The sequence below is a fragment of the Pleurodeles waltl genome, chromosome 5 (assembly GCF_031143425.1).
Source record: "Pleurodeles waltl isolate 20211129_DDA chromosome 5, aPleWal1.hap1.20221129, whole genome shotgun sequence".
NCBI lineage: Eukaryota > Metazoa > Chordata > Amphibia > Caudata > Salamandridae > Pleurodeles > Pleurodeles waltl.
Genome location: NC_090444.1, coordinates 1,156,541,796 through 1,156,685,974, shown reverse-complemented (window position 1 = coordinate 1,156,685,974; position 144,179 = coordinate 1,156,541,796).

The following is a 144,179-nucleotide window of genomic DNA, read 5'->3' as shown; positions in this document are numbered from 1 at the left end:
GGTCTCCAGGGAGGAACGTGGGAGCAGCACTCTCTCATCAACAGCACCAACCCAACTGAAGCCAAAGACCATATCTGTCAGTGAGACAGCCACTGCAATCATGGCGATGGCGACAAGCAGTGATGTTGAACTGAATTTATCCCTTTCACAAAGTAGTACCCAGTCATTTCAGGAAACAGAGCAAAGTGGACAGCAGCCACAGCTAGAAATAGCAGATGTTCTTGAAGTTGGAGCAGAACATGAGTGTGAGCGTTCTGTTGAGCAAGAACCTCCTCTTTTAGAAATAATGGTGGTCATTCCAACCCTGGCGGTCCATGACCGCCGGGTTGGAGGACCGCGGGAGCACCGCCGACAGGCCGGCGGTGCTCCAATGGGCATTCCGACCGCGGCGGTAAAGCCGCGGTCGGACCGGCAACACTGGCGGTCACCCGCCAGTGTACTGCCGCCCATTGGAATCCTCCAAGGCGGCGCAGCTAGCTGCGCCGCCGAGGGGATTCCGACCCCCCCTACCGCCATCCAGTTCCCGGCGGTCCGCCCGCCGGGAACCGGATGGCGGTAGGGGGGGTCGCGGGGCCCCTGGGGGCCCCTGCAGTGCCCATGCCACTGGCATGGGCACTGCAGGGGCCCCCGTAAGAGGGCCCCTAAATGTATTTCACTGTCTGCTGCGCAGACAGTGAAATACGCGACGGGTGCAACTGCACCCGTCGCACAGCTTTCACTCCGCCGGCTCGATTCCGAGCCGGCTTCATCGTGGAAGCCTCTTTCCCGCTGGGCTGGCGGGCGGCCTGAAGGCGGCCGCCCGCCAGCCCAGCGGGAATGTCAGAATTACCGCCGCGGTCTTTCGACCGCGGAACGGTAACCTGACGGCGGGACTTTGGCGGGCGGCCTCCGCCGCCCGCCAAGGTCAGAATGAGGGCCAATGTCTCCAAGATCTCCAGCAAGAAAAAGAAAGGGTACTATTCCACCACATTCTCCAAGCACCACTTTTGATGACAATGATAGGGACATGGAGTGGACCCCGGCAGAGTCTGAGAGATGCCCGGAGAGACAAGGAATAAGAAAAGTTCCAGAAAGTCTTAGAATCATGGAAGGGGATGATGATGAGGATGATGATGATGAAGAGCCAATCATTGTGGAAGCTGGCACAGTCACAGAGGAGTCTGACATTATCCATCCCGCATTGAGGGATGTAGCACAGGCAGCACTGCCAGCTCCCATATTTGTAAGGCCCCAGCAAAGACCTGCACCAACCTGTACCTCAGTAGAAGTGTGCACTGAAGAGAGGCAATCGACACACCCACCTACCTCCAGTTCTTCTTCAGGTATTGGTCCAAAACGAAAGTACTCCTCCCCAGTTTGGGACTTTTTTATGATTAACCAAAAGTAGAAGAACATTGCGGTATGTGCCATTTGCCACACTATTGTTCGTCGAGGTAAGCCTGGTCCACATTACAGTACTGGACACCAGATGAGCCATATGAAAAAACATCACACTCCAGTGGGAGGAGCACCTTAAAAAATGGCTGAATGTGGTTGCAGTGGTGAAGGCGAGGAGATCTGGGAAACATCAGCTACAACTGCTTAAATGACGGTGGAAGGTGATGAAGAAGAATCCTCACGCAAAGCAGCCCAGTCCCTAGCTGTACACCAGGATCACTTGCCTCAGTGACCTCACAATGGCACAGGAAGACTCAGAGTCAGATGGAGAGTGAAACACCATGGCATATAAATGCCCCACAATGCACTTTGTGGTATATTTGCAAGTCCTCGCGGCTCGTTGCGTCACATTAGCATCATTTGTTTTACGGTAATATGACATTAAGGAGGCATTTTCATCGTGCCATATTTACAATTTACATATCACAATGCAAGCATTGGGCCACTTTGTAACCCCTTGCGCCACATTATGCCTGCACCAGCCATAATGTATGCAAGGAGGGCGTTCATCCGTTAGGAGTCAGAAAAGTGGCGGATTGAAATTTACCAGATTTCTCTCCACAATATTTAGCATCATTTTGAATGCCTGCCTTCGGCAGGCATTAAAGTGACTCTCTCATTGTATTCAATGGGCCTCACTTGACCTTGATGGTTTAGTGCCATAATTTTTGGTGCTAATCCACCAAAGCACCACAATAGCATCAACATTTTTGATGCCATTCGCCTAACATGCGTCATGGTGCACTGTATTGTAAATACAGTGCACAAATGGTATTGTTACAGGATGTAATGGGGCACAAGAAAAGTGGCGCATCATCTATAATGTGCCACTTTTTTTGTAAAAATGCTCCATGGAGTCTACCATCACCTACTACTACTTTTTTAAAGTTGTCTGCATCAGTGGCCCCAGAAAAAAAAGAAAATCCAGGGTACTATTATGGGCATATTTAGGCAGGAGGGGCCCTACGACTGCAAACACCTAATGGCACATTCGTACAATGGGAAGCTGGCAAAAAATGTTACAGATGGACCTCCTCCCTTTTTCTTTTGTGGATAGAGTGGGACTATTGGAGTTTGTGGCAGCCATCTTCCTGAACTGGAAGGTTTCAAGTCAAATCTATGTTGCCAGAGTTGCTCTTCTAGCGCTGCATTACGATGTGCTTCAGTTGGTTGGACAAATTTTGCAGCAAAGTGTTGTCCACACTATCCACCTGACGACAGACATGTGGACCAGTTGTCAAGTGACTGATTTACATGCCCATCACTGTACATTCAATCTCTTTTATGGGGGTAAAACAAAAGCTATCTATAGGCCTTTGCCCTGAAGAAAGTTTGAAGAGCGTTCGGTGGCATGCAACAGTAGCCATGTTTGTTATGGAGAAATCACACACAGCTGCAAACATCTTGGATGAATTTAATAGCAAACTGTCTGAATAACTGTGATCTAGAGGTCTTTAAATAGGATTTGTTGCCATTGACAAAGGCAGTGACATAGTCAAGGCCATGGCAGACAGTGGTTATTTCAGGGTCCTGTGTTTGGCACACTGCATCAACCTGGTTGTGCAATACTTTCTTAAAAAAGAAGACATAGTCAGAAACATACTGACCACCTGCAGATGCATCCACACTCATTTCAGCCATTCTTTTAAAGCCCTTAACCCCTTCGCTGCCAGGCCTTTTCCCCTCCTATGCCGAGCCTTTTTTTGGCTATTTGGGGCAGTTAGTGCTTAGGCCCTCATAACTTTTTGTTCACATAAGCTACCCATGCCAAATGTGCGTCCTTTTTTTCCAACATCGTAGGGATTCTAGAGGTACCCAGACTTTGTGGGTTCTCCAGAAGGAGACCAAGAAATTAGCCAAAATACAGTGCAAATTATTTTTTTATTTTTTTAAATTGAAAAAAGGACTGCAGATGGCGGCTCGTGGTTTTTTCACTGAAAATGTCATCAACAAAGGGTTTGCGGTGACAAGATCACCATCTTCTCAGCTTTCAGGAACAGGCAGACTTGAATCAGAAAACTCAATTTTTTAATACAATTTTGACATTTTACTGGGACATACCCCATTTTTACTATTTTTTGTGCTTTCAGCCTCCTTCCAGTTAGTGACCAAAATGGATGAGAAACCTATGCTATATCCCAGAAAGATAAAAAATTCTAAAAAGTAGACAAAATTCTGAATACAGCAAGGGGTCATCTGTGTAGATCCTACAAGTGTTTCCTACAAAAAAATAACAGCTGAAATAAAAGAAATATGGAAATTGAGGTAAAAAAATAGCAATTTTTCTCCACGTTTTACTCTGCAACTTTTTCCTGCGATGTCAGAATTTTTAAAGCAATATACCGTTATGTCAGCTGGTTGTGGGGATATATAGGCCTTCTAGGTTCATCAAGAACCCTAGCTACCCAGAGACAAATGAGCTGCACCTTGCAATGGGTTTTTATTCTATACCCGGTATACAGCAATTCATTTGCTGAAATATGAAAAGTGAAAAATAGGTATCAAGAAAACCTTTGTATTTCCAAAATGGCCACAAGATAAGGTGTTGAGAAGCAGTGGTTATTTGCAGATCTCTGAATTCCGGGGTGCCCATACTAGCATGTGAATTACAGGGCATTTCTCAAATAGACGTCTTTTTTACACACTGTCTTACATTTGGAAGGAAAAAATTTAGAGAAAGACAAGGGGCAATAACACTTGTTTTGCTATTCTGTGTTCCCCCACGTCTCCCAATACAAATGGTACCTCACTTGCGTGGATAGGCCTAGCACCCCCAGCAGGAAATGCCCCAAAACACAAAGTGGACATATCACATTTTCACAGAGAAAAAAGAGCTGTTTTTTGTGCCTAGCTGTGGATTTTGGCCTCTAGCTCAGCCGGCACCTAGGAAAACCTAGCAACCCTGCACAGTTTTGAAAACTAGATACCTAGGGAATCCAAGATGGGGTGACTTGTGGGGCTCTGACCAGGTTCTGTTCCCCAGAATCCTTTGCAGACCTCAAAATTTGGCTAAAAAAATACTTTTTCCTCTCATTCCGGTGACAGAAAGTTCTGGAATCTGAGAGGAGCCACAAATTTCCTTCCACCCAGCGTGCCCAGAAAATCTCCCGATAAAAATGGTACCTCACTTGTAGGGGTAGGCCTAGCGCCCGCGGCAGGAAATGCCCCAAAACATAACATGGACACATCACATTTTCACAAACAAAACAGAGCTTTTTTTTGCAAAGTGCCTATCTGTGGATTTTGGCCTCCAGCTCAGCCGGGACCTAGGGAAACCTAGCAAACCTGTGCAGTTTTGAAAACTAGACACCTAGGGGAATCCACGATGGGGAGACTTGTGGGGCACTGATCAGTTTCTGTTACCCAGAATCCTTCGCAAACCTCAAAATTTGGCCAAAAAAACACTTTTTCCTCTCATTCCGGTGACAGAAAGTTCTGGAATCTGATAGGAGCCACAAATTTCCTTCCACCCAGCGTTTCCCCAAGTCTCCCGATAAAAACGGTACCACACTTGAAGGGGTAGGCCTAGGGCCCGCGAAAGGGAATGCCCCCAAACACAAAGTGGACACATCACATTTTTTCACAGAAAACAGAGGTGTTTTTTACAAAGTGCCTACCTGTGGATTTTGGCCTATCGCTCAGCCGGCACCTGGGAAAACCTAGCAAACCAGTGCATGTTTTAAAACTAGACACCTAGGGGAATCCATGATGAGGTGACTTGTGTGGCTCTGACCAGGTTCTGTTACCCAGAATCCTTTGCAAACCTCAAAATGTGGCCAAGAAAACACTTTTTCCTTTCATTTCGGTGACAGAAAGTTCTGGAATCAGAGAAGAGCCACCCAGCGTTCCCCGAAGTCTCCCGATAAAATTGGTACCTCACTTTTGTGGGTAGGCCTACTGCCGGCAAAAGAAAATGCCCCAAAACACTATCTGCAACACAAAAGGATGATGGACGGAGTGCTGACAATGCAAACACTCACCACCAGTCACAGATCTGGGTTTAATCCATTGTTCTGTTGCTTACCATGCCACCCCAGTTTGGACCCAGCCATGTGCAAATCAGTCTTGACCCTGTTCCTCATGGGAACAGTCCAGCCCGAACTGCCAGGCCAGGTCCTCCCTGGACCGGAAACAAGCATCCTAGGACCGGTTTCAGGCTATCACCCTTCTTCAGCCAGGCTAGCTTGATTCCAGTGGCACAGTGAGCAAGGGACCCACGTTTGGGCATACCCTCCCACTTAGGGCAACTTTAGCAACACAAAAGGATGATGGACTGAGTGCTGACAATTCAAACACTCACCCCCAGTCACAGATCTGGGTTTAATCCATCGTTCTTTTGCTCACCATGCCACCCCAGTTTGGACCCAGCCATATGCGAATCAGTCTTGACCCTGTTCCTCATGGGAACAGTCCAGCCCGAACTGCCAGGCCAGGTCCTCCCTGGACCGTAAACTAGCATCCTAGGACCGGATTTCAGGGTATCACCCTTCTTCAGCCAGGCTAGCTGGATTCCAGTGGCACAGTGAGCAAGGGACCCACGTCTGGGCATACCCTCCCACTTAGGGCAACTTTAGCAACACAAAAGGATGATGGACGAAGTGCTGACAATGCAAACACTCACCCCCAGTCACAGATCTGGGTTTAATCCATCGTTCTTTTGCTCACCATGCCACCCCAGTTTGGACCCAGCCATATGCAAATCAGTCTTGACCGTGTTCCTCATGGGAACAGTCCAGCCAGAACTGCCAGGCCAGGTCCTCCCTGGACCGGAAACAGGCATCCTAGGACTGGTTTCAGGGTATCACCCTTCTTCAGCCAGGCTAGCTTGATTCCAGTGGCACAGTGAGCAAGGGACCCACGTTTGTGCATACCTTCCCACTTAGGGCAACTTTAGCAACACGAAAGGATGATGGACGGAGTGCTAACAATGCAAACACTCACCCCCAGTCACAGATCTGGGTTTAATCTGAGCTGAGCTTCCAGCGTGATGGGGAAGAGGCCTCTGATGAGGTCAGCGCGCAAATGTGCGCTGACGTCATCAGACGTCACTGGGGGGATAATGGGAGGTCGGGGTTGGAAGGGGAAGGGCTTCCACTTCCATCCCTGCCTTTGGGGGGTGGGAGGGAAGACCACAGAGGGAGCGCTAGTGCTCCCTCTGAGCTCTGTGCCCAGGACGTAATGGTTACGTCCTGGGCACATGAGCACTGTGCCGCATGACGTAACCATTACGTCCGCGGAACAGAAACGGTTTAACAGTTGTGGATTATTCAGCGTGATAACAGAGTACCAGTTAAAACATCCAGGAGCTGCCAACATCTTGGAACTCAAACTAGTACATCATGCAACGTCTGTTTGAGAAGTACAAACAGATCAATGACTATGGTATTCAAACAGGAGGGGATGTAATTGGGAAGGCTATGACTATGGATGTAGACAAACGGGGCCTACTGAAATGACTCACACAAATGCTGCTCCCTTTTGAGGTTTTTCACGTAGGAAGTTAGCAAAGAGGACAGTACAATGGGTCAAGCTAACCCTTTATTGCATCTACTACAGGAGCAGTTAAAGAAGGTATCTGAAAGGTTCACATTTGTGGGTGCGAACGAAAACGCAGAAGCGCATGCCTTGATTGAGAGTCTAAGCTATTGCTTGACTTCTGATTCAAGTATGCAAAAAAAGATTATCTTCTCCAAAGATTACATCTGTGCCACCCTACTTGATCCACGCTACAAAAAAATTATTTCCACCTTAATTTTTTTTCTGAAGGGGATGTTTCACGTTGCAAGAAGTGGATTGTTGAGCAAGCAGGAGAACTGGAAGAAGAACCGCTGGAACTTAGAGTCCATTCTGTAGTTCCGGGGTACCGCCTTCAACTTCCAGAGAGGGAAGTCTTGTCTCACATCTGCCAACCCCACCAACAAGTCAATTGGTGACAACAGCAAAAGAAGAATAGGAACTAACTTCTGTATTGGTTTGGTATCAACTGTCAGGTATTAAGTCCAGTACAGAGGTGAAGGCAAATGTTGTTGAGCAAGTGGCAGCACCAATAGCCGTTTGGAGGATGTTCCAGGGGTATCTGGATGACCAGAAAGAGGTGTATCTGAATCAAAACCTGTTGGTGTATTAGTATGGAAAGATGTGCCAATGGCTCGCAATAAACTTTCTGGTTTGTCCAGTAGCCAGCATGTCTGCTGAACATGTGTTCAGTGAAGCTGGTGCATTTGTTATAGTAAGAAGGACTAGTCTCTTGCTTCAAAATGAGGGGAGATTAGCAATGAACAAATTGAACCAGCATTTTATACCACCTGATTATACTGTTCCTGAAACACCACAGGAGCAGGAAGAGGATGATTGGTCAGAATCACATGTGTTAGCTGACCAACATCTGGGTGAACCAGCAGAGTTGGACTGAGTTTGCCAGTGCCACCATAGAACCTATGAATCATTTCTCATTGAACTTATTTTTTTCATTCTTTCTTTGCTAAAAAGAAATGCTAGTGCAACATTATGTTTTTGTCATTTATGCTGCCCCACTATTTAATAGTCACATATAAGCCTGGAATGAAGTTGGACCCATGTTCAGTGAAGAAGCCCCCAAAATACCCTTCAGGACATTGGAGACAATGTCTACCTGCCCCACATGCTATTGCCTATCCTATTTGTTTTTAACATCACCTAGCAGGGCTACCCTAGAAGATCTGTGATTAAAAGACTGCCAGTGCTAATGCCAAATTCCAATGGGGAGATATTTTATTCAACCACTCTGCTTGGATTGGAAGAGGTAACTATTACTAATTAACTATTGCACCAATGGGTGGTAATATATTGAATGACTGTGAATTTGTGAGTGATGACTGATGTGGTGGCTGCCACCAGAGAGGGAGGGAATTCCATAAATTTGTAAATTTGTTTTGGATGATTTGCAATGTTTTGGGGCAGATAGGTAATCTTTTTTTCCTGAATGTGATTGGCCTTTCAAACTTCCACTGACAGGGTCCACTCCTTTTCACTGGTTCATCAGAACAGACCAGCCACTTTAGTTACCAAGCACAAATCTACACTACTGCAGTTCTGTTTCTCTATTTGTCCTTCAACCGCAGTGCATGCACTTCACAGGGCTACCTTGCCCAGTTTGGCACAGGGATGGTGTTACTCAGAAGCTCGAGGAGTAGGATGGAAGGACTCAGGGTGGGATTCCCTCAACAGCTAGAATGAGAAAGTTGTCGACTTCAAAGAGAAACCATGATGATGGTGAAGGCTCTAAGGCCTAGTACTCACTCACTCAGCTCTCTGAACTGGAGAGAGGTGTGTTGAATTGAAAATGCAGTTGAGTATTTGTTTGCTGCATTGCTGGCTCAAATGTGAAACCCATCTTATGTTCTTGCTCTGCCTCAGAGTCTTCTTGGTACATTCCTAACTCCTCATGATGCTTACCTTGCTTCCCTTTGTCATTCACATTTATCCTGTAATACAGCAACTGTTTTTTTTTTTTCAATACAGAGGCCTTCTTGTAGTCCCTCCTGCATGAACAAAACTTGGGAAAGGTCTAGACTCCAGCTTACCTACCGGAGAGGTTCAGAGTCAGACTGGCTCCCAAGAGTGAGACATTTCAAGAAGAATGGAGATGCATGGCCCAATTTGGCAATACATTACAATTTTCTTTTTAACAGTCATAATTTTTAGATGTATGTAAAAAGTGGTTTCCGATTCCCTAACAGCGAATCTTTGTGATTCACTGTTAGGAAATCACAAACTAGGATGCAGTACAGTGTGTTTGATACTGTTTGCAATTCCCAAATGGGTTGCAAGAGACCTACCTCATTAATAATCATGAGGCAGGTTGCAATTTATAACCTGTCTGGGAATGGCCACAATCACAGCGACAGCAGACCACCATGTCTGTGATTGCTTTTAAATAAAGCAGTCTTTGTTTTTGTAATGAAGCTCGTTTTCCTTAAAAGAAAACATGATACATCATAAAATAGAAACTGAAAATTTTATTTTTTATTTTTGAAAAGCACTCCTCAAAAATGTTTGCATCCCCATTTGAAAAGGGGAATGGGTCCCTTGGGGAGCCCTTCCCCTTTGCAAATGGTTTACCACCAACTTAAGGTTGGTGATAACTGAAAATGTTTTGCGACTGGTCGCAAACATTTTTACGTGGCCCTACGACTCACAAAATAGGGATGGTACAAGGCCAGAAGCCTTTTACCGGTTGCAAACGGCCCGCTGGACATTTGAGACTTGCTAAACTGCTTCATGCATCTGGCCCTAGGTGGCTTAACTTCAATCTTCCATAATTTTTGTTTTTCAAAACTAGACATAACATTTAGGGTATACTATCTGTGGTCTCTCTGGGGCAGGAAGACTGTTTGACTAAACTGTGACATACTTATCCCATTGTTTTCTTCCACAACAGATTGATGATGGTGTGCTGCTCAGTGGGCGCCTTAATGAATATTGTTGCAGTTGCTCTTCTGCAGTGTTTGTCTTTGTCACTCTTTTTCCCCAAATACCCTTTCCCTTCCATTCATTGAGCCCCTAGTCCTCTTCCCCCAGGCTGTGTGATTTATTGAGGTGTGACTTAATTTTACACCATAAATGTATCACACACTTGCTGGGATGGATGTGGTGGAAGCGACACCAACTCACTGCATGACCTTCTAACCTTCTATTACCTGAGCAATATTCCACACCAGCCCCATCAACATCATCATTCTTCAATAAATGCTTAACTTGGTCCAACCACTCAAGTCTGAGCCTACTTCTCCTGTCTACATGATTTCATTTCTTAAGTTTAGTTTCATAGCTCCCCACCATTGGGCATAAGAAATTGATATTGCTAGATATTGTTATCATATCAGGTCTTCTTTACTGTGTGTCACATACTGTCATTGTGGTAGTCTGGTCTAAGTCTTCCTAAAGTTATGACAATATGATGACCGACTAACTCTCTGTTTTCTTTCAATTGAGTTGACAGTGATGGATAACCCTTTGATCAATCCTGTAGTTGGTGTTCACATAGATGGGAGTGGCACCTTCTGTCTTCCCTGTTTGCACACTAGCCTGCTACTACTACTATCTAGCACCCCCTTAAGATGCTATCTTGAAAAAACCCTGCAGTAAAATGACTGAGACTCCCTAGCTTCATCTATTCAGGTAAGAGAAGAACTATGGATTGAAATTAACTTGTTTAGTTAGTAATTAACTCCAACGAAAGAAGATGTTGTTTTACTTTTCTATATGTATCTTGGTTATTTTAGGCAAAATAGGCAATGGCAATCATCCCCTAATGTGCAATATGTAACTGCAGAGGACAAATACATGATATATACTTCTTTTAGCAGATAAAAAAAGGCTATACTAAAAGACGGTAGTGCAAACTAAAACACCCAAATATAGATTTGAGGTACAAATAAAATTAAAATAAATTATCCCCTTTAATTATTTACAAACAGAAAACCTTCTCTCTCCACCCACAACAGTCCCACTATCCTCAAAAGAAAAATAATCCCCTCCCCAAAAAGTCCAACGAAAAGTCCAAAGTCCATCCCATATCCCTCCTGACCCTCTCCACCCACAACAAGTCCCTCCTACCAAAACAAAAAAAACTCAAAAAGGGCTTAAAAGAGGGCAGTGTCAATATGGGTCCAGAGCAGGTCCAGGCTCTGCTCAATGCTGGTGAGCCGGCTTTCCATGTGGTCTAGCTGCTGCGGGATACGGTTGAGTAATGCTCTCTTGCAACAGGAGGGTGCAGAAGTAGGTGCACTCAGGGACACTGACTGCTGGTGGTGGCACCAACAATGTACTGGCCAGGAGGCTCAGTTCTGTAATGCTGCTATGCTGGGTCCTGGGTCTGAGGCAGCTGTTTCAGCCTTTTCTTCCTCCATGATCACCAGCTGCCGATATTCAGCCTGTATGTTCCCCAGCCTCTGCTGCCACAGATGGGCCACTATCTCTTGCCCGGTTGGTGGTGGGCATCGAGCAGAGGTGGCTCCTCTGCTTTGGTGGAGGAGCATCGCCCCCCTGCCAGCAGGAGCAGCTGCAGAACTTTAAAAATAAATTGATAAGAAACAATGTTTATTATCATTTTATTTTTAAAGGGGCGGGGTCATTGGGAGGTGAGAGCCATATAGGGGAGTGGTGTGCAGTCCCCTCAGGTTGCATGTATGCTTGGCTGTCCATCTGAGGACAGCCAAACACACATGTTCACTGAGCTCTCATCAACCCAACACTGTGTTGCTGGGTTAGAGAGAGCAGGCACAGGCTCTCAGTCTGCCTGGAAGTGTAAAGCTAGGGTGCTTAGGCCACTCCTAATGCTGCTTTAACACTACCTGCAGCATGATAGCAGCATCAGGATTGGCTGCAGAGCAGGCAGGGAGCTTGAGCAGAAGAACAGTGGTGTGGCGGGGTCAAGGTCCATTTTTCTTTCTATTGTTATTTTGTATTTATTTTTCTTTCCCCCTGCCCCCTCCCCACCACTTTGTGAGGTGTAGATATATCGAGAAAACAAAAAAAGACAAATTGTAAACAATCCTCTAAACAAACACTTCTTCAAAAGATCGGTAGTGTGTGGCACAGTAACACTACATTGCTGCTCCCCTAGGGATGTTGGAATTTGATGTAATTATGATTACGAAAGTCACAGTCACATTTCATTTGTTTACCTACAAATGCCTCACATAAAAAGCACTGGCTTTCTGGTAGAAAAGAGTTAAGGCAGAATAAGGCCAAATTAAAAAAAACTGTGATTTCATTTGTTTTCTTTTAAAGGCTTTTCTTGTAACTAAACAGACACATTTAGTGGAAAAATAAAAACGTATTACCTCTCATTTCTGAAGAGTAAGGCATTATGCTCTATGGAGTACAAGTCAGTGTGCCAAATAATTGGAGGCATGATAGCCAGTGCTTCAAGTACTTTGCTACTGTCTGCAGCTGGGGCATCTGTAGCAGACAATTATCTATCTTTAATTCCAATGGCCCTGCTCTTCCCTAAATGCCTTTCACTTGGTTTCTACCCTGACTCCAAAGAGGCAGAAAAAATAAATAAGATACATTACACATGTCATGTATAAACTGTGTATATATTTATCCTTTCTACCATAAGTAGATGGTGGGGAAGATGATGCACTGCACCACAGGGAAAGTGCTGGACTATTTGGATTTTATTTGGCATATTCATCACTGAGTATCCCCTACAACAAACTTGAAATCAAATCAGGCACTTACTAGTCCCACTTTTCTCACTGGTCTCGCCAACCATCACAAATTCTTTCCAACAAATAAATTTGCTGGGCATCGCCTATCCCTCTGCTGTGTCTCCCCCTGCTCCATCTGGTCCTGTAGCGGTAGAACATGAGCCAGCTCCACTGGTTGCACTGGTCGGTGTCGCTAGAAAAAAACAGTATAAAGTTTTAGATGCCAGGTAGACCCCCCCCTTCTTAATTTTTTAATCAAAAAAATGCAACTGCATTACATTGTTACAGTTCGGTTAGCACTGCATTATAACATATCAAAAATATCACTCTGGGAATATTGTTGGAATGTTAGAAAAGCCAGGTAGTCAAGCCAATCAAAAGCCTTGCATAATGGAGGGGAAGAGCTAAAAGCCTGTGAGTGAAGATGACTCGGAATCATAGAAGTGCAATGAAGGGGTGGAATACAAAATGGTCAAGGAAAGACAGAAAATAAAGTTGCAGGGACAACAGGAATTAAACAAAACAAAAAGACAGTATAAAAAAAAAACAATGCCAAATTAAAAGTAGTATAAAAATAGTGAGAGGTCAAACTTAGGGAAATAATAATAATAATAATGAATAATAGGACTTACTGGGAGGAGCAGAGCCAGCAGCATCAGTGCTGGTGGTCGGCGCCTCCCTCGCTCCAGCCAGACACGCTGATATAGTGCCACTCTTTTTGCCCTTGGATGCTGATGTAAGAAATACAGAAGATAAAAAAAATACATTAGTGGTACCTTTAAACTCCACTAAATAATTATATAACAGGCAAATGCAATAACAGTGTACTTATATCAGATCGCCTATGGTACTAGTATGATCGACGATCGTTGAGTTGGCTATACTCCTAAAATACCTATTTCAAATTTCCTTTACAAAAACTACATTTGGAACTAATGTATCGCAATGAATGATCTTTCATTCTACTCTAATTTCTCAACCCCCTTGATGGACCAACTCAATCTCCCTTTTTTGTAATGAATAGAAGCAATTTGCATCACTTTGCAATTGCTTGAGACTTTACGAGCTACGTAAATTCAGAGAGAATGCTAACTCACTGATATTACTAATTCACAATGGAGACCAGGAAAACAGAGGAGTCTGCTTTGCAATGGGTTTTTAAATAATCAGCCAAAGCGAGTTCCTACGAGTGCGATATTGTAGCGCAGAGCACCTGTCTAGCTCTAACTGGTTCACATAAAAAATATTAATCTTAACATAAACTAACCGTAATTTACCTCTGAGTGCAAGCTGCATGCTATTTGGAAAAAGAAGGTAGCATTGTAGAATACAAACACAATAAAAATATAATACTCACCAAAGCCTGGAATCTTGACACCTAGAAGGTAGAGCAGGTCCTGCTAGAGGTCAATCACATCCGCCCAGTGGTGCGTCAGCTGCTGGGTGATGTGCTGGACTTGGGTGGTGGCCCTGAGACACCGGCACACCCTAGTCCAATGCACCTGATGTGCCTACTCCCAGACCTGTCCCAGGCTCCCAGCATGGAGGGGAGGTGGCAGTGCACATAAAAACACAATGCTGTCACTTCCTTTTCACTAAAGATTGGCCAAGGCTGCACCCCTTGAAGGTGCCGCCACCCACAAGGTAGGCAGCTGCTGTTCCCTTGCTCTCACATGGTGTTGGATGGGTATGGTGAAGAAGAGAAGAAAAGAAACAAAGGAAAAGAAAGGAAGGAAGGAAGAAATAAGGGAAACATAATCAAAAGTACAAAAAGTCTCAAAAAAATCTTTAAAATAATTGGAAACAGAAAGACACACTAATACAATGTATAAAAATAGGGGTAGATTAAGTATAAGTGGAGGATTGAAAAGATTGATGTGGGATAAAAAAAGAGGCCCAGCACCTCAGACAGATCGAAAAACAAGATGGTCGCGCCCTTGCTAACCACGTGGTGCCGTTCATGTGATTTTAAACATATATAAGTATGTACTTCTTGTTGCGTTTAACATCAAATGCAATTTAACATGAACAACAGAGAACTGCACCCACTCATGGTACTCCACATAGCGTGACAGAGTTTTTTTACTACTTTGCAGAGTTATGGGTAGAGTGACTCCACGCACTCCTTCAAAACCTAATGTTTACTGGGAATGATGCTTTAATCACAAAGTCAAAGTAGTTAAAATGACCTTGGCCTTGATGGAGTACAGTATGTTTAATGACTATGAAGGCAATTCAGGTTAGTTATAAGAGCATGCACAATGAGAACCAATTAATACTGAGTTGATTATATGTAAGGAAGCAAATCTAGTTAGCTTGGTGTGTATGTTATATCATATCACGTAATATTTATTTGTATAGTGCACAACCCACCAGACACCAACATTGATACAGGAGCTGTATGGACCACACCAGGTCTGGTGCTAGGTGAAAAGCCAGGTCTTCAGTTTATTGCTGAATTCAAGAACTGAGAATGAGGGCTTGATGTTCAAGGGGAGGTTGTTCCAGGCCTATGGAGCAAGGTGGGAGAATGCACAACTGCCAGATCTGGTTTTTCATCTGCAGTGGGTGTCAGTGAGTAGGAGTCCGGCTGGGCAAAGGTGTATGCTAGGTTTCTGGACATTTTTGTGGTTGTTGAGGCACATGAGGGTAATGTTAGGTAAGTCTTTGTGTGTGTGCATGAGGAGTTTAAAGAGTGCTTCTTTGTGGATTTGGAGCCAGTGGAGCTCCTTGAAGTGTTGGCTGATGTGAACGTGGGGTGAGAGGTTAAGGGTGAGCCTTGCCACTGAGCTTAGCAATGTCTGAAGTCTTCTGGTCAGTTAAGCATTGATTGCAAGATAACATGTGTTGCTGTAGTACAATTTGCTGGTGATGAGGGCTGGGTGATGTTTCTGTGAATGTCGGTGGGGAGCCATAATAAGATCTTCTTGAGCATCTTGAGTGTGTGGAAGCAGGAGATAGAGGCTTCATTCACTTGGCTGGTCATAGTGAGCTGTTTGTCAATTGCTGCAGATAGGACGTCATGGAAGATGAGAACAAAATTATGAAGGGGAAGAGGTCTCAGTATCTCATTCAGTTATAGGATCACTGCCAGCAAGGAGTGAGTATTTAAAATCTATTGAGAACCAGGACAATACTTCAAAAATAAGTGTCAGTGGCAGAAGGATTTGAAAGATAAAGGGGCCTGATGGAATACATGTGTGAGAGAAACAGAATGCTTGAATATGGATGAAGAGGTTGATTGAGCTAGTGTTGAGGAAAGAAGTGATATGGGTGCAAAGGAAAGGAAGGCAAGAACAAGAAAATAGAGTGTAGGCGTGGCCATCAAAGTGGCATTGGTTTCAGTGTAGAAGCAATCATTACTTCATAGTAAAGGTAATAGAGAAGATTTAAAGGAGAAATATGGTCATCAAGGGGATATGAGCATTTGGGTACCTCTATCCACAACAAATAGAGGTAAGACCTGAGCACTCATTATTCACATTTTTGAAGACTATGAGAATGCCTTGTAGATTCAGAACTCTTTTTCTTGCTGCTCCCTAACAGATGAAGATGTCAACATATTTCAACACAAACCAAAAAACTGCACTTTCTTTACATATCAGATTTGAACTGTTCCCACCCCCAAATAAAGCTGCTGTCCGTTCATTGTTAAACCCAGGTTTCCAAATATCTGCTATGAAATATATGATGGATAATTTGAGTGATTGATACACAACTCCCCATTTGTCAGACATTCTTGGGCACATAAAATATGCTGGACCCGCCAGTCTGCCCCTTTGGACCATTTTCCATAATTTCAGGGATATAGGTTTTTTCCTGCAGTGCCTCCTGTGCCAAGCCTCACTACGTCTCAAAATGAATGTTCAATATTGTACTAAAGACTCATGTCCACATTTGTCAAGTTTCTGTGTCACCCTTGCACCATGCAAGAGGGCACAAGGGTGAGCCAAAACCTAAGTGAGATTTATCAACCCACTCAAGGCCACCTTGCATGGCCCTGCATTGTTTAGCTAATCTAGAGTAATGCAAGGAAGAACAAATTACTGTGTTGCATTACTCTGCCCCATTCCATTGGTGGAGCCTGGGTGTTCACAGATTTACCATTGGTAGTAGACCTATAAATTAATCAAAATGTCATGCCTCCCCAGGTGAGGAATAATGAGGAGAAATAGCTGTATTTCTCCTTGTTTTTCTCTCCTAAGTGTGCTGCATTCATCAACACCCATAGAAAGAGGAAAATGCCTCTGAAGATTGTTTTTGTGCAGGAGGGGTGTCACTTCCTGCACAAAAACAATCCTGCTTACAACATAGGCACCCTTGCAATATGACTCAAGGGTGCCTGCATTGGTGCTAGGGAGTCATAAGTGTACCAATGCTAAGAAAGGACAAGAATGTGCTGTATAACATTAAATAGAGTTTATTCCTGTCCTTTCCCTTTCACAGGTGGCTTGCTGCATTGCGCTGTATGAAAGAGTGGTGAATCTGCCCGCCAGTGCATTTCTCCCTTAGTGGCATAGATGGCTTGGTGACAATTTTCTACATGTGAAGCACAGTTGGAGCATCTTTAAAGAAGCGGAAAAACAGATGAAATCATGGAAACCTCTGGCTTCTATCCCTTATCCCCTTCACGCGCTCACTGTTTTGAAAAGATTTCCATGGCCCCTTAACTCACACCCTCTTCTTTTCACCTGGATGATTAGGCCTTAGAATAGAAGCATGATTTGAATTTACAACCACAACAAACATCAGGCCCATCTCCTGTATTCTCTGCTGCTCCCCACCCCTGCCCACCTATATGAAAATACTCAACTCTTTCTCTTTTTTCTTAGACAGAGATCAGGAACTGGCTGGCCTCATGATCTGAGGAACACCAGGCCCACATGTGGTAGTGTTCCCTCACTGCACTAAAAGCTGAATGTTGGCATTGACACTATGGATCTAAACGAGCATTGAGCCTGAAGCAGCAATGTGATTTGTTTCCTGTTTTTTGTCAAAACCCTGTTTATTAAGGTTTTTACTAATACAACATAGTATAAAGCCTATGGAGCACCATCATTCAAAGTAACGTGTCAGCGACCCTCCAAAACCAAGTACAGTGTCAACGTGAAGCCCAATCAGGTACAAGACATCTTGTTATTACAAAAATGCAAGTGTTGCATCAGCATCATTGTGCATAGTGGCATTGACCTCCATAAATCAAACTACAGCCATTCCTGTACCCTACTGGCTTTGGCCCTCATTAAATCTTGTGAGTCCAGGGTTAATACTTCAGAGGGAATAGTATGTCATGGGCATTGTAATGAGGGAAAGAAGAGGCCAAGAGAAAACTAAAAAGAACTGTAGAATGGTGAATGGAGTAAGAATCGTATGGTATGAGTGTCACCACATGGAAGGGGGCTTCGGAAGCAGAGGGATGCCATGCTATCTAACTTCAGAGCATTACATGTGCATAAGTGCCTCAAAACTGAAATAAATGGAGAGCTTGTGCTCTAGTATGGCAAGCCGTCAAGGGCAGGCCTGTATATAGGTATGTGACTAAGGGCCCCTAAATGAATTCAAATAATGTTGCTGTATCTCCGCTAGTCTGATGAGTCAATATTTCATCCCTCAGATCCAATAATGCAAAATCTGTGGTATAGGGAATTGAATACCCTACAATATCCTTAATCTGGGTGAACTATCAGGCAAACCCACCAAATGTGGCGGACGTTGCCCAGTAGGCCACACCCTCTCCAGCAGAGACTGGATGTCTCTGGGAATATCACCTTCAATTTTGTAGGGTATAAATACCTATCATACATAAATTTATAGTGTGCCTCTCCCATGTTTGTGGAGTGATTGTATTTCCGTATATCCTTCCATAATGTTGTCCAATCTATTTCTGCTGTAGTTTGCTCCAGCGTTCGTTATCAAAAAAGAACATCAGGTGGCTGTGGCATATGAAGAGTATGCAATAGCAAAGAATAGAGAAAGAGTATTGTTCCCCTAGAACATCCGGCCTTCTTGACAAAGTGTTCAATGGGTGTAAGGTCCTTAGTGGCCATCTCTCTCGTCCCTGGGCGTGTTGCACAATGTTTTAGTTGGGTATAATGATAGTGTTCTGCATAACTTAAATGAACGTTGCCTTTACAGTTTTCAAATGTCAAAATATCCCATTTGTGAAATAGGCCCAAAAGTGTCAGACAATCTCCCTTCTTCCAAGCGTCTAAGGACCCTGCTTCGCTGCTGTTGGAAAGGCAGGATTAAAGGTTATGGGCGTATGGTGGAAGGGGAAAGTAATCCATCCCACTGTTCTATTAACTTCATCCCAAGTTCTCAAAGTAGTTTTTGTAGGTGTACTCAGGTAGGCATTCGGAGGCCTCCCAGCTTTGGGCTTCCAAAGAATGCCTCATATGACACGATCAACAATGTCCATGTCCATATGCAACCAGTGTTTGTCTGATACTCTAAGGGACCACTCAGATGTAACCCTTAATTGGGTGGCCTTGTAATATAAATGAAAGTTGGGAAGTTCCATTCTTCCCGCTGCAGTAGAAATTCATTGAATATTAAATGGCAGGCGTGCTCTACTTTTTTGCCAAATGAAAATCTTAATGAGTGAGCATAGTGTCAAGAAAAAGTCTTCTTCCAGTGTAATGGGGAGAGCCTGAAAAAAATAGAGGAACTTAGTTAAGACCATCATCTTGATACCGTTGATGTGGTCTAACCAAGAAGGTACATGGGGGCCCAGCGTCTGAGATCTGATTTCAGCTGATGCAAAAGTGAGAGATAGATGTCCCGGTAGAGGTTAGACAAAGTGGGTGTGTGTTTGATGCCCAGATAGGTGATCTCCCTTTTTGCCCATTGGAAAGTAGTAGAAGCTACTAGAGTTTCCATGTTTGCGTTAGTTAGTGTCAAATTAAGATGGAAAGATTTGGTAAGATTGACTCGGAAGCCTGCAACATTCTCAAATTTCCTTACTTCATTCTGGAGGGATCCCAGTGAGGAATAGGGTGAGGTGAGGGTTAAGAGGCTATGATTGGCAAATAGAGATGAATAGTATTTGGTGGTCCCAAACTGTATGCCCTAAATCTCTGGATTAGCTCAGATTTGGTCTGCCAACGTTTCGACTTTGAGGGCAAATAATAGTGGACAGCGGGGGCAGTCTTGTCTCATCCCTCTTTCGAGATGGAAAGGCTCTCAGCTGACTCCATTGACCATGACTCTAGACCACAGGGCTGCATAATTCGCTCAGACCATGGCAATAAAGGACTCGAAGAAGCCAAAGCGTTTCATTGTCAGGAACATGAAGGGCCAATTTACCCTGTCCAAGGCCTTTTCTGCTGCAAGACCTAGCAGATTCGCTGAAATCTCTATTTCTGTAACTTTCTAATTAAGATGGATGACTCGTTTTCCAGTTATGATGGGTCTGTCTCTCCTTAATGAAGCCCAATTGATCTGGATGGATCAAATCAGGCATCATATTGTCCAGCAATGTGGCAAGAATTTTAGCACAGAGTTTGGCATCCAAGTTTAACAGGGCAATTGGCATACAAGAGCCACATATCCACGGGTCTTTCCCGGGCTTTGGCAGAACTGTTATAATAGCTTTGCTGATGCTGTGTGTGACTGCCCCAGAGTCGGCAATTTAATTAAACAGTGTTGTCAAATGTGGAACCAGTTCAGTGCTGAAGCTTTTATAAAACTGGGCAGTGAAGCCACCAGGGTCCGGTGCTTTATGAAGATTTAAGAATTGAATAGCCTAACTTCTTCCATGTCAATTGGTTTGCTTAGCATTTAAGTTTGTGCCTTTGTCACCAGAGGGAGATCCACCCCGCCAGATATTTGATTAAGAATGCAAGGTAGCCTGTTCCGCTGTGTAGAGACTGCTATAGAAGGTTTTAAAAGTGCAAGCCTTCTCTGGGTCAGAAGTTGCAACGGTCCCCGTGTCCCTGAGAATGTCCCCTATGTGGTCCTGTTCTCTTTTCTCTCTAAGCTGGTGCACCAAGTGAGTTCCCACTTAGGTTTCATGTGTGCATGAGGTACCTTTGAGACTCAGGCGGTCATTCTGACCGCGGCGGTCGGCGGACGCCGCCCGCCAAGCAGTTCCTGCCGAAAGACCGCGGCGGCCATTCCGGCTTTCCCGCTGGGCCGACGGGCGACCGCCAGAAGAGCGCCGGCCGGCCCAGCGGGACAGCCCCTTCAACAATGAAGCCGGCTCGGAATGGAGCCGGCGGAGTTGAAGGGGTGCGACGGGTGCAGTGGCACCCGTCGCGATTTTCACTGTCTGCACAGCAGACAGTGAAAATCTTTGTGGGGCCCTGTTAGGGGGCCCCTGCACTGCCCATGCCAGTGCGTGGGCAGTGCAGAGGCCCCCAGGGGCCCACGGCACCCGTTCCCACCATCCTGGTTCTGGCGGTGGACACCGCCAGAAACAGGCTGGCGGGAAGGGGGTCGGAATCCCCATGGCGGTGCGGCAAGCAGCGCCGCCATGGCGGGTTCCCTGGGCCAGCGGGAAACCGGCGGGAAACCGCCGGCTCCCCTTTTCCGACCGCGGCTTTACCGCCGCGGTCAGAATCGCCCAGGAAGCACCGCCAGCCTGTTGGCGGTGCTTCCGCCGCACTCCGCCATGGCGGTCATGGACCGCCAAGGTCAGAATGACCCCCTCAGTGTCATAAAGTCAGCTCTGTTATTGTATATTGCATTAAGGCGGTCATTCTGACCACGGCGGTCGCCGCCCGCCAAGCGGTTCCCGCCGAAAGACCGCTCAGCGGTCAAAAGACCGCAGCGGCCATTCCGGCTTTCCCGCTGGGCCGGCGGGCGACCGCCAGAAGACCGCCGGCCGGCCCAGCGGGACAGCCCCTTCAACAATGAAGCCGGCTCGGAATGGAGCCGGCGGAGTTGAAGGGGTGCGACGGGTGCAGTGGCACCCGTCGCGATTTTCACTGTCTGCACAGCAGACAGTGAAAATCTTTGTAGGGCCCTGTTAGGGGGCCCCTGCACTGCCCATGCCAGTGGCGTGGGCAGTGCAGGGGCCCCCAAGGGCCCCACGGCACCCGTTCCCGCCATCCTGGTTCTGGCGGTGGACACCGCCAGAAACAGGCTGGCGGGAAGGGGGTCGGAATCCCCATGGCGGTGCTGCAAGCAGAGCCGCCATGGCGGGTTCCCTGGGCCAGCGGGAAACCGGCGGGAAACCGCCAGCTCCCCTTTTCCGACCGCGGCTTTACCGCCGCGGTCAGAATCGCCCAGGAAGCACCGCCAGCCTGTTGGCGGTGCTTCCGCCGCACTCCGCCATGGCGGTCATGGACCGCCAAGGTCAGAATGACCACCTAAGTCTCCCTCTCAAGGCAGTGACCTTCCATTGGATCACTAGGGTTGGAGTCATTTTATGAGTCTGTTCTAAGCAATATAGTTCTTGTTCGAAGTTTCCCTTTGCCCTTTGATTATTAAATGCTGCGTTTAATGCTAGGCAAATACCCCTAATATTCGCTTTGAGGACATTCTAGGTATTGTAAGGGGTGTATGGTGGGGATGGTTAATTTGGAAAAACTCCCTGATTGCTTTCCGGAGGTTGTCCCAAGAAAGTTAGTCTTGTATCAGAGAACTTGGAAAATACCAATGGTAGGGAGCCCCACTCCACCATCATAGAGACCGGTGTATGATCTGAAAAGGTAATAGGAAGGATCAAAGCCCTCTTTAGATCCCGCTACAGAGCTTGTTTGATAAAGACATAGGCCCTCATTACAACCCTGGCGGTAAATGCCGCCTACCGCCGTGCTGATGGCTGCCAACATACTGTGACCGCGGTGGTATACCATTACGGGTAGTATGACCCACACAGAGAAATCTGCCACTATAAAGACACACACACAATTCCGTCACACCAAAGGACAGTGATAAACTGGCAGTACCAAAACCCACATCATTACGCCAACAGGAAGACACCCACAGTATCATGTCCCACGAATTACCGCAGCGGTCTTTCAATCGCGGTAAACCATTGGCGGTACACACCACCGAGCTCAAAATACACAAACACAAGACACCACCACATTGGACAATTCAAACTACACACACCTGACAAACATACACACTCCACACCCACACCACTATAAAACACACACCCACATTACCCACAACCCCTTCCACGAAAAAAAAGATCGCGAACAGAGAGAGACACAAGGCAGGAGCACCCACTCAATCTGAGGCACAAAACACCATCACCCATACACCATCTAAACACATCACAGCATACACCCCAACACATCACCACAACACATCACCCCACACACCCTCACACATACCACTCAAATCACATCCATGGCATCCTAAAGACAACCCAGGTTTTCAGAGGAGGAGCTAAGGGTCACGGTGGAGGAAATCATCTGGGTAGAACCACAGCTATTCGGATCACAGGTGCAGCAGACGTCCATTGCAAGGAAGATGGAGCTATGGCGGAGAGTCGTGGACAGGCTCAACACCGTGGGACAGCAGCCAAGAACAAGGGATGACATCAGGAAGAGGTGGAACGACCTACGGGGGAAGGTGCGTTCCGTAGTTGCTAGGCACCAGGTAGCTGTACAGAGGACTGGCGGTGGACCCCCACCTCCTCCCCCTCAACTAACAACATGGGAGGAGCAAGTCTTGGCAATCATGCATCCTGAGGGCCTCGCAGGTGTAGCAGGAGGACTGGACTCTGGTAAGTCAAATCTTTACTACTATATCCCCCACCCTACCTGCATGCCATCACAAACTCCTACCCCTACCCTCACCCCCATCACTTCAGCACCTCACATATACCCCACTATCACAACCCACCCATCCCAGTACCAAGCCCTGCATGTGACACCAATGCATGGACCCCATCACAGACCTGCATGGACACCCATCACACAGCATGCCCAGTGTAGAGACTCACCCAGCCCACAAAATCACCACGCACACAAGGCAAAGCTGACAGGGAAATCACAACCAGACAGGGAAACACACCCATGCATAAGATGGCACACACAGATACACTAACAGTGCATTTGCATCCCCACAGGACCCCTACTCAACATCACCAGAGAGGAGGTGCCAGCTACATCCAGTCCCCCTCCTAGAAGAGGCCCACAGTGACGACAGCAGCTCTGCACGCCTGGATCAGGATGACCAACCTGGCCCTTCTGGGACCTCTGGACAGTCGGTTACCCTGCCACAGTCCCAAACCACCACAGAGCCTCCACCCTCAGGAAACACCAGCACAGCACCCACCCAGTGGGCCCATGCCACTGTCCCCAGGACACGTCAATCAGCAGTGTGTCCACCACTACAGGGACCCCAGGCAACCCCACAAATACAGGATGATCAGGGACCTGGGGTCAGTGGCAGTGGGCACACGGTTCAGGGGACAGAGGCACAGGACAACAGGGAAACTGGGAGGACTGCAGAGCGACAGGGGGAGGACAGGCCCAGGGAACCCACTCTCCACGAGGCACTCTCCAACATCCTGGGAGCATACCACCATTCCCAGAAGACCATGGACCAGATACTGGCCAAGCTGCAGGGGACCCAGCAGCTGCAGGAGGGACAGTACCTAGGGATCAGGGATGACCTAACAAACATCTACACCATCCTGGTCAACATTGCAGGTGTGCTGGCTGACATGGCCAAGACCACGAGGGATTTAGTGGCACAACAACGGGCACCTGACACAAGCCACACACATGAACAGCCTTCCACCTCTGCCAGCCCTAGTGGACAGGAGGCGCCACCACAGGACCAACAGGCCACCAGCACCCCACCCCCTTGCAGAAGGAGAACCACCTCACAAACAGTCCCTGCGATCCAGGCAAAAGACAGAGAACATTGCCAAGACCCCCGCCAGAAATAAGACTCTCCTGATTGTCACCCTTCTGTCCCACTATGTCACCCTGTCCACTTTGAAATGCCATTACTCCCCTTCCTATGCCCCCTTGGAAAATGCACCTGTGATACCAAGAGACTGGACTCAAACTAGATGTTCCTCCACCATCACCACTGCCCATTGCACATCCTCCTCTACTTATGAGCACTCAAATAAACACCCTTGGATCAAATACAAGTACTGAGTCTGTCAATTGATTGCAATATTTATTAGGTTAACAAGCTGTAAACATTTCAATCCATATGTCAAGTTATATATACATTGGTATGAACTGTAGTGGGCAGCAGTACACATAGCAAGAGCCAGAGTGGGCACAGGGATCTGAAAACAGAGATGGCAAAGGGTAAAGTCAGTGGCCAGAGACATAGGGTAAGAGGCTGTCATGTACAATGTCCAACAGTTAACTGAAATGTAAATTGAATGTACGATGTCTTACCTGTGTGTCACTGGAAGTATTGCTGAATAATGTTGCTGCGGTTGTCAACATCTTCTTCCTCTGCCTCCTCTCCCACACTGTCCACAGGCTCCACCGCTGCCACACGACCATCTCCAGGCACATCCTCTTGCAGCAAAGGCACCTTGCATCTCAAGGCCAGGTTGTGCAACATGCAACGATGATCTGGCAGACCTTCTTGGGTGAGTAATACAGGGATCCACCTGTCAGATGGAGGCACTGGAATCTGGCCTTCAGGAGGCCTAAGGTCTGTTCTATAATCCTCCTTGTACACCCATGTGCCTCATTGTAACGTTCCTCTGCCCTTGTCCTGGTATTCCTCACTGGGGTCAATAGCCATGATTGGTTGGGGTAACCAGAGTCACCTGCAAATATCGAGGGATACCTGTTAGACACACACTCACCCTTAGGGACAACCCCATACCCAGACACCAATATATACTGGGTGGGGACCTTGGGCACACCTATTAGCCACACCCGGTGCCTCTGGAGTTGGGCCATCACTTATGGGATGCTGCTATTCCTCAAGATAAAGGCATCATGCACAGAGCCAGGGTATTTGGCATTCATATGGGAGATGTACTGGTCCGCCAAACACACAATCTGCACATTCATAGAGTGATAGCTTTTTCTATTTCTGAACACTTGCCCATATCTCTGGGGGGATGGGGACAAATGCCACCATGTTTACCATCAATGGCACCTATGATGTTGGGGATATGTCCCAGGGCATAAAAGTCAGCTTTCACTGTGGCCAAATCCTCCACCTGGGGGGACATGATGTGGCTGCACATGTGTTTCAGCACGGCTGACAACACTCTGGTCAACATGTTAGAGAACCTTGGCTAAGACATCCCTGATGTCATGGCCACTGTTGTTTGGAAGGAACCATTTGCCAGGAAATGGAGCCCTGACAGGACTTGCACTAGAGGGGGATACCAGTCGGCTGCCCTATAGCTGAGATCAGGTCTGGCTCCAATTGGGCACTCAGCTCCTGGATTGTGGCACGATCAAGTCTGTAGGTAATGATAATGTTTATGTCCTCCATTGTTGCAAGGTTCACCAGGGGTCTGTACACCGGAGGATGCCATCTCATATTCATCCTCAGCAGTTGAAGCCTATGGAAGAGAACAGTGAGCAGAGGGTCACATTTCCACATCTATTACACTAATGCTGTTGTTTTTACTTTACAGAAACAAAATGTGAATCCGAAAATCAGTTGCCGTGCCAATGTCTGCTGTGACGCACTTTGGTGCCATGCCCTATGGCCCCCTGAAATGGCGGATGCCTGACCTGTGAGGAGGGACAAGTGGAAATTAGGTAATTGCGCTGGCGTTGTGCGCCTTTACGGTACGCGGCTTTGCTTTGGATACCATTGAGCCCTATGGGTTCCAGGAGTCAATGGTGAAGTACGCCGGCGGTGACGGTACCGCCATTTTCTATCTATCCACTTTCTTGCTACCTGGCCATCAACAGGAGAGGACCTACACTGCAAGTGCTTCTGTGACCTGTGTCTGGAAGCGACAATGGCTCGAGTGTCTGGGTAAAGGTCTCCTGCATTCACTGCCGAGGAGTTGGAGAAACTGGTGGATGCGCCCCCCCCCCGGTACACGTTACTCTACGGTCCTCCAGACAAACAGGTGAGTACACTGTGAGCATGATGCGTGGGCCATGAATGTCTGGAGTGCTCTGTGTGTAAGCCACATGTAGGGGGGTCTGAGGAGTCCTGGGCAGAGTGCAGCATGTAAGGTGGTCAATGTATGTGCGTCAGGGGATGGGTGGGATCTGGTGGGCAATGAGTGTGACGGTCCAGACGGGTGACAATTCCCTTTTCTGCTGTATTTTCCCTGCAGGTCAGCGCCCACCAGAAAAAGGGTATTTGGCGTGCCATCGTCAAGGAGGTGCAGACCCTGGGGGTCTTTGACAGGCAGAGAACCCACTGACGCAAGAGGTGGGAGGACCTGTGCCGCTGGGCAAAGAAGACGGCGGAGGCCCAGCTGGGGCTGACCTCCCAACGAGGAAGGGGTGCCCGTCGCACCATGACCCCCCTGATGTTCCTCATCCTGGCGGTGGCCTATCCGGAGTTGGATGGGTGCTTGAGGGCATCACAGCAGCCACAAGGGGGTGAGTACTGAACCTGACTCCTGCTGTGTGCGTGTTAAGAGTTACCTGGGTGGAGGGTGGGGGGGCTATGGGTTCCCCTAGGCCAGGGCAAAGATGGCAGTGTAGGTCCATTGTTGGGCAGGCTCTGAGGCACACCTACACCAATAGTGTCAGTGGGCATCTACTACTGTGAAGGGTCCTTTGGGTTTCTGGGGTGCAGCTGATGGCGTTAGGCATAGTACCCCATGGGCTGGTGATTGTCTTAGTAACTGGTTGGGCATGGCCTAGTGCATAGGGCTGCTCCCTGTGTGTTGTGTACGCCAACGGTAGTGGTGTTTCTGGCATTGACCAAGTGTATCCTCTGTATCTTCCCCACCCTTTTTGTTTTGTCACTCTGTCCTTATGTGCATTAGCATCTTCTGGCGGAGGAGCAGAGGCACCGGCGACGGAGGGAGCTGCATCCCACATGGGCCTAGAGGCCGAATCCACCGAGGATGAGGGCCCCAGTGGGATGGAGGGGGAGGGTAGCACCACGACGGGGACAGGAGGAGAGACCACAAACAGCGACTCTTCCTCCAATGGAAGCTCCCTGGTGGTGGCGGGCACCTCTGTGCTCACCCCAACAACAGGTACAGCCGCCACCCCCCCTACAAGCACCACCCTCCTAGCAGCCCCTCACTGTGTTTCCTATGCCCGCTCACCCAGGAGGGTGGACATCTCCTTCACCCCAGGCACCTCAGACCCTGCCCCAGTCAGCCCTGCTGCCTTCAGTGAGGAGGCTATTGACCTCCTGAGATCCCTCACTGTTGGGCAGTCAACCATTCTGAATGCCATCAAGGGTGTTGAGAGGCATTTGCAACAAACAAATGCATACCTGGCATTCACTCTGGCACGGCAGTCCAACAGAGAGCACTTCAGGCTCTGGCCTCAGCATTGATGGCAGCCATTGTCCCTGTGTCAAGGCTCCCCCTCTAACTTCCTCTACCCAGTCCCAATCCCATCAACCCCAGCTGATCCCAAGCACATCTTCAGACCAGCATGCACACAACACAACACACAGGAGTGATTGAGGCAAACACAAGCACCACATATCATCCCACAGGCACTCACACAAGCACCATCCTCATGCAGACACACCAACATCCACTGCCTGGACTTTGTCCCCCTCCTCCTCCTCATCCACCTCCCTCCCAGTATCGTCTCCACCCACACCTGCATGCACTACATCCTCAGCCACTACCTCCATCACCAGCACGCCCATCACAACACCCCTCACGAGCAGTCACCAACCCCACAACCATACACACGTCCGCTGTGTCCTCACCCAGTGTGTCTGTGACCCCTCCTCTCAAAGTACACAAACACAAGCACCCACCCAACAGCCATCCACCTCACAACAGCATCCAGCACATGCACCTTCACCCAAACGCAGCAGACAGACACCTCCTACAACCACTTCCTCTTCCTCCACTCCCAAACCCTCTCCCTCTTCCCGCCCCAGTGTGTCTAAAAAACTTTTCCTAGCTAACATTGACCTCTTCCTTGCCTCTCGCCCCGTCATTCCCCTCGGGCCAGGGTGTCCAGAACCCAGCCCAGCACCTCAGCCACCAAGTCACAGTCCAATGTGGAACCTGCAGCTCCCAGAGGCTCAAAGGGGGCACCCGTCAGGAAAGCCAGTGTACCACCAACCCCTGCAAAGGACCAAACCATACCACCACCTGCCAAGGTGAAGAAGGGGACAGCATGCAGCAGAGACAAGGATCACGACCCACCTCCAAACCTCCAGCTGACAGAGCCAAGGGCAAAACAGCAGCAGCCAAAGTGAGGAAGGGGCAGATGACTGAACGCAAGGCACTTCTGCCGACGGAGGATGCAGGTGAAGCCCTGGTGCCCACCAGTAGAACCGCCAGCCCTGCCACCTGCACCGCCTGCAGCACTGCCAGCAGCCCCGCTGCAAGCACCACCACCTGCACCGCCACCTCCACCGCCACCTGCACCGCTGCTGCCACCACTACAGTCAGCAGCAGCATCCCCAGTGGGCACCATTCCGAAGCTGATGGAGAATGGCTGGAGCCTCCCTCTACCACTGGCAGCACCAGCACCTGCACCATAGCCAGCAGCCCCGCTGCAAGCACCACCACCTGCACCGCTGACAGTAGCACCACTACCAGAACCAGCAGCCCCAGTGTGCGTCTGTCCGAGGCTGCAGGAGACGGGCTGGAGCCCCCCACCACCACTGGCAGCACCCCCACCTGCACCAGAACTACCACCACTTAGCAGCCTTAGCCACCACAGGATCTAGCCCTGCCTCCATGAGCTATCATGCTACCTGTTCCCTGCAAATCTTGTGCCTCAGACACCCAGGTGGGCGAATGTGTACTGGCACACCCCAGGTACTGCATCACTGAGCACCATGCCCCCTCCAGAACCAGTGGAGAGATGCATCCACTCACTCTATCCTTGGCAGGATGAAGCACTCTGGGCGCCATGCCGCCTCCAGAACCAGTGGAGAGATGCATCCACTCACTCTATCCTTGGCAGGATGAAGCACTCTGGGCACCATGCCCCCTCCAGAACCAGTGGAGAAAGGCATCCACTGGTTGGGCACCCATCCACTGGTTGGGCATGCACTCCCCAGGACCAACCAGTGGGCAACCCACCCACTTGAGAGACTTGTGAGACTGTGGCTTTGCACTCCCCAGGACCAAGCAGTGGGCAACCCACCCACCTGAGAGACTTGTGAGACTGTGGCTTTGCACTCCCCAGGACCAAGCAGTGGGCAACCCACTCACTTGAGAGACTTGAGAGACTGTGGCCTTGCACTCCCCAGGACCAAGCAATGGGCAACCCACCCACCTGAGAGACTTGAGACACTGTGGCTTTGCACTTCCCAGGAGTAAGCAGTGGGCAAACCACCCACTTTAGAGACTTGAGAGACTGTGGGTTTGCACTCCCCAGGACCAAGCAGTGGGCAAACCACCCACTTGAGAGACTGTGGCCTTGCACTCCCCAGGACATCGATGTGGGCATGGAGCCCCCACGAGGAGCAGTGGCATTGTACCATCTTCCGGCTGAAGTGCCTCCCTTCCACATCCCCCTGAGGTGCCTGTGTGTTTACAACCTGATGCCCCTGCAGTGTTCTCTCTGTATTGAGACAGGAGTCAAGTGTGGGCTTGGTCCAAGAATTTTGGCCCAGTGGCCCATGGACATTTTTGAATGGACAATGTACGAACTTCTGTACATATTGTATATTTGTGTAAATACTGTTTTCAAAATCTATAGTATATCTGCCTATTTCTAACATATCACTGATTTGACTCAAGTCCTTTGGTCCTTGCGTTCTTCCAGGGAGTGACGGGGTGTATCTGTAATATAGTTGAATCTGTTTGTGTGTATGGTGTTGTGGGTGGGGGTGTTGGCTGTTGCGTGTGTGTGTCACTCTCTTTTTCCTCCCCCCTCCCCTGTGTACTAGGTGCTGTACTCACCGTTGCCGTCGCCACCGTCTTTGATGTTCCTGGTAGATGAGGAGGTAGACCAGCATCGGCAGGACCTGTAGTTCATGCTCCATGGCATCCTGGTTCTTCGTTGAGTGTTGCGAGGTGAGTGGTTTCCTTTCCAAAGACTTTCTGCCATGCTTTTGATGTTGTGATGTGGTGGGCGCACCTGTCTGTTGGCAGTTACCGCTGCAGTGTTTGTTGCTACCGCCGTGGCGGTCAGTGTGTTAAAGTGGCTGTCTGTTTTGGCGGTTTCCACCATGGTCCTGATCCCATTTTTTTTACTGCCGGCCTGTTGGCAGTGTTACCACTGCTTTAACACCGACCACCAGGGTTGTAATGAGGGTCATAGTCTAACCTTGAGTATTTATGATGTGTATGGGAGAAGACTGTGTAGTAGAGTGTGTTTGAGTAGAGTGATCTCCAGGCATCCAAGAGGCCCATTGCATGAAAGGCTTGTTTGAGCGATTAGAGAAAGCTCCCAGTGGGTGATCTAGGAGGATGTGTGCTGTTAAGCTGGGAATGCCAGGTCAAGTTACAATCTCTCATTACAAACAAATCCCCTTTGGAAAAGCCTCCTAGCATAGTTAAAAAAATGTTAGAATGGGGCCTGGTTAGTACCAGGGGCATAAATGGAAGCAAAGGTACATGTTCTGCTTCGTAAGTCAGCTCTCACCATGATGATCCTACCTCTCTGTCTGCATTATAACCCTGTGGTTTAAATTGTATTGAGTGAAATAGCAGTGCCACCCCATTGCATTTAGAGGAGGTGGAAGATTTATAGACTAGGGCATATGTTTTATGTCTCAGTCTATGAACTTAATTCCTTTTGAGATGCGTCTCTTGTAGTGCCACTACATCATGGTGGCTGTCCAATGAATAGTTAAACAATTTGAGATGTTTGGAGGGTGAGTTAAGAACTTTAACGTTCCAGGTAAGTGTAATGATCACCATGGGGATATACTAGTGCCTTACCTGTGCCCAAGCCTCGAAAGACGACCTCCCAGCTCATTTCCTCCAAGTCTGCCCGAGGTAGCCTGGCAGTGTATCTACTAACTCAGACTCTCCTTCCTGGCTCACCCAAGCGACCCCCCCATTCATACACATAAGGTAAAGGTCCATTCAATAAACATTGAAAAAAAGAAAACAGTAAACCAAGAACCAGTTCAACATTTGGTTCCCAATATGGAATCTCCTTGGAAGAAACATCAACTATGTTAGGCAAATTGGTCTGATACCCCTAATAATGCCTTTAGTAGCATTTCCAAATAAGGCAGTGTGATAAGGTCTAAAGGAATGAACTGGAGGAGAAGACACCCTTGTAGCTCCTGTCCAGGACCTGGCACTCCAGACGCCCCCACCGACCCACCAGGTGTAGAGAATGGCTCCAATGGCTGTCCCAATAGTCTTGCTGCCTTAAATTGACCAGTTAGAGGGTGTGAGACCATTGAGAAAAACTTCCCCAGTTTGGCATGCTACTGAGAGCATCAGGTCCGTCCAAACCATCAGTGTTTCTTCACCTGGCGTAGTTGACATTGTGGGTGCAATTGGGTTGCATCAGAGGAGGCTTGAGCTAGTCTGTTTGAAGTTTTGGGCATGTTCCCAGTATCTAGGTCAGGAGGAAGTGGAATGTCTAACAGGGCTATGGCCTCAGTAAGGTTGGTGATATGCCATAGTTTATTATGGAGTTTGAAAGCCTAGCAAAAGAAATATGTCCATCTGTACTTGCTATGTTCCTTGCTCAATTTGTATTTCACTGGGTGGAATTGTTGGCGACTGAAAAGGTTTGCAGGTTTCAATAGCCTGAAAGAGTGAACAGTAGGCTCCTTGAAAGGTGACTGAGTACACTTTGTGGGCAGCTAGTAAGATAGCTTCTTTAATTTTAAAGGAGTGCAATTTTGTGAGGAAATTCCACCGCCAATGTCTCTCCCCCACTGGCCGAGGACCCACCCTGTGGACTCTATCGATTTTCACTTTAGGTGAGGAGCCACCTAGGAGCTCAGAGAAGAGGCCCGTCATGGAGGCCTCCAGGTACGGGCCCTCCATCCCCTCCTCCAAATCTCTTATTTGGATAATATCTTAATGCTGTCTATTTTCCAGGTCCTCACACTTAAGTATGGCTGTTTGTAATTGTGAAGCAAGTTGGTGGAGGACTCCATCTGACCTGTACATTGATCCTAATCAGTTGTCTTGGCTTTGAGATCCATCACCCAGGTGCCCACTGAGTCAATGTCTTGTTGGATCATGATGAGTTTATCAGTGAGGTGGAATGTAATGTCTCCAAAGAGGAGGCCAAGTCCACCTTGAGCTCCTAATGAAGCTTTTTCTTAAAGTCCCTTAGGGGTGTGAGGAGATCCTCCTTTGTGAGGGACATGTTGCCCATAGTTGCAGAGTCCGCTGCGTGATCTCGCACCTTGGCTGGGGTGAAGTAACTAGACACCCAGTTCTGTTGTTGCTTTTTTGAAGGCACATATGCGACGTTTCAAAGCAGGAAGGATGGATTGTCTGCCAATGAAGCTAGCGGCCCCGCATGGCGGTGTCCATCCCCTTTGCTATTGAAGGTGGGGAAGGCAATCTATACTTGCTTCCTGTTTGTAAGTGTGTTTGTTTAGGCCTTGGAGCCAGGCATCATGAAGCACTATTACCAGGAATCATGGGACTATCGTATAGATTGCCATCTCTGCATATATATTAATGCTGCAGTTCGTTTTGCTTACTCCCCTCGCTGCTTCTCTCCTACCACCCGTCAAAGAATGCAGTTGTGTTCTGGAAGTTTCTGACTGGCCGAGAGCGTACCATTAAACCTCCTCCAGGTGCCTAAGAGGCATTAGTTGTGGGCGAAGAGGGGTTTGAAGGCTCCACAACTGACCTGACCCCGAATGGCACCATATCTGAAGAGATGGCTGGAGTGAATTCTGGTAGCGTAACAAGAGAGCGCTTGTGAGCAGCAGAGTGCCCAAATGAAAGAGCTCAGTCCCTCAGCTTTGGGTGGCCTTAGAGATCCTCAAACCACTTTCTTAGAATCAGGCAAAAAACATGGGCTTCCCATGGAAGTAAAGCGGGTCGTCAGGTATCCGGGATCAGTAGACTTGTAAATTGCAAGTGGCGTCTGGCTGGGTGCCTGCCCATGTGAGAAAGTAGCCTCTTTCTAGCATGGTTACCCCAATTTATGGCCTGTTTGTCAGTGTGTTTTAACTGTGTCTCTGGGATCCTGCTAACCAGGACCCAAGTGCTCATGGTTTGTGGCCTACTTGTCAGTCTGTTTCACTGTTTTTGTCAGTATGCTTAACTGTGTCACTGGAGTCCTGCTAACCAGAATTCCAGTGCTTATGCTCTCTCTGGTGCCAAATTTGTACTTACATACTGGTAACCCAGTATTTCCCTCCAAATTGGCATACCGGACCACCCCTATAAGTCCCTAGTGTATGGTGCCTAGGTATCAGGGTTCCAGGGGATCCTTATAGGCTGCAGAATTTCTTTTGCCACCCACAAGGAGCCCATACAAAGGCTTCTACAGGACTGCCATTCCAGCCTGTGTGAAATAGTGCATGCACTTTTTCATAGCCATTTTCACTTCACCAGGTCACTTATAAGTCACCTATATGTCAGGCCTTCAGACCCTGAAAGCTGGGTGCAAAGTACCTGTGTGTGAGGGCACCCCTGCAATAGCAGAAGTGCCCCCATGTCAGCCAGGCCCATTTTCCCGGACTTCGTAGGTGCGGGGATGCCATTTTAAGTGTGCACTGCACATAGGTCAATACCTCTGTACAATTTCACAATGATAACTCCGAATATGGCCATGTAACAACTGTGAATTGTACCTCAATACTCTGGCATAAAACTGGACAAAGGAAAGAGGAGTGACCACTCCCCTGTCAATCACCACCCAAGGGGTGGTGCCCACAGCTCCTCCAGAGTGTCCCTGGGTTTTGCCATCTTGGGTTCCAAGTTGGTGGGGCACTCTGGGAGCATCTGAGGGGCTAGTGCCAGCAGGTGATGTCAGGGACCCCTCCTGCTAGGCCCTTACCTGTTTAGGTGACCAATTCCCCCTCTCATGGCTATTTAGGGTCTCTCCTCTGGAAATTTCTTCAGATTCAGATTGAAAGACTCCAGCAGGAATCCCCTGCATGCTTTACTTCATCTTCTACAGACGAGTCAACCGCTGACTACTCCAGGAACTCTTCAAAGCTGCAACAAAGAAGCTAAGATTACTTTTGCAACATTGTATCTTCAGCTGCTGCCAGAAACTGCAAGCGTTTCCAGGTTGTGCATCCTCCGAGGACTGCCTGTCTTCAGCCTGCACCAAAAGAACTGAAGGAATCTCCAGTTGAGTGACGGAGTCATTTCCCTGCTTCAGCAGGCACCTCTCTGCAGCGATGACCGGTGGCTTGGATCCCCTCTCCAGATGACAGGAGTGGATCCAGCGACACAGGGGGTGGCCTAAAGTGACTCCAACAGTCCCAACGTCCAGCTGTCCAACTTTGATGAAGATAAGAGCTTGCCTACCCACGCAAGACAGTACCCCTGTGCACCACGTGACTTGCAGTTGCCAAGGCTTGTTTGTGACCTTCCAAGAAGTTCTTCATGCACAGTACTGCTTAGGCCCCCAGCACTCCATCCTGCAACGCACAGCTTTCTGAGTGGTTCTCTGGCGGCGTGGGAATCTTTTGTATTGTGCTGTATGGGCCTCCATGTGCACCTCTTTTGTCCCCATGCTGTGGGACTCCTGTGCCTGCTGCCTGGTCTTCTGACGGCTCTCAGAGTTGCTGAGAGCCCCCTCTGTGTCTCCCTCCTGGGTAGTGGCCACCAGGTCCCTCCTGGTCCCACGCAGCGCCATTTTCCTCTAATGGCAAGCTTTGTGTGTGCCAAGGCTTTTGGCGGAATCCAGCGACTCAAACCAGACTGCATTCATCCATCCGGCATGGGACATCTCCTGCACCAACCAGGAACCCGCATCTGTCTTCTTTGGTGCAATAATGACTTAGTCTTCCCAGCAGTGGTTCTTCTTTTGCACCTTCATCAGGGTTAGCAAGGGCTCCTGTTCTCCATGGACTCCTAAGTGCTTCTTAGAATTGGTCCCCTTCTTCCACTTGTCTTCAGGTCCAGGAATACATTGTTGGTGTCTTGCATGCTCTTCTGGTTCTTTCATTATCTTCTATCACAACTTCTAGTGTTTTTTAGGAAACCTGCTGTGTTTTATTCCTGCTTTCTTGGGCTCTGGAGTGGGGTGTTTTACTTACCTTTGGTGTTTTCTTACACTCCCAGTGCCCCTCTACACATAACACTTATCTTGATGGGAAACTGACTTTCGCATTCCACTATTTTAGAATATGGTTTGTGTTCCCCCTAGGCCCATTGCAACCTATTGTGATTTTCACTGTTTGCACTATTTTCTGACTATTTACTTACCTGTTTTTGGTTACTAGTGTATTTATTGTGTAATTTACTTACCTCCTAAGGGAGTATAGTCTCCAAAGTATTTTTGGCATTGTGTCACTAAAATAATGTACCTTTATTTTTGTTAACACTGAGGGCCTGATTACGACTTCGGCTGATTACTCCATTATATCCTATGGAACTCGTAATGCAGCAGGTGGGATATCTGTCACATTTGAGACAGAGTAATCCCCTCGGCCGAAGTCATAATCAGGCCCTGAGTATTGTCTTTCATGTGTATGAGTACTGGGTGACTACAGTGGTATTGCAAGAGCTTTGCATGTCTCCTAGTTCAGCCTTTACTGCTCTGCTTACAGCTACTTCTAGACAGCCTGTCTTCTAGACATTTAATACATTTCACTAATATGGGATAACTGGACCTGGTATAAGGTGTAAGTACTTTAGGTACCCACTACTAACGATGTGATTTTTTGTCTACTTATGTACTGCTGTGCTGTATGACCAACTTAACGCAATGGGAGGGTGAGAGCTTAGGTATTCCTACTTTGCGGGGGTAAACCTGTTAAATCTTGGTAAGTATTCAGATACTTTATAATCAGCATCTCTAACTTTGTCTCACATCAACGTCTGACATAATCAGACACTACACTTTTAAGAGACATGAACATAAAAGCTGAACCGACTACTTCATTATTGACAATTGACTCTTGAGAAACCAGATTGACATTAAGGTCACCCTGATCAGATAGTGATCATGACACAGTAGATTTACTTTTGAATGCAGATTTTTTGCTTGTTCTAAGTGAAAGTCAGGGACAGTCCACCTTTGAGCCTGCTAGTTTGAATAATAGAGGAGGTGCCACACCGTCACATATACAGTCTAGGTCTTCCACCTTGGCAAAAATGTATGACACATTTTCTGCTATTTTAGCACCCATGGAGAACGTCTGCGATGACATACCAATAATGGAACTTCACAACACATTTTTCATTTCCCTGAAATGATTTTTCACAAACACCAAACATTTATTCCTCAAGGGTAAGTCACAGGCAACTCTGTGGTACTGTGGTGAAGGCCAAAATTCTACCTATTTTCAGCTAACAATTCTCATTCCTGTGATGGCATCATGGAAGCTAGATCTGAATGCAACCACACCCTGACTGCCAAAAATCAAGAACTGAATAAGAATAGCTGGCAGGACCTATTGCTGGAGCTCCTTACTAAGACCAACATTACTTTGTGGCACACAGTTGCTCACAGTAGCTTATCTCTAAAAGTGCTCACAGTTCATAATTTACAACTAACTGAGTGGGTTAATCATTTTTCTGAGCTTTTTGTAGCTTTATTGAAGCCAAGAACTTCTAAATCCTGACGCTTTGGAAAGCTGACTTATTGGTGATATTGCAGATATGTCTAACTAGGTGTGCATTGTTTTCTCTTTGTCGGACACAATCAGCACCATTGTGTTTTTTCACCTGGGAAGGCTCCTGGCCCCAGCATGATCCCCGGGGACTTGTATATATATTTCTGAATTACCATCTGGGGCCCATCCATCAAGACAGTGTCTAATGCCATTCTCGAAGGGGCTAATTTACCTGATACATGGGTGGGGACACACATTATTCCAGTTTTCTAAAAGGAGACCGAGCTTCCTTTTGGGACTACAAACCTATAAGCGAGCTTGATAACTTATAAAAAATCTTTCTAAAAAAACTCTTGGGCAAACTTCAAGATTGGACAGAAGGTGCTCAGGTTCCATCCCCTTTCCAGGCAGAGTGTCATCCCAAAATCAGTGCTATTGACCAAGCTTGTCATTTTCCTTAATAAAATGGAACTATATCCACCTTCCAAAAGACCACTTTTATGTATCTTTTGTAGACTTTAGGGCTGCCTTCGACCTAGAACAAATGTTGAAGCGGTCCTTTGCTCAGTAGGTGTTCCTTTATATCTACTAAACACACTAATCAGGCTTTACAAATCAAATCATGCCCCAGTCAGGTGGGGCAGAACTAAGGAGCTGATTAATTCTATTCACCTTCACAGGGGTTGGGCCAGGGCTGTGTACTGGCACCTGCATTTTTTTCCTTGTATATTAATGGAGGAGTGGACTTTTTGAATAATTGTGTCAATGACTTCCCCAAATTGAATGGGAAGAATTCCCATGCACTCCTATTCGCTGATGACACCCTAATATTATGTAGAATGCCTCTTGACCTACAGAACCTCCTTGCCAAATCTGGAGAACTCTGATTCCTTCGAGGACTGGAAAGAAACACACAAAATACTGAGAGGTAGATTTACAAAATGTGGCTCTCCACCTAGCGCAGCACCAACTTTCCTTGGACCCCTTAGTGCCCCTTACTGCCACCATGCATACCCACATACTGTGTTCCCAATAGGACATAATTGTGCATTGTACAGCTATAATTTGTGACATCTAGGAAGCCTCACAAGTCACTAGGTAACAGAGGTGAACAGTCATGTTTATTATCAGACAATAACAGAACTCATCTGCAGTGCAATTTGTACCAAAGCCGTATGACATCTCCCAACATGGAGTATGGAAAGCAAGTCACATAGTAGTATTTACAACAAAGGTATGCTTTGCAGCATCTGTCAATGTCATTGCAGGAAATCATATAGAGCTACTGTCATGCATCTCTTGAAGAGCTAATCTAACACACATTCCAACCTAAACTCTGTGTCTCACTCCCTCCACAGGTAACCCAGCCATTGCCACCATGGAGAGGATACCAGACACTGCAAGTTCCCCTCAGGATGAAGGACCCAGTGATGAAAACACCCCATTATCTGCAATTATGCTCACTTGACTCCTGACTCTGCTGCTAACAAGACATCCATGACGTGAGCTGCTGTATACTGTCTCTGGAAGCCATCATGCAATGTCATGCAGGTGATAGGGCCCCTGCCTTCTCCCCCAAAGAGCTCAAAAAGCTTGTGGGGGAGGTCCTACCTCTGTATGAACGGCTATTTGAGGCACCAGAGGGACAGGTGAGTACAATAGCCCAGCCATGTGTGAGAGGTGTTCTGTGTGATGTTAATTTGGGCATGTGAACTGGTGAGAGTGTAGATGCATGCAAATGCCATGTTGTGAAGACATCTTAGCAGAGAGGATGTATATGTGTGCCTACTTGCAGCGACAGATGTGTAGTGACCAATCCTATTGCCATGGTGCATGTATACATGACTTTTCTCCTTTTGTCTGTGTCATCCATGCAGGTAAACACCCACCAGAAGAAGGGTTATGGCGTGTCATCGCCAAGCAAGTACAGGCCCTTGGGGTCCACAGCCGGCAGAGCAACCATTGTCGTAAGTGGTGGGAGGACCTGAAACACTGGGCCTGAAAGATCGGGGAGGCCCAGCTGGGGATGTCCTCCCAAAGAGAGAGGGGTGCCCATCAGACCCTGAACACCCCTATTGGCGGTTGCCTACTCCGAGGTGGATGGGTGTTTTAGGGCAGCACAGCAAGCACAAGGGGGTAAGTACTTGCAGAACCCATGTACTTGGCTCTGGTTTTATGGTGTTTGCAGTCATACTGTAGCAGCTGTGACAATGTTGTATGTGCTACAGGTATGTAAATTAGTGGGAACACGTTGTACCCACATTGCCTGACTATAATATGTAGGTCTGGCCATAATAGTTTGCTTAATATACGTTTATTTCACCTGTGTCAAAACATATCCATGACTGCATGTGGAGATGCTCAGGTGACAATGGCACATATGTAAGTTCACCCAGCCATTCAATGGTTGTGAGCTGCAGTTTCATCCTACCATAGAGTCCTGGTCCATCCTTCAGCATTCGTGCTCTAGCAGCTCTAAGCAGCTCTAAGGTCTCTGAGCACTCCCATCTGTCTTGATTACCTGTGAAATGATTTGTCTCATGGCACGGGTATTGGCTCAACGTGAGGCAAGCCTCTCCATCACTGCACAGATATGGGCAGGATTAAACTGTACACCTGGCTTTGTAAGTGTATCCCCATTGTCCTATCTTCTTCAACCTATGGGGTATGTGAAGGTAGTAATGGGAGACTATTCGACTGTGGGAGTCTGATTTTGTCTATTTGTCCTTTACATGCATGTCCATGGCATTTCCATATAGGCAAACCACATTTAGCCTAAAGGGTTTGTTCCCTAGGTGATAAGTGGCTAGGCAGTGCCACCCCATCGTTAAATGCAATGTCCATGCAATGTGTGCCAATGTCCTACCAATTACAGTGACACATATTTTATTATCTGCCTACATCATGTCCATTACTTTGGGTCACAGGTAGATGTGAACAGTTTTGACAGAATTAGCAATAGATTGACTTATGATTTAATTGTATGATGGTTTAGCTGTACTACCATTTCTTAGGCAGGTGTTGCTGTGGGATATGTTGTCAGTGCAATGGCAGTCATGTACTTCCATGGGTACATCATGTGTTCATATCTCTTCAGTGGGCTATGTGTGTTGTGTGCCCTTAGGTACAGCTAATCACATGTCAGGAAAGGTGTGAGTGGTACTGCTTCAATCATGTAGTCACGGGGTGGAACTGTAACAGCATGTCAAGTGGTATGTTAGGTACCTATGAATTTTTTTATGGCTGGCTAATGTTTAGGTGTCCTTACACTGTGTGGTGTATCTGTGTACAGTGTCTGCAGAGGTTCCTGGAATTTGGTGCATATTCTCCAGACACGTATTATACACACCACATGTCACCTGTGTGGTAGTACCTCATATTGTGGCTATATCAATGATAGTTTCCATTATGACATATATGTACAGAGGGTTCAGTCAGGCCTGTGAATTGAATGGCAGGTGCTGTGTGGTATGTGAATTGGGTTTATTTACTATCATGGGACTTAACTTAAAGGACATGCACTGGTCGGTTGTAGATTCAATTTAAATAAAGAGAAGGGATCGGAGGATTTTGTGGTCCAGTGTACACCCTCCAGTCAAACTGATAATATAATATAATACACTGTTCCAAAACTGGTGAACGGGAAAGGGGAGAAGTCCTGATAATCAGGAGCACAAGTCCTCACACACCACATTTGGTGTCATGCTTCATCATAGGACAGCTCCTCGTCAGGCCGGCACTGCAATGCCTGACGGGCACCCCCCGAAGGGGGGCTCTTTGCCGGAGATCTTTTAGTTAATGATGAAGCCGCGGAACCACATGTGGGTCCGAAAATGAGGAAAGAAAAAAGACAAGAAGAGGATAAAATTGGCTCAAACCCCTCACTAAATAATTTATTGTTCGCTGTTGGGAATTGGTCAAGATTAAAAAAGTAGCAAGGGAGTGAAACAAGAGGTAATGCTCAGACACTCGTACAAAAATCAAGACAAAGGAAGACGGTAATTATCCGAAGTCCCTCAGTATAAGGTCAATATACGGTCGACATGTTTCACGTCTCTCATGGTCCAACAGGATCCCTTGACGCTTCTTCAGGACCTATTTATTCATTGGACTTCTCCAATTGAAAACAAAGGAAAATTAATCAGCTCCTGCAACCTAACGCTCACAGTCAAGACGTCATTGGTCACTTACTAGAGGTAAACCGGACTGGCTTCCCTTTCCTATTAGTCACCCTAGATACAGGGAGAAAAATGAGATTAATAAATTGCATAACTACTTCATCTACGCTCTGGGAGTAGTACATATAAATGAAAAGTGAAAAATAGTGACAAACTGTGCAACTCATAGTGATAAAGTGGATGGTAGCAACCCATGCTCGTGATATATAGGAGGGCTTACCATCTCTATTTAGAGGAGGTGTTTCATGGGATCACGCAGGCCTGTTGCCCGGTTCACAATGAATCTAATTGCAAGATAAGCATAAGCAATGACAAAAGGACAAAATGTCTCCGTTACTAAATCATCAATAAGATCTATAACATGGTCACTGGAAGTAAGCAGAAATTCATTATATAGTAAGTGGTGCAACACTGGGTACAGATAAAGTGTAGCATACATCCATACGCATATAATAAAGCCGAAATATAGCAGTATAACTACAAATGTCTCATCATTAGTTACAAGATGATAGTGATAATAACCCTAGTATTGGGTATATGTCCAAGAGGTCTGTAAATAGACAGCCTTCAGGGAAAGAACTACAACAAGAGAAACAAGTCCTAGAATTACTAAAGGTCGGAGAGCAAGTGTGTGAAGGACACTCAGTAATAAGTGTGAATGGCAGTGATAGGGGGGCCAGGATATACTATCTGTACTGGCTACCTTCCTATTATATGCACAATCACCTTAACATGTAAATAACACAAAGCCCAGGTGGTAGGGGGATAAATGTTACATAATGGATAACAAGCCGATTACTGTTCCGAGTAGATAGACAAGCAACACTCCCCAGCCAGGCTGCTAAGGGACATGAACGGGAATTTGGTGCATATTCTCCAGACACGTATTATACACACCACATGTCACCTGTGTGGTAGTACCTCATATTGTGGCTATATCAATGATAGTTTCCATTATGACATATATGTACAGAGGGTCCAGTCAGGCCTGTGAATTGAATGGCAGGTGCTGTGTGGTATGTGAATTGGGTTTATTTACTATCATGGGACTTAACTTAAAGGACATGCACTGGTCGGTTGTAGATTCAATTTATGCATGTTATATTGTGATTACTGAACTATTTTAACTACAGATTAGAGGACTATGGAGAGGTATGATCCAGATTAGGGCAGATTTACTGCTTCAGCCAGGGCATGATGAGCATACTGACATACCACTTCAGGTGATACCTTAGAATACTCCAGTCGTGCTACCATAGTTGTATTACACGTTGCAGGCAATACTTTGGCTGATGAAGCAGCCAAATCAGCAGTAGTTACAGCTGTTTCTGAAGTAACTCATTCTAGAACGAAATTGGATGATGAAACACTGGCAGCTGTAAAAGCTTCGGCAGATGGCATGCCTTTACCCAAAGCATATCCTGCTAAATACTCCTACTGCATATCATGCCTCAATACAGCCCTGTATTCCAGGGGTGGGAAATCCCAATAAAGACCAAATACCAGAATTAATTAAAGCCGCGCACGAGGGAGTTGCTTATGCCCATGCTGGTGTGGCAGCTAAAATTTCATTATTGCAAGTACGTTACTGGTGGCCATGTCTCTCTAAACAGACCAACCAGTATATCCTTTGTTGTGACAACTGACAGCAAATGAAAGGATCCACTGTCAAACACCCACAGCAGACACCCCTCCGTATATCCAATAAACCATTACAATGTGTGTACTTGGACCATTGTGGTCCCCTTACACCTGATAGTGCATACAAATACATCTTGGTCGCTGTTGATCCATGCTCCAGATTTCTATGAGTTTGGCCACAACACTTGCTGACGCTCAAACTGTTATTAACCGGTTCTGTGCCGAGGACGTAGTGGTTACGTCCTGCGGCACAGTGCTGCTGTGCCGAGGACGTAACCTTTACATCCTCGGCACACAGCTCAGAGGGAGCGCTCTCTCTCCCTCTGTGTGCTTCCCCCCAGCCCCCCAAAGGCAGGGATGGAAGGGGAAGCCCTTTCCCTTCCACCCCCGACCCCCCCAACCGAGCGCTGTTTGTCATAGAGCCTCCCCCATTGCGCTGGAAGCTCAGCTTCCAGCGCGATCGGAAGAGAAATGCTTTGCATTTCTCTTCCAATCATGTGGGGATGCCGAGAGAGGCTTCAAAGGGAAAGAAATGTATTTCCTTCCCTTTGAAGTCTCTCTCTGCGTTTTGGCAGCCGGATTGAAAGCAATCCGGCTGTCAAAACGCCCACTAGACACCAGGGATGTATTTTTTACAAAGGTAACTGGCATGAGGGAGCGACCCCTTGGGCAAGGGTCGCTCACAGGGGGAGCATTATTTTTTAAGGCCTTTTCTGCCCCCCCTGGGGGCAGATCGGCCTATTACTAGGCCAATATGACCCCAGGTGGGGCAGAACCCTCTAGGCACCAGGGATAAAAATTGTTTTTGTTTTTCTTTGTTTTGTTTTTTGTTTTAGGTGTGGGGAGCGACCCCTTAGGCAAGGGTCGGTCCCATAGGGGGCAAATTATATTTAGGCCATTTCTGCCCCCCTTGGGGGCAGATCAGCCTATTTTTATGATGCCAATCTGCCCCCAAGGGGGGCAGAAGCCACTAGACACCAGGGAGTTTTTTTTTTGTTCGTTTTTCACGTAAGGGGAGCGACCCCTTAGGCAAGGGTCAATCCCCTGGGGGGCAAATTTATTTTAGGCTATTTCTCCCCCCCATGGGGGCAGATCAGCCTATTTTAATTAGGCCGATCTGCCCCCAAGGGGGGCAGAAACCACTAGGCAAAGGGGATTTTTTTTTTGTTTTACAGATGGGGAGCGTCCCCTTAGGCAAGGGTCGCTCCCCTGGAGGGGCAAATTGTATTTAGGCCATTTCTGCCTGCTTTGGGGGCAGATTGGCCGATTTTAGGTCAATCTACCCCCAAGGGGGGCAGAAACCACTAGGCACCAGGGATCTTTTTTTTGCGCAGTCATGCAAGGGGAGCGACCTTGTAGGCAAGGGTCGCTCCCTAGGGGGGGTGGGGGGGCAAATTTATTTTAGGCCATTTCTGCCCCCCCTGGGGACAGATCGGCCTATTGTTATTAGGCGCTCTGCCCCCGGGGGGGCAGAAACCTCCAGGCACCAGGGCTAATTTTTTGTCTGTGTTTTTATTTTAATTTTATTTTTTTTAGAGATGGGGAGCGACCCCTTAGGCAGGGGTGGCTCCCCTGGAGGGGCAAATTGTAATTAGACCATTTCTGCCCCCCTTGGGGGCAAATCGGCCGATTTTAGGTGAATCTGCCCCAAGGGGGGCAGAAACCACTAGGCACTGGGGATCTTTTTTTCTTGCGCCGTCACACAAGGGAAGCGACCCCGTAGGCAAGGGTCGCTCCCCAGAGGGGGTGGGGGGCAAATTTATTTTAGCCCTTTTCTGCTAGAGGCAAAAATCCACGGATAGGCACTTTGCAAAAAACACCTCTGCTTTCTGTGAAAAAATGTGATGTGTCCACGTTGTGTTTTGGGCCCTTTCCTTTCGTGGGCGCTAGGCCCACCCACACAAGTGAGGTACCATTTTTATCGGGAGACTTGGGGGAAAGCTGGGTGGAAGGACATTTGTGGCTCCTCCAGATTCCATAACTTTCTGTCACCGAAATGAGAGGAAAAAGTGTTTTTTCGGCCACATTTTGAGGTTTGCAAAGGATTCTGGGTTACTGAACCTGGTCAGAGCCCCACAACTCACCCCATCTTGGATTCTCCTTGGTGTCTAGTTTTCAGAAATGTGCTGGTTTGCTAGGTTTCCCCAGGTGCCGGCTGAGCTAGAGGCCAAAATCCACAGGTAGGCACTGTTTTCTGTGAAAAAATGTGATTTGTCCATGTTGTGTTTTGGGCCATTTCCTTTCGTTGACGCTAGGCCTACCCGCACAAGTGAGGTACCATTTTTATCGGGAGACTTGGGGAACGCTGGGTGGAACGAAATTTGTGGCTCCTCTCAGATTCCAGAACTTTCTGTCACCGAAATGTGAGGAAAATGTGTTTTTTTAGCCAAATTTTGAGGTTTGCAAAGTATTCTGGGTAACAGAAACTGGGCAGCGCCCCACAAGTCACCCCATCTTGGATTCCCCTAGGTCTCTAGTTTTAAAAAATGCACAGGTTTGGTAGGTTTCCCTAGGTGCCGGCTGAGCTAGGGGCCAAAATCTACAGGTAGGCACTTGGCAAAAAACACCTCTGTTTTCTGTAAAAAAATGGGATGTGTCCAAGTTGTGTTTTGGGCCATTTCCTTTCGTGGGCGCTAGGCCTACCCGCACAAGTGAGGTACCATTTTTATCGGGAGACTTGGGGAAACGCTGGGTGGAAGGAAATGTGTGGCTCCTCTCAGATTCCAGAACTTTCTGTCACCGAATTTGTGAGGAAAATGTGGTTTTTTTAGCCAAATTTTGAGGTTTGCAAAGGATTCTGGGTAACAGAACCTGGTCAGCGCCCCACAAGTCAACCCATCTTGGATTCCCCTAGATCTCTAGTTTTCAAAAATGCACAGGTTTGGTAGGTTTCCCCAGGTGCCGGCTGAGCTAGGGGCCAAAATCTACAGGTAGGCACTTGGCAAAAAAACACCTCTGTTTTCTGTAAAAAAATGGGATGTGTCCAAGTTGTGTTTTGGGCCATTTCCTTTCGTGGGCGCTAGGCCTACCCGCACAAGTGAGGTACCATTTTTATCGGGTGACTTGGGGAAACGCTGGGTGGAAGGAAATTTGAGGCTCCTCTCAGATTCCAGAACTTTCTGTCACCGAAATGTGAGGAAAATGTGTTTTTTTTGCCAAATTTTGAGGTTTGTAAAGGATTCTGGGTAACAGAACCTGGTCAGAGCCCCACAAGTCACACAATCTTGGATTCCCCTAGGTCTCTAGTTTTCAAAATTGCAGAGATTTGGTAGGTTTCCCTAGGTGCCGGCTGAGCTAGGGGCCAAAATCTACAGGTAGGCACTTTGCAAAAAACACCTCTGTTTTCTGTAAACAAAAAAAAATGGGATGTGTCCAAGTTGTGTTTTGGGACATTTCCTTTCGTGGGCGCTAGGCCTACCCGCACAAGTGAGGTACCATTTTTATCGGGAGACTTGGGGTAACGCTGGTTGGAAGGAAATTTGTGGCTCCTCTCAGATTCCAGAACTTTCTGTCACTGAAATGTGAGGAAAATGTGTTTTTTTAGCCAAATGTTGAGGTTTGCAAAGGATTCTGGGTAACTGAACCTGGTCAGCGCCCCACAAGTCACCCCATCTTGGATTCCCCTAGGTTTCTAGTTTTAAAAAATGCACAGGTTTGGTAGGTTTCCCTAGGTGCCGGCTGAGCTAGGGGCCAAAATCTACAGGTAGGCACTTGGCAAAAAACACCTCTGTTTTCTGTAAAAAAATGGGATGTGTGCATGTTGTGTTTTGGGCCATTTCCTTTCGTGGGCACTAGGCGTACCCACACAAGTGAGGTACCATTTTTATCGGGAGACTAGGGGGAACGCTGGGTGGAACGAAATTTGTGGCTCCTCTCAGACTCCAGAACTCTCTGTCACCGAAATGTGAGGAAAATTTATTTTTTTAGCAAGATTTTGAGGTTTGCAAAGGATTCTGGGTAACAGAACCTGGTCAGAGCCCCACAAGTCACCCCATCTTGGATTCCCCTAGGTTTCTAGTTTTCAAAAATGCACAGGTTTGGTAGGTTTCCCTAGGTGCCGGCTGAGCTAGGGGCCAAAATCTACAGGTAGGCACTTGTCAAAAAACACCTCTGTTTTCTGTAAAAAAATGGGATGTGTCCAAGTTGTGTTTTGGGCCATTTCCTTTCGTGGGCGCTAGGCCTACCCGCACAAGTGAGGTACCATTTTTATCGGGAGACTTGGGGAAACGCTGGGTGGAAGGAAATGTGTGGCTCCTCTCAGATTCCAGAACTTTCTGTAACCGAAATGTGAGGAAAATTTGTTTTTTTAGCCAAATTATGAGATTTGCAAAGGATTCTGGGTAACAGAACCTGGTCAGAGACTAACAAGTCACCCCATCTTGGATTCCCCTAGGTCTCTAGTTTTCAAGAATGCACAGGTTTGGTAGGTTTCACTAGGTGCCGGCTGAGCTAGGGGCCAAAATCTACAGGTAGGCACTTTGCAAAAAACACCTCTGTTTTCTGTAAAAAAATGGGATGTGTCCACGTTGTGTTTTTGGCCATTTCCTTTCGTGGGCGCTAGGCGTACCCATACAAGTGAGGTACCATTTTTATCGGGAGACTTGGGGGAACGCTGGGTGGAAGGAAATTTGTGGCTCCTCTCAGATTCCAGAACTTTCTGTCACCGAAATGTGAGGAAAATGTGTTTTTTTAGCCAAATTTTGAGGTTTGCAAAGGATTCTGGGTAACAGAACCTGATCAGAGCTCCACAAGTCACCATATCTTGGATTCCCCTAGGTCTAGTTTTCAAAAACGCACAGGTTTGGTAGGTTTCACTATTTGCCGGCTGAGCTAGGGGCCAAAATCTAAAGGTAGGCACTTGGCAAAAAACACCTCTGTTTTCTGTAAAAAAATGGGATGTGTCCACGTTGTGTTTTTGGCCATTTCCTTTCGTGGGCGCTAGGCCTACCTGCACAAGTGAGGTACCATTTTGATCAGGAGACTTGGGGGAACGCTGGGTGGAAGGAAATTTGTGGCTCCTCTCAGATTCCAGAACTTTCTGTCACCGAAATGTGAGGAAAATGTGTTTTTTTAGCCAAATTTTGAGGTTTGCAAAGGATTCTGGGTAACAGAACCTGATCAGAGCTCCACAAGTCACCATATCTTGGATTCCCCTAGGTCTAGTTTTCAAAAACGCACAGGTTTGGTAGGTTTCCCTAGGTGCCGGCTGAGCTAGGAGCCAAAATCTACAGGTAGGCACTTTGCAAAAAACACCTCTGTTTTCTGTAAAAAAATGGGATGTGTCCACGTTGTGTTTTTGGCCATTTCCTTTCGTGGGCGCTAGGCCTACCCGCACAAGTGAGGTACCATTTTGATCAGGAGACTTGGGGGAACGCTGGGTGGAAGGAAATTTGTGGCTCCTCTCAGATTCCAGAACTTTCTGTCACCGAAATGTGAGGAAAATGTATTTTATTGCCAGATTTTGAGGTTTGCAAAGGATTCTGGGTAACAGAACCTGATCAGAGCCCCACAAGTCACCCCATCTTGGATTCCCCTAGGTCTAGTTTTAAAAAATGCACAGGTTTGGTAGGTTTCCCTAGGTGCCGGCTGAGCTAGGGGCCAAAATCTACAGGTAGGCACTTTGCAAAAAACACCTCTGTTTTCTGTAAAAAAAATAAATGGGATGTGTCCATGTTGTGTTTTGGGCCATTTCCTTTCGTGGGCGCTAGGCCTACCTGCACAAGTGAGGTACCATTTTTATCGGGAGACTTGGGGTAACGCTGGGTGGAAGTTAATTTGTGGCTCCTCTCAGATTCCAGAACTTTCTGTCTCCGAAATGTTAGTAAAATGTGTTTTTTTAGCCAAATGTTTAGGTTTGCAAAGGATTCTGGGTAACAGAAAATGGTCGGCGCCCCACAAGTCACCCCACCTTGGATTCCCCTAGGTTTCTAGTTTTAAAAAATGCACAGGTTTGGTAGGTTTCCCTAGGTGCCGGCTGAGCTAGGGGCCAAAATCTACAGGTAGGCACTTGGCAAAAAACACCTCTGTTTTCTGTAAAAAAAATGGGATGTGTCCATGTTGTGTTTTGGGCCATTTCCTTTCGTGGGCGCTAGGTGTACCCACACAAGTGAGGTACCATTTTTATCGGGAGACTTGGGGGAACGCTGGGTGGAACGAAATTTGTGGCTCCTCTCAGATTCCAGAACTTTCTGTCACCGAAATGTGAGGAAAATATATTTTTTTAACAAGATTTTGAGTTTTGCAAAGAATTCTGGGTAACAGAACCTGGTCAGAGCCCCACAAGTCACCCCATCTTGGATTCCCATAGGTCTCTAGTTTTCAAAAATGCACAGGTTTAGTAGGTTTCCCTAAGTGCCGGCTGAGCTAGGGGCCAAAATCTACAGGTAGGCACTTGGCAAAAAACACCTCTGTTTTCTGTAAAAAAATGGGATGTGTCCACGTTGTGTTTTGGGCCATTTCCTTTCGTGGGCGCTAGGCGTACCCACACAAGTGAGGTACCATTTTAATGGAGAGACTTGGGGGAACGCTGGGTGGAAGGAAATTTGTGGCTCCTCTCAGATTCCAGAACTTTTTGTCACCGAAATGTGAGGAAAATGTGTTTTTTTAGCCAAATTTTGCGGTTTGCAAAGGATTCTGGGTAACAGAACCTGGTCAGAGCCCCACAAGTCACCCCATCTTGGATTCCCCTAGGTCTCTAGTTTTCAAAAATGCACAGGTTTGGTAGGTTTCCCTAGGTGCCGGCTGAGCTAGGGGCCAAAATCTACAGGTAGGCACTTGGCAAAAAACACCTCTGTTTTCTGTAAAAAAATGGGATGTTTCCAAGTTGTGTTTTGTGCCATTTCCTTTCGTGGGCGCTAGGCCTACCCGCACAAGTGAGGTACCATTTTTATCGGGAGACTTGGGGAAACGCTGGGTGGAAGGAAATGTGTGGATCCTCTCAGATTCCAGAACTTTCTGTCAACGAAATGTGAGGAAACTTTGTTTTTTTTAACCAAATTTTGAGTTTTGCAAAGGATTCTGGGTAACAGAACTTAGTCAGAGACTCACAAGTCACCCCATCTTGGATTCCCCTAGGTCTCTAGTTTTCAAGAATACACAGGTTTGGTAGGTTTCACTAGGTGCCGGCTGAGCTAGGGGCCAAAACCTACAGGTAGGCACTTGGCAAAAAACACCTCTGTTTTCTGTAAAAAAAATGGGATGTGTCCACGTTGTGTTTTGGGCCATTTCCTTTCGTGGGCGCCAGGCGTACCCACACAAGTGAGGTACCATTTTTATCGGGAGACTTGGGGGAACGCTGGGTAGAAGGAAATTTGTGGCTCCTCTCAGATTACTGAACTTTCTGTCACTGAAATGTGAGGAAAATGAGTTTTTTTAGCCACATTTTGAGGTTTGCAAAGGATTCTGGGTAACAGAACTTGATCAGAGCCCCACAAGTGACCCCATCTTGGATTCCCCTAGGTCGAGTTTTCAAAAACGCACAGGCTTGGTAGGTTTCACTAGGTGCCGGCTGAGCTAGGGGCCGAAATCTACAGTTAGGCACTTGGCAAAAAACACCTCTGTTTTCTGTAAAAAAATGGGATGTGTCCACGTTGTGTTTTTGGCCATTTCCTTTCGTGGGCGCTAGCCCTAACCGCACAAGTGAGGTACCATTTTTATCGGGAGACTTGGGGGAACGCTGGGTGGAAGGAAATTTGTGGCTCCTCTCAGATTCCAGAACTTTCTGTCACCGAAATGTGAGGAAAATGTGTTTTTTTAGCCAAATTTTGAGGTTTGCAAAGGATTCTGGGTAACAGAACCTGATCAGAGCTCCACAAGTCACAATATCTTGGATTCCATTAGGTCTAGTTTTCAAAAACGTACAGGTTTGGTAGGTTTCCCTAGGTGCCGGCTGAGCTAGGGGCCAAAATCTACAGGTAGGCACTTGGCAAAAAACACCTCTGTTTTCTGTAAAAAAAAATGGGATGTGTCCAAGTTGTGTTTTGGGCCATTTCCTTTCGTGGGCGCTAGGCCTACCCGCACAAGCGAGGTACCATTTTTATCGGGAGACTTGGGGTAACGCTGGGTGGAAGGAAATTTGTGGCTCCTCTCAGATTCCAGAACTTTCTGTCACCGAAATGTGAGGAAAATGTGTTTTTTTAGCCAAATGATGAGGTTTGCAAAGGATTCTCGGTAACAGAACCTGGTCGACGCCCCACAAGTCACCCCATCTTGGATTCCCCTAGGTTTCTAGTTTTAAAAAATGCACAGGTTTGGTTGGTTTCCCTAGGTGCCGGCTGAGCTAGGGACCAAAATCTACAGGTAGGCACTTAGCAAAAAACACCTCTGTTTTCTGTAAACAAAATGGGATGTGTCCATGTTGTGTTTTGGGCCATTTCCTTTCGTGGGCGCTAGGCGTACCCACACAAGTGAGGTACCATTTTTATCGGGAGACTTGGGGGAACGCTGGGTAGAAGGAAATTTGTGGCTCCTCTCAGATTCCAGAACTTTTTGTCACCGAAATGTGAGGAAAATTTGTTTTTTTAGCCACATTTTGAGGTTTGCAAAGGATTCTGGGTAACAGAACTTGATCAGAGCCCCACAAGTGACCCCATCTTGGATTCCCCTAGGTCGAGTTTTCAAAAACGCACAGGCTTGGTAGGTTTCACTAGGTGCCGGCTGAGCTAGGGGCCAAAATCTACAGTTAGGCACTTGCCAAAAAACACCTCTGTTTTCTGTAAAAAAATGGGATGTGTCCACGTTGTGTTTTTGGCCATTTCCTTTTGTGGGCGCTAGCCCTACCCGCACAAGTGAGGTACCATTTTTATCGGGAGACTTGGGGGAACGCTGGGTGGAAGGAAATATGTGGCTCCTCTCAGATTCCAGAACTTTCTGTCACCGAAATGTGAGGAAAATGTGTTTTTTTAGCCACATTTAGAGGTTTGCAAAGGATTCTGGGTAACAGAACCTGATCAGAGCTCCACAAGTCACAATATCTTGGATTCCCCTAGGTCTAGTTTTAAAAAACGTACAGGTTTGGTAGGTTTCCCTAGGTGCCGGCTGAGCTAGGGGACAAAATCTACAGGTAGGCACTTGGCAAAAAACACCTCTGTTTTCTGTAAAAAAAAATGGGATGTGTCCACGTTGTGTTTTGGGCCATTTCCTTTCGTGGGCGCTAGGCCTACCCGCACAAGTGAGGTACCATTTTTATCCGGAGACTTGGGGGAACGCTGGGTGGAAGGAAATTTGTGGCTCCTCTCAGATTCCAGAACTTTCTGTCACCGAAATGTGAGGAAAATGTATTTTATTGCCAAATTTTGAGGTTTGCAAAGGATTCTGGGTAACAGAACCTGATCAGAGCCCCACAAGTCACCCCATCTTGGATTCCCCTAGGTCTAGTTTTCAAAAACGCACAGGTTTGGTAGGTTTCCCTAGGTGCCGGCTGAGCTAGGGGCCAAAATCTACAGGTAGGCACTTGGCAAAAAACACCTCTGTTTTCTGTAAAAAAAATTGGATGTGTCCACGTTGTGTTTTGGGCCATTTCCTTTCGTGGGCGATAGGCCTACCCGCACAAGTGAGGTACCATTTTTATCAAGAGACTTGGGGGAACGCTGGGTGGAAGGAAATTTCGTGGCTCCTCTCAGATTCCAGAACTTTCTGTCACCGAAATGTGAGGAAAATGTGTTTTTATAGCCAAATTTTGAGGTTTGCAAAGGATTCTGGGTAACAGAACCTGATCAGAGCTCCACAAGTCACCATATCTTGGATTCCCCTAGGTCTAGTTTTCAAAAACGCACAGGTTTGGTAGGTTTCCCTAGGTGCCGGCTGAGCTAGGGGCCAAAATCTACAGGTAGGCACTTGGCAAAAAACACCTCTGTTTTCTGTAAAAAAATGGGATGTGTCCACGTTGTGTTTTGGGCCATTTCTTTCGTGGGCACTAGGCGTACCCACACAAGTGAGGTACCATTTTAATCAAGAGACTTGGGGGAACGCTGGGTGGAAGGAAATTTCGTGGCTCCTCTCAGATTCCAGAACTTTCTGTCACCAAAATGTGAGGAAAATGTGTTTTTTTTAGCCAAATTTTGAGGTTTGGAAAGGATTCTGGGTAACAGAACCTGGTCAGAGCCCCACAAGTCACCCCATCTTGGATTCCCCTAGGTCTCTAGTTTTCAAAAATGCACAGGTTTGGTAGGTTTCCGTAGGTGCCGGCTGAGCTAGGGGCCAAAATCTACAGGTAGGCACTTTGCAAAAAACACCTCTGTTTTCTGTAAAAAAAATAAATGGGATGTGTCCATGTTGTGTTTTGGGCCATTTCCTTTCGTGGGCGCTAGGCCTACCTGCACAAGTGAGGTACCATTTTTATCGGGAGACTTGGGGTAACGCTGGGTGGAAGGAAATTTGTGGCTCCTCTCAGATTCCAGAACTTTCTGTCTCCGAAATGTTAGTAAAATGTGTTTTTTTAGCCAAATGTTGAGGTTTGCAAAGGATTCTGGGTAACAGAAAATGGTCGGCGCCCCACAAGTCACCCCACCTTGGATTCCCCTAGGTTTCTAGTTTTAAAAAATGCACAGGTTTGGTAGGTTTCCCTAGGTGCCGGCTGAGCTAGTGGCCAAAATCTACAGGTAGGCACTTGGCAAAAAACACCTCTGTTTTCTGTAAAAAAATGGGATGTTTCCAAGTTGTGTTTTGTGCCATTTCCTTTCGTGGGCGCTAGGCCTACCCGCACAAGTGAGGTACCATTTTTATCGGGAGACTTGGGGAAACGCTGGGTGGAAGGAAATGTGTGGATCCTCTCAGATTCCAGAACTTTCTGTCAACGAAATGTGAGGAAACTTTGTTTTTTTTAACCAAATTTTGAGTTTTGCAAAGGATTCTGGGTAACAGAACTTAGTCAGAGACTCACAAGTCACCCCATCTTGGATTCCCCTAGGTCTCTAGTTTTCAAGAATACACAGGTTTGGTAGGTTTCACTAGGTGCCGGCTGAGCTAGGGGCCAAAACCTACAGGTAGGCACTTGGCAAAAAACACCTCTGTTTTCTGTAAAAAAAATGGGATGTGTCCACGTTGTGTTTTGGGCCATTTCCTTTCGTGGGCGCCAGGCGTACCCACACAAGTGAGGTACCATTTTTATCGGGAGACTTGGGGGAACGCTGGGTAGAAGGAAATTTGTAGCTCCTCTCAGATTCCTGAACTTTCTGTCACTGAAATGTGAGGAAAATGAGTTTTTTTAGCCACATTTTGAGGTTTGCAAAGGATTCTGGGTAACAGAACTTGATCAGAGCCCCACAAGTGACCCCATCTTGGATTCCCCTAGGTCGAGTTTTCAAAAACGCACAGGCTTGGTAGGTTTCACTAGGTGCCGGCTGAGCTAGGGGCCGAAATCTACAGTTAGGCACTTGGCAAAAAACACCTCTGTTTTCTGTAAAAAAAATGGGATGTGTCCACGTTGTGTTTTTGGCCATTTCCTTTCGTGGGCGCTAGCCCTACCCGCACAAGTGAGGTACCATTTTTATCGGGAGACTTGGGGGAACGCTGGGTGGAAGGAAATTTGTGGCTCCTCTCAGATTCCAGAACTTTCTGTCACCGAAATGTGAGGAAAATGTGTTTTTTTTGCCAAATTTTGAGGTTTGCAAAGGATTCTGGGTAACAGAACCTGATCAGAGCTCCACAAGTCACAATATCTTGGATTCCATTAGGTCTAGTTTTCAAAAACGTACAGGTTTGGTAGGTTTCCCTAGGTGCCGGCTGAGCTAGGGGCCAAAATCTACAGGTAGGCACTTGGCAAAAAACACCTCTGTTTTCTGTAAAAAAAAATGGGATGTGTCCAAGTTGTGTTTTGGGCCATTTCCTTTCGTGGGCGCTAGGCCTACCCGCACAAGCGAGGTACCATTTTTATCGGGAGACTTGGGGTAACGCTGGGTGGAAGGAAATTTGTGGCTCCTCTCAGATTCCAGAACTTTCTGTCACCGAAATGTGAGGAAAATGTGTTTTTTTAGCCAAATGATGAGGTTTGCAAAGGATTCTCGGTAACAGAACCTGGTCGACGCCCCACAAGTCACCCCATCTTGGATTCCCCTAGGTTTCTAGTTTTAAAAAATGCACAGGTTTGGTTGGTTTCCCAAGGTGCCGGCTGAGCTAGGGGCCAAAATCTACAGGTAGGCACTTAGCAAAAAACACCTCTGTTTTCTGTAAACAAAATGGGATGTGTCCATGTTGTGTTTTGGGCCATTTCCTTTCGTGGGCGCTAGGCGTACCCACACAAGTGAGGTACCATTTTTATCGGGAAACTTGGGGGAACGCTGGGTAGAAGGAAATTTGTGGCTCCTCTCAGATTCCAGAACTTTCTGTCACTGAAATGTGAGGAAAATGAGTTTTTTAGCCACATTTTGAGGTTTGCAAAGGATTCTGGGTAACAGAACTTGATCAGAGCCCCACAAGTGACCCCATCTTGGATTCCCCTAGGTCGAGTTTTCAAAAACGCACAGGCTTGGTAGGTTTCCCTAGGTGCCGGCTGAGCTAGGGGCCAAAATCTACAGTTAGGCACTTGGCAAAAAACACCTCTGTTTTCTGTAAAACAATGGGATGTGTCCACGTTGTGTTTTTGGCCATTTTCTTTTGTGGGCGCTAGCCCTACCCGCACAAGTGAGGTACCACTTTTATCGGGAGACTTGGGGAACGCTGGGTGGAAGGAAATTTGTGGCTCCTCTCAGATTCAAGAACTTTCTGTCACCGAAATGTGAGGAAAATGTGTTTTTTTAGCCAAATTTTGAGGTTTGCAAAGGATTCTGGGTAACAGAACCTGATCAGAGCTCCACAAGTCACAATATCTTGGATTCCCCTAGGTCTAGTTTTAAAAAACGTACAGGTTTGGTAGGTTTCCCTAGATGCCGGCTGAGCTAGGGGCCAAAATCTACAGGTAGGCACTTGGCAAAAAACACCTCTGTTTTCTGTAAAAAAAAATGGGATGTGTCCACGTTGTGTTTTGGGCCATTTCCTTTCGTGGGCGCTAGGCCTACCCGCACAAGTGAGGTACCATTTTTATCCGGAGACTTGGGGGAACGCTGGGTGGAAGGAAATTTGTGGCTCCTCTCAGATTCCAGAACTTTCTGTCACCGAAATGTGAGGAAAATGTATTTTATTTCCAAATTTTGAGGTTTGCAAAGGATTCTGGGTAACAGAACCTGATCAGAGCCCCACAAGTCACCCCATCTTGGATTCCCCTAGGTCTAGTTTTCAAAAACGCACAGGTTTGGTAGGTTTCCCTAGGTGCCGGCTGAGCTAGGGGCCAAAATCTACAGGTAGGCACTTGGCAAAAAACACCTCTGTTTTCTGTAAAAAAAATTGGATGTGTCCACGTTGTGTTTTGGGCCATTTCATTTCGTGGGCGCTAGGCCTACCCGCACAAGTGAGGTACCATTTTTATCGGGAGACTTGGGGTAACGCTGGGTGGAAGGAAATTTGTGGCTCCTCTCAGATTCCAGAACTTTCTGTCACCGAAATGTGAGGAAAATGTGTTTTTTTAGCCACATTTTGAGGTTTGCAAAGGATTCTGGGTAACAGAACCTGATCAGAGCCCCACAAGTCACCCCATCTTGGATTCCCCTAGGTTTCTAGTTTTAAAAAATGCACAGGTTTGGTAGGTTTCCCTAGGTGCCGGCTGAGCTAGGGGCCAAAATCTACAGGTAGGCACTTAGCAAAAAACACCTCTGTTTTCTGTAAACAAAATGGGATGTGTCCATGTTGTGTTTTGGGCCATTTCCTTTCGTGGGCGCTATGCGTACCCACACAAGTGAGGTACCATTTTTATCGGGAGACTTGGGGGAACGCTGGGTGGAAGGAAATTTGTGGCTCCTCTCAGATTCCAGAACTTTCTGTCACCGAAATGTGAGGAAAATGTATTTTATTGCCAAATTTTGAGGTTTGCAAAGGATTCTGGGTAACGGAACCTGATCAGAGCCCCACAAGTCACCCCATCTTGGATTCCCCTAGGTCTAATTTTCAAAAACGCACAGGTTTGATAGGTTTCCCTAGGTGCCGGCTGAGCTAGGGGCCAAAATCTACAGGTAGGCACTTAGCAAAAAACACCTCTGTTTTCTGTAAAAAAAATAAATGGGATGTGTCCAAGTTGTGTTTTGGGCCATTTCCTTTCGTGGGCGCTAGGCCTACCCGCACAAGTGTGGTACCATTTTTATCGGGAGACTTGGGGTAACGCTGGGTGGAAGGAAATTTGTGGCTCCTCTCAGATTCCAGAACTTTCTGTCACCGAAATGATAGGAAAATGTGTATTTTTTGCCAAATTTTGAGGTTTGCAAAGGATTCTGGGTAACAGAACCTGATCAGAGCTCCACAAGTCACCATATCTTGGTTTCCCCTAGGTCTAATTTTCAAAAACGCACAGGTTTGGTAGGTTTCCCTAGGTGCCGGCTGAGCTAGGGGCCAAAATCTACAGGTAGGCACTTGGCAAAAAACACCTCTGTTTTCTGTAAAAAAAATGGGAAGTGTCCACGTTGTGTTTTGGGCCATTTCCTTTCATGGGCGCTAGGCGTACCCACACAAGTGAGGTACCATTTTTATCGGGAGACTTGGGGGAACGCTGGGTGGAAGGAAATTTGTGGCTCCTCTCAGATTCCAGAACTTTCTGTCACCGAAATGTGAGGAAAATGTATTTTATTGCCAGATTTTGAGGTTTGCAAAGGATTCTGGGTAACAGAACCTGATCAGAGCCCCACAAGTCACCCCATCTTGGATTCCCCTAGGTCTAGTTTTAAAAAATGCACAGGTTTGGTAGGTTTCCCTAGGTGCCGGCTGAGCTAGGGGCCAAAATCTACAGGTAGGCACTTTGCAAAAAACACCTCTGTTTTCTGTAAAAAAAATAAATGGGATGTGTCCATGTTGTGTTTTGGGCCATTTCCTTTCGTGGGCGCTAGGCCTACCTGCACAAGTGAGGTACCATTTTTATCGGGAGACTTGGGGTAACGCTGGGTGGAAGGAAATTTGTGGCTCCTCTCAGATTCCAGAACTTTCTGTCTCCAAAATGTTGGTAAAATGTGTTTTTTTAGCCAAATGTTTAGGTTTGCAAAGGATTCTGGGTAACAGAAAATGGTCGGCGCCCCACAAGTCACCCCACCTTGGATTCCCCTAGGTTTCTAGTTTTAAAAAATGCACAGGTTTGGTAGGTTTCCCTAGGTGCCGGCTGAGCTAGGGGCCAAAATCTACAGGTAGGCACTTGGCAAAAAACACCTCTGTTTTCTGTAAAAAAATGGGATGTGTCCATGTTGTGTTTTGGGCCATTTCCTTTCGTGGGCGCTAGGTGTACCCACACAAGTGAGGTACCATTTTTATCGGGAGACTTGGGGGAACGCTGGGTGGAACGAAATTTGTGGCTCCTCTCAGATTCCAGAACTTTCTGTCACCGAAATGTGAGGAAAATATATTTTTTTAGCAAGATTTTGAGTTTTGCAAAGAATTCTGGGTAGGTAACAGAACCTGGTCAGAGCCCCACAAGTCACCCCATCTTGGATTCCCATAGGTCTCTAGTTTTCAAAAATGCACAGGTTTAGTAGGTTTCCCTAAGTGCCGGCTGAGCTAGGGGCCAAAATCTACAGGTAGGCACTTGCAAAAACACCTCTGTTTTCTGTAAAAAAATGGGATGTGTCCACGTTGTGTTTTGGGCCATTTCCTTTCGTGGGCGCTAGGCGTACCCACACAAGTGAGGTACCATTTTAATGGAGAGACTTGGGGGAACGCTGGGTGGAAGGAAATTTGTGGCTCCTCTCAGATTCCAGAACTTTTTGTCACCGAAATGTGAGGAAAATGTGTTTTTTTAGCCAAATTTTGCGGTTTGCAAAGGATTCTGGGTAACAGAACCTGGTCAGAGCCCCACAAGTCACCCCATCTTGGATTCCCCTAGGTCTCTAGTTTCAAAAATGCACAGGTTTGGTAGGTTTCCCTAGGTGCCGGCTGAGCTAGGGGCCAAAATCTACAGGTAGGCACTTGGCAAAAAACACCTCTGTTTTCTGTAAAAAAAATGGGATGTTTCCAAGTTGTGTTTTGTGCCATTTCCTTTCGTGGGCGCTAGGCCTACCCGCACAAGTGAGGTACCATTTTTATCGGGAGACTTGGGGAAACGCTGGGTGGAAGGAAATGTGTGGATCCTCTCAGATTCCAGAACTTTCTGTCAACGAAATGTGAGGAAACTATGTTTTTTTAACCAAATTTTGAGTTTTGCAAAGGATTCTGGGTAACAGAACTTAGTCAGAGACTCACAAGTCACCCCATCTTGGATTCCCCCTAGGTCTCTAGTTTTCAAGAATACACAGGTTTGGTAGGTTTCACTAGGTGCCGGCTGAGCTAGGGGCCAAAACCTACAGGTAGGCACTTGGCAAAAAACACCTCTGTTTTCTGTAAAAAAAATGGGATGTGTCCACGTTGTGTTTTGGGCCATTTCCTTTCGTGGGCGCCAGGCGTACCCACACAAGTGAGGTACCATTTTTTATCGGGAGACTTGGGGGAACGCTGGGTAGAAGGAAATTTTTGGCTCCTCTCAGATTCCTGAACTTTCTGTCACTGAAATGTGAGGAAAATGAGTTTTTTTAGCCACATTTGAGGTTTGCAAAGGATTCTGGGTAACAGAACTTGATCAGAGCCCCACAAGTGACCCCATCTTGGATTCCCCTAGGTCGAGTTTTCAAAAAACGCACAGGCTTGGTAGGTTTCACTAGGTGCCGGCTGAGCTAGGGGCCGAAATCTACAGTTAGGCACTTGGCAAAAACACCTCTGTTTTCTGTAAAAAAATGGGATGTGTCCCACGTTGTGTTTTTGGCCATTTCCTTTCGTGGGCGCTAGCCCTACCCGCACAAGTGAGGTACCATTTTTATCGGGAGACTTGGGGAACGCTGGGTGGAAGGAAATTTGTGGCTCCTCTCAGATTCCAGAACTTTCTGTCACCGAAATGTGAGGAAAATGTGTTTTTTTAGCCAAATTTTGAGGTTTGCAAAGGATTCTGGGTAACAGAACCTGATCAGAGCTCCACAAGTCACAATATCTTGGATTCCATTAGGTCTAGTTTTCAAAAACGTACAGGTTTGGTAGGTTTCCCTAGGTGCCGGCTGAGCTAGGGGCCAAAATCTACAGGTAGGCACTTGGCAAAAAACACCTCTGTTTTCTGTAAAAAAAAATGGGGTGTGTCCAAGTTGTGTTTTGGGCCATTTCCTTTCGTGGGCGCTAGGCCTACCCGCACAAGCGAGGTACCATTTTTATCGGGAGACTTGGGGTAACGCTGGGTGGAAGGAAATTTGTGGCTCCTCTCAGATTCCAGAACTTTCTGTCACCGAAATGTGAGGAAAATGTGTTTTTTTAGCCAAATGATGAGGTTTGCAAAGGATTCTCGGTAACAGAACCTGGTCGACGCCCCACAAGTCACCCCATCTTGGATTCCCCTAGGTTTCTAGTTTTAAAAATGCACAGGTTTGGTAGGTTTCCCTAGGTGCCCGGCTGAGCTAGGGGCCAAAATCTACAGGTAGGCACTTAGCAAAAAACACCTCTGTTTTCTGTAAACAAAATGGGATGTGTCCATGTTGTGTTTTGGGCCATTTCCTTTCGTGGGCGCTAGGCGTACCCACACAAGTGAGGTAACATTTTTATCAGGAGACTTGGGGGAACGCTGGGGTAGAAGGAAATTTGTGGCTCCTCTCAGATTCCAGAACTTTCTGTCACCGAAATGTGAGGAAAATTTGTTTTTTTTAGCCACATTTGAGGTTTGCAAAGGATTCTGGGTAACAGAACTTGATCAGAGCCCCACAAGTGACCCCATCTTGGATTCCCCTAGGTCGAGTTTCAAAAACGCACAGGTTTGGTAGGTTTCCCTAGGTGCCGGCTTAGCTAGGGGCCAAAATCTACAGGTAGGCACTTGGCAAAAAAACACCTCTGTTTTCTGTAAAAAAATGGGATGTGTCCACGTTGTGTTTTGGGCCATTTCCTTTCGTGGGCGCTAGGCCTACCCGCACAAGTGAGGTACCATTTTTATCGGGAGACTTGAGGTAACGCTGGGTGGAAGGAAATTTGTGGCTCCTCTCAGATTCCAGAACTTTCTGTCACCGAAATGTGAGGAAAATGTGTTTTTTTAGCCAAATGTTGAGGTTTGCAAAGGATTCTGGGTAACAGAACCTGGTCGGCGCCCTACAAGTCACCCCCATCTTGGATTCCCATAGGTTTCTAGTTTTAAAAAATGCACAGATTTGGTAGGTTTCCCTAGGTGCCGGCTGAGCTAGGGGCCAAAATCTACAGGTAGGCACTTAGCAAAAAACACCTCTGTTTTCTGTAAACAAAATGGGATGTGTCCATGTTGTGTTTTGGGCCATTTCCTTTCGTGGGCGCTAGGCGTACCCACACAAGTGAGGTACCATTTTTATCGGGAGACTTGGGGGAACGCTGGGTGGAAGGAAATTTGTGGCTCCTCTCAGATTCCAGAACTTTCTGTCACCGAAATGTGAGGAAAATGTATTTTATTGCCAAATTTTGAGGTTTGCAAAGGATTCTGGGTAACGGAACCTGATCAGAGCCCCACAAGTCACCCCATCTTGGATTCCCCTAGGTCTAATTTTCAAAAACGCACAGGTTTGATAGGTTTCCCCTAGGTGCCGGCTGAGCTAGGGGCCAAAATCTACAGGTAGGCACTTAGCAAAAAACACCTCTGTTTTCTGTAAAAAAAATAAATGGGATGTGTCCAAAGTTGTGTTTTGGGCCATTTCCTTTCGTGGGCGCTAGGCCCTACCCGCACAAGTGTGGTACCATTTTTATCGGGAGACTTGGGGTAACGCTGGGTGGAAGGAAATTTGTGGCTCCTCTCAGATTCCAGAACTTTCTGTCACCGAAATGATAGGAAAATGTGTATTTTTTGCCAAATTTTGAGGTTTGCAAAGGATTCTGGGTAACAGAACCTGATCAGAGCCTCCACAAGTCACCATATCTTGGTTTCCCCTAGGTCTAATTTTCAAAAACGCACAGGTTTGGTAGGTTTCCCTAGGTGCCGGCTGAGCTAGGGGCCAAAATCTACAGGTAGGCACTTGGCAAAAAACACCTCTGTTTTCTGTAAAAAAAATGGGAAGTGTCCACGTTGTGTTTTGGGCCATTTCCCTTTCATGGCGCTAGGCATACCCACACAAGTGAGGTACCATTTTTATCGGGAGACTTGGGGGAACGCTGGGTGGAAGGAAATTTGTGGCTCCTCTCAGATTCCAGAACTTTCTGTCACCGAAATGTGAGGAAAATGTATTTTAATGCCAAATTTTGAGGTTTGCAAAGGATTCTGGGTAACAGAACCTGATCAGAGCCCCACAAGTCACCCCATCTTGGATTCCCCTAGGTCTAGTTTTCAAAAACGCACAGGTTTGGTAGGTTTCCCTAGGTGCCGGCTGAGCTAGGGGCCAAAATCTACAGGTAGGCACTTTGCAAAAAACACCTCTGTTTTCTGTAAAAAAAATAAATGGGATGTGTCCAAGTTGTGTTTTGGGCCATTTCCTTTCATGGGCGATAGGCCTACCCGCACAAGTGAGGTACCATTTTTATCGGGAGACTTGGGGTAACGCTGGGTGGAAGGAAATTTGTGGCTCCTCTCAGATTCCAGAACTTTCTGTCACCGAAATGTTAGGAAAATGTGTTTTTTTAGCCAAATGTTTAGGTTTGCAAAGGATTCTGGGAAACAGAACCTGGTCAGCGCCCCACAAGTCACCCCATCTTGGATTCCCCTAGGTTTCTAGTTTTAAAAAATGCACAGGTTTGGTAGGTTTCCCTAGGTGCCGGCTGAGCTAGGGGCCAAAATCTACAGGTAGGCACTTGGCAAAAAACACCTCTGTTTTCTGTAAAAAAATGGGATGTGTCCATGTTGTATTTTGTGCCATTTCCTTTCGTGGGCGCTAGGCGTACCCACACAAGTGAGCTACCATTTTTATTGGGAGACTAGGGGGAACGCTGGGTGGAAGGAAATTTGTGGCTCCTCTCAGATTCCAGAACTTTCTGTCACCGAAATGTGAGGAAAATTAATTTTTTTAGCAAGATTTTGAGGTTTGCAAAGGATTCTGGGTAAAAGAACCTGGTCAGAGCCACACAAGTCACCCCATCTTGGATTCCCCTAGGTCTCTAGTTTTAAAAAATGCACAGGTTTGGTAGGTTTCCCTAAGTGCCGGCTGAGCTAGGGGCCAAAATCTACAGGTAGGCACTTGGCAAAAAACACCTCTGTTTTCTGTAAAAAAATGGGATGTGTCCACGTTGTGTTTTGGGCCATTTCCTTTCGTGGGCGCTAGGCGTACCCACACAAGTGAGGTACCATTTTAATCGAGAGACTTGGGGGAACGCTGGGTGGAAGGAAATTTGTGGCTCCTCTCGGATTCCAGAACTTTCAGTCACTGAAATGTGAGGAAAATGTGTTTTTTTAGCCAAATTTTGAGGTTTGCAAAGGATTCTGGGTAACTGAACCTGGTCAGAGCCCCACAAGTCACCCCATCTTGGATTCCCCTAGGTCTCTAGTTTTCAAAATGCACAGGCTTGGTAGGTTTCCCTAGGTGCCGGCTGAGCTAGGGGCCAAAATCTACAGGTAGAACACTTGGCAAAAAACACCTCTGTTTTCTGTAAAAAAATGAGATGTGTCCAAGTTGTGTTTTGGGCCATTTCCTTTCATGGGCGCTAGGCCTACCCGCACAAGTTAGGTACCATTTTTATCGGGAGACTTGGGGAAACGCTGGGTGGAAAGAAATGTGTGGATCCTCTCAGATTCCAGAACTTTCTGTCAACGAAATGTGAGGAAAATTTGTTTTTTTAGCCAAATTTTGAGGTTTTGCAAAGGATTCTGGGTAACAGAACCTGGTCAGAGACTCACAAGTCACCCCCATCTTGGATTCCCCTAGGTCTCTAGTTTTCAAGAATACACAGGTTTGGTAGGTTTCACTAGGTGCCGGCTGAGCTAGGGACAAAACCTACAGGTAGGCACTTGGCAAAAAACACCTCTGTTTTCTGTAAAAAAAAAATGGGATGTGTCCACGTTGTGTTTTGGGCCATTTCCTTTCGTGGGCGCTAGGCGTATCCCACACAAGTGAGGTACCATTTTTATCGGGAGACTTGGGGAACGCTGGGTAGAAGGAAATTTGTGGCTCCTCTCAGATTCCAGAACTTTCTGTCAATGAAACGTGAGGAAAATGTGTTTTTTTAGCCACATTTTGAGGTTTGCAAAGGATTCTGGGTAACAGAACTTGATCAGAGCCCCACAAGTGACCCCATCTTGGATTCCCCTAGGTCGAGTTTTCAAAAATGCACAGGTTTGGTAGGTTTCCCTAGGTGCCGGCTGAGCTAGGGGCCAAAATCTACAGTTAGGCACTTGGCAAAAAACAACTCTGTTTTCTGTAAAAAAATGGGATGTGTCCACGTTGTGTTTTTGGCCATTTCCTTTTGTGGGCGCTAGCCCTACCCGCACAAGTGAGGTACCATTTTTATCGGGAGACTTGGGGGAACGCTGGGTGGAAGGAAATTTGTGGCTCCTCTCAGATTCCAGAACTTTCTGTCACCGAAATGTGAGGAAAATGTGTTTTTTTTGCAAAATTTTGAGGTTTGCAAAGGATTCTGGGTAACAGAACCTGATCAGAGCTCCACAAGTCACAATATCTTGGATTCCATTAGGTCTAGTTTTAAAAAACGTACAGGTTTGGTAGGTTTCCCTAGGTGCCCGGCTGAGCTAGGGGCCAAAATCTACAGGTAGGCACTTGGCAAAAAACACCTCTGTTTTCTGTAAAAAAAAATGGGATGTGTGCAAGTTGTGTTTTGGGCCATTTCCTTTCGTGGGCGCTAGGCCTACCCGCACAAGCGAGGTACCATTTTTATCGGGAGACTTGGGGTAACGCTGGGTGGAAGGAAATTTGTGGCTCCTCTCAGATTCCAGAACTTTCTGTCACCGAAATGTGAGGAAAATGTGTTTTTTTAGCCAAATGATGAGGTTTGCAAAGGATTCTCGGTAACAGAACCTGGTCGACGCCCCACAAGTCACCCCATCTTGGATTCCCCTAGGTTTCTAGTTTTAAAAAATGCACAGGGTTGGTAGGTTTCCCTAGGTGCCGGCTGAGCTAGGGGCCAAAATCTACAGGTAGGCACTTAGCAAAAAAACACCTCTGTTTTCTGTAAACAAAATGGGATGTGTCCATGTCGTGTTTTGGGCCATTTCCTTTCGTGGGCGCTAGGCGTACCCACACAAGTGAGGTACCATTTTTATCAGGAGACTTGGGGGAACGCTGGGTAGAAGGAATTTGTGGCTCCTCTCAGATTCCAGAACTTTCTGTCACCGAAATGTGAGGAAAATTTGTTTTTTTAGCCACATTTTGAGGTTTGCAAAGGATTCTGGGTAACAGAACTTGATCAGAGCCCCACAAGTGACCCCATCTTGGATTCCCCTAGGTCGAGTTTTCAATAACGCACAGGCTTGGTAGGTTTCACTAGGTGCCGGCTGAGCTAGGGGCCAAAATCTACAGTTAGGCACTTGGCAAAAAAACACCTCTGTTTTCTGTAAAAAAATGGGATGTGTCCACGTTGTGTTTTTGGCCATTTCCTTTCGTGGGCGCTAGCCCTATCCGCACAAGTGAGGTACCATTTTTATCGGGAGACTTGGGGGAACGCTGGGTGGAAGGAAATTAGTGGCTCCTCTCATATTCCAGAACTTTCTGTCACCGAAATGTGAGAAAAATGTGTTTTTTAGCCAAATTTTGAGGTTTGCAAAGGATTCTGGGTAACAGAACCTGATCAGAGCTCCACAAGTCACAATATCTTGGATTCCCCTAGGTCTAGTTTTCAGAAACGCACAGGTTTGGTAGGTTTCCCTAGGTGCCCGGCTTAGCTAAGGGCCAAAATCTACAGGTAGGCACTTGGCAAAAAACACCTCTGTTTTCTGTAAAAAAATGGGATGTGTCCACGTTGTGTTTTGGGCCATTTCCTTTCGTGGGCGCTAGGCCTACCCGCACAAGTGAGGTACCATTTTTATCGGGAGACTTGAGGTAACGCTGGGTGGAAGGAAATTTGTGGCTCCTCTCAGATTCCAGAACTTTCTGTCACCCGAAATGTGAGGAAAATGTGTTTTTTTAGCCAAATGTTGAGGTTTGCAAAGGATTCTGTGGGTAACAGAACCTGGTCGGCGCCCTACAAGTCACCCCATCTTGGATTCCCCTACGTTTCTAGTTTTAAAAAATGCACAGGTTTGGTAGGTTTCCCTAGGTGCCGGCTGAGCTAGGGGCCAAAATCTACAGGTAGGCACTTAGCAAAAAACACCTCTGTTTTCTGTAAACAAAATGGGATGTGTCCATGTTGTGTTTTGGGCCATTTCCTTTCGTGGGCGCTAGGCGTACCCACACAAGTGAGGTACCATTTTTATCGGGAGACTTGGGGGAACGCTGGGTGGAAGGAAATTTGTGGCTCCTCTCAGATTCCAGAACTTTCTGTCACCGAAATGTGAGGAAAATGTATTTTATTGCCAAATTTTGAGGTTTGCAAAGGATTCTGGGTAACGGAACCTGATCAGAGCCCCACAAGTCACCCCATCTTGGATTCCCCTAGGTCTAATTTTCAAAAACGCACAGGTTTGATAGGTTTCCCTAGGTGCCGGCTGAGCTAGGGGCCAAAATCTACAGGTAGGCACTTAGCAAAAAACACCTCTGTTTTCTGTAAAAATAAATAAATGGGATGTGTCCAAGTTGTGTTTTGGGCCATTTCCTTTCGTGGGCGCTAGGCCTACCCGCACAAGTGTGGTACCATTTTTATCGGGAGACTTGGGGTAACGGTGGGTGGAAGGAAATTTGTGGCTCCTCTCAGATTCCAGAACTTTCTGTCACCGAAATGATAGGAAAATGTGTATTTTTTGCCAAATTTTGAGGTTTGCAAAGGATTCTGGGTAACAGAACCTGATCAGAGCTCCACAAGTCACCATATCTTGGTTTCCCCTAGGTCTAATTTTCAAAAACGCACAGGTTTGGTAGGTTTCCCTAGGTGCCGGCTGAGCTAGGGGCCAAAATCTACAGGTAGGCACTTGGCAAAAAACACCTCTGTTTTCTGTAAAAAAAATGGGAAGTGTCCACGTTGTGTTTTGGGCCATTTCCTTTCATGGGCGCTAGGCGTACCCACACAAGTGAGGTACCATTTTTATCGGGAGACTTGGGGGGAACGCTGGGTGGAAGGAAATTTGTGGCTCCTCTCAGATTCCAGAACTTTCTGTCACCGAAATGTGAGGAAAATGTATTTTAATGCCAAATTTTGAGGTTTGCAAAGGATTCTGGGTAACAGAACCTGATCAGAGCCCACAAGTCACCCCATCTTGGATTCCCCTAGGTCTAGTTTTCAAAAACGCACAGGTTTGGTTGGGTTCCCTAGGTGCCGGCTGACCTAGGGGCCAAAATCTACAGGTAGGCACTTTGCAAAAAACACCTCTGTTTTCTGTAAAAAAAATAAATGGGATGTGTCCAAGTTGTGTTTTGGGCCATTTCCTTTCATGGGCGATAGGCCTACCCACACAAGTGAGGTACCATTTTTATCGGGAGACTTGGGGTAACGCTGGGTGGAAGGAAATTTGTGGCTCCTCTCAGATTCCAGAACTTTCTGTCACCGAAATGTTAGGAAAATGAGTTTTTTTTAGCCAAATGTTTAGGTTTGCAAAGGATTCTGGGAAACAGAACCTGGTCAGCGCCCCACAAGTCACCCCATCTTGGATTCCCCTAGGTTTCTAGTTTTAAAAAATGCACAGGTTTGGTAGGTTTCCCTAGGTGCCGGCTGAGCTAGGGGCCAAAATCTACAGGTAGGCACTTGGCAAAAACACCTCTGTTTTCTGTAAAAAAATGGGATGTGTCCATGTTGTATTTTTGTGCCATTTCCTTTCGTGTGCGCTAGGCGTACCCACACAAGTGAGCTACCATTTTTATCGGGAGACTAGGGGGAACGCTGGGTGGAAGGAAATTTGTGGCTCCTCTCAGATTCCAGAACTTTCTGTCACCGAAATGTGAGGAAAATGTATTTGTTTAGCAAGATTTTGAGGTTTGCAAAGGATTCTGGGTTACAGAACCTGGTCAGAGCCACACAAGTCACCCCATCTTGGATTCCCCTAGGTCTCTAGTTTTAAAAAATGCACAGGTTTGGTAGGTTTCCCTAAGTGCCGGCTGAGCTAGGGGCCAAAATCTACAGGTAGGCACTTGGCAAAAAACACCTCTGTTTTCTGTAAAAAAATGGGATGTGTCCACGTTGTGTTTTGGGCCATTTCCTTTCGTGGGCGCTAGGCGTACCCACACAAGTGAGGTACCATTTTAATCGAGAGACTTGCGGGAACGCTGGGTGGAAGGAAATTTGTGGCTCCTCTCAGATTCCAGAACTTTCAGTCACCGAAATGTGAGGAAAATGTGTTTTTTTAGCCAAATTTTGAGGTTTGCAAAGGATTCTGGGTAACTGAACCTGGTCAGAGCCCCACAAGTCACCCCATCTTGGATTCCCCTAGGTCTCTAGTTTTAAAAAATGCACAGGCTTGGTAGGTTTCCCTAGGTGCCGGCTGAGCTAGGGGCCAAAATCTACAGGTAGACACTTGGCAAAAAACACCTCTGTTTTCTGTAAAAAAATGAGATGTGTCCAAGTTGTGTTTTGGGCCATTTCCTTTCATGGGCGCTAGGCCTACCCGCACAAGTTAGGTACCATTTTTATCGGGAGACTTGGGGAAACGCTGGGTGGAAGGAAATGTGTGGATCCTCTCAGATTCCAGAACTTTCTGTCAACGAAATGTGAGGAAAATTTGTTTTTTTAGCCAAATTTTAAGGTTTGCAAAGGATTCTGGGTAACAGAACCTGGTCAGAGACTCACAAGTCACCCCATCTTGGATTCCCCTAGGTCTCTAGTTTTCAAGAATACACAGGTTTGGTAGGTTTCACTAGGTGCCGGCTGAGCTAGGGGACAAAACCTACAGGTAGGCACTTGGCAAAAAACACCTCTGTTTTCTGTAAAAAAAAATGGGATGTGTCCACGTTGTGTTTTGGGCCATTTCCTTTCGTGGGCGCTAGGCGTATCCACACAAGTGAGGTACCATTTTTATCGGGAGACTTGGGGGAACGCTGGGTAGAAGGAAATTTGTGGCTCCTCTCAGATTCCAGAACTTTCTGTCAATGAAATGTGAGGAAAATGTGTTTTTTTAGCCACATTTTGAGGTTTGCAAAGGATTCTGGGTAACAGAACTTGATCAGAGCCCCACAAGTGACCCCATCTTGGATTCCCCTAGGTCGAGTTTTCAAAAATGCACAGGTTTGGTAGGTTTCCCTAGGTGCCGGCTGAGCTAGGGGCCAAAATCTACAGTTAGGCACTTGGCAAAAAACAACTCTGTTTTCTGTAAAAAAATGGGATGTGTCCACGTTGTGTTTTTGGCCATTTCCTTTTGTGGGCGCTAGCCCTACCCGCACAAGTGAGGTACCATTTTTATCGGGAGACTTGGGGGAACGCTGGGTGGAAGGAAATTTGTGGCTCCTCTCAGATTCCAGAACTTTCTGTCACCGAAATGTGAGGAAAATGTGTTTTTTTTGCCAAATTTTGAGGTTTGCAAAGGATTCTGGGTAACAGAACCTGATCAGTGCTCCACAAGTCACAATATCTTGGATTCCCCTAGGTCTAGTTTTCAAAAACGTACAGGTTTGGTAGGTTTCCCTAGGTGCCGGCTGAGCTAGGGGCCAAAATCTACAGGTAGGCACTTGGCAAAAAACACCTCTGTTTTCTGTAAAAAAAAAATGGGATGTCTCCACGTTGTGTTTTGGGCCATTTCCTTTTGTGGGCGCTAGGCCTGCCCGCACAAGTGAGGTACCATTTTTATCCGGAGACTTGGGGGAACGCTGGGTGGAAGGAAATTTGTGGCTCCTCTCAGATTCCAGAACTTTCTGACACCGAAATGTGAGGAAAATGTATTTTATTGCCAAATTTTGAGGTTTGCAAAGGATTCTGGGTAACAGAACCTGATCAGAGCTCCACAAGTCACAATATCTTGGATTCCATTAGGTCTAGTTTTCAAAAACGTACAGGTTTGGTAGGTTTCCCTAGGTGCCGGCTGAGCTAGGGGCCAAAATCTACAGGTAGGCACTTGGCAAAAAACACCTCTGTTTTCTGTAAAAAAAAATGGGATGTGTCCAAGTTGTGTTTTGGGCCATTTCCTTTCGTGGGCGCTAGGCCTACCCGCACAAGCGAGGTACCATTTTTATCGGGAGACTTGGGGTAACGCTGGGTGGAAGGAAATTTGTGGCTCCTCTCAGATTCCAGAACTTTCTGTCACCGAAATGTGAGGAAAATGTGTTTTTTTAGCCAAATGATGAGGTTTGCAAAGGATTCTCGGTAACAGAACCTGGTCGACGCCCCACAAGTCACCCCATCTTGGATTCCCCTAGGTTTCTAGTTTTAAAAAATGCACAGGTTTGGTTGGTTTCCCTAGGTGCCGGCTGAGCTAGGGGCCAAAATCTACAGGTAGGCACTTAGCAAAAAACACCTCTGTTTTCTGTAAACAAAATGGGATGTGTCCATGTTGTGTTTTGGGCCATTTCCTTTCGTGGGCGCTAGGCGTACCCACACAAGTGAGGTACCATTTTTATCGGGAGACTTGGGGGAACGCTGGGTAGAAGGAAATTTGTGGCTCCTCTCAGATTCCAGAACTTTCTGTCACCGAAATGTGAGGAAAATTTGTTTTTTTAGCCACATTTTGAGGTTTGCAAAGGATTCTGGGTAACAGAACTTGATCAGAGCCCCACAAGTGACCCCATCTTGGATTCCCCTAGGTCGAGTTTTCAAAAACGCACAGGCTTGGTAGGTTTCACTAGGTGCCGGCTGAGCTAGGGGCCAAAATCTACAGTTAGGCACTTGGCAAAAAACACCTCTGTTTTCTGTAAAAAAATGGGATGTGTCCACGTTGTGTTTTTGGCCATTTCCTTTCGTGGGCGCTAGCCCTATCCGCACAAGTGAGGTACCATTTTTATCGGGAGACTTGGGGGAACGCTGGGTGGAAGGAAATTTGTGGCTCCTCTCAGATTCCAGAACTTTCTGTCACCGAAATGTGAGAAAAATGTGTTTTTTAGCCAAATTTTGAGGTTTGCAAAGGATTCTGGGTAACAGAACCTGATCAGAGCTCCACAAGTCACAATATCTTGGATTCCCCTAGGTCTAGTTTTCAGAAACGCACAGGTTTGGTAGGTTTCCCTAGGTGCCGGCTTAGCTAGGGGCCAAAATCTACAGGTAGGCACTTGGCAAAAAACACCTCTGTTTTCTGTAAAAAAATGGGATGTGTCCACGTTGTGTTTTGGGCCATTTCCTTTCGTGGGCGCTAGGCCTACCCGCACAAGTGAGGTACCATTTTTATCGGGAGACTTTAGGTAACGCAGGGTGGAAGGAAATTTGTGGCTCCTCTCAGATTCCAGAACTTTCTGTCACCGAAATGTGAGGAAAATGTGTTTTTTTAGCCAAATGTTGAGGTTTGCAAAGGATTCTGGGTAACAGAACCTGGTCGGCGCCCTACAAGTCACCCCATCTTGGATTCCCCTAGGTTTCTAGTTTTAAAAAATGCACAGGTTTGGTAGGTTTCCCTAGGTGCCGGCTGAGCTAGGGGCCAAAATCTACAGGTAGGCACTTAGCAAAAAACACCTCTGTTTTCTGTAAACAAAATGGGATGTGTCCATGTTGTGTTTTGGGCCATTTCCTTTCGTGGGCGCTAGGCATACCCACACAAGTGAGGTACCATTTTTATCGGGAGACTTGGGGGAACGCTGGGTGGAAGGAAATTTGTGGCTCCTCTCAGATTCCAGAACTTTCTGTCACCCAAATGTGAGGAAAATGTGTTTTCTTAGCCACATTTTGAGGTTTGCAAAGGATTCTGGGTAACAGAACCTGATCAGAGCCCCACAAGTGAACCCATCTTGGATTCCCCTAGGTCGAGTTTTCAAAAACGCACAGGCTTGGTAGGTTTCCCTAGGTGCCGGCTGAGCTAGGGGCCAAAATCTACAGGTAGGCACTTAGCAAAAAACACCTCTGTTTTCTGTAAACAAAATGGGATGTGTCCATGTTGTGTTTTGGGCCATTTCCTTTCGTGGGCGCTAGGCATACCCACACAAGTGAGGTACCATTTTTATCGGGAGACTTGGGGGAACGCTGGGTGGAAGGAAATTTGTGGCTCCTCTCAGATTCCAGAACCTTCTGTCACCGAAATGTGAGGAAAATGTATTTTATTGCCAAATTTTGAGGTTTGCAAAGGATTCTGGGTAACGGAACCTGATCAGAGCCCCACAAGTCACCCCATCTTGGATTCCCCTAGGTCTAATTTTCAAAAACGCACAGGTTTGATAGGTTTCCCTAGGTGCCGGCTGAGCTAGGGGCCAAAATCTACAGGTAGGCACTTAGCAAAAAACACCTCTGTTTTCTGTAAAAAAAATAAATGGGATGTGTCCAAGTTGTGTTTTGGGCCATTTCCTTTCGTGGGCGCTAGGCCTACCCGCACAAGTGTGGTACCAATTTTATCGGGAGACTTGGGGTAACGCTGGTTGGAAGGAAATTTGTGGCTCCTCTCAGATTCCAGAACTTTCTGTCACCGAAATGATAGGAAAATGTGTATTTTTTGCCAAATTTTGAGGTTTGCAAAGGATTCTGGGTAACAGAACCTGATCAGAGCTCCACAAGTCACCATATCTTGGTTTCCCCTAGGTCTAATTTTCAAAAACGCACAGGTTTGGTAGGTTTCCCTAGGTGCCGGCTGAGCTAGGGGCCAAAATCTACAGGTAGGCACTTGGCAAAAAACACCTCTGTTTTCTGTAAAAAAAATGGGAAGTGTCCACGTTGTGTTTTGGGCCATTTCCTTTCATGGGCGCTAGGCGTACCCACACAAGTGAGGTACCATTTTTATCGGGAGACTTGGGGGAACGCTGGGTGGAAGTAAATTTGTGGCTCCTCTCAGATTCCAGAACTTTCTGTCACCGAAATGTGAGGAAAATGTATTTTATTGCCAGATTTTGAGGTTTGCAAAGGATTCTGGGTAACAGAACCTGATCAGAGCCCCACAAGTCACCCCATCTTGGATTCCCCTAGGTCTAGTTTTAAAAAATGCACAGGTTTGGTAGGTTTCCCTAGGTGCCGGCTGAGCTAGGGGCCAAAATCTACAGGTAGGCACTTTGCAAAAAACACCTCTGTTTTCTGTAAAAAAAATAAATGGGATGTGTCCATGTTGTGTTTTGGGCCATTTCCTTTCGTGGGCGCTAGGCCTACCTGCACAAGTGAGGTACCATTTTTATCGGGAGACTTGGGGTAACGCTGGGTGGAAGGAAATTTGTGGCTCCTCTCAGATTCCAGAACTTTCTGTCTCCGAAATGTTAGTAAAATGTGTTTTTTTAGCCAAATGTTTAGGTTTGCAAAGGATTCTGGGTAACAGAAAATGGTCGGCGCCCCACAAGTCACCCCACCTTGGATTTCCCTAGGTTTCTAGTTTTAAAAAATGCACAGGTTTGGTAGGTTTCCCTAGGTGCCGGCTGAGCTAGGGGCCAAAATCTACAGGTAGGCACTTGGCAAAAAACACCTCTGTTTTCTGTAAAAAAATGGGATGTGTCCATGTTGTGTTTTGGGCCATTTCCTTTCGTGGACGCTAGGTGTACCCACACAAGTGAGGTACCATTTTTATCGGGAGACTTGGGGGAACGCTGGGTGGAACGAAATTTGTGGCTCCTCTCAGATTCCAGAACTTTCTGTCACCGAAATGTGAGGAAAATATATTTTTTTAGCAAGATTTTGAGTTTTGCAAAGAATTCTGGGTAACAGAACCTGGTCAGAGCCCCACAAGTCACCCCATCTTGGATTCCCATAGGTCTCTAGTTTTCAAAAATGCACAGGTTTAGTAGGTTTCCCTAAGTGCCGGCTGAGCTAGGGGCCAAAATCTACAGGTAGGCACTTGGCAAAAAACACCTCTGTTTTCTGTAAAAAAATGGGATGTGTCCACGTTGTGTTTTGGGCCATTTTCTTTCGTGGGCGCTAGGCGTACCCACACAAGTGAGGTACCATTTTAATGGAGAGACTTGGGGGAACGCTGGGTGGAAGGAAATTTGTGGCTCCTCTCAGATTCCAGAACTTTTTGTCACCGAAATGTGAGGAAAATGTGTTTTTTTAGCCAAATTTTGCGGTTTGCAAAGGATTCTGGGTAACAGAACCTGGTCAGAGCCCCACAAGTCACCCCATCTTGGATTCCCCTAGGTCTCTAGTTTTCAAAAATGCACAGGTTTGGTAGGTTTCCCTACGTGCCGGCTGAGCTAGGGTCCAAAATCTACAGGTAGGCACTTGGCAAAAAACACCTCTGTTTTCTGTAAAAAATGGGATGTTTCCAAGTTGTGTTTTGTGCCATTTCCTTTCGTGGGCGCTAGGCCTACCCGCACAAGTGAGGTACCATTTTTATCGGGAGACTTGGGGAAACGCTGGGTGGAAGGAAATGTGTGGATCCTCTCAGATTCCAGAACTTTCTGTCAACGAAATGTGAGGAAACTTTGTTTTTTTTAACCAAATTTTGAGTTTTGCAAAGGATTCTAGGTAACAGAACTTAGTCAGAGACTCACAAGTCACCCCATCTTGGATTCCCCTAGGTCTCTAGTTTTCAAGAATACACAGGTTTGGTAGGTTTCACTAGGTGCCGGCTGAGCTAGGGGCCAAAACCTACAGGTAGGCACTTGGCAAAAAACACCTCTGTTTTCTGTAAAAAAAAATGGGATGTGTCCACGTTGTGTTTTGGGCCATTTCCTTTCGTGGGCGCCAGGCGTACCCACACAAGTGAGGTATCATTTTTATCGGGAGACTTGGGGGAACGCTGGGTAGAAGGAAATTTGTGGCTCCTCTCAGATTCCTGAACTTTCTGTCACTGAAATGTGAGGAAAATGAGTTTTTTTAGCCCCATTTTGAGGTTTGCAAAGGATTCTGGGTAACAGAACTTGATCAGAGCCCCACAAGTGACCCCATCTTGGATTCCCCTAGGTCGAGTTTTCAAAAACGCACAGGCTTGGTAGGTTTCACTAGGTGCCGGCTGAGCTAGGGGCCGAAATCTACAGTTAGGCACTTGGCAAAAAACACCTCTGTTTTCTGTAAAAAAATGGGATGTGTCCACGTTGTGTTTTTGGCCATTTCCTTTCGTGGGCGCTAGCCCTACCCGCACAAGTGAGGTACCATTTTTATCGGGAGACTTGGGGGAACGCTGGGTGGAAGGAAATTTGTGGCTCCTCTCAGATTCCAGAACTTTCTGTCACCGAAATGTGAGGAAAATGTGTTTTTTTAGCCAAATTTTGAGGTTTGCAAAGGATTCTGGGTAACAGAACCTGATCAGAGCTCCACAAGTCACAATATCTTGGATTCCATTAGGTCTAGTTTTCAAAAACGTACAGGTTTGGTAGGTTTCCCTAGGTGCCGGCTGAGCTAGGGGCCAAAATCTACAGGTAGGCACTTGGCAAAAAACACCTCTGTTTTCTGTAAAAAAAAATGGGATGTGTCCAAGTTGTGTTTTGGGCCATTTCCTTTCGTGGGCGCTAGGCCTACCCGCACAAGCGAGGTACCATTTTTATCGGGAGACTTGGGGTAACGCTGGGTGGAAGGAAATTTGTGGCTCCTCTCAGATTCCAGAACTTTCTGTCACCGAAATGTGAGGAAAATGTGTTTTTTTAGCCAAATGATGAGGTTTGCAAAGGATTCTCGGTAACAGAACCTGGTCGACGCCCCACAAGTCACCCCATCTTGGATTCCCCTAGGTTTCTAGTTTTAAAAAATGCACAGGTTTGGTAGGTTTCCCTAGGTGCCGGCTGAGCTAGGGGCCAAAATCTACAGGTAGGCACTTAGCAAAAAACACCTCTGTTTTCTGTAAACAAAATGGGATGTGTCCATGTTGTGTTTTGGGCCATTTCCTTTCGTGGGCGCTAGGCGTACCCACACAAGTGAGGTACCATTTTTATCAGGAGACTTGGGGGAACGCTGGGTAGAAGGAAATTTGTGGCTCCTCTCAGATTCCAGAACTTTCTGTCACCGAAATGTGAGGAAAATTTGTTTTTTTAGCCACATTTTGAGGTTTGCAAAGGATTCTGGGTAACAGAACTTGATCAGAGCCCCACAAGTGACCCCATCTTGGATTCCCCTAGGTCGAGTTTTCAAAAACGCACAGGCTTGGTAGGTTTCACTAGGTGCCGGCTGAGCTAGGGGCCAAAATCTACAGTTAGGCACTTGGCAAAAAACACCTCTGTTTTCTGTAAAAAAATGGGATGTGTCCACGTTGTGTTTTTGGCCATTTCCTTTCGTGGGCGCTAGCCCTATCCGCACAAGTGAGGTACCATTTTTATCGGGAGACTTGGGGGAACGCTGGGTGGAAGGAAATTTGTGGCTCCTCTCAGATTCCAGAACTTTCTGTCACCGAAATGTGAGAAAAATGTGTTTTTTAGCCAAATTTTGAGGTTTGCAAAGGATTCTGGGTAACAGAACCTGATCAGAGCTCCACAAGTCACAATATCTTGGATTCCCCTAGGTCTAGTTTTCAGAAACGCACAGGTTTGGTAGGTTTCCCTAGGTGCCGGCTTAGCTAGGGGCCAAAATCTACAGGTAGGCACTTGGCAAAAAACACCTCTGTTTTCTGTAAAAAAATGGGATGTGTCCACGTTGTGTTTTGGGCCATTTCCTTTCGTGGGCGCTAGGCCTACCCGCACAAGTGAGGTACCATTTTTATCGGGAGACTTGAGGTAACGCTGGGTGGAAGGAAATTTGTGGCTCCTCTCAGATTCCAGAACTTTCTGTCACCGAAATGTGAGGAAAATGTGTTTTTTTAGCCAAATGTTGAGGTTTGCAAAGGATTCTGGGTAACAGAACCTGGTCGGCGCCCTACAAGTCACCCCATCTTGGATTCCCCTAGGTTTCTAGTTTTAAAAAATGCACAGGTTTGGTAGGTTTCCCTAGGTGCCGGCTGAGCTAGGGGCCAAAATCTACAGGTAGGCACTTAGCAAAAAACACCTCTGTTTTCTGTAAACAAAATGGGATGTGTCCATGTTGTGTTTTGGGCCATTTCCTTTCGTGGGCGCTAGGCGTACCCACACAAGTGAGGTACCATTTTTATCGGGAGACTTGGGGGAACGCTGGGTGGAAGGAAATTTGTGCCTCCTCTCAGATTCCAGAACTTTCTGTCACCGAAATGTGAGGAAAATGTATTTTATTGCCAAATTTTGAGGTTTGCTAAGGATTCTGGGTAACGGAACCTGATCAGAGCCCCACAAGTCACCCCATCTTGGATTCCCCTAGGTCTATTTTTCAAAAACGCACAGGTTTGATAGGTTTCCCTAGGTGCCGGCTGAGCTAGGGGCCAAAATCTACAGGTAGGCACTTAGCAAAAAACACCTCTGTTTTCTGTAAAAAAAATAAATGGGATGTGTCCAAGTTGTGTTTTGGGCCATTTCCTTTCGTGGGCGCTAGGCCTAAACGCACAAGTGTGGTACCATTTTTATCGGGAGACTTGGGGTAACGCTGGGTGGAAGGAAATTTGTGGCTCCTCTCAGATTCCAGAACTTTCTGTCACCGAAATGATAGGAAAATGTGTATTTTTTGCCAAATTTTGAGGTTTGCAAAGGATTCTGGGTAACAGAACCTGATCAGAGCTCCACAAGTCACCATATCTTGGTTTCCCCTAGGTCTAATTTTCAAAAACGCACAGGTTTGGTAGGTTTCCCTAGGTGCCGGCTGAGCTAGGGGCCAAAATCTACAGGTAGGCACTTGGCAAAAAACACCTCTGTTTTCTGTAAAAAAAAATGGGAAGTGTCCACGTTGTGTTTTGGGCCATTTCCTTTCATGGGCGCTACGCGTACCCACACAAGTGAGGTACCATTTTTATCGGGAGACTTGGGGGAACGCTGGGTGGAAGGAAATTTGTGGCTCCTCTCAGATTCCAGAACTTTCTGTCACCGAAATGTGAGGAAAATGTATTTTAATGCCAAATTTTGAGGTTTACAAAGGATTCTGGGTAACAGAACCTGATCAGAGCCCCACAAGTCACCCCATCTTGGATTCCCCTAGGTCTAGTTTTCAAAAACGCACAGGTTTGGTAGGTTTCCCTAGGTGCCGGCTGAGCTAGGGGCCAAAATCTACAGGTAGGCACTTTGCGAAAAACACCTCTGTTTTCTGTAAAAAAAATAAATGGGATGTGTCCAAGTTGTGTTTTGGGCCATTTCCTTTCATGGGCGATAGGCCTACCCGCACAAGTGAGGTACCATTTTTATCGGGAGACTTGGGGTAACGCTGGGTGGAAGGAAATTTGTGGCTCCTCTCAGATTCCAGAACTTTCTGTCACCGAAATGTTAGGAAAATGTGTTTTTTTAGCCAAATGTTTAGGTTTGCAAAGGATTCTGGGAAACAGAACCTGGTCAGCGCCCCACAAGTCACCCCATCTTGGATTCCCCTAGGTTTCTAGTTTTAAAAAATGCACAGGTTTGGTAGGTTTCCCTAGGTGCCGGCTGAGCTAGGGGCCAAAATCTACAGGTAGGCACTTGGCAAAAAACACCTCTGTTTTCTGTAAAAAAATGGGATGTGTCCATGTTGTATTTTGTGCCATTTCCTTTCGTGGGCGCTAGGCGTACCCACACAAGTGAGCTACCATTTTTATCGGGAGACTAGGGGGAACGCTGGGTGGAAGGAAATTTGTGACTCCTCTCAGATTCCAGAACTTTCTGTCACCGAAATGTGAGGAAAATTTATTATTTTAGCAAGATTTTGAGGTTTGCAAAGGATTCTGGGTAACAGAACCTGGTCAGAGCCACACAAGTCACCCCATCTTGGATTCCCCTAGGTCTCTAGTTTTAAAAAATGCACAGGTTTGGTAGGTTTCCCTAAGTGCCGGCTGAGCTAGGGGCCAAAATCTGCAGGTAGGCACTTGGCAAAAAACACCTCTGTTTTCTGTAAAAAAATGGGATGTGTCCACGTTGTGTTTTGGGCCATTTCCTTTCGTGGGCGCTAGGTGTACCCACACAAGTGAGGTACCATTTTAATCGAGAGACTTGGGGGAACGCTGGGTGGAAGGAAATTTGTGGCTCCTCTCAGATTCCAGAACTTTCAGTCACCGAAATGTGAGGAAAATGTGTTTTTTTAGCCAAATTTTGAGGTTTGCAAAGGATTCTGGGTAACTGAACCTGGTCAGAGCCCCACAAGTCACCCCATCTTGGATTCCCCTAGGTCTCTAGTTTTCAAAAATGCACAGGCTTGGTAGGTTTTCCTAGGTGCCGGCTGAGCTAGGGGCCAAAATCTACAGGTAGACACTTGGCAAAAAACACCTCTGTTTTCTGTAAAAAAATGAGATGTGTCCAAGTTGTGTTTTGGGCCATTTCCTTTCATGGGCGCTAGGCCTACCCGCACAAGTTAGGTACCATTTTTATCGGGAGACTTGGGGAAACGCTGGGTGGAAGGAAATGTGTGGATCCTCTCAGATTCCAGAACTTTCTGTCAACGAAATGTGAGGAAAATTTGTTTTTTTAGCCAAATTTTGAGGTTTGCAAAGGATTCTGGGTAACAGAACCTGGTCAGAGACTCACAAGTCACCCCATCTTGGATTCCCCTAGGTCTCTAGTTTTCAAGAATACACAGGTTTGGTAGGTTTCACTAGGTGCCGGCTGAGCTAGGGGACAAAACCTACAGGTAGGCACTTGGCAAAAAACACCTCTGTTTTCTGTAAAAAAAAATGGGATGTGTCCACGTTGTGTTTTGGGCCATTTCCTTTCGTGGGCGCTAGGCGTATCCACACAAGTGAGGTACCATTTTTATCGGGAGACTTGGGGGAACGCTGGGTAGAAGGAAATTTGTGGCTCCTCTCAGATTCCAGAACTTTCTGTCAATGAAATGTGAGGAAAATGTGTTTTTTTAGCCACATTTTGAGGTTTGCAAAGGATTCTGGGTAACAGAACTTGATCAGAGCCCCACAAGTGACCCCATCTTGGATTCCCCTAGGTCGAGTTTTCAAAAATGCACAGGTTTGGTAGGTTTCCCTAGGTGCCGGCTGAGCTAGGGGCCAAAATCTACAGTTAGGCACTTGGCAAAAAACAACTCTGTTTTCTGTAAAAAAAATGGGATGTGTCCACGTTGTGTTTTTGGCCATTTCCTTTTGTGGGCGCTAGCCCTACCCGCACAAGTGAGGTACCATTTTTATCGGGAGACTTGGGGGAACGCTGGGTGGAAGGAAATTTGTGGCTCCTCTCAGATTCCAGAACTTTCTGTCACCGAAATGTGAGGAAAATGTGTTTTTTTTGCCAAATTTTGAGGTTTGCAAAGGATTCTGGGTAACAGAACCTGATCAGAGCTCCACAAGTCACAATATCTTGGATTCCCCTAGGTCTAGTTTTCAAAAACGTACAGGTTTGGTAGGTTTCCCTAGGTGCCAGCTGAGCTAGGGGCCAAAATCTACAGGTAGGCACTTGGCAAAAAACACCTCTGTTTTCTGTAAAAAAAAATGGGATGTGTCCAAGTTGTGTTTTGGGCCATTTCCTTTCGTGGGCGCTAGGCCTACCCGCACAAGCGAGGTACCATTTTTATCGGGAGACTTGGGGTAACGCTGGGTGGAAGGAAATTTGTGGCTCCTCTCAGATTCCAGAACTTTCTGTCACCGAAATGTGAGGAAAATGTGTTTTTTTAGCCAAATGATGAGGTTTGCAAAGGATTCTCGGTAACAGAACCTGGTCGACGCCCCACAAGTCACCCCATCTTGGATTCCCCTAGGTTTCTTGTTTTAAAAAATGCACAGGTTTGGTAGGTTTCCCTAGGTGCCGGCTGAGTTAGGGGCCAAAATCTACAGGTAGGCACTTAGCAAAAAACACCTCTGTTTTCTGTAAACAAAATGGGATGTGTCCATGTTGTGTTTTGGGCCATTTCCTTTCGTGGGCGCTAGGCGTACCCACACAAGTGAGGTACCATTTTTATCAGGAGACTTGGGGGAACGCTGGGTAGAAGGAAATTTGTGGCTCCTCTCAGATTCCAGAACTTTCTGTCACCGAAATGTGAGGAAAATTTGTTTTTTTAGCCACATTTTGAGGTTTGCAAAGGATTCTGGGTAACAGAACTTGATCAGAGCCCCACAAGTGACCCCATCTTGGATTCCCCTAGGTCGAGTTTTCAAAAACGCACAGGCTTGGTAGGTTTCACTAGGTGCCGGCTGAGCTAGGGGCCAAAATCTACACTTAGGCACTTGGCAAAAAACACCTCTGTTTTCTGTAAAAAAATGGGATGTGTCCACGTTGTGTTTTTGGCCATTTCCTTTCGTGGGCGCTAGCCCTATCCGCACAAGTGAGGTACCATTTTTATCGGGAGACTTGGGGGAACGCTGGGTGGAAGGAAATTTGTGGCTCCTCTCAGATTCCAGAACTTTCTGTCACCGAAATGTGAGAAAAATGTGTTTTTTAGCCAAATTTTGAGGTTTGCAAAGGATTCTGGGTAACAGAACCTGATCAGAGCTCCACAAGTCACAATATCTTGGATTCCCCTAGGTCTAGTTTTCAGAAACGCACAGGTTTGGTAGGTTTCCCTAGGTGCCGGCTTAGCTAGGGGCCAAAATCTACAGGTAGGCACTTGGCAAAAAACACCTCTGTTTTCTGTAAAAAAATGGGATGTGTCCACGTTGTGTTTTTGGCCATTTCCTTTCGTGGGCGCTAGGCCTACCCGCACAAGTGAGGTACCATTTTTATCGGGAGACTTGAGGTAACGCTGGGTGGAAGGAAATTTGTGGCTCCTCTCAGATTCCAGAACTTTCTGTCACCGAAATGTGAGGAAAATGTGTTTTTTTAGCCAAATGTTGAGGTTTGCAAAGGATTCTGGGTAACAGAACCTGGTCGGCGCCGTACATGTCACCCCATCTTGGATTCCCCTAGGTTTCTAGTTTTAAAAAATGCACAGGTTTGGTAGGTTTCCCTAGGTGCCGGCTGAGCTAGGGGCCAAAATCTACAGGTAGGCACTTAGCAAAAAACACCTCTGTTTTCTGTAAACAAAATGGGATGTGTCCATGTTGTGTTTTGGGCCATTTCCTTTCGTGGGCGCTAGGCGTACCCACACAAGTGAGGTACCATTTTTATCGGGAGACTTGGGGGAACGCTGGGTGGAAGGAAATTTGTGGCTCCTCTCAGATTCCAGAACTTGCTGTCACCGAAATGTGAGGAAAATGTATTTTATTGCCAAATTTTGAGGTTTGCAAAGGATTCTGGGTAACGGAACCTGATCAGAGCCCCACAAGTCACCCCATCTTGGATTCCCCTAGGTCTAATTTTCAAAAACGCACAGGTTTGATAGGTTTCCCTAGGTGCCGGCTGAGCTAGGGGCCAAAATCTACAGGTAGGCACTTAGCAAAAAACACCTCTGTTTTCTGTAAAAAAAATAAATGGGATGTGTCCAAGTTGTGTTTTGGGCCATTTCCTTTCGTGGGCGCTAGGCCTACCCGCACAAGTGTGGTACCATTTTTATCGGGAGACTTGGGGTAACGCTGGGTGGAAGGAAATTTGTGGCTCCTCTCAGATTCCAGAACTTTCTGTCACCGAAATGATAGGAAAATGTGTATTTTTTGCCAAATTTTGAGGTTTGCAAAGGATTCTGGGTAACAGAACCTGATCAGAGCTCCACAAGTCACCATATCTTGGTTTCCCCTAGGTCTAATTTTCAAAAACGCACAGGTTTGGTAGGTTTCCCTAGGTGCCGGCTGAGCTAGGGGCCAAAATCTACAGGTAGGCACTTGGCAAAAAACACCTCTGTTTTCTGTAAAAAAAAATGGGAAGTGTCCACGTTGTGTTTTGGGCCATTTCCTTTCATGGGCGCTAGGCGTACCCACACAAGTGAGGTACCATTTTTATCGGGAGACTTGGGGGAACGCTGGGTGGAAGGAAATTTGTGGCTCCTCTCAGATTCCAGAACTTTCTGTCACCGAAATGTGAGGAAAATGTATTTTAATGCCAAATTTTGAGGTTTGCAAAGGATTCTGGGTAACAGAACCTGATCAGAGCCCCACAAGTCACCCCATCTTGGATTCCCCTAGGTCTAGTTTTCAAAAACGCACAGGTTTGGTAGGTTTCCCTAGGTGCCGGCTGAGCTAGGGGCCAAAATCTACAGGTAGGCACTTTGCAAAAAACACCTCTGTTTTCTGTAAAAAAAATAAATGGGATGTGTCCAAGTTGTGTTTTGGGCCATTTCCTTTCATGGGCGATAGGTCTACCCGCACAAGTGAGGTACCATTTTTATCGGGAGACTTGGGGTAACGCTGGGTGGAAGGAAATTTGTGGCTCCTCTCAGATTCCAGAACTTTCTGTCACCGAAATGTTAGGAAAATGTGTTTTTTTAGCCAAATGTTTAGGTTTGCAAAGGATTCTGGGAAACAGAACCTGGTCAGCGCCCCACAAGTCACCCCATCTTGGATTCCCCTAGGTTTCTAGTTTTAAAAAATGCACAGGTTTGGTAGGTTTCCCTAGGTGCCGGCTGAGCTAGGGGCCAAAATCTACAGGTAGGCACTTGGCAAAAAACACCTCTGTTTTCTGTAAAAAAATGGGATGTGTCCATGTTGTATTTTGTGCCATTTCCTTTCGTGGGCGCTAGGCGTACCCACACAAGTGAGCTACCATTTTAATCGGGAGACTAGGGGGAACGCTGGGTGGAAGGAAATTTGTGGCTCCTCTCAGATTCCAGAACTTTCTGTCACCGAAATGTGAGGAAAATTTATTTTTTTAGCAAGATTTTGAGGTTTGCAAAGGATTCTGGGTAACAGAACCTGGTCAGAGCCACACAAGTCACCCCATCTTGGATTCCCCTAGGTCTCTAGTTTTAAAAAATGCACAGGTTTGGTAGGTTTCCCTAAGTGCCGGCTGAGCTAGGGGCCAAAATCTACAGGTAGGCACTTGGCAAAAAACACCTCTGTTTTCTGTAAAAAAATGGGATGTGTCCACGTTGTGTTTTGGGCCATTTCCTTTCGTGGGCGCTAGGCGTACCCACACAAGTGAGGTACCATTTTAATCGAGAGACTTGGGGGAACGCTGGGTGGAAGGAAATTTGTGGCTCCTCTCAGATTCCAGAACTTTCAGTCACCGAAATGTGAGGAAAATGTGTTTTTTTAGCCAAATTTTGAGGTTTGCAAAGGATTCTGGGTAACTGAACCTGGTCAGAGCCCCACAAGTCACCCCATCTTGGATTCCCCTAGGTCTCTAGTTTTCAAAAATGCACAGGCTTGGTAGGTTTCCCTAGGTGCCGGCTGAGCTAGGGGCCAAAATCTACAGGTAGACACTTGGCAAAAAACACCTCTGTTTTCTGTAAAAAAATGAGATGTGTCCAAGTTGTGTTTTGGGCCATTTCCTTTCATGGGCGCTAGGCCTACCCGCACAAGTTAGGTACCATTTTTATCGGGAGACTTGGGGAAACGCTGGGTGGAAGGAAATGTGTGGATCCTCTCAGATTCCAGAACTTTCTGTCAACGAAATGTGAGGAAAATTTGTTTTTTTAGCCAAATTTTGAGGTTTGCAAAGGATTCTGGGTAACAGAACCTGGTCAGAGACTCACAAGTCACCCCATCTTGGATTCCCCTAGGTCTCTAGTTTTCAAGAACACACAGGTTTGGTAGGTTTCACTAGGTGCCGGCTGAGCTAGGGGACAAAACCTACAGGTAGGCACTTGGCAAAAAACACCTCTGTTTTCTGTAAAAAAAAATGGGATGTGTCCACGTTGTGATTTGGGCCATTTCCTTTCGTGGGCGCTAGGCGTATCCACACAAGTGAGGTACCATTTTTATCGGGAGACTTGGGGGAACGCTGGGTAGAAGGAAATTTGTGGCTCCTCTCAGATTCCAGAACTTTCTGTCAATGAAATGTGAGGAAAATGTGTTTTTTTAGCCACATTTTGAGGTTTGCAAAGGATTCTGGGTAACAGAACTTGATCAGAGCCCCACAAGTGACCCCATCTTGGATTCCCCTAGGTCGAGGTTTCAAAAATGCACAGGTTTGGTAGGTTTCCCTAGGTGCCGGCTGAGCTAGGGGCCAAAATCTACAGTTAGGCACTTGGCAAAAAACAACTCTGTTTTCTGTAAAAAAATGGGATGTGTCCACGTTGTGTTTTTGGCCATTTCCTTTTGTGGGCGCTAGCCCTACCCGCACAAGTGAGGTACCATTTTTATCGGGAGACTTGGGGGAACGCTGGGTGGAAGGAAATTTGTGGCTCCTCTCAGATTCCAGAACTTTCTGTCACCGAAATGTGAGGAAAATGTGTTTTTTTTGCCAAATTTTGAGGTTTGCAAAGGATTCTGGGTAACAGAACCTGATCAGAGCTCCACAAGTCACAATATCTTGGATTCCCCTAGGTCTAGTTTTCAAAAACGTACAGGTTTGGTAGGTTTCCCTAGGTGCCGGCTGAGCTAGGGGCCAAAATCTACAGGTAGGCACTTGGCAAAAAACACCTCTGTTTTCTGTAAAAAAAAAATGGGATGTCTCCACGTTGTGTTTTGGGCCATTTCCTTTTGTGGGCGCTAGGCCTGCCCGCACAAGTGAGGTACCATTTTTATCCGGAGACTTGGGGGAACGCTGGGTGGAAGGAAATTTGTGGCTCCTCTCAGATTCCAGAACTTTCTGTCACCGAAATCTGAGGAAAATGTATTTTATTGCCAAATTTTGAGGTTTGCAAAGGATTCTGGGTAACAGAACCTGATCAGAGCCCCACAAGTCACCCCATCTTGGATTCCTCTAGGTCTAGTTTTCAAAAACGCACAGGTTTGGTAGGTTACCCTAGGTGCCGGCTGAGCTAGGGGCGAAAATCTACAGGTAGGCACTTAGCAAAAAACACCTCTGTTTTCTGTAAAAAAAAATGGGATGTGTCCAAGTTGTGTTTTGGGCCATTTCCTTTCGTGGGCGCTAGGCGTACCCACACAAGTGAGGTACCATTTTTATCGGGAGACTTGGGGGAACGCTGGGTGGAAGGAAATTTGTGGCTCCTCTCAGATTCCAGAACTTTCTGTCACCGAAATGTGAGGAAAATGTATTTTATTGCCAAATTTGAGGTTTGCAAAGGATTCTGGGTAACGGAACCTGATCAGAGCCCCACAAGTCACCCCATCTTGGATTCCCCTAGGTCTAATTTTCAAAAACGCACAGGTTTGATAGGTTTCCCTAGGTGCCGGCTGAGCTAGGGGCCACAATCTACAGGTAGGCACTTAGCAAAAAACACCTCTGTTTTCTGTAAAAAAAATAAATGGGATGTGTCCAAGTTGTGTTTTGGGCCATTTCCTTTCGTGGGCGCTAGGCCTACCCGCACAAGTGTGGTACCATTTTTATCGGGAGACTTGGGGTAACGCTGGGTGGAAGGAAATTTGTGGCTCCTCTCAGATTCCAGAACTTTCTGTCACCGAAATGATAGGAAAATGTGTATTTTTTGCCAAATTTTGAGGTTTGCAAAGGATTCTGGGTAACAGAACCTGATCAGAGCTCCACAAGTCACCATATCTTGGTTTCCCCTACGTCTAATTTTCAAAAACGCACAGGTTTGGTAGGTTTCCCTAGGTGCCGGCTGAGCTAGGGGCCAAAATCTACAGGTAGGCACTTGGCAAAAAACACCTCTGTTTTCTGTAAAAAAAATGGGAAGTGTCCACGTTGTGTTTTGGGCCATTTCCTTTCATGGGCGCTAGGCGTACCCACACAAGTGAGGTACCATTTTTATCGGGAGACTTGGGGGAACGCTGGGTGGAAGGAAATTTGTGGCTCCTCTCAGATTCCAGAACTTTCTGTCACCGAAATGTGAGGAAAATGTATTTTAATGCCAAATTTTGAGGTTTGCAAAGGATTCTGGGTAACAGAACCTGATCAGAGCCCCACAAGTCACCCCATCTTGGATTCCCCTAGGTCTAGTTTTCAAAAACGCACAGGTTTGGTAGGTTTCCCTAGGTGCCGGCTGAGCTAGGGGCCAAAATCTACAGGTAGGCACTTTGCAAAAAACACCTCTGTTTTCTGTAAAAAAAATAAATGGGATGTGTCCAAGTTGTGTTTTGGGCCATTTCCTTTCATGGGCGATAGGCCTACCCGCACAAGTGAGGTACCATTTTTATCGGGAGACTTGGGGTAACGCTGGGTGGAAGGAAATTTGTGGCTCCTCTCAGATTCCAGAACTTTCTGTCACCGAAATGTTAGGAAAATGTATTTTTTTAGCCAAATGTTTAGGTTTGCAAAGGATTCTGGGAAACAGAACCTGGTCAGCGCCCCACAAGTCACCCCATCTTGGATTCCCCTAGGTTTCTAGTTTTAAAAAATGCACAGGTTTGGTAGGTTTCCCTAGGTGCCGGCTGAGCTAGGGGCCAAAATCTACAGGTAGGCACTTGGCAAAAAACACCTCTGTTTTCTGTAAAAAAATGGGATGTGTCCATGTTGTATTTTGTGCCATTTCCTTTCGTGGGCGCTAGGCGTACCCACACAAGTGAGCTACCATTTTTATCGGGAGACTAGGGGGAACGCTGGGTGGAAGGAAATTTGTGGCTCCTCTCAGATTCCAGAACTTTCTGTCACCGAAATGTGAGGAAAATTTATTTTTTTAGCAAGATTTTGAGGTTTGCAAAGGATTCTGGGTAACAGAACCTGGTCAGAGCCACACAAGTCACCACATCTTGGATTCCCCTAGGTCTCTAGTTTTAAAAAATGCACAGGTTTGGTAGGTTTCCCTAAGTGCCGGCTGAGCTAGGGGCCAAAATCTACAGGTAGGCACTTGGCAAAAAACACCTCTGTTTTCTGTAAAAAAATGGGATGTGTCCACGTTGTGTTTTGGGCCATTTCCTTTCGTGGGCGCTAGGCGTACCCACACAAGTGAGGTACCATTTTAATCGAGAGACTTGGGGGAACGCTGGGTGGAAGGAAATTTGTGGCTCCTCTCAGATTCCAGAACTTTCAGTCACCGAAATGTGAGGAAAATGTGTTTTTTTAGCCAAATTTTGAGGTTTGCAAAGGATTCTGGGTAACTGAACCTGGTCAGAGCCCCACAAGTCACCCCATCTTGGATTCCCCTAGGTCTCTAGTTTTCAAAAATGCACAGGCTTGGTAGGTTTCCCTAGGTGCCGGCTGAGCTAGGGGCCAAAATCTTCAGGTAGACACTTGGCAAAAAACACCTCTGTTTTCTGTAAAAAAATGAGATGTGTCCAAGTTGTGTTTTGGGCCATTTCCTTTCATGGGCGCTAGGCCTACCCGCACAAGTTAGGTACCATTTTTATCGGGAGACTTGGGGAAACGCTGGGTGGAAGGAAATGTGTGGATCCTCTCAGATTCCAGAACTTTCTGTCAACGAAATGTGAGGAAAATTAGTTTTTTTAGCCAAATTTTGAGGTTTGCAAAGGATTCTGGGTAACAGAACCTGGTCAGAGACTCACAAGTCACCCCATCTTGGATTCCCCTAGGTCTCTAGTTTTCAAGAACACACAGGTTTGGTAGGTTTCACTAGGTGCCGGCTGAGCTAGGGGACAAAACCTACAGGTAGGCACTTGGCAAAAAGCACCTCTGTTTTCTGTAAAAAAAAATGGGATGTGTCCACGTTGTGTTTTGGGCCATTTCCTTTCGTGGGCGCTAGGCGTATCCACACAAGTGAGGTACCATTTTTATCGGGAGACTTGGGGGAACGCTGGGTAGAAGGAAATTTGTGGCTCCTCTCAGATTCCAGAACTTTCTGTCAATGAAATGTGTGGAAAATGTGTTTTTTTAGCCACATTTTGAGGTTTGCAAAGGATTCTGGGTAACAGAACTTGATCAGAGCCCCACAAGTGACCCCATCTTGGATTCCCCTAGGTCGAGTTTTCAAAAATGCACAGGTTTGGTAGGTTTCCCTAGGTGCCGGCTGAGCTAGGGGCCAAAATCTACAGTTAGGCACTTGGCAAAAAACAACTCTGTTTTCTGTAAAAAAATGGGATGTGTCCACGTTGTGTTTTTGGCCATTTCCTTTTGTGGGCGCTAGCCCTACCCGCACAAGTGAGGTACCATTTTTATCGGGAGACTTGGGGGAACGCTGGGTGGAAGGAAATTTGTGGCTCCTCTCAGATTCCAGAACTTTCTGTCACCGAAATGTGAGGAAAATGTGTTTTTTTTGCCAAATTTTGAGGTTTGCAAAGGATTCTGGGTAACAGAACCTGATCAGAGCTCCACAAGTCACAATATCTTGGATTCCATTAGGTCTAGTTTTCAAAAACGTACAGGTTTGGTAGGTTTCCCTAGGTGCCGGCTGAGCTAGGGGCCAAAATCTACAGGTAGGCACTTGGCAAAAAACACCTCTGTTTTCTGTAAAAAAAAATGGGATGTGTCCAAGTTGTGTTTTGGGCCATTTCCTTTCGTGGGCGCTAGGCCTACCCGCACAAGCGAGGTACCATTTTTATCGGGAGACTTGGGGTAACGCTGGGTGGAAGGAAATTTGTGGCTCCTCTCAGATTCCAGAACTTTCTGTCACCGAAATGTGAGGAAAATGTGTTTTTTTAGCCAAATGATGAGGTTTGCAAAGGATTCTCGGTAACAGAACCTGGTCGACGCCCCACAAGTCACCCCATCTTGGATTCCCCTAGGTTTCTTGTTTTAAAAAATGCACAGGTTTGGTAGGTTTCCCTAGGTGCCGGCTGAGCTAGGGGCCAAAATCTACAGGTAGGCACTTAGCAAAAAACACCTCTGTTTTCTGTAAAAAAAAATGGGATGTGTCCAAGTTGTGTTTTGGGCCATTTCCTTTCGTGGGCGCTAGGCCTACCCGCACAAGTGAGGTACCATTTTTATCAAGAGACTTGGGGTAACGCTGGGTGGAAGGAAATTTGTGGCTCCTCTCAGATTCCAGAACTTTCTGTCACCGAAATGTGAGGAAAATGTGTTTTTTTAGCCAAATGTTGAGGTTTGCAAAGGATTCTGGGTAACAGAACCTGGTCAGCGCCACACAAGTCACCCCATCTTGGATTCCCCTAGGTTTCTAGTTTTAAAAAATGCACAGGTTTGGTAGGTTTCCCTAGGTGCCGGCTGAGCTAGGGTCCAAAATCTACAGGTAGGCACTTGGCAAAAAACACCTCTGGTTTCTGTAAAAAAATGGGATGTGTCCATGTTGTGTTTTGGGCCATTTCCTTTCGTGGGCGCTAGGCGTACCCACACAAGTGAGGTACCATTTTTATCGGGAGACTTGGGGGAACGCTGGGTGGAACGAAATTTGTGGCTCCTCTCAGATTCCAGAACTATCTGTCACCAAAATATGAGGAAAATTTATTTTTTTAGCAAGATTTTGAGGTTTGCAAAGGATTCTGGGTAACAGAACCTGGTCAGAGCCTCACAAGTCACCCCATCTTGGATTCCCCTAGGTCTCTAGTTTTCAAGAATGCACAGGTTTGATAGGTTTCCCTAGGTGCCGGCTGAGCTAGGGGCCAAAATCTACAGGTAGGCACTTGACAAAAAGCACCTATGTTTTCTGTAAAAAAAATGGGATGTGTCCACGTTATGTTTTGGGCCATTTCCTTTCGTGGGCACTAGGCGTACCCACACAAGTGGGGTACCATTTTTATCGGGATACTTGGGGGAACGCTGGGTGGAAGGAAATTTGTGGCTCCTCTCAGATTCCAGAACTTTCTGTCACCGAAATGTGACGAAAATGTATTTTATTGCCAAATTTTGAGGTTTGCAAAGGATTCTGGGTAACAGAACCTGATCAGAGCCCCAAAAGTCACCCCATCTTGGATTCCCCTAGGTCTAGTTTTCAAAAACGCACAGGTTTGGTAGGTTTCCCTAGGTGCCGGCTGAGCTAGGGGCCAAAATCTACAGGTAGGCACTTGGCAAAAAACACCTCTGTTTTCTGTAAAAAAATGGGATGTGTCCACGTTGTGTTTTGGGCCATTTCCTTTTGTGGGCGCTAGGCGCACCCACACAAGTGAGGTACCATTTTAATCGAGAGACTTGGGGGAACGCTGGGTGGAAGGAAATTTGTGGCTCCTCTCAGATTCCAGAACTTTCTGTCACCGAAATGTGAGGAAAATGTATTTTTTTAGCCAAATTTTGCGGTTTGCAAAGGATTCTGGGTAACAGAACCTGGTCAGAGCCTCACAAGTCACCCCATCTTGGATTCCCCTAGGTCTCTAGTTTTCAAGAATGCACAGGTTTGATAGGTTTCCCTAGGTGCCGGCTGAGCTAGGGGCCAAAATCTACAGGTAGCCACTTGACAAAAAGCACCTCTGTTTTCTGTAAAAAAAAATGGGATGTGTCCACGGTGTGTTTTGGGCCATTTCCTTTCGTGGGCGCTAGGCGTACCCACACAAATGGGGTACCATTTTTATCGGGAGACTTGGGGGAACGCTGGATGGAAGGAAATTTGTGGCTCCTCTCAGATTCCAGAACTTTCTGTCACCGAAATGTGAGGAAAATGTATTTTATTGCCAAATTTTGAGGTTTGCAAAGGATTCTGGGTAACAGAACCTGATCAGAGCCCCACAAGTCACCCCATCTTGGATTCCCCTAGGTTTCTAGTTTTAAAAAATGCACAGGTTTGGTAGGTTTCCCTAGGTGCCGGCTGAGCTAGGGTCCAAAATCTACAGGTAGGCACTTGGCAAAAAACACCTCTGTTTTCTGTAAAAAAATGGGATGTGTCCATGATGTGTTTTGGGCCATTTCCTTTCGTGGGCGCTAGGCGTACCCACACAAGTGAGGTACCATTTTTATCGGGAGACTTGGGGGAACGCTGGGTGGAACGAAATTTGTGGCTCCTCTCAGATTCCAGAACTTTCTGTCACCAAAATATGAGGAAAATTAATTTTTTTAGCAAGATTTTGAGGTTTGCAAAGGATTCTGGGTAACAGAACCTCGTCAGAGCCTCACAAGTCACCCCATCTTGGATTCCCCTAAGTCTCTAGTTTTCAAGAATGCACAGGTTTGATAGGTTTCCCTAGGTGCCGGCTGAGCTAGGGGCCAAAATCTACAGGTAGGCACTTGACAAAAAGCCCCTATGTTTTCTGTAAAAAAAATGGGATGTGTCCACGTTGTGTTTTGGGCCATTTCCTTTCGTGGGCGCTAGGCGTACCCACACAAGTGGGGTACCATTTTTATCGGGATACTTGGGGAAACGCTGGGTGGAAGGAAATGTGTGGATCCTCTCAGATTCCAGAACTTTCTGTCAACGAAATGTGAGGAAAATTTGTTTTTTTTAACCAAATTTTGAGTTTTGCAAAGGATTCTGGGTAACAGAACCTAGTCAGAGACTCACAAGTCACCCCATCTTGGATTCCCCTAGGTCTCTAGTTTTCAAAAATACTCAGGTTTGGTAGGTTTCACTAGGTGCCGGCTGAGCTATGGGCCAAAACCTACAGGTAGGCACTTGGCAAAAAACACCTCTGTTTTCTGTAAAAAAAATGGGATGTGTCCACGTTGTGTTTTGGGCCATTTCCTTTCGTGGGCGCTAGGCGTACCCACACAAGTGAGGTACCATTGTTATCGGGAGACTTGGGGGAACGCTGGGTGGAAGGAAATATGTGGCTCCTCTCCGATTCCAGAACTTTCTGTCTCCGAAATGTGAGGAAAATGTGTTTTTTTAGCCAAATTTTGAGGTTTGCAAATGATTCTGGGTAACAGAACCTGATCAGAGCTCCACAAGTCACAATATCTTGGATTCCCCTAGGTCTAGTTTTAAAAAACGTACAGGTTTGGTAGGTTTCCCTAGGTGCCGGCTGAGCTAGGGGCCAAAATCTACAGGTAGGCACTTGGCAAAAAACACCTCTGTTTTCTGTAAAAAAAAATGGGATGTGTCCACGTTGTGTTTTGGGCCATTTCCTTTCGTGGGCGCTAGGCGTACCCACACAAGTGAGGTACCATTTTAATCGAGAGACTTGGGGGAACGCTGGGTGGAAGGAAATTTGTGGCTCCTCTCAGATTCCAGAACTTTCAGTCACCGAAATGTGAGGAAAATGTATTTTATTGCCAAATTTTGAGGTTTGCAAAGGATTCTGGGTAACAGAACCTGATCAGAGCCCCACAAGTCACCCCATCTTGGATTCCCCTAGGTCTAGTTTTCAAAAACGCACAGGTTTGGTAGGTTTCCCTAGGTGCCGGCTGAGCTAGGGGCCAAAATCTACAGGTAGGCACTTGGCAAAAAAAACCTCTGTTTTCTGTAATAAAAATTGGATGTGTCCACGTTGTGTTTTGGGCCATTTCCTTTCGTGGGCAATAGGCCTACCCGCACAAGTGAGGTACCATTTTTATCAAGAGACTTGGGGGAACGCTGGGTGGAAGGAAATTTCGTGGCTCCTCTCAGATTCCAGAACTTTCTGTCACCGAAATGTGAGGAAAATGTATTTTATTGCCAAATTTTGAGGTTTGCAAAGGATTCTGGGTAACAGAACCTGATCAGAGCCCCACAAGTCACCCCATCTTGGATTCCCCTAGGTCTAGTTTTCAAAAACGCACAGGTTTGGTAGGTTTCCCTAGGTGCCGGCTGAGCTAGGGGCCAAAATCTACAGGTAGGCACTTGGCAAAAAACACTTCTGTTTTCTGTAAAAAAAAATTGGATGTGTCCACGTTGTGTTTTGGGCCATTTCCTTTCGTGGGCAATAGGCCTACCCGCACAAGTGAGGTACCATTTTTATCAAGAGACTTGGGGGAACGCTGGGTGGAAGGAAATTTCGTGGCTCCTCTCAGATTCCAGAACTTTCTGTCACCGAAATGTGAGGAAAATGTGTTTTTTTAGCCAAATTTTGAGGTTTGCAAAGGATTCTGGGTAACAGAACCTGATCAGAGCTCCACAAGTCACCATATCTTGGATTCCCCTAGGTCTAGTTTTCAAAAACGCACAGGTTTGGTAGGTTTCCCTAGGTGCCGGCTGAGCTAGGGGCCAAAATCTACAGGTAGGCACTTGGCAAAAAACACCTCTGTTTTCTGTAAAAAAATGGGATGTGTCCACGTTGTGTTTTGGGCCATTTCCTTTCGTGGGCGCTAGGCGTACCCACACAAGTGAGGTACCATTTTAATCAAGAGACTTGGGGGAACGCTGGGTGGAAGGAAATTTCGTGGCTCCTCTCAGATTCCAGAACTTTCTGTCACCAAAATGTGAGGAAAATGTGTTTTTTTAGCCAAATTTTGAGGTTTGCAAAGGATTCTGGGTAACAGAACCTGGTCAGAGCCCCACAAGTCACCCCATCTTGGATTCCCCTAGGTCTCTAGTTTTGAAAAATGCACAGGTTTGGTAGGTTTCCCTAGGTGCCGGCTGAGCTAAGGGCCAAAATCTACAGGTAGGCACTTGGCAAAAAACACCTCTGTTTTCTGTAAAAAAATGGGATGTGTCCAAGTTGTGTTTTGGGCCATTTCCTTTCGTGGGTGCTAGGCCTACCCGCACAAGTGAGGTACCATTTTTATCGGGAAACTTGGGGGAACGCTGGGTAGAAGGAAATTTGTGGCTCCTCTCAGATTCCAGAACTTTCTGTCACTGAAATGTGAGGAAAATGAGTTTTTTTAGCCACATTTTGAGGTTTGCAAAGGATTCTGGGTAACAGAACTTGATCAGAGCCCCACAAGTGACCCCATCTTGGATTCCCCTAGGTCGAGTTTTCAAAAACGCACAGGCTTGGTAGGTTTCACTAGGTGCCGGCTGAGCTAGGGGCCAAAATCTACAGTTAGGCACTTGGCAAAAAACACCTCTGTTTTCTGTAAAAAAAATGGGATTTGTCCACGTTGTGTTTTTGGCCATTTCCTTTTGTGGGCGCTAGCCCTACCCGCACAAGTGAGGTACCATTTTTATCGGGAGACTTGGGGGAACGCTGGGTGGAAGGAAATTTGTGGCTCCTCTCGAATTCAAGAACTTTCTGTCACCGAAATGTGAGGAAAATGTGTTTTTTTAGCCAAATTTTGAGGTTTGCAAAGGATTCTGGGTAACAGAACCTGATCAGAGCTCCACAAGTCACAATATCTTGGATTCCCCTAGGTCTAGTTTTAAAAAATGTACAGGTTTGGTAGGTTTCCCTAGGTGCCGGCTGAGCTAGGGGCCAAAATCTACAGGTAGGCACTTGGCAAAAAACACCTCTGTTTTCTGTAAAAAAACAATGAGATGTGTCCACGTTGTGTTTTGGGCCATTTCCTTTCGTGGGCGCTAGGCCTACCCGCACAAGTGAGGTACCATTTTTATCCGGAGACTTGGGGGAACGCTGGGTGGAAGGAAATTTGTGGCTCCTCTCAGATTCCAGAACTTTCTGTCACCGAAATGTGAGGAAAATGTATTTTATTGCCAAATTTTGAGGTTTGCAAAGGATTCTGGGTAACAGAACCTGATCAGAGCTCCACAAGTCACCATATCTTGGATTCCCCTAGGTCTAGTTTTCAAAAACGCACAGGTTTGGTAGGTTTCCCTAGGTGCCGGCTGAGCTAGGGGCCAAAATCTACAGGTAGGCACTTGGCAAAAAACACCTCTGTTTTCTGTAAAAAAATGGGATGTGTCCACGTTGTGTTTTGGGCCATTTCCTTTCGTGGGCGCTAGGCGTACCCACACAAGTGAGGTACCATTTTAATCAAGAGACTTGGGGGAACGCTGGGTGGAAGGAAATTTCGTGGCTCCTCTCAGATTCCAGAACTTTCTGTCACCAAAATGTGAGGAAACTGTGTTTTTTTAGCCAAATTTTGAGGTTTGCAAAGGATTCTGGGTAACAGAACCTGGTCAGAGCCCCACAAGTCACCCCATCTTGGATTCCCCTAGGTCTCTAGTTTTCAAAAATGCACAGGTTTGGTAGGTTTCATTAGGTGCCGGCTGAGCTAGGGGCCAAAATCTACAGGTAGGCACTTGGCAAAAAACAACTCTGTTTTCTGTAGAAAAATGGGATGTGTTCAAGTTGTGTTTTGGGCCATTTCCTTTCGTGGGTGCTAGGCCTACCCGAACAAGTGAGGTACCATTTTTATCGGGAAACTTGGGGGAACGCTGGGTAGAAGGAAATTTGTGGCTCCTCTCAGATTCCAGAACTTTCTGTCACTGAAATGTGAGGAAAATGAGTTTTTTTAGCCACATTTTGAGGTTTGCAAAGGATTCTGGGTAACAGAACTTGATCAGAGCCCCACAAGTGACCCCATCTTGGATTCCCCTAGGTCGAGTTTTCAAAAACGTACAGGCTTGGTAGGTTTCACTAGGTGCCGGCTGAGCTAGGGGCCAAAATCTACAGTTAGGCACTTGGCAAAAAACACCTCTGTTTTCTGTAAAAAAATGGGATGTGTCCACGTTGTGTTTTTGGCCATTTCCTTTTGTGGGCGCTAGCCCTACCCGCACAAGTGAGGTACCATTTTTATCGGGAGACTTGGGGGAACGCTGGGTGGAAGGAAATTTGTGGCTCCTCTCAGATTCAAGAACTTTCTGTCACCGAAATGTGAGGAAAATGTGTTTTTTTAGCCAAATTTTGAGGTTTGCAAAGGATTCTGGGTAACAGAACCTGATCAGAGCTCCACAAGTCACAATATCTTGGATTCCCCTAGGTCTAGTTTTAAAAAATGTACAGGTTTGGTAGGTTTCCCTAGGTGCCGGCTGAGCTAGGGGCCAAAATCTACAGGTAGGCACTTGGCAAAAAACACCTCTGTTTTCTGTAAAAAAACAATGAGATGTGTCCACGTTGTGTTTTGGGCCATTTCCTTTCGTGGGCGCTAGGCCTACCCGCACAAGTGAGGTACCATTTTTATCCGGAGACTTGGGGGAACGCTGGGTGGAAGGAAATTTGTGGCTCCTCTCGAATTCAAGAACTTTCTGTCACCGAAATGTGAGGAAAATGTGTTTTTTTAGCCAAATTTTGAGGTTTGCAAAGGATTCTGGGTAACAGAACCTGATCAGAGCTACACAAGTCACAATATCTTGGATTCCCCTAGGTCTAGTTTTAAAAAATGTACAGGTTTGGTAGGTTTCCCTAGGTGCCGGCTGAGCTAGGGGCCAAAATCTACAGGTAGGCACTTGGCAAAAAACACCTCTGTTTTCTGTAAAAAAACAATGAGATGTGTCCACGTTGTGTTTTGGGCCATTTCCTTTCGTGGGCGCTAGGCCTACCCGCACAAGTGAGGTACCATTTTTATCCGGAGACTTGGGGGAACGCTGGGTGGAAGGAAATTTGTGGCTCCTCTCAGATTCCAGAACTTTCTGTCACCGAAATGTGAGGAAAATGTATTTTATTGCCAAATTTTGAGGTTTGCAAAGGATTCTGGGTAACAGAACCTGATCAGAGCTCCACAAGTCACCATATCTTGGATTCCCCTAGGTCTAGTTTTCAAAAACGCACAGGTTTGGTAGGTTTCCCTAGGTGCCGGCTGAGCTAGGGGCCAAAATCTACAGGTAGGCACTTGGCAAAAAACACCTCTGTTTTCTGTAAAAAAATGGGATGTGTCCACATTGTGTTTTGGGCCATTTCCTTTCGTGGGCGCTAGGCGTACCCACACAAGTGAGGTACCATTTTAATCAAGAGACTTGGGGGAACGCTGGGTGGAAGGAAATTTCGTGGCTCCTCTCAGATTCCAGAACTTTCTGTCACCAAAATGTGAGGAAACTGTGTTTTTTTAGCCAAATTTTGAGGTTTGCAAAGGATTCTGGGTAACAGAACCTGGTCAGAGCCCCACAAGTCACCCCATCTTGGATTCCCCTAGGTCTCTAGTTTTCAAAAATGCACAGGTTTGGTAGGTTTCATTAGGTGCCGGCTGAGCTAGGGGCCAAAATCTACAGGTAGGCACTTGGCAAAAAACAACTCTGTTTTCTGTAGAAAAATGGGATGTGTTCAAGTTGTGTTTTGGGCCATTTCCTTTCGTGGGTGCTAGGCCTACCCGAACAAGTGAGGTACCATTTTTATCGGGAAACTTGGGGGAACGCTGGGTAGAAGGAAATTTGTGGCTCCTCTCAGATTCCAGAACTTTCTGTCACTGAAATGTGAGGAAAATGAGTTTTTTTAGCCACATTTTGAGGTTTGCAAAGGATTCTGGGTAACAGAACTTGATCAGAGCCCCACAAGTGACCCCATCTTGGATTCCCCTAGGTCAAGTTTTCAAAAACGTACAGGCTTGGTAGGTTTCACTAGGTGCCGGCTGAGCTAGGGGCCAAAATCTACAGTTAGGCACTTGGCAAAAAACACCTCTGTTTTCTGTAAAAAAATGGGATGTGTCCACGTTGTGTTTTTGGCCATTTCCTTTTGTGGGCGCTAGCCCTACCCGCACAAGTGAGGTACCATTTTTATCGGGAGACTTGGGGGAACGCTGGGTGGAAGGAAATTTGTGGCTCCTCTCAGATTCAAGAACTTTCTGTCACCGAAATGTGAGGAAAATGTGTTTTTTTAGCCAAATTTTGAGGTTTGCAAAGGATTCTGGGTAACAGAACCTGATCAGAGCTCCACAAGTCACAATATCTTGGATTCCCCTAGGTCTAGTTTTAAAAAATGTACAGGTTTGGTAGGTTTCCCTAGGTGCCGGCTGAGCTAGGGGCCAAAATCTACAGGTAGGCACTTGGCAAAAAACACCTCTGTTTTCTGTAAAAAAAAATGGGATGTGTCCACGTTGTGTTTTGGGCCATTTTCTTTCGTGGGCGCTAGGCCTACCCGCACAAGTGAGGTACCATTTTTATCCGGAGACTTGGGGGAACGCTGGGTGGAAGGAAATTTGTGGCTCCTCTCAGATTCCAGAACTTTCTGTCACCGAAATGTGAGGAAAATGTATTTTATTGCCAAATTTTGAGGTTTGCAAAGGATTCTGGGTAACAGAACCTGATCAGAGCCCCACAAGTCACCCCATCTTGGATTCCCCTAGGTCTAGTTTTCAAAAACGCACAGTTTTGGTAGGTTTCCCTAGGTGCCGGCTGAGCTAGGGGCCAAAATCTACAGGTAGACACTTTGCAAAAAAACCCTCTGTTTTCTGTAAAAAAAATGGGATGTGTCCAAGTTGTGTTTTGGGCCATTTCCTTTCGTGGGCGCTAGGCCTACCCGCACAAGTGAGGTACCATTTTTATCGGGAGACTTGGGGTAACGCTGGGTGGAAGGAAATTTGTGGCTCCTCTCAGATTCCAGAACTTTCTGTCACCGAAATGTGAGGAAAATGTGTTTTTTTAGCCAAATGTTGAGGTTTGCAAAGGATTCTGGGTAACAGAACCTGGTCGGCGCCCATCAAGTCACCCCATCTTGGATTCCCCTAGGTTTCTAGTTTTAAAAAATGCACAGGTTTGGTAGCTTTCCCTAGGTGCCAGCTGAGCTAGGGGCCAAAATCTACAGGTAGGCACTTAGCAAAAAACACCTCTGTTTTCTGTAAACAAAATGGGATGTGTCCATGTTGTGTTTTGGGCCATTTCCTTTCGTGGGTGCTAGGCGTACCCACACAAGTGAGGTACCATTTTTATCGGGAGACTTGGGGGAACGCTGGGTAGAAGGAAATTTGTGGCTCCTCTTAGATTCCAGAACTTTCTGTCACCGAAATGTGAGGAAAATGTGTTTTTTTAGCCACATTTTGAGGTTTGCAAAGGATTCTGGGTAACAGAACCTGATCAGAGCCCCACAAGTGAACCCATCTTGGATTCCCCTAGGTCGAGTTTTCAAAAATGCACAGGCTTGGTAGGTTTCACTAGGTGCCGGCTGAGCTAGGGGCCAAAATCTACAGTTAAGCACTTGGCAAAAAACACCTCTGTTTTCTGTAAAAAAATGGGATGTGTCCACGTTGTGTTTTGGGCCATTTCCTTTCGTGGGCGCTAGCCCTACCCGCACAAGTGAGGTACCATTTTTATCGGGAGACTTGGGGGAACGCTGAGTGGAAGGAAATTTGTGGCTCCTCTCAGATTCCAGAACTTTCTGTCACCGAAATGTGAGGAAAATGTGTTTTTTAGCCAAATTTTGAGGTTTGCAAAGGATTCTGGGTAACAGAACCTGATCAGAGATCCACAAGTCACAATATCTTGGATTCCCCTAGGTCTAGTTTTCAGAAACGTACAGGTTTGGTAGGTTTCACTAGGTGCCGGCTGAGCTAGGGGCCAAAATCTACAGGTAGGCACTTGGCAAAAAACACCTCTGTTTTCTGTAAAAAAAAAATGGGATGTGTCCACGTTGTGTTTTGGGCCATTTCCTTTCGTGGGCGCTAGGCCTACCCGCACAAGTGAGGTACCATTTTTATCCGGAGACTTGGGGAAACGCTGGGTGGAAGGAAATTTGTGGCTCCTCTCAGATTCCAGAACTTTCTGTCACCGAAATGTGAGGAAAATGTATTTTATTGCCAAATTTTGAGGTTTGCAAAGGATTCTGGGTAACAGAACCTGATCAGAGCCCCACAAGTCACCATATCTTGGATTCCCCTAGGTCTAGTTTTCAAAAACGCACAGGTTTGGTAGGTTTCCCTAGGTGCCGGCTGAGCTAGGGGCCAAAATCTACAGGTAGGCACTTGGCAAAAAACACCTCTGTTTTCTGTAAAAAAAATTGGATGTGTCCACATTGTGTTTTGGGCCATTTCCTTTCGTGGGCGCTAGGCCTACCCGCACAAGTGAGGTACCATTTTTATCGGGAGACTTGGGGTAACGCTGGGTGGAAGGAAATTTGTGGCTCCTCTCAGATTCCAGAACTTTCTGTCACCGAAATGTGAGGAAAATTTGTTTTTTAGCCACATTTTGAGGTTTGCAAAGGATTCTGGGTAACAGAACCTGATCAGAGCCCCACAAGTCACCCCATCTTGGATTCCCCTAGGTTTCTAGTTTTAAAAAATGCACAGGTTTGGTAGGTTTCCCTAGGTGCCGGCTGAGCTAGGGCCAAAATCTACAGGTAGGCACTTAGCAAAAAACACCTCTGTTTTCTGTAAACAAAATGGGATGTGTCCATGTTGTGTTTTGGGCCATTTCCTTTCGTGGGCGCTAGGCGTACCCACACAAGTGAGGTACCATTTTCATCGGGAGACTTGGGGGAACGCATTGTGGAAGGAAATTCGTGGCTCCTCTCAGATTCCAGAACTTTCTGTCACCGAAATGTGAGGAAAATGTATTTTATTGCCAAATTTTGAGGTTTGCAAAGGATTCTGGGTAACAGAACCTGATCAGAGCCCCACAAGTCACCCCATCTTGGATTCCCCTAGGTCTAGTTTTCAAAAACGCACAGGTTTGGTAGGTTTCCCTAGGTGCCGGCTGAGCTAGGGGCCAAAATCTACAGGTAGGCACTTTGCAAAAAACACCTCTGTTTTCTGTAAAAAAAATAAATGGGATGTGTCCAAGTTGTGTTTTGGGCCATTTCCTTTCGTGGGCGCTAGGCGTACCCACACAAGTGAGGTACCATTTTTATCGGGAGACTAGGGGGAACGCTGGGTGGAAGGAAATTTGTGGCTCCTCTCAGATTCCAGAACTTTCTGTCACCGAAATGTGAGGAAAATTAATTTTTTTAGCAAGATTTTGAGGTTTGCAAAGGATTCTGGGTAACAGAACCTGGTCAGAGCCCCACAAGTCACCCCATCTTGGATTCCCCTAGGTCTCTAGTTTTCAAAAATGCACAGGTTTAGTAGGTTTCCCTAAGTGCCGGCTGAGCTAGGGGCCAAAATCTACAGGTAGGCACTTGGCAAAAAACACCTCTGTTTTCTTTAAAAAAATGGGATGTGTCCACGTTGTGTTTTGGGCCATTTCCTTTCGTGGGCGCTAGGCGTACCCACACAAGTGAGGTACCATTTTAATCGAGAGACTTTGGGGAACGCTGGGTGGAAGGAAATTTGTGGCTCCTCTCAGATTCCAGAACTTTCAGTCACCGAAATGTGAGGAAAATGTGTTTTTTTAGCCAAATTTTGAGGTTTGCAAAGGATTCTGGGTAACAGAACCTGGTCAGAGCCCCACAAGTCACCCCATCTTGGATTCCCCTAGGTCTCTAGTTTTCAAAAATGCACAGGTTTGGTAGGTTTCCCTAGGTGCTGGCTGAGCTAGGGGCCAAAATCTACAGGTAGACACTTGGCAAAAAACACCTCTGTTTTCTGTAAAAAAATTAGATGTGTCCAAGTTGTGTTTTGGGCCATTTCCTTTCGTGGGCGCTAGGCCTACCCGCACAAGTGAGGTACCATTTTTATCGGGAGACTTGGGGAAACGCTGGGTGGAAGGAAATGTGTGGATCCTCTCAGATTCCAGAACTTTCTGTCACCGAAATGTGAGGAAAATTTATTTTTTTAGCCAACTTTTGAGGTTTGCAAAGCATTCTGGGTAACAGAACCTGATCAGAGCCCCACAAGTCACCCCATCTTGGATTCCCCTAGGTTTCTAGTTTTAAAAAATGCACAGGTTTGGTAGGTTTCCCTAGGTGCCGGCTGAGCTAGGGGCCGAAATCTACAGGTAGGCACTTGGCAAAAAACACCTCTGTTTTCTGTAAAAAAATGGGATGTGTCCATGATGTGTTTTGGGCCATTTCCTTTTGTGGGCGCTAGGTGTACCCACACAAGTGAGGTACCATTTTTATCGGGAGACTTGGGGGAACGCTGGGTGGAACGAAATTTGTGGCTCCTCTCAGACTCCAGAACTCTCTGTCACCAAAATATGAGGAAAATTTATTTTTTTAGCAAGATTTTGAGGTTTGCAAAGGATTCTGGGTAACAGAACCTGGTCAGAGCCCCACAAGTGACCCCATCTTAGATTCCCCTAGGTCTCTAGTTTTCAAAAATGCACAGGTTTGTTAGGTTTCCCTAGGTGCCGGCTCAGCTAGGGGCCAAAATCTACAGGTAGGCACTTGGCAAAAAACACCTCTGTTTTCTGTAAAAAAATGGGATGTGTCCACGTTGTGTTTTGGGCCATTTCCTTTCGTGGGCGCTAGGCGTACCCACACAAGTGGGGTACCATTTTTAGCGGGAGACTTGGGGGAACGCTGGGTGGAACGAAATTTGTGGCTCCTCTCAGATTCCAGAACTTTCTGTCACCGAAATGTGAGGAAAATTTATTTTTTTAGCAAGATTTTGAGGTTTGCAAAGGATTCTGGGTAACAGAACCTGGTCAGAGCCCCACAAGTCACCCCATCTTGGATTCCCCTAGGTCTCTAGTTTTCAAAAATGCACAGGTTTAGTAGGTTTCCCTAAGTGCCGGCTGAGCTAGGGGCCAAAATCTACTGGTAGGCACTTGGCAAAAAACACCTCTGTTTTCTGTAAAAAAATGGGATGTGTCCACGTTGTGTTTTGGGCCATTTCCTTTCGTGGTCGCTAGGCGTACCCACACAAGTGAGGTACCATTTTAATCGAGAGACTTGGGGGAACGCTGGGTGGAAGGAAATTTCGTGGCTCCTCTCAGATTCCAGAACTTTCTGTCACCAAAATGTGAGGAAAATGAGTTTTTTTAGCCAAATTTTGAGGTTTGCAAAGGATTCTGGGTAACAGAACCTGGTCAGAGCCCCACAAGTCACCCCATCTTGGATTCCCCTAGGTCTCTAGTTTTCAAAAATGCACAGGTTTGGTAGGTTTCCCTAGGTGCCGGCTGAGCTAGGGGCCAAAATCTACAGGTAGGCACTTGGCAAAAAACACCTCTGTTTTCTGTAAAAAAATGGGATGTGTCTAAGTTGTGTTTTGGGCCATTTCCTTTCGTGGGCGCTAGGCCTACCCGCACAAGTGAGGTACCATTTTTATCGGGAGACTTGGGGAAACGCTGGGTGGAAGGGAATTTGTGGCTCCTCTCAGATTCCAGAACTTTCTGTCACTGAAATGTGAGGAAAATGAGTTTTTTTAGCCACATTTTGAGGTTTGCAAAGGATTCTGGGTAACAGAACCTGATCAGAGCCCCACAAGTGAACCCATCTTGGATTCCCCTAGGTCAAGTTTTCAAAAACGCACAGGCTTGGTAGGTTTCACTAGGTGCCGGCTGAGCTAGGGGCCAAAATCTACAGTTAGGCACTTGGCAAAAAACACCTCTGTTTTCTGTAAAAAAATGGGATGTGTCCACGTTGTGTTTTGGGCCATTTCCTTTCGTGGGCGCTAGCCCTACCCGCACAAGTGAGGTACCATTTTTATCGGGAGACTTGGGGGAACGCTGGGTGGAAGGAAATTTGTGGCTCCTCTCAGATTCCAGAACTTTCTGTCACCGAAATGTGAGGAAAATGTGTTTTTTTAGCCAAATTTTGAGGTTTGCAAAGGATTCTGGGTAACAGAACCTGATCAGAGCTCCACAAGTCACAATATCTTGGATTCCCCTAGGTCTAGTTTTCAGAAACGTACAGGTTTGGTAGGTTTCCCTAGGTGCCGGCTGAGCTAGGGGCCAAAATCTACAGGTAGGCACTTGGCAAAAAACACCTTTGTTTTCTGTAAAAAAAAATGGGATGTGTCCACGTTGTGTTTTGGGCCATTTCCTTTCGTGGGCGCTAGGCCTACCCGCACAAGTGAGGTACCATTTTTATCCGGAGACTTGGGGGAACGCTGGGTGGAAGGAAATTTGTGGCTCCTCTCAGATTCCAGAACTTTCTGTCACCGAAATGTGAGGAAAATGTGTTTTTTTAGCCAAATTTTGAGGTTTGCAAAGGATTCTGGGTAACAGAACCTGATCAGAGCTCCACAAGTCACCATATCTTGGATTCCCCTAGTGTGAGAAACTGGGGCTGATTGCAGAGGCCCCCTAACTTTTTGCCCCCATTTTCCACTTTATGCTGGTGTTTTCCTGACTCTGATGGTGCCCTGGGTACTGCTAACCAGTCCCAGGGCCTGTGCTCTGTGTAAAATGGATATGCAAATTAGGCTAATTATAATTGGCTAAGTTAACCTACCTATAAGTCCCTAGTATATGGTAGGGCATGTAGGTTTAGGGACCACAGCATAGGTGGTGCACACCTAGGTGTATTGCTGAGGTGCCCAGTGTCATTTTAAAAGCAAGCCTGCCTTGCTGGCTGCTTTTAAATTAAAGTTATATGCAAATTCGACTTTGGAATTAAAGGTACTTCCAAAGTCTTAAACTACCTTATTTTTACATATAAGTCACCCCTAAGGTGTTCCCTATGTGCCCCTAGGGCTGGGTGCCATGTAACTATAAGCAGGGACTTTATAAAAATAGATTTATAAGCCCTGGTGAGGTAAAAACAGCCAAATTCGTTTTTCCCTCATTGAAGTAAATGGCCTTCATAGGCTAGAATGGGCAGACTTTATTTTAAATTTTAAAGTCTCCTTAAATGTTAAATACCAAGAATTTGGTATCAAATTGATTGTTATAATAAATCCCACAACTTCCAGTTGTTGGATTTAATATAACTAGTGCAGGTAAAAAGTTTAGACTTTACCTAAAAAGTTGCCAATTTCAGCTCTGCATTGTTTTTGCTGCTGTGCTCTGATTGGCCAGCCTGCAGCAGCTTCTGCCAGGCTACTTTAATGAGGTGTGAAGTGGCCTGACTTCACACAAAGGAATGTGCTTGGGGAGAGAATCTCCCCTCAGCAGATGGTGAGGCAGGAAGGGGGAGGGCTGCCAAACTGGTCTTCAAAGGCAGAGAAGGACATCTGGAGCACCCAGCAACACCCCCACATCCTGCAACCCCAGACAGCTAGGTGCCCCTTTGATTAGATTAGGAGAGGGCAGGAGAGGGGTGTGTTTATGATTTTTAGCCACACCAGTGGGTGGGCTCAGCCAGATCTCTCCTCCAAAAATCAGATTCATGCATTTTGGATTTTTGGAGACTGTTGCCTTCTGGGATGGATTTTTGCCACACTTCCCAGGAAGTGGTCATCACAGGGGGACGACCCTGTCCCTGATTGGAGGACCAGGGCCCCCCTGCTTTTCACCCAGGAGCAAGGATAAAACTGGCAGACCTGCACCCACGCCTCAGATCCCCTCCAGAATTCAACAAGAAAGGAACTAAAGAAGAAGAAGGACTGCCCTGCTGGACCCCTGGCCTGCACCTGGAACCTGCACTCAGAAGGACTGCACCAGCTGCACACTTGGGCTTCACCACAAGAAGGACTTTGCCTGGCTTCAACTGGTTCAAGGAGGGACTCCCTGTTTGCTACAGGTGAAAAATTGCTAACCAGAGTCCCCTGCACCAACTCCTGAAAAAGTGACCAGCTGACCACTGCCCAGTGGCCAAAAAGGAGTTTGCGCCAGGTGCACTCTGGGAATTGAAGTCCGCACTTCCCAAGGACCATCACAGAACTTCTGGACCCTTGGGGTGAGCTGTGGACCCCAAAAGAACCTGAAAAGAACATCTGGGTGAAGCCCCAGAAGTTTGGAAAAGATTGGAGAAATTTTAGAAAAAAGCTCCATAAAGTGACCGACTCGACGCGGAAATTCTAGCCGGCTTGCCTCAACCGCGACCCGGCCTGACTTCGTGGTTCGTCCCGGTCAAGAAAAACATCCGAAAAAAAGACTAAGTCCGAACGTAAAAAGTTGACCGGGACCTTCCAGCCATCGTATCCGAGAAGGGCTCCACGGACGTCGGATCAAGATCCAGGTTTACCCCGGTCGAAGGATTTTCATCTCGAAAAAACGACTAAGTCCGAAGGTAGAAATCACCACCGAGGAAACCGACTTCGCGTATCCGGACAAGGGCTCCAGGAGGTCGGATCCAACTGGCAGGTTCGTCCCGGTGAAGAAAAACTTCAAAATAAAGACTAAGTCAGAAGGTAACTTTTTAACCGAGGCTTCCCGCGACCTGTATCCGAGCAGGGCTCCATCGCGGTCGGCCTGAAAGTTTGACTTTGTCCCGGTCCTGGTGCAACCAGATGACCCGATTGGCGCTTTTTTGTTTCTATGCGCTAGAAAATAATAATACTTTAAAAATTCATATCTCTGGTTCCCCTGAACCGATTTTAATCGTTTTTGTGTCATTTTAAAGATAAAAATATAAGCTATTTTTATAAATTGGTTTTGGATTTTTAAACTGTTTCCTGTGTTTTATTTAATTACTGTTTTGTGATATTTGAATGCTTTACACTTTGTCTCCTAAGTTAAGCCTTGACGCTCGATGCCAAGCTACCAAGGGTAGAGCTGGGATTAATTTACTGAGACCTAACTGTACTTTTGTGGAGGTTTGTGGCTTGTTGCTAGGTGTAGGTACCTACCTGCACTACCAATAACCCATTTTCCAACACCTAGGTCTAGTTTTCAAAAACGCACAGGTTTGGTAGGTTTCCCTAGGTGCCGGCTGAGCTAGGGGCCAAAATCTACAGGTAGGCACTTGGCAAAAAACACCTCTGTTTTCTGTAAAAAAAATTGGATGTGTCCACGTTGTGTTTTGGGCCATTTCCTTTCGTGGGCGCTAGGCCTACCCGCACAAGTGAGGTACCATTTGTATCGGGAGACTTCGGGTAACGCTGGGTGGAAGGAAATTTGTGGCTCCTCTCAGATTCCAGAACTTTCTGTCACTGAAATGTGAGGAAAATGTGTTTTTTTAGCCACATTTTGAGGTTTGCAAAGGATTCTGGGTAACAGAACCTGGTCAGAGCCCCACAAGTCACCCCATCTTGGATTCCCCTAGGTCTCTAGTTTTCAAAAATGCACAGGTTTAGTAGGTTTCCCTAAGTGCCGGCTGAGCTAGGGGCCAAAATCTACAGGTAGGCACTTAGCAAAAAACACCTCTGTTTTCTGTAAACAAAATGGGATGTGTCCATGTTGTGTTTTGGGCCATTTCCTTTCGTGGGCGCTAGGCGTACCCACACAAGTGAGGTACCATTTTTATCGGGAGACTTGGGGGAACGCTGGGTGGAAGGAAATTCATGGCTCCTCTCAGATTCCAGAACTTTCTGTCACCGAAATGTGAGGAAAATGTATTTTATTGCCAAATTTTGAGGTTTGCAAAGGATTCTGGGTAACAGAACCTGATCAGAGCCCCACAAGTCACCCCATCTTGGATTCCCCTAGGTCTAGTTTTCAAAAACGCACAGGTTTGGTAGGTTTCCCTAGGTGCCGGCTGAGCTAGGGGCCAAAATCTACAGGTAGGCACTTTGCAAAAAACACCTCTGTTTTCTGTAAAAAAAATAAATGGGATGTGTCCAAGTTGTGTTTTGGGCCATTTCCTTTCGTGGGCGCTAGGCGTACCCACAGAAGTGAGGTACCATTTTAATCGAGAGACTTTGGGGAACGCTGGGTGGAAGGAAATTTGTGGCTCCTCTCAGATTCCAGAACTTTCAGTCACCGAAATGTGAGGAAAATGTGTTTTTTTAGCCAAATTTTGAGGTTTGCAATGGATTCTGGGTAACAGAACCTGGTCAGAGCCCCACAAGTCACCCCATCTTGGATTCCCCTAGGTCTCTAGTTTTCAAAAATGCACAGGTTTGGTAGGTTTCCCTAGGTGCCGGCAGAGCTAGGGGCCGAAATCTATAGGTAGGCACTTGGCAAAAAACACCTCTGTCTTCTGTAAAAAAATGGGATGTGTCCACGTTGTGTTTTGGGCCATTTCCTTTCGTGGGCGCTAGGCGTACCCACACAAGTGAGGTACCATTTTTATCGGGAGACTTGGGGGAACGCTGGGTGGAATTAAATTTGTGGCTCCTCTCAGATTCCAGAACTTTCTGTCACCGAAATGTGAGGAAAATGTGTTTTTTTAGCCAAATGTTGAGGTTTGCAAAGGATTCTGGGTAACAGAACCTGGTCAGCGCCCAACAAGTCACCCCATCTTGGATTCCCCTAGGTTTCTAGTTTTAAAAAATGCACAGGTTTGGTAGATTTCCCTAGGTGCCGGCTGAGCTAGGGTCCAAAATCTACAGGTAGGCACTTGGCAAAAAACACCTCTGTTTTCTGTAAAAAAAATGGGATGTGTCCATGATGTGTTTTGGGCCATTTCCTTTTGTGGGCGCTAGGCGTACCCACACAAGTGAGGTACCATTTTTATCGGGAGACTTGGGGGAACGCTGGGTGGAACGAAATTTGTGGCTCCTCTCAGATTCCAGAACTTTCTGTCACCAAAATATGAGGAAAATTAATTTTTTTAGCAAGATTTTGAGGTTTGCAAAGGATTCTGGGTAACAGAACCTGGTCAGAGCCTCACAAGTCACCCCATCTTGGATTCCCCTAGGTCTCTAGTTTTCAAGAATGCACAGGTTTGATAGGTTTCCCTAGGTGCCGGCTGATCTAGGGGCCAAAATCTACAGGTAGGCACTTGACAAAAAGCACCTATGTTTTCTGTAAAAAAAATGGGATGTGTCCACGTTGTGTTTTGGGCCATTTCCTTTCGTGGGCGCTAGGCGTACCCACACAAGTGGGGTACCATTTTTATCGGGATACTTGGGGGAACGCTGGGTGGAAGGAAATTTGTGGCTCCTCTCAGATTCCAGAACTTTCTGTCACCGAAATGTGAAGAAAATGTGTTTTTTTAGCCAAATGTTAAGGGTTTGCAAAGGATTCTGGGAAACGGAACCTGGTCAGCGCCCAACAAGTCACCCCATCTTGGATTCCCCTAGGTTTCTAGTTTTAAAAAATGCACAGGTTTGGTAGATTTCCCTAGGTGCCGGCTGAGCTAGGGTCCAAAATCTACAGGTAGGCACTTGGCAAAAAACTCCTCTGTTTTCTGTAAAAAAATGGGATGTGTCCATGTTGTGTTTTGGGCCATTTACTTTCGTGGGCGCTAGGCGTACCCACACAAGTGAGGTACCATTTTTATCGGGAGACTTGGGGGAACGCTGGGTGGAACGAAATTTGTGGCTCCTCTCAGACTCCAGAACTCTCTGTCACCAAAATATGAGGAAAAATTTTTTTTTTAGCAAGATTTTGAGGTTTGCAAAGGATTCTGGGTAACAGAACCTGGTCAGAGCCCCACAAGTGACCCCATCTTGGATTCCCCTAGGTCTCTAGTTTTCAAAAATGCACAGGTTTGTTAGGTTTCCCTAGGTGCCGGCTGAGCTAGGGGCCAAAATCTACAGGTAGGCACTTGGCAAAAAACACCTCTGTTTTCTGTAAAAAAAATGGGATGTGTCCACGTTGTGTTTTGGGCCATTTCCTTTCGTGGGCGCTAGGCCTACCCGCACAAGTGAGGTACCATTTTTATCGGGAGACTTCGGGTAACGCTGGGTGGAAGGAAATTTGTGGCTCCTCTCAGATTCCAGAACTTTCTGTCACCGAAATGTGAGGAAAATGTGTTTTTTTAGCCACATTTTGAGGTTTGCAAAGGATTCTGGGTAACAGAACCTGGTCAGAGCCCCACAAGTCACCCCATCTTGGATTCCCCTAGGTCTCTAGTTTTCAAAAATGCACAGGTTTAGTAGGTTTCCCTAAGTGCCGGCTGAGCTAGGGGCCAAAATCTACAGGTAGGTACTTAGCAAAAAACACCTCTGTTTTCTGTAAACAAAATGGGATGAGTCCATGTTGTGTTTTGGGCCATTTCCTTTCGTGGGCGCTAGGCGTACCCACACAAGTGAGGTACCATTTTTATCGGGAGACTTGGGGGAACGCTGGGTGGAAGGAAATTCGTGTCTCCTCTCAGATTCCAGAACTTTCTGTCACCGAAATGTGAGGAAAATGTATTTTATTGCCAAATTTTGAGGTTTGCAAAGGATTCTGGGTAACAGAACCTGATCAGAGCCCCACAAGTCACCCCATCTTGGATTCCCCTAGGTCTAGTTTTCAAAAACGCACAGGTTTGGTAGGTTTCCCTAGGTGCCGGCTGAGCTAGGGGCCAAAATCTACAGGTAGGCACTTTGCAAAAAACACCTCTGTTTTCTGTAAAAAAAATAAATGGGATGTGTCCAAGTTGTGTTTTGGGCCATTTCCTTTCGTGGGCGCTAGGCGTACCCACAGAAGTGAGGTACCATTTTAATCGAGAGACTTTGGGGAACGCTGGGTGGAAGGAAATTTGTGGCTCCTCTCAGATTCCAGAACTTTCAGTCACCGAAATGTGAGGAAAATGTGTTTTTTTAGCCAAATTTTGAGGTTTGCAATGGATTCTGGGTAACAGAACCTGGTCAGAGCCCCACAAGTCACCCCATCTTGGATTCCCCTAGGTCTCTAGTTTTCAAAAATGCACAGGTTTGGTAGGTTTCCCTAGGTGCCGGCTGAGCTAGGGGCCAAAATCTACAGGTAGACACTTGGCAAAAAACACCTCTGTTTTCTGTAAAAAAATGAGATGTGTCCAAGTTGTGTTTTGGGCCATTTCCTTTCGTGGGCGCTAGGCCTACCCGCACAAGTGAGGTACCATTTTTATCGGGAGACTTGGGGAAACGCTGGGTGGAAGGAAATGTGTGGATCCTCTCAGATATCAGAACTTTCTGTCACCGAAATGTGAGGAAAATTTATTTTTTTAGCCAAATTTTGAGGTTTTCAAAGGATTCTGAGTAACAGAACCTGATCAGAGCCCCACAAGTCACCCCATCTTGGATTCCCCTAGGTTTCTAGTTTTAAAAAATGCACAGGTTTGGTAGGTTTCCCTAGGTGCCGGCTGAGCTAGGGGCCGAAATCTATAGGTAGGCACTTGGCAAAAAACACCTCTGTCTTCTGTAAAAAAATGGGATGTGTCCACGTTGTGTTTTGGGCCATTTCCTTTCGTGGGCGCTAGGCGTACCCACACAAGTGAGGTACCATTTTTATCGGGAGACTTGGGGGAACGCTGGGTGGAATTAAATTTGTGGCTCCTCTCAGATTCCAGAACTTTCTGTCACCGAAATGTGAGGAAAATGTGTTTTTTTAGCCAAATGTTGAGGTTTGCAAAGGATTCTGGGTAACAGAACCTGGTCAGCGCCCAACAAGTCACCCCATCTTGGATTCCCCTAGGTTTCTAGTTTTAAAAAATGCACAGGTTTGGTAGATTTCCCTAGGTGCCGGCTGAGCTAGGGTCCAAAATCTACAGGTAGGCACTTGGCAAAAAACACCTCTGTTTTCTGTAAAAAAATGGGATGTGTCCATGATGTGTTTTGGGCCATTTCCTTTTGTGGGCGCTAGGCGTACCCACACAAGTGAGGTACCATTTTTATCGGGAGACTTGGGGGAACGCTGGGTGGAACGAAATTTGTGGCTCCTCTCAGATTCCAGAACTTTCTGTCACCAAAATATGAGGAAAATTAATTTTTTTAGCAAGATTTTGAGGTTTGCAAAGGATTCTGGGTAACAGAACCTGGTCAGAGCCTCACAAGTCACCCCATCTTGGATTCCCCTAGGTCTCTAGTTTTCAAGAATGCACAGGTTTGATAGGTTTCCCTAGGTGCCGGCTGATCTAGGGGCCAAAATCTACAGGTAGGCACTTGACAAAAAGCACCTATGTTTTCTGTAAAAAAAATGGGATGTGTCCACGTTGTGTTTTGGGCCATTTCCTTTCGTGGGCGCTAGGCGTACCCACACAAGTGGGGTACCATTTTTATCGGGATACTTGGGGGAACGCTGGGTGGAAGGAAATTTGTGGCTCCTCTCAGATTCCAGAACTTTCTGTCACCGAAATGTGAGGAAAATGTGTTTTTTTAGCCAAATGTTAAGGGTTTGCAAAGGATTCTGGGTAACGGAACCTGGTCAGCGCCCAACAAGTCACCCCATCTTGGATTCCCCTAGGTTTCTAGTTTTAAAAAATGCACAGGTTTGGTAGATTTCCCTAGGTGCCGGCTGAGCTAGGGTCCAAAATCTACAGGTAGGCACTTGGCAAAAAACTCCTCTGTTTTCTGTAAAAAAATGGGATGTGTCCATGTTGTGTTTTGGGCCATTTACTTTCGTGGGCGCTAGGCGTACCCACACAAGTGAGGTACCATTTTTATCGGGAGACTTGGGGGAACGCTGGGTGGAACGAAATTTGTGGCTCCTCTCAGACTCCAGAACTCTCTGTCACCAAAATATGAGGAAAAATTTTTTTTTTAGCAAGATTTTGAGGTTTGCAAAGGATTCTGGGTAACAGAACCTGGTCAGAGCCCCACAAGTGACCCCATCTTGGATTCCCCTAGGTCTCTAGTTTTAAAAAATGCACAGGTTTGTTAGGTTTCCCTAGGTGCCGGCTGAGCTAGGGGCCAAAATCTACAGGTAGGCACTTGGCAAAAAACACCTCTGTTTTCTGTAAAAAAATGGGATGTGTCCACGTTGTGTTTTGGGCCATTTCCTTTCGTGGGCGCTAGGCGTACCCACACAAGTGGGGTACCATTTTTAGCGGGAGACTTGGGGGAATGCTGGGTGGAACGAAATTTGTGGCTCCTCTCAGATTCCAGAGCTTTCTGTCACCGAAATGTGAGGAAAATTTATTTTTTTAGCAATATTTTGAGGTTTGCAAAGGATTCTGAGTAACAGAACCTGGTCATGGCCCCACAAGTCACCCCATCTTGGATTCCCCTAGGTCTCTAGTTTTCAAAAATGCACAGGTTTAGTAGGTTTCCCTAAGTGCCGGCTGAGCTAGGGGCCAAAATCTACAGGTAGGCACTTGGCAAAAAACACCTCTGTTTTCTGTAAAAAAATGGGATGTGTCCACGTTGTGTTTTGGGCCATTTCCTTTCGTGGGCGCTAGGCGTACCACACAAGTGAGGTACCATTTTAATCGAGAGACTTGGGGGAACGCTGGGTGGAAGGAAATTTCGTGGCTCCACTCAGATTCCAGAACTTTCTGTCACCAAAATGTGAGGAAAATGAGTTTTTTTAGCCAAATTTTGAGGTTTGCAAAGGATTCTGGGTAACAGAACCTGGTCAGAGCCCCACAAGTCACCCCATCTTGGATTCCCCTAGGTCTCTAGTTTTCAAAAATGCACAGGTTTGGTAGGTTTCCCTAGGTGCCGGCTGAGCTAGGGGCCAAAATCTACAGGTAGGCACTTTGCAAAAAACACCTCTGTTTTCTGTAAAAAAATGGGATGTGTCCAAGTAGTGTTTTGGGCCATTTCCTTTCGTGGGCGCCAGGCCTACCCGCACAAGTGAGGTACCATTTTTATCGGGAGACTTGGGGAAACGCTGGGTGGAAGGAAATGTGTGGATCCTCTCAGATTCCAGAACTTTCTGTCAACGAAATGTGAGGAAAATTTGTTTTTTTTAACCAAATTTTGAGTTTTGCAAAGGATTCTGGGTAACAGAACCTAGTCAGAGACTCACAAGTCACCCCATCTTGGATTCCCCTAGGTCTCTAGTTTTCAAGAATACTCAGGTTTGGTAGGTTTCACTAGGTGCCTGCTGAGCTATGGGCCAAAACCTACAGGTAGGCACTTTGCAAAAAACACCTCTGTTTTCTGTAAAAAAAATGGGATGTGTCCACGTTGTGTTTTGGGCCATTTCCTTTCGTGGGCGCTAGGCGTACCCACACAAGTGAGGTACCATTTTTAGCGGGAGACTTGGGGGAATGCTGGGTAGAAGGGAATTTGTGGCTCCTCTCAGATTCCAGAACTTTCTGTCCCTGAAATGTGAGGAAAATGAGTTTTTTTAGCCACATTTTGAGGTTTGCAAAGGATTCTGGGTAACAGAACCTGATCAGAGCCCCACAAGTGAACCCATCTTGGATTCCCCTAGGTCGAGTTTTCAAAAACGCACAGGCTTGGTAGGTTTCACTAGGTGCCGGCTGAGCTAGGGGCCAAAATCTACAGTTAGGCACTTGGCAAAAAACACCTCTGTTTTCTGTAAAAAAATGGGATGTGTCCACGTTGTGTTTTTGACCATTTCCTTTTGTGGGCGCTAGCCCTACCAGCACAAGTGAGGTACCATTTTTATCGGGAGACTTGGGGGAACGCTGGGTGGAAGGAAATATGTGGCTCCTCTCAGATTCCAGAACTTTCTGTCACCGAAATGTGAGGAAAATGTGTTTTTTTAGCCAAATTTTGAGGTTTGCAAAGGATTCTGGGTAACAGAACCTGATCGGAGCTCCACAAGTCACAATATCTTGGATTCCCCTAGGTCTAGTTTTAAAAAACGTACAGGTTTGGTAGGTTTCCCTAGGTGCCGGCTGAGCTAGGGGCCAAAATCTACAGGTAGGCACTTGGCAAAAAACACCTCTGTTTTCTGTAAAAAAAAATGGGATGTGTCCACGTTGTGTTTTGGGCCATTTCCTTTCGTGGGCGCTAGGCCTACCCGCACAAGTGAGGTACCATTTTTATCCGGAGACTTGGGGGAACGCTGGGTGGAAGGAAATTTGTGGCTCCTCTCAGATTCCAGAACTTTCTGTCACCGAAATGTGAGGAAAATGTATTTTATTACCAAATTTTGAGGTTTGCAAAGGATTCTGGGTAACAGAACCTGATCAGAGCCCCACAAGTCACCCCATCTTGGATTCCCCTAGGTCTAGTTTTCAAAAACGCACAGGTTTGGTAGGTTTCCCTAGGTGCCGGCTGAGCTAGGGGCCAAAATCTACAGGTAGGCACTTGGCAAAAAACACCTCTGTTTTCTGTAAAAAAAATTGGATGTGTCCACGTTGTGTTTTGGGCCATTTCCTTTCGTGGGCGATAGGCCTACCCGCACAAGTGAGGTACCATTTTTATCAAAAGACTTGGGGGAACGCTGGGTGGAAGGAAATTTCGTGGCTCCTCTCAGATTCCAGAACTTTCTGTCACCGAAATGTGAGGAAAATGTGTTTTTTTAGCCAAATTTTGAGGTTTGCAAAGGATTCTGGGTAACAGAACCTGATCAGAGCTCCACAAGTCACCATATCTTGGATTCCCCTAGGTCTAGTTTTCAAAAACGCACAGGTTTGGTAGGTTTCCCTAGGTGCCGGCTGAGCTAGGGGCCAAAATCTACAGGTAGGCACTTGGCAAAAAACACCTCTGTTTTCTGTAAAAAAATGGGATGTGTCCATGTTGTGTTTTGGGCCATTTCCTTTCGTGGGCGCTAGGCGTACCCACACAAGTGAGGTACCATTTTTATCGGGAGACTTGGGGGAACGCTGGGTGGAACGAAATTTGTGGCTCCTCTCAGACTCCAGAACTCTCTGTCACCAAAATATGAGGAAAATTTATTTTTTTAGCAAGATTTTGAGGTTTGCAAAGGATTCTGGGTAACAGAACCTGGTCAGAGCCCCACAAGTGACTCCATCTTGGATTCCCCTAGGTCTCTAGTTTTCAAAAATGTACAGGTTTGTTAGGTTTCCCTAGGTGCCGGCTGAGCTAGGGGCCAAAATCTACAGGTAGGCACTTGGCAAAAAAACCCTCTGTTTTCTGTAAAAAAATGGGATGTGTCCACGTTGTGTTTTGGGCCATTTCCTTTCGTGGGCGCTAGGCGTACCCACACAAGTGGGGTACCATTTTTAGCGGGAGACTTGGGGGAACGCTGGGTGGAACGAAATTTGTGGCTCCTCTCAGATTCCAGAACTTTCTGTCACCGAAATGTGAGGAAAATTTATTTTTTTAGCAAGATTTTGAGGTTTGCAAAGGATTCTGGGTAACAGAACCTGGTCAGAGCCCCACAAGTCACCACATCTTGGATTCCCCTAGGTCTCTAGTTTTCAAAAATGCACAGGTTTGGTAAGTTTCCCTAGGTGCCGGCTGAGCTAGGGGCCAAAATCTACAGGTAGGCACTTGGCAAAAAACACCTCTGTTTTCTGTAAAAAAAATGGGATGTGTCCAAGTTGTGTTTTGGGCCATTTCCTTTCGTGGGCGCTAGGCCTACCCGCACAAGTGAGGTACCATTTTTATCGGGAGACTTGGGGAAACGCTGGGTGGAAGGAAATGTGTGGATCCTCTCAGATTCCAGAACTTTCTGTCAACGAAATGTGAGGAAAATTTGTTTTTTTTAACCAAATTTTGAGTTTTGCAAAGGATTCTGGGTAACAGAACCTAGTCAGAGACTCACAAGTAACCCCATCTTGGATTCCCCTAGGTCTCTAGTTTTTAAGAATACTCAGGTTTGGTAGGTTTCACTAGGTGCCGGCTGAGCTATGGGCCAAAACCTACAGGTAGGCACTTGGCAAAAAACACCTCTGTTTTCTGTAAAAAAAATGGGATGTGTCCACGTTGTGTTTTGGGCCATTTCCTTTCGTGGGCGCTAGGCGTACCCACACAAGTGAGGTACCATTTTTATCGGGAGACTTGGGGGAACGCTGGGTAGAAGGAAATTTGTGGCTCCTCTCAGATTCCAGAACTTTCTGTCACTGAAATGTGAGGAAAATGGGTTTTTTTTAGCCACATTTTGAGGTTTGCAAAGGATTCTGGGTAACAGAACTTGATCAGAGCCCCACAAGTGACCCCATCTTGGATTCCCCTAGGTCGAGTTTTCAAAAACGCACAGGCTTGGTAGGTTTCACTAGGTGCCGGCTGAGCTAGGGGCCAAAATCTACAGTTAGGCACTTGGCAAAAAACACCTCTGTTTTCTGTAAAAAAATGGGATGTGTCCACGTTGTGTTTTTGGCCATTTCCTTTTGTGGGCGCTAGCCCTACCCGCACAAGTGAGGTACCATTTTTATCGGGAGACTTGGGGGAACGCTGGGTGGAAGGAAATATGTGGCTCCTCTCAGATTCCAGAACTTTCTGTCACCGAAATGTGAGGAAAATGTGTTTTTTTAGCCAAATTTTGAGGTTTGCAAAGGATTCTGGGTAACAGAACCTGATCAGAGCTCCACAAGTCACAATATCTTGGATTCCCCTAGGTCTAGTTTTAAAAAACGTACAGGTTTGGTAGGTTTCCCTAGGTGCCGGCTGAGCTAGGGGCCAAAATCTACAGGTAGGCACTTGGCAAAAAACACCTCTGTTTTCTGTAAAAAAAAATGGGATGTGTCCACGTTGTGTTTTGGGCCATTTCCTTTCGTGGGCGCTAGGCCTACCCGCACAAGTGAGGTACCATTTTTATCCGGAGACTTGGGGGAACGCTGGGTGGAAGGAAATTTGTGGCTCCACTCAGATTCCAGAACTTTCTGTCACCGAAATGTGAGGAAAATTTATTTTTTTAGCAAGATTTTGAGGTTTGCAAAGGATTCTGGGTAACAGAACCTGGTCAGAGCCCCACAAGTCACCCCATCTTGGATTCCCCTAGGTCTCTAGTTTTCAAAAATGCACAGGTTTAGTAGGTTTCCCTAAGTGCCGGCTGAGCTAGGGGCCAAAATCTACAGGTAGGCACTTGGCAAAAAACACCTCTGTTTTCTGTAAAAAATGGGATGTGTCCACGTTGTGTTTTGGGCCATTTCCTTTCGTGGGCGCTAGGCGTACCCACGCAAGTGAGGTACCATTTTAATCGAGAGACTTTGGGGAACGCTGGGTGGAAGGAAATTTGTGGCTCCTCTCAGATTCCAGAACTTTCAGTCACCGAAATGTGAAGAAAATATGTTTTTTTAGCCAAATTTTGAGGTTTGCAAAGGATTCTGGGTAACAGAACCTGGTCAGAGCCCCACAAGTCACCCCATCTTGGATTCCCCTAGGTCTCTAGTTTTCAAAAATGCACAGGTTTGGTAGGTTTCCCTAGGTGCCGGCTGAGCTAGGGGCCAAAATCTACAGGTAGACACTTGGCAAAAAACACCTCTGTTTTCTGTAAAAAAATGAGATGTGTCCAAGTTGTGTTTTGGGCCATTTCCTTTCGTGGGCGCTAGGCCTACCCGCACAAGTGAGGTACCATTTTTATCGGGAGACTTGGGGAAACGCTGGGTGGAATTAAATTTGTGGCTCCTCTCAGATTCCAGAACTTTCTGTCACCGAAATGTGAGGAAAATGTGTTTTTTTAGCCAAATGTTGAGGTTTGCAAAGGATTCTGGGTAACAGAACCTGGTCAGCGCCCAACAAGTCACCCCATCTTGGATTCCCCTAGGTTTCTAGTTTTAAAAAATGCACAGGTTTGGTAGATTTCCCTAGGTGCCGGCTGAGCTAGGGTCCAAAATCTACAGGTAGGCACTTGGCAAAAAACACCTCTGTTTTCTGTAAAAAAATGGGATGTGTCCATGATGTGTTTTGGGCCATTTCATTTTGTGGGCGCTAGGCGTTCCCACACAAGTGAGGTACCATTTTTATCGGGAGACTTGGGGGAACGCTGGGTGGAACGAAATTTGTGGCTCCTCTTAGATTCCAGAACTTTCTGTCACCAAAATATGAGGAAAATTAATTTTTTTAGCAAGATTTTGAGGTTTGCAAAGGATTCTGGGTAACAGAACCTGGTCAGAGCCTCACAAGTCACCCCATCTTGGATTCCCCTAGGTCTCTAGTTTTCAAGAATGCACAGGTTTGATAGGTTTCCCTAGGTGCCGGCTGATCTAGGGGCCAAAATCTACAGGTAGGCACTTGACAAAAAGCACCTATGTTTTCTGTAAAAAAAATGGGATGTGTCCACGTTGTGTTTTGGGCCATTTCCTTTCGTGGGCGCTAGGCGTACCCACACAAGTGGGGTACCATTTTTATCGGGATACTTGGGGGAACGCTGGGTGGAAGGAAATTTGTGGATCCTCTCAGATTCCAGAACTTTCTGTCACCGAAATGTGAGGAAAATGTGTTTTTTTAGCCAAATGTTAAGGGTTTGCAAAGGATTCTGGGTAACGGAACCTGGTCAGCGCCCAACAAGTCACCCCATCTTGGATTCCCCTAGGTTTCTAGTTTTAAAAAATGCACAGGTTTGGTAGATTTCCCTAGGTGCCGACTGAGCTAGGGTCCAAAATCTACAGGTAGGCACTTGGCAAAAAACACCTCTGTTTTCTGTAAAAAAAATGGGATGTGTCCATGTTGTGTTTTGGGCCATTTACTTTCGTGGGCGCTAGGCGTACCCACACAAGTGAGGTACCATTTTTATCGGGAGACTTGGGGGAACGCTGGGTGGAACGAAATTTGTGGCTCCTCTCAGACTCCAGAACTCTCTGTCACCAAAATATGAGGAAACATTTTTTTTTTAGCAAGATTTTGAGGTTTGCAAAGGATTCTGGGTAACAGAACCTGGTCAGAGCCCCACAAGTGACCCCATCTTGGATTCCCCTAGGTCTCTAGTTTTCAAAAATGCACAGGTTTGTTAGGTTTCCCTAGGTGCCGGCTGAGCTAGGGGCCAAAATCTACAGGTAGGCACTTGGCAAAAAACACCTCTGTTTTCTGTAAAAAAATGGGATGTGTCCACGTTGTGTTTTGGGCCATTTCCTTTCGTGGGCGCTAGGCGTACCCACACAAGTGGGGTACCATTTTTAGCGGGAGACTTGGGGGAACGCTGGGTGGAACGAAATTTGTGGCTCCTCTCAGATTCCAGAACTTTCAGTCACCGAAATGTGAGGAAAATTTATTTTTTTAGCAAGATTTTGAGGTTTGCAAAGGATTCTGGGTAACAGAACCTGGTCATAGCCCCACAAGTCACCCCATCTTGGATTCCCCTAGGTCTCTAGTTTTCAAAAATGCACAGGTTTAGTAGGTTTCCCTAAGTGCCGGCTGAGCTAGGGGCCAAAATCTACAGGTAGGCACTTGGCAAAAAACACCTCTGTTTTCTGTAAAAAAATGGGATGTGTCCACGTTGTGTTTTGGGCCATTTCCTTTCGTGGGCGCTAGGCGTACCACACAAGTGAGGTACCATTTTAATCGAGAGACTTGGGGGAACGCTGGGTGGAAGGAAATTTCGTGGCTCCTCTTAGATTCCAGAACTTTCTGTCACCAAAATGTGTGGAAAATGAGTTTTTTTAGCCAAATTTTGAGGTTTGCAAAGGATTCTGGGTAACAGAACCTGGTCAGAGCCCCACAAGTCACCCCATCTTGGATTCCCCTAGGTCTCTAGTTTTAAAAAATGCACAGGTTTGGTAGGTTTCCCTAGGTGCCGGCTGAGCTAGGGGCCAAAATCTACAGGTAGGCACTTTGCAAAAAACACCTCTGTTTTCTGTAAAAAAATGGGATGTGTCCAAGTTGTGTTTTGGGCCATTTCCTTTCGTGGGCGCTAGGCCTACCCGCACAAGTGAGGTACCATTTTTATCGGGAGACTTGGGGAAACGCTGGGTGGAAGGAAATGTGTGGATCCTCTCAGATTCCAGAACTTTCTGTCAACGAAATGTGAGGAAAATTTATTTTTTTTAACCAAATTTTGAGTTTTGCAAAGGATTCTGGGTAACAGAACCTAGTCAGAGACTCACAAGTCACCCCATCTTGGATTCCCCTAGGTCTCTAGTTTTCAAGAATACTCAGGTTTGGTAGGTTTCACTAGGTGCCGGCTGAGCTATGGGCCAAAACCTACAGGTAGGCACTTGGCAAAAAACACCTCTGTTTTCTGTAAAAAAAATGGGATGTGTCCACGTTGTGTTTTGGGCAATTTCCTTTCGTGGGCGCTAGGCGTACCCACACAAGTGAGGTACCATTTTTAGCGGGAGACTTGGGGGAAAGCTGGGTAGAAGGGAATTTGTGGCTCCTCTCAGATTCCAGAACTTTCTGTCCCTGAAATGTGAGGAAAATGAGTTTTTTTAGCCACATTTTGAGGTTTGCAAAGGATTCTGGGTAACAGAACCTGATCAGAGCCCCACAAGTGAACCCATCTTGGATTCCCCTAGGTCGAGTTTTCAAAAACGCACAGGCTTGGTAGGTTTCACTAGGTGCCGGCTGAGCTAGGGGCCAAAATCTACAGTTAGGCACTTGGCAAAAAACACCTCTGTTTTCTGTAAAAAAATGGGATGTGTCCACGTTGTGTTTTGGGCCATTTCCTTTCGTGGGCGCTAGGCCTACCCGCACAAGTGAGGTACCATTTTTATCCGGAGACTTGGGGGAACGCTGGGTGGAAGGAAATTTGTGGCTCCTCTCAGATTCCAGAACTTTCTGTCACCGAAATGTGAGGAAAATGTATTTTATTGCCAAATTTTGAGGTTTGCAAAGGATTCTGGGTAACAGAACCTGATCAGAGCCCCACAAGTCACCCCATCTTGGATTCCCCTAGGTCTAGTTTTCAAAAACGCACAGGGTTGGTAGGTTTCCCTAGGTGCCGGCTGAGCTAGGGGCCAAAATCTACAGGTAGGCACTTGGCAAAAAACACCTCTGTTTTCTGTAAAAAAAATTGGATGTGTCCACGTTGTGTTTTGGGCCATTTCCTTTCGTGGGCGATAGGCCTACCCGCACAAGTGAGGTACCATTTTTATCAAGAGACTTGGGGGAACGCTGGGTGGAAGGAAATTTTGTGGCTCCTCTCAGATTCCAGAACTTTCTGTCACCGAAATCTGAGGAAAATGTGTTTTTTTATCCAAATTTTGACGTTTGCAAAGGATTCTGGGTAACAGAACCTGATCAGAGCTCCACAAGTCACCATATCTTGGATTCCCCTAGGTCTAGTTTTAAAAAACGCACAGGTTTGGTAGGTTTCCCTAGGTGCCGGCTGAGCTAGGGGCCAAAATCTACAGGTAGGCACTTGGCAAAAAACACCTCTGTTTTCGGTAAAAAAATGGGATGTGTCCACGTTGTGTTTTGGGCCATTTCCTTTCGTGGGTGCTATGCGTACCCACACAAGTGAGGTACCATTTTAATCAAGAGACTTGGGGGAACGCTGGGTGGAAGGAAATTTCGTGGGTCCTCTCAGATTCCAGAACTTTCTGTCACCAAAATGTGAGGAAAATGTGTTTTTTTAGCCAAATTTTAAGGTTTGCAAAGGATTCTGGGTAACAGAACCTGGTCAGAGCCCCACAAGTGACCCCATCATGGATTCCCCTAGGTCTCTAGTTTTCAAAAATGCACAGGTTTGTTAGGTTTCCCTAGGTGCCGGCTGAGCTAGGGGCCAAAATCTACAGGTAGGCACTTGGCAAAAAACACCTCTGTTTTCTGTAAAAAAATGGGATGTGTCCAAGTTGTGTTTTGGGCCATTTCCTTTCGTGGGCGCTAGGCCTACCCGCACAAGTGAGGTACCATTTTTATCGGGAGACTTGGGGAAACGCTGAGTGGAAGGAAATGTGTGGATCCTCTCAGATTCCAGAACTTTCTGTCATCGAAATGTGAGGAAAATTTGTTTTTTTTAACCAAATTTTGAGTTTTGCAAAGGATTCTGGGTAACAGAACCTGGTCAGAGACTCACAAGTCACCCCATCTTGGATTCCCCAAGTTCTCTAGTTTTCAAGAATACACAGGTTAGGTAGGTTTCCCTAGGTGCCGGCTTTGCAAGGGGCCAGAACCCACAGTTAGGCACTTGGCAAAAAACACCTCTGTTTTCTGTAAAAAAAATGGGATGTGTCCACGTTGTGTTTTGGGCCATTTCCTTTGGTGGGCGCTAGGCGTACACACACAAGTGAGGTGCCATTTTTATCGGGAAACTTGGGGGAACGCTTGGTAGAAGGAAATTTGTGGCTCCTCTCAGATTCCAGAACTTTCTGTCACTGAAATGTGAGGAAAAGGAGTTTTTTTAGCCACATTTTGAGGTTTGCAAAGGATTCTGGGTAACAGAACTTGATCAGAGCCCCACAAGTGACCCCATCTTGGATTCCCCTAGGTTGAGTTTTCAAAAACGCACAGGCTTGGTAGGTTTCACTAGGTGCCGGCTGAGGTAGGGGCCAAAATCTACAGTTAGGCACTTGGCAAAAAACACCTTTGTTTTCTGTAAAAAAATGGGATGTCTCCACGTTGTGTTTTTGGCCATTTCCTTTTGTGGGCGCTAGCCCTACCCGCACAAGTGAGGTACCATTTTTATCAGGAGACTTGGGGGAACGCTGGGTGGAAGGAAATTTGTGGCTCCTCTCAGATTCAAGAACTTTCTGTCTCCGAAATGTGAGGAAAATGTGTTTTTTTAGCCAAATTTTGAGGTTTGCAAAGGATTCTGGGTAACAGAACCTGATCAGAGCTCCACAAGTCACAATATCTTGGATTCCCCTAGGTCTAGTTTTAAAACACGTACAGGTTTGGTAGGTTTCCCTAGGTGCCGGCTGAGCTAGGGGCCAAAATCTACAGGTAGGCACTTGGCAAAAAACACCTCTGTTTTCTGTAAAAAAAAATGGGATGTGTCCACGTTGAGTTTTGGGCCATTTCCTTTCGTGGGCGCTAGGCCTACCCGCACAAGTGAGGTACGATTTTTATCCGGAGACTTGGGGGAACGCTGGGTGGAAGGAAATTTGTGGCTCCTCTCAGATTCCAGAACTTTCTGTCACCGAAATGTGAGGAAAATGTATTTTATTGCCAAATTTTGAGGTTTGCAAAGGATTCTGGGTAACAGAACCTGATCAGAGCCCCACAAGTCACCCCATCTTGGATTCCCCTAGGTCTAGTTTTCAAAAATGCACAGGTTTGGTAGGTTTCCCTAGGTGCCGGCTGAGCTAGGGGCCAAAATCTACAGGTAGGCACTTGGCAAAAAACACCTCTGTTTTCTGTAAAAAAAATGGGATGTGTCCACGTTGTGTTTTGGGCCATTTCCTTTCATGGGCGCTAGGCGTACCCACACAAGTGGGGTACCATTTTTAGCGGGAGACTTGGGGGAACGCTGGGTGGAACGAAATTTGTGGCTCCTCTCAGATTCCAGAACTTTCTGTCACCGAAATGTGAGGAAAATTTATTTTTTTAGCAAGATTTTGAGGTTTGCATAGGATTCTGGGTAACAGAACCTGGTCAGATCCCCACAAGTCACCACCATCTTGGATTCCCCTAGGTCTCTAGTTTTCAAAAATGCACAGGTTTAGTAGGTTTCCCTAAGTGCCGGATGAGCTAGGGGCCAAAATCTACAGGTAGGCACTTGGCAAAAAACACCTCTGTTTTCTGTAAAAAAATGGGATGTGTCCACGTTGTGTTTTGGGCCATTTCCTTTCGTGGGCGCTAGGCGTACCCACACAAGTGAGGTACCATTTTAATCGAGAGACTTGGGGTAACGCTGGGTGGAAGGAAATTTCGTGGCTCCTCTCAGATTCCAGAACTTTCTGTCACCAAAATGTGAGGAAAATGAGTTTATTTAGCCAAATTTTGAGGTTTGCAAAGGATTCTGGGTAACAGAACCTGGTCAGAGCCCCACAAGTCACCCAATCTTGGATTCCCCTAGGTCTCTATTTTTCAAAAATGCACAGATTTGGTAGGTTTCCCTAGGTGCCGGCTGAGCTAGGGGCCAAAATCTACAGGTAGGCACTTGGCAAAAAACAACTCTGTTTTCTGTAAAAAAATGGGATGTGTCCAAGTTGTGTTTTGGGCCATTTCCTTTCGTGGGCGCTAGGCCTACCCGCACAAGTGAGGTACCATTTTTATCGGGAGACTTGGGGAAACGCTGGGTGGAAGGAAATGTGTGGATCCTCTCAGATTCCAGAACTTTTTGTCAACGAAATGTGAGGAAAATTTGTTTTTTTTAACCAAATGTTTAGTTTTGCAAAGGATTCTGGGTAACAGAACCTAGTCAGAGACTCACAAGTCACCCCATCTTGGATTCCCCTAGGTCTCTAGTTTTCAAGAATACTCAGGTTTGGTAGGTTTCACTAGGTGCCGGCTGAGCTATGGGCCAAAACCTACAGGTAGGCACTTGGCAAAAAACACCTCTGTTTTCTGTAAAAAAAAAATGGGATGTGTCCACGTTGTGTTTTGGGCCATTTCCTTTCGTGGGCGCTAGGCGTACCCACACAAGTGAGGTACCATTTTTATCGGGAGACTTGGGGGAACGCTGGGTAGAAGGAAATTTGTGGCCCCTCTCAGATTCCAGAACTTTCTGTCACTGAAATGTGAGGAAAATTAGTTTTTTTAGCCACATTTTGAGGTTTGCAAAGGATTCTGGGTAACAGAACTTGATCAGAGCCCCACAAGTGACCCCATCTTGGATTCCCCTAGGTCGAATTTTTTAAAACGCACAGGCTTGGTAGGTTTCACTAGGTGCCGGCTGAGCTAGGGGCCAAAATCTACAGTTAGGCACTTGGCAAAAAACACCTCTGTTTTCTGTAAAAAAATGGGATGTGTCCACGTTGTGTTTTTGGCCATTTCCGTTTGTGGGCGCTAGCCCTACCCGCACAAGTGAGGTACCATTTTTATCGGGAGACTTGGGGGAACGCTGGGTGTAAGGAAATATGTGGCTCCTCTCAGATTCCAGAACTTTCTGTCACCGAAATGTGAGGAAAATGTGTTTTTTAGCCAAATTTTGAGGTTTGCAAAAGATTCTGGGTAACAGAACCTGATCAGAGCTCCACAAGTCACAATATCTTGGATTCCCCTAGGTCTAGTTTTAAAAAACGTACAGGTTTGGTAGGTTTCCCTAGGTGCCGGCTGAGCTAGGGGCCAAAATCTACAGGTAGGCACTTGGCAAAAAACACCTCTGTTTTCTGTAAAAAAAAATGGGATGTGTCCACGTTGTGTTTTGGGCCATTTCCTTTCGTGGGCGCTAGGCCTACGCGCACAAGTGAGGTACCATTTTTATCCGGAGACTTGGGGGAACGCTGGGTGGAAGGAAATTTGTGGCTCCTCTCATATTCCAGAACTTTCTGTCACCGAAATGTGAGGAAAATGTATTTTATTGCCAAATTTTGAGGTTTGCAAAGGATTCTGGGTAACAGAACCTGATCAGAGCCCCACAAGTCACCCCATCTTGGATTCCCCTAGGTCTAGTTTTCAAAAACGCACAGGGTTGGTAGGTTTCCCTAGGTGCCGGCTGAGCTAGGGGCCAAAATCTACAGGTAGGCACTTGGCAAAAAACACCTCTGTTTTCTGTAAAAAAAATTGGATGTGTCCACGTTGTGTTTTGGGCCATTTCCTTTCATGGGCGATAGGCCTACCCGCACAAGTGAGGTACCATTTTTATCAAGAGACTTGGGGAAACGCTGGGTGGAAGGAAATTTCGTGGCTCCTCTCAGATTCCAGAACTTTCTGTCACCGAAATCTGAGGAAAATGTGTTTTTTTAGCCAAATTTTGACGTTTGCAAAGGATTCTGGGTAACAGAACCTGATCAGAGCTCCACAAGTCACCATATCTTGGATTCCCCTAGGTCTAGTTTTAAAAAACGCACAGGTTTGGTAGGTTTCCCTAGGTGCCGGCTGAGCTAGGGGCCAAAATCTACAGGTAGGCACTTGGCAAAAAACACCTCTGTTTTCGGTAAAAAAATGGGATGTGTCCACGTTGTGTTTTGGGCCATTTCCTTTCGTGGGTGCTATGCGTACCCACACAAGTGAGGTACCATTTTAATCAAGAGACTTGGGGGAACGCTGGGTGGAAGGAAATTTCGTGGGTCCTCTCAGATTCCAGAACTTTCTGTCACCAAAATGTGAGGAAAATGTGTTTTTTTAGCCAAATTTTGAGGTTTGCAAAGGATTCTGGGTAACAGAACCTGGTCAGAGCCCCACAAGTGACCCCATCATGGATTCCCCTAGGTCTCTAGTTTTCAAAAATGCACAGGTTTGTTAGGTTTCCCTAGGTGCCGGCTGAGCTAGGGGCCAAAATCTACAGGTAGGCACTTGGCAAAAAACACCTCTGTTTTCTGTAAAAAATGGGATGTGTCCACGTTGTGTTTTGGGCCATTTCCTTTCATGGGCGCTAGGCGTACCCACACAAGTGGGGTACCATTTTTAGCGGGAGACTTGGGGGAACGCTGGGTGGAACGAAATTTGTGGCTCCTCTCAGATTCCAGAACTTTCTGTCACCGAAATGTGAGGAAAATTTATTTTTTTAGCAAGATTTTGAGGTTTGCATAGGATTCTGGGTAACAGAACCTGGTCAGAGCCCCACAAGTCACCACCATCTTGGATTCCCCTAGGTCTCTAGTTTTCAAAAATGCACAGGTTTAGTAGGTTTCCCTAAGTGCCGGCTGAGCTAGGGGCCAAAATCTACAGGTAGGCACTTGGCAAAAAACACCTCTGTTTTCTGTAAAAAAATGGGATGTGTCCACGTTGTGTTTTGGGCCATTTCCTTTCGTGGGCGCTAGGCGTACCCACACAAGTGAGGTACCATTTTAATCGAGAGACTTGGGGTAACGCTGGGTGGAAGGAAATTTCGTGGCTCCTCTCAGATTCCAGAACTTTCTGTCACCAAAATGTGAGGAAAATGAGTTTTTTTAGCCAAATTTTGAGGTTTGCAAAGGATTCTGGGTAACAGAACCTGGTCAGAGCCCCACAAGTCACCCAATCTTGGATTCCCCTAGGTCTCTAGTTTTCAAAAATGCACAGGTTTGGTAGGTTTCCCTAGGTGCCGGCTGAGCTAGGGGCCAAAATCTACAGGTAGGCACTTGGCAAAAAACAACTCTGTTTTCTGTAAAAAAATGGGATGTGTCCAAGTTGTGTTTTGGGCCATTTCCTTTCGTGGGCGCTAGGCCTACCCGCACAAGTGAGGTACCATTTTTATCGGGAGACTTGGGGAAACGCTGGGTGGAAGGAAATGTGTGGATCCTCTCAGATTCCAGAACTTTCTGTCAACGAAATGTGAGGAAAATTTGTTTTTTTTAACCAAATGTTTAGTTTTGCAAAGGATTCTGGGTAACAGAACCTAGTCAGAGACTCACAAGTCACCCCATCTTGGATTCCCCTAGGTCTCTAGTTTTCAAGAATACTCAGGTTTGGTAGGTTTCACTAGGTGCCGGCTGAGCTATGGGCCAAAACCTACAGGTAGGCACTTGGCAAAAAACACCTCTGTTTTCTGTAAAAAAAATGGGATGTGTCCACGTTGTGTTTTGGGCCATTTCCTTTCGTGGGCGCTAGGCGTACCCACACAAGTGAGGTACCATTTTTATCGGGAGACTTGGGGGAACGCTGGGTAGAAGGAAATTTGTGGCCCCTCTCAGATTCCAGAACTTTCTGTCACTGAAATGTGAGGAAAATTAGTTTTTTTAGCCACATTTTGAGGTTTGCAAAGGATTCTGGGTAACAGAACTTGATCAGAGCCCCACAAGTGACCCCATCTTGGATTCCCCTAGGTCGAATTTTTAAAAACGCACAGGCTTGGTAGGTTTCACTAGGTGCCGGCTGAGCTAGGGGCCAAAATCTACAGTTAGGCACTTGGCAAAAAACACCTCTGTTTTCTGTAAAAAAATGGGATGTGTCCACGTTGTGTTTTTGGCCATTTCCGTTTGTGGGCGCTAGCCCTACCCGCACAAGTGTGGTACCATTTTTATCGGGAGACTTGGGGGAACGCTGGGTGTAAGGAAATATGTGGCTCCTCTCAGATTCCAGAACTTTCTGTCACCGAAATGTGAGGAAAATGTGTTTTTTTAGCCAAATTTTGAGGTTTGCAAAAGATTCTGGGTAACAGAACCTGATCAGAGCTCCACAAGTCACAATATCTTGGATTCCCCTAGGTCTAGTTTTAAAAAACGTACAGGTTTGGTAGGTTTCCCTAGGTGCCGGCTGAGCTAGGGGCCAAAATCTACAGGTAGGCACTTGGCAAAAAACACCTCTGTTTTCTGTAAAAAAAAATGGGATGTGTCCACGTTGTGTTTTGGGCCATTTCCTTTCGTGGGCGCTAGGCCTACCCGCACAAGTGAGGTACCATCTTTATCCGGAGACTTGGGGGAACGCTGGGTGGAAGGAAATTTGTGGCTCCTCTCAGATTCCAGAACTTTCTGTCACCGAAATGTGAGGAAAATGTATTTTATTGCCAAATTTTGAGGTTTGCAAAGGATTCTGGGTAACAGAACCTGATCAGAGCCCCACAAGTCACCCCATCTTGGATTCCCCTAGGTCTAGTTTTCAAAAACGCACAGGGTTGGTAGGTTTCCCTAGGTGCCGGCTGAGCTAGGGGCCAAAATCTACAGGTAGGCACTTGGCAAAAAACACCTCTGTTTTCTGTAAAAAAAATTGGATGTGTCCACGTTGTGTTTTGGGCCATTTCCTTTCATGGGCGATAGGCCTACCCGCACAAGTGAGGTACCATTTTTATCAAGAGACTTGGGGGAACGCTGGGTGGAAGGAAATTTCGTGGCTCCTCTCAGATTCCAGAACTTTCTGTCACCGAAATCTGAGGAAAATGTGTTTTTTTAGCCAAATTTTGACGTTTGCAAAGGATTCTGGGTAACAGAACCTGATCAGAGCTCCACAAGTCACCATATCTTGGATTCCCCTAGGTCTAGTTTTAAAAAACGCACAGGTTTGGTAGGTTTCCCTAGGTGCCGGCTGAGCTAGGGGCCAAAATCTACAGGTAGGCACTTGGCAAAAAACACCTCTGTTTTCGGTAAAAAAATGGGATGTGTCCACGTTGTGTTTTGGGCCATTTCCTTTCGTGGGTGCTATGCGTACCCACACAAGTGAGGTACCATTTTAATCAAGAGACTTGGGGGAACGCTGGGTGGAAGGAAATTTCGTGGGTCCTCTCAGATTCCAGAACTTTCTGTCACCAAAATGTGAGGAAAATGTGTTTTTTTAGCCAAATTTTGAGGTTTGCAAAGGATTCTGGGTAACAGAACCTGGTCAGAGCCCCACAAGTGACTCCATCATGGATTCCCCTAGGTCTCTAGTTTTCAAAAATGCACAGGTTTGTCAGGTTTCCCTAGGTGCCGGCTGAGCTAGGGGCCAAAATCTACAGGTAGGCACTTGGCAAAAAACACCTCTGTTTTCTGTAAAAAAATGGGATGTGTCCAAGTTGTGTTTTGGGCCATTTCCTTTCGTGGGCGCTAGGCCTACCCGCACAAGTGAGGTACCATTTTTATCGGGAGACTTGGGGAAACGCTGGGTGGAAGGAAATGTGTGGATCCTCTCAGATTCCAGAACTTTCTGTCAACGAAATGTGAGGAAAATTTGTTTTTTTTTAACCAAATTTTGAGTTTTGCAAAGGATTCTGGGTAACAGAACCTGGTCAGAGACTCACAAGTCACCCCATCTTGGATTCCCCAAGTTCTCTAGTTTTCAAGAATACACAGGTTTGGTAGGTTTCACTAGGTGCCGGCTGTGCTAGGGGCCAAAACCCACAGGTAGGCACTTGGCAAAAAACACCTCTGTTTTCTGTAAAAAAAATGGGATGTGTCCACGTTGTGTTTTGGGCCATTTCCTTTCGTGGGCGCTAGGCGTACCCACACAAGTGAGGTGCCATTTTTATCGGGAAACTTGGGGGAACGCTTGGTAGAAGGAAATTTGTGGCTCCTCTCAGATTCCAGAACTTTCTGTCACTGAAATGTGAGGAAAAGGAGTTTTTTTAGCCACATTTTGAGGTTTGCAAAGGATTCTGGGTAACAGAACTTGATCAGAGCCCCACAAGTGACCCCATCTTGGATTCCCCTAGGTTGAGTTTTCAAAAACGCACAGGCTTGGTAGGTTTCACTAGGTGCCGGCTGAGGTAGGGGCCAAAATCTACAGTTAGGCACTTGGCAAAAAACACCTCTGTTTTCTGTAAAAAAATGGGATGTCTCCACGTTGTGTTTTTGGCCATTTCCTTTTGTGGGCGCTAGCCCTACCCGCACAAGTGAGGTACCATTTTTATCGGGAGACTTGGGGGAACGCTGGGTGGAAGGAAATTTGTGGCTCCTCTCAGATTCAAGAACTTTCTGTCACCGAAATGTGAGGAAAATGTGTTTTTTAGCCAAATTTTGAGGTTTGCAAAGGATTCTGGGTAACAGAACCTGATCAGAGCTCCACAAGTCACAATATCTTGGATTCCCCTAGGTCTAGTTTTAAAAAACGTACAGGTTTGGTAGGTTTCCCTAGGTGCCGGCTGAGCTAGGGGCCAAAATCTACAGGTAGGCACTTGGCAAAAAACACCTCTGTTTTCTGTAAAAAAAAATGGGATGTGTCCACGTTGTGTTTTGGGCCATTTCCTTTCGTGGGCGCTAGGCCTACCCGCACAAGTGAGGTACCATTTTTATCCGGAGACTTGGGGGAACGCTGGGTGGAAGGAAATTTGTGGCTCCTCTCAGATTCCAGAACTTTCTGTCACCGAAATGTGAGGAAAATGTATTTTATTGCCAAATTTTGAGGTTTGCAAAGGATTCTGGGTAACAGAACCTGATCAGAGCCCCACAAGTCACCCCATCTTGGATTCCCCTAGGTCTAGTTTTCAAAAATGCACAGGTTTGGTAGGTTTCCCTAGGTGCCGGCTGAGCTAGGGGCCAAAATCTACAGGTAGGCACTTGGCAAAAAACACCTCTGTTTTCTGTAAAAAAAATGGGATGTGTCCACGTTGTGTTTTGGGCCATTTCCTTTCGTGGGCGATAGGCGTACCCACACAAGTGGGGTACCATTTTTAGCGGGAGACTTGGGGGAACGCTGGGTGGAACGAAATTTGTGGCTCCTCTCAGATTCCAGAACTTTCTGTCACCGAAATGTGAGGAAAATTTATTTTTTTAGCAAGATTTTGAGGTTTGCAAAGGATTCTGGGTAACAGAACCTGGTCAGAGCCCCACAAGTCACCACATCTTGGATTCCCCTAGGTCTCTAGTTTTCAAAAATGCACAGGTTTGGTAAGTTTCCCTAGGTGCCGGCTGAGCTAGGGGCCAAAATCTACAGGTAGGCACTTGGCAAAAAACACCTCTGTTTTCTGTAAAAAAAATGGGATGTGTCCAAGTTGTGTTTTGGGCCATTTCCTTTCGTGGGCGCTAGGCCTACCCGCACAAGTGAGGTACCATTTTTATCGGGAGACTTGGGGAAACGCTGGGTGGAAGGAAATGTGTGGATCCTCTCAGATTCCAGAACTTTCTGTCAACGAAATGTGAGGAAAATTTGTTTTTTTTAACCAAATTTTGAGTTTTGCAAAGGATTCTGGGTAACAGAACCTAGTCAGAGACTCACAAGTAACCCCATCTTGGATTCCCCTAGGTCTCTAGTTTTTAAGAATACTCAGGTTTGGTAGGTTTCACTAGGTGCCGGCTGAGCTATGGGCCAAAACCTACAGGTAGGCACTTGGCAAAAAACACCTCTGTTTTCTGTAAAAAAAATGGGATGTGTCCACGTTGTGTTTTGGGCCATTTCCTTTCGTGGGCGCTAGGCGTACCCACACAAGTGAGGTACCATTTTTATCGGGAGACTTGGGGGAACGCTGGGTAGAAGGAAATTTGTGGCTCCTCTCAGATTCCAGAACTTTCTGTCACTGAAATGTGAGGAAAATGGGTTTTTTTAGCCACATTTTGAGGTTTGCAAAGGATTCTGGGTAACAGAACTTGATCAGAGCCCCACAAGTGACCCCATCTTGGATTCCCCTAGGTCGAGTTTTCAAAAACGCACAGGCTTGGTAGGTTTCACTAGGTGCCGGCTGAGCTAGGGGCCAAAATCTACAGTTAGGCACTTGGCAAAAAACACCTCTGTTTTCTGTAAAAAAATGGGATGTGTCCACGTTGTGTTTTTGGCCATTTCCTTTTGTGGGCGCTAGCCCTACCCGCACAAGTGAGGTACCATTTTTATCGGGAGACTTGGGGGAACGCTGGGTGGAAGGAAATATGTGGCTCCTCTCAGATTCCAGAACTTTCTGTCACCGAAATGTGAGGAAAATGTGTTTTTTTAGCCAAATTTTGAGGTTTGCAAAGGATTCTGGGTAACAGAACCTGATCAGAGCTCCACAAGTCACAATATCTTGGATTCCCCTAGGTCTAGTTTTAAAAAACGTACAGGTTTGGTAGGTTTCCCTAGGTGCCGGCTGAGCTAGGGGCCAAAATCTACAGGTAGGCACTTGGCAAAAAACACCTCTGTTTTCTGTAAAAAAAAATGGGATGTGTCCACGTTGTGTTTTGGGCCATTTCCTTTCGTGGGCGCTAGGCCTACCCGCACAAGTGAGGTACCATTTTTATCCGGAGACTTGGGGGAACGCTGGGTGGAAGGAAATTTGTGGCTCCACTCAGATTCCAGAACTTTCTGTCACCGAAATGTGAGGAAAATTTATTTTTTTAGCAAGATTTTGAGGTTTGCAAAGGATTCTGGGTAACAGAACCTGGTCAGAGCCCCACAAGTCACCCCATCTTGGATTCCCCTAGGTCTCTAGTTTTCAAAAATGCACAGGTTTAGTAGGTTTCCCTAAGTGCCGGCTGAGCTAGGGGCCAAAATCTACAGGTAGGCACTTGGCAAAAAACACCTCTGTTTTCTGTAAAAAATGGGATGTGTCCACGTTGTGTTTTGGGCCATTTCCTTTCGTGGGCGCTAGGCGTACCCACGCAAGTGAGGTACCATTTTAATCGAGAGACTTTGGGGAACGCTGGGTGGAAGGAAATTTGTGGCTCCTCTCAGATTCCAGAACTTTCAGTCACCGAAATGTGAAGAAAATATGTTTTTTTAGCCAAATTTTGAGGTTTGCAAAGGATTCTGGGTAACAGAACCTGGTCAGAGCCCCACAAGTCACCCCATCTTGGATTCCCCTAGGTCTCTAGTTTTCAAAAATGCACAGGTTTGGTAGGTTTCCCTAGGTGCCGGCTGAGCTAGGGGCCAAAATCTACAGGTAGACACTTGGCAAAAAACACCTCTGTTTTCTGTAAAAAAATGAGATGTGTCCAAGTTGTGTTTTGGGCCATTTCCTTTCGTGGGCGCTAGGCCTACCCGCACAAGTGAGGTACCATTTTTATCGGGAGACTTGGGGAAACGCTGGGTGGAATTAAATTTGTGGCTCCTCTCAGATTCCAGAACTTTCTGTCACCGAAATGTGAGGAAAATGTGTTTTTTTAGCCAAATGTTGAGGTTTGCAAAGGATTCTGGGTAACAGAACCTGGTCAGCGCCCAACAAGTCACCCCATCTTGGATTCCCCTAGGTTTCTAGTTTTAAAAAATGCACAGGTTTGGTAGATTTCCCTAGGTGCCGGCTGAGCTAGGGTCCAAAATCTACAGGTAGGCACTTGGCAAAAAACACCTCTGTTTTCTGTAAAAAAATGGGATGTGTCCATGATGTGTTTTGGGCCATTTCATTTTGTGGGCGCTAGGCGTTCCCACACAAGTGAGGTACCATTTTTATCGGGAGACTTGGGGGAACGCTGGGTGGAACGAAATTTGTGGCTCCTCTTAGATTCCAGAACTTTCTGTCACCAAAATATGAGGAAAATTAATTTTTTTAGCAAGATTTTGAGGTTTGCAAAGGATTCTGGGTAACAGAACCTGGTCAGAGCCTCACAAGTCACCCCATCTTGGATTCCCCTAGGTCTCTAGTTTTCAAGAATGCACAGGTTTGATAGGTTTCCCTAGGTGCCGGCTGATCTAGGGGCCAAAATCTACAGGTAGGCACTTGACAAAAAGCACCTATGTTTTCTGTAAAAAAAATGGGATGTGTCCACGTTGTGTTTTGGGCCATTTCCTTTCGTGGGCGCTAGGCGTACCCACACAAGTGGGGTACCATTTTTATCGGGATACTTGGGGGAACGCTGGGTGGAAGGAAATTTGTGGATCCTCTCAGATTCCAGAACTTTCTGTCACCGAAATGTGAGGAAAATGTGTTTTTTTAGCCAAATGTTAAGGGTTTGCAAAGGATTCTGGGTAACGGAACCTGGTCAGCGCCCAACAAGTCACCCCATCTTGGATTCCCCTAGGTTTCTAGTTTTAAAAAATGCACAGGTTTGGTAGATTTCCCTAGGTGCCGACTGAGCTAGGGTCCAAAATCTACAGGTAGGCACTTGGCAAAAAACACCTCTGTTTTCTGTAAAAAAAATGGGATGTGTCCATGTTGTGTTTTGGGCCATTTACTTTCGTGGGCGCTAGGCGTACCCACACAAGTGAGGTACCATTTTTATCGGGAGACTTGGGGGAACGCTGGGTGGAACGAAATTTGTGGCTCCTCTCAGACTCCAGAACTCTCTGTCACCAAAATATGAGGAAACATTTTTTTTTTAGCAAGATTTTGAGGTTTGCAAAGGATTCTGGGTAACAGAACCTGGTCAGAGCCCCACAAGTGACCCCATCTTGGATTCCCCTAGGTCTCTAGTTTTCAAAAATGCACAGGTTTGTTAGGTTTCCCTAGGTGCCGGCTGAGCTAGGGGCCAAAATCTACAGGTAGGCACTTGGCAAAAAACACCTCTGTTTTCTGTAAAAAAATGGGATGTGTCCACGTTGTGTTTTGGGCCATTTCCTTTCGTGGGCGCTAGGCGTACCCACACAAGTGGGGTACCATTTTTAGCGGGAGACTTGGGGGAACGCTGGGTGGAACGAAATTTGTGGCTCCTCTCAGATTCCAGAACTTTCAGTCACCGAAATGTGAGGAAAATTTATTTTTTTAGCAAGATTTTGAGGTTTGCAAAGGATTCTGGGTAACAGAACCTGGTCATAGCCCCACAAGTCACCCCATCTTGGATTCCCCTAGGTCTCTAGTTTTCAAAAATGCACAGGTTTAGTAGGTTTCCCTAAGTGCCGGCTGAGCTAGGGGCCAAAATCTACAGGTAGGCACTTGGCAAAAAACACCTCTGTTTTCTGTAAAAAAATGGGATGTGTCCACGTTGTGTTTTGGGCCATTTCCTTTCGTGGGCGCTAGGCGTACCACACAAGTGAGGTACCATTTTAATCGAGAGACTTGGGGGAACGCTGGGTGGAAGGAAATTTCGTGGCTCCTCTTAGATTCCAGAACTTTCTGTCACCAAAATGTGTGGAAAATGAGTTTTTTTAGCCAAATTTTGAGGTTTGCAAAGGATTCTGGGTAACAGAACCTGGTCAGAGCCCCACAAGTCACCCCATCTTGGATTCCCCTAGGTCTCTAGTTTTAAAAAATGCACAGGTTTGGTAGGTTTCCCTAGGTGCCGGCTGAGCTAGGGGCCAAAATCTACAGGTAGGCACTTTGCAAAAAACACCTCTGTTTTCTGTAAAAAAATGGGATGTGTCCAAGTTGTGTTTTGGGCCATTTCCTTTCGTGGGCGCTAGGCCTACCCGCACAAGTGAGGTACCATTTTTATCGGGAGACTTGGGGAAACGCTGGGTGGAAGGAAATGTGTGGATCCTCTCAGATTCCAGAACTTTCTGTCAACGAAATGTGAGGAAAATTTATTTTTTTTAACCAAATTTTGAGTTTTGCAAAGGATTCTGGGTAACAGAACCTAGTCAGAGACTCACAAGTCACCCCATCTTGGATTCCCCTAGGTCTCTAGTTTTCAAGAATACTCAGGTTTGGTAGGTTTCACTAGGTGCCGGCTGAGCTATGGGCCAAAACCTACAGGTAGGCACTTGGCAAAAAACACCTCTGTTTTCTGTAAAAAAAATGGGATGTGTCCACGTTGTGTTTTGGGCAATTTCCTTTCGTGGGCGCTAGGCGTACCCACACAAGTGAGGTACCATTTTTAGCGGGAGACTTGGGGGAAAGCTGGGTAGAAGGGAATTTGTGGCTCCTCTCAGATTCCAGAACTTTCTGTCCCTGAAATGTGAGGAAAATGAGTTTTTTTAGCCACATTTTGAGGTTTGCAAAGGATTCTGGGTAACAGAACCTGATCAGAGCCCCACAAGTGAACCCATCTTGGATTCCCCTAGGTCGAGTTTTCAAAAACGCACAGGCTTGGTAGGTTTCACTAGGTGCCGGCTGAGCTAGGGGCCAAAATCTACAGTTAGGCACTTGGCAAAAAACACCTCTGTTTTCTGTAAAAAAATGGGATGTGTCCACGTTGTGTTTTGGGCCATTTCCTTTCGTGGGCGCTAGGCCTACCCGCACAAGTGAGGTACCATTTTTATCCGGAGACTTGGGGGAACGCTGGGTGGAAGGAAATTTGTGGCTCCTCTCAGATTCCAGAACTTTCTGTCACCGAAATGTGAGGAAAATGTATTTTATTGCCAAATTTTGAGGTTTGCAAAGGATTCTGGGTAACAGAACCTGATCAGAGCCCCACAAGTCACCCCATCTTGGATTCCCCTAGGTCTAGTTTTCAAAAACGCACAGGGTTGGTAGGTTTCCCTAGGTGCCGGCTGAGCTAGGGGCCAAAATCTACAGGTAGGCACTTGGCAAAAAACACCTCTGTTTTCTGTAAAAAAAATTGGATGTGTCCACGTTGTGTTTTGGGCCATTTCCTTTCGTGGGCGATAGGCCTACCCGCACAAGTGAGGTACCATTTTTATCAAGAGACTTGGGGGAACGCTGGGTGGAAGGAAATTTCGTGGCTCCTCTCAGATTCCAGAACTTTCTGTCACCGAAATCTGAGGAAAATGTGTTTTTTTATCCAAATTTTGACGTTTGCAAAGGATTCTGGGTAACAGAACCTGATCAGAGCTCCACAAGTCACCATATCTTGGATTCCCCTAGGTCTAGTTTTAAAAAACGCACAGGTTTGGTAGGTTTCCCTAGGTGCCGGCTGAGCTAGGGGCCAAAATCTACAGGTAGGCACTTGGCAAAAAACACCTCTGTTTTCGGTAAAAAAATGGGATGTGTCCACGTTGTGTTTTGGGCCATTTCCTTTCGTGGGTGCTATGCGTACCCACACAAGTGAGGTACCATTTTAATCAAGAGACTTGGGGGAACGCTGGGTGGAAGGAAATTTCGTGGGTCCTCTCAGATTCCAGAACTTTCTGTCACCAAAATGTGAGGAAAATGTGTTTTTTTAGCCAAATTTTAAGGTTTGCAAAGGATTCTGGGTAACAGAACCTGGTCAGAGCCCCACAAGTGACCCCATCATGGATTCCCCTAGGTCTCTAGTTTTCAAAAATGCACAGGTTTGTTAGGTTTCCCTAGGTGCCGGCTGAGCTAGGGGCCAAAATCTACAGGTAGGCACTTGGCAAAAAACACCTCTGTTTTCTGTAAAAAAATGGGATGTGTCCAAGTTGTGTTTTGGGCCATTTCCTTTCGTGGGCGCTAGGCCTACCCGCACAAGTGAGGTACCATTTTTATCGGGAGACTTGGGGAAACGCTGAGTGGAAGGAAATGTGTGGATCCTCTCAGATTCCAGAACTTTCTGTCATCGAAATGTGAGGAAAATTTGTTTTTTTTAACCAAATTTTGAGTTTTGCAAAGGATTCTGGGTAACAGAACCTGGTCAGAGACTCACAAGTCACCCCATCTTGGATTCCCCAAGTTCTCTAGTTTTCAAGAATACACAGGTTAGGTAGGTTTCCCTAGGTGCCGGCTTTGCAAGGGGCCAGAACCCACAGTTAGGCACTTGGCAAAAAACACCTCTGTTTTCTGTAAAAAAAATGGGATGTGTCCACGTTGTGTTTTGGGCCATTTCCTTTCGTGGGCGCTAGGCGTACACACACAAGTGAGGTGCCATTTTTATCGGGAAACTTGGGGGAACGCTTGGTAGAAGGAAATTTGTGGCTCCTCTCAGATTCCAGAACTTTCTGTCACTGAAATGTGAGGAAAAGGAGTTTTTTTAGCCACATTTTGAGGTTTGCAAAGGATTCTGGGTAACAGAACTTGATCAGAGCCCCACAAGTGACCCCATCTTGGATTCCCCTAGGTTGAGTTTTCAAAAACGCACAGGCTTGGTAGGTTTCACTAGGTGCCGGCTGAGGTAGGGGCCAAAATCTACAGTTAGGCACTTGGCAAAAAACACCTTTGTTTTCTGTAAAAAAATGGGATGTCTCCACGTTGTGTTTTTGGCCATTTCCTTTTGTGGGCGCTAGCCCTACCCGCACAAGTGAGGTACCATTTTTATCAGGAGACTTGGGGGAACGCTGGGTGGAAGGAAATTTGTGGCTCCTCTCAGATTCAAGAACTTTCTGTCTCCGAAATGTGAGGAAAATGTGTTTTTTTAGCCAAATTTTGAGGTTTGCAAAGGATTCTGGGTAACAGAACCTGATCAGAGCTCCACAAGTCACAATATCTTGGATTCCCCTAGGTCTAGTTTTAAAACACGTACAGGTTTGGTAGGTTTCCCTAGGTGCCGGCTGAGCTAGGGGCCAAAATCTACAGGTAGGCACTTGGCAAAAAACACCTCTGTTTTCTGTAAAAAAAAATGGGATGTGTCCACGTTGTGTTTTGGGCCATTTCCTTTCGTGGGCGCTAGGCCTACCCGCACAAGTGAGGTACGATTTTTATCCGGAGACTTGGGGGAACGCTGGGTGGAAGGAAATTTGTGGCTCCTCTCAGATTCCAGAACTTTCTGTCACCGAAATGTGAGGAAAATGTATTTTATTGCCAAATTTTGAGGTTTGCAAAGGATTCTGGGTAACAGAACCTGATCAGAGCCCCACAAGTCACCCCATCTTGGATTCCCCTAGGTCTAGTTTTCAAAAATGCACAGGTTTGGTAGGTTTCCCTAGGTGCCGGCTGAGCTAGGGGCCAAAATCTACAGGTAGGCACTTGGCAAAAAACACCTCTGTTTTCTGTAAAAAAAATGGGATGTGTCCACGTTGTGTTTTGGGCCATTTCCTTTCATGGGCGCTAGGCGTACCCACACAAGTGGGGTACCATTTTTAGCGGGAGACTTGGGGGAACGCTGGGTGGAACGAAATTTGTGGCTCCTCTCAGATTCCAGAACTTTCTGTCACCGAAATGTGAGGAAAATTTATTTTTTTAGCAAGATTTTGAGGTTTGCATAGGATTCTGGGTAACAGAACCTGGTCAGATCCCCACAAGTCACCACCATCTTGGATTCCCCTAGGTCTCTAGTTTTCAAAAATGCACAGGTTTAGTAGGTTTCCCTAAGTGCCGGATGAGCTAGGGGCCAAAATCTACAGGTAGGCACTTGGCAAAAAACACCTCTGTTTTCTGTAAAAAAATGGGATGTGTCCACGTTGTGTTTTGGGCCATTTCCTTTCGTGGGCGCTAGGCGTACCCACACAAGTGAGGTACCATTTTAATCGAGAGACTTGGGGTAACGCTGGGTGGAAGGAAATTTCGTGGCTCCTCTCAGATTCCAGAACTTTCTGTCACCAAAATGTGAGGAAAATGAGTTTATTTAGCCAAATTTTGAGGTTTGCAAAGGATTCTGGGTAACAGAACCTGGTCAGAGCCCCACAAGTCACCCAATCTTGGATTCCCCTAGGTCTCTATTTTTCAAAAATGCACAGATTTGGTAGGTTTCCCTAGGTGCCGGCTGAGCTAGGGGCCAAAATCTACAGGTAGGCACTTGGCAAAAAACAACTCTGTTTTCTGTAAAAAAATGGGATGTGTCCAAGTTGTGTTTTGGGCCATTTCCTTTCGTGGGCGCTAGGCCTACCCGCACAAGTGAGGTACCATTTTTATCGGGAGACTTGGGGAAACGCTGGGTGGAAGGAAATGTGTGGATCCTCTCAGATTCCAGAACTTTTTGTCAACGAAATGTGAGGAAAATTTGTTTTTTTTAACCAAATGTTTAGTTTTGCAAAGGATTCTGGGTAACAGAACCTAGTCAGAGACTCACAAGTCACCCCATCTTGGATTCCCCTAGGTCTCTAGTTTTCAAGAATACTCAGGTTTGGTAGGTTTCACTAGGTGCCGGCTGAGCTATGGGCCAAAACCTACAGGTAGGCACTTGGCAAAAAACACCTCTGTTTTCTGTAAAAAAAAAATGGGATGTGTCCACGTTGTGTTTTGGGCCATTTCCTTTCGTGGGCGCTAGGCGTACCCACACAAGTGAGGTACCATTTTTATCGGGAGACTTGGGGGAACGCTGGGTAGAAGGAAATTTGTGGCCCCTCTCAGATTCCAGAACTTTCTGTCACTGAAATGTGAGGAAAATTAGTTTTTTTAGCCACATTTTGAGGTTTGCAAAGGATTCTGGGTAACAGAACTTGATCAGAGCCCCACAAGTGACCCCATCTTGGATTCCCCTAGGTCGAATTTTTAAAAACGCACAGGCTTGGTAGGTTTCACTAGGTGCCGGCTGAGCTAGGGGCCAAAATCTACAGTTAGGCACTTGGCAAAAAACACCTCTGTTTTCTGTAAAAAAATGGGATGTGTCCACGTTGTGTTTTTGGCCATTTCCGTTTGTGGGCGCTAGCCCTACCCGCACAAGTGAGGTACCATTTTTATCGGGAGACTTGGGGGAACGCTGGGTGTAAGGAAATATGTGGCTCCTCTCAGATTCCAGAACTTTCTGTCACCGAAATGTGAGGAAAATGTGTTTTTTTAGCCAAATTTTGAGGTTTGCAAAAGATTCTGGGTAACAGAACCTGATCAGAGCTCCACAAGTCACAATATCTTGGATTCCCCTAGGTCTAGTTTTAAAAAACGTACAGGTTTGGTAGGTTTCCCTAGGTGCCGGCTGAGCTAGGGGCCAAAATCTACAGGTAGGCACTTGGCAAAAAACACCTCTGTTTTCTGTAAAAAAAAATGGGATGTGTCCACGTTGTGTTTTGGGCCATTTCCTTTCGTGGGCGCTAGGCCTACGCGCACAAGTGAGGTACCATTTTTATCCGGAGACTTGGGGGAACGCTGGGTGGAAGGAAATTTGTGGCTCCTCTCATATTCCAGAACTTTCTGTCACCGAAATGTGAGGAAAATGTATTTTATTGCCAAATTTTGAGGTTTGCAAAGGATTCTGGGTAACAGAACCTGATCAGAGCCCCACAAGTCACCCCATCTTGGATTCCCCTAGGTCTAGTTTTCAAAAACGCACAGGGTTGGTAGGTTTCCCTAGGTGCCGGCTGAGCTAGGGGCCAAAATCTACAGGTAGGCACTTGGCAAAAAACACCTCTGTTTTCTGTAAAAAAAATTGGATGTGTCCACGTTGTGTTTTGGGCCATTTCCTTTCATGGGCGATAGGCCTACCCGCACAAGTGAGGTACCATTTTTATCAAGAGACTTGGGGGAACGCTGGGTGGAAGGAAATTTCGTGGCTCCTCTCAGATTCCAGAACTTTCTGTCACCGAAATCTGAGGAAAATGTGTTTTTTTAGCCAAATTTTGACGTTTGCAAAGGATTCTGGGTAACAGAACCTGATCAGAGCTCCACAAGTCACCATATCTTGGATTCCCCTAGGTCTAGTTTTAAAAAACGCACAGGTTTGGTAGGTTTCCCTAGGTGCCGGCTGAGCTAGGGGCCAAAATCTACAGGTAGGCACTTGGCAAAAAACACCTCTGTTTTCGGTAAAAAAATGGGATGTGTCCACGTTGTGTTTTGGGCCATTTCCTTTCGTGGGTGCTATGCGTACCCACACAAGTGAGGTACCATTTTAATCAAGAGACTTGGGGGAACGCTGGGTGGAAGGAAATTTCGTGGGTCCTCTCAGATTCCAGAACTTTCTGTCACCAAAATGTGAGGAAAATGTGTTTTTTTAGCCAAATTTTGAGGTTTGCAAAGGATTCTGGGTAACAGAACCTGGTCAGAGCCCCACAAGTGACCCCATCATGGATTCCCCTAGGTCTCTAGTTTTCAAAAATGCACAGGTTTGTTAGGTTTCCCTAGGTGCCGGCTGAGCTAGGGGCCAAAATCTACAGGTAGGCACTTGGCAAAAAACACCTCTGTTTTCTGTAAAAAATGGGATGTGTCCACGTTGTGTTTTGGGCCATTTCCTTTCATGGGCGCTAGGCGTACCCACACAAGTGGGGTACCATTTTTAGCGGGAGACTTGGGGGAACGCTGGGTGGAACGAAATTTGTGGCTTCTCTCAGATTCCAGAACTTTCTGTCACCGAAATGTGAGGAAAATTTATTTTTTTAGCAAGATTTTGAGGTTTGCATAGGATTCTGGGTAACAGAACCTGGTCAGAGCCCCACAAGTCACCACCATCTTGGATTCCCCTAGGTCTCTAGTTTTCAAAAATGCACAGGTTTAGTAGGTTTCCCTAAGTGCCGGCTGAGCTAGGGGCCAAAATCTACAGGTAGGCACTTGGCAAAAAACACCTCTGTTTTCTGTAAAAAAATGGGATGTGTCCACGTTGTGTTTTGGGCCATTTCCTTTCGTGGGCGCTAGGCGTACCCACACAAGTGAGGTACCATTTTAATCGAGAGACTTGGGGTAACGCTGGGTGGAAGGAAATTTCGTGGCTCCTCTCAGATTCCAGAACTTTCTGTCACCAAAATGTGAGGAAAATGAGTTTTTTTAGCCAAATTTTGAGGTTTGCAAAGGATTCTGGGTAACAGAACCTGGTCAGAGCCCCACAAGTCACCCAATCTTGGATTCCCCTAGGTCTCTAGTTTTCAAAAATGCACAGGTTTGGTAGGTTTCCCTAGGTGCCGGCTGAGCTAGGGGCCAAAATCTACAGGTAGGCACTTGGCAAAAAACAACTCTGTTTTCTGTAAAAAAATGGGATGTGTCCAAGTTGTGTTTTGGGCCATTTCCTTTCGTGGGCGCTAGGCCTACCCGCACAAGTGAGGTACCATTTTTATCGGGAGACTTGGGGAAACGCTGGGTGGAAGGAAATGTGTGGATCCTCTCAGATTCCAGAACTTTCTGTCAACGAAATGTGAGGAAAATTTGTTTTTTTTAACCAAATGTTTAGTTTTGCAAAGGATTCTGGGTAACAGAACCTAGTCAGAGACTCACAAGTCACCCCATCTTGGATTCCCCTAGGTCTCTAGTTTTCAAGAATACTCAGGTTTGGTAGGTTTCACTAGGTGCCGGCTGAGCTATGGGCCAAAACCTACAGGTAGGCACTTGGCAAAAAACACCTCTGTTTTCTGTAAAAAAAATGGGATGTGTCCACGTTGTGTTTTGGGCCATTTCCTTTCGTGGGCGCTAGGCGTACCCACACAAGTGAGGTACCATTTTTATCGGGAGACTTGGGGGAACGCTGGGTAGAAGGAAATTTGTGGCCCCTCTCAGATTCCAGAACTTTCTGTCACTGAAATGT